This window comes from Phlebotomus papatasi, chromosome 3 (genome assembly GCF_024763615.1).
Source record: "Phlebotomus papatasi isolate M1 chromosome 3, Ppap_2.1, whole genome shotgun sequence".
Classification (NCBI taxonomy): domain Eukaryota; kingdom Metazoa; phylum Arthropoda; class Insecta; order Diptera; family Psychodidae; genus Phlebotomus; species Phlebotomus papatasi.
Window position 1 is genome coordinate 48,653,933 of NC_077224.1, and position 144,179 is coordinate 48,798,111.

A 144,179-nucleotide genomic window follows, 5' to 3' on the forward strand; every position below is an offset into this window, starting at 1 on the left:
GTAGTAGCAGATATTTCGTCACAAAGGTTCTTTTGAACAAACATTGATTGCCAAGCGCGCAGGTGTGTTCGGAAATTAATTTCTTCCTTTAATTCCTCGGGCATAAAAATGGTGTCCAGATCACTGTCCACTACATTTTTTAATTCTGCAATGGTTAGACGGAATCCTAAAAAGATATACAAAAAACAAATAATAAGAGGGAAAAAATAAATGAGCAGTAAAATATTAAAAGTGGTCAGGAATAAATTAAAATTGATTAGCAAATAATTCGAAAAAATCAGTTAAAATATTCAATTTTGTCAGTAAAAAGTAGAATTTTGTCAGTAAAAAGTTAAATTTGTTCAGTAAAAAGTTAAATTTAGTCAGTAAAAACTTCGAATCGATCAGTAGAAAGAAATATTAGAGTTGATCACTAAAAAATTAAAAAATGATCAGCAACAAAATTGAAAATAGGCAGTAAAAATAAGAAGTGGTTAGCAGAAAGTTAAACTTGGGATTTAGAAACTTCGTATTTTACATGTTCGTATTCGTATTGCACATTTCGTATTGCGCAAACTTCGTATTTTACATTTCATCTTTCATACATTTTGTTCAAAAATTGAACATTTCTTCTGTCATGCATTTCACATAAGCATTTCAACCAATAAAAAATATAATTACAGTTTTATGAAGTCAAGGGCACAGAAAATTTATTTTTGCCCCAACAGGCGATACTGATAACTTCCTAAATAACCAATTTTTAATATTTACGGACCAGATTTTATTTTTTACTGCAGATTTTTAATTTTTTACTTTTTATTACTAATTTTTAATTCTTTACTGATCACTTTTTGATTTTTCACTGATTAACTCGAATATTTCTACTGCTCTTTTCTAATTCTTTACTGTTTTTTTTTTAATTTTTTTTACTGCTCATATTTAATTTTCTATTGATCTACTCGAAAATTTCTACCGCTCATTTTTAATTTTTGCTGACCACTTTTTATTTTTCACTGCTCATTTTTAATTTTTTACTGACCACTTTTTATTTTTTAATGACTACTTTTTAGTTTTTACTGATCACCGTTTACTTTTTATTGATCATGTTTTATTTTTTACTGACCATTTTTTATTTTTTACTGATTGTTTCGAATTTTTTGCTGACCAAATTTGACTTTTTACTGCTCGTTTATTCAATGGCATAATAAGAAAGGAAATATTCACTCACAGCGATGCATTTGCAATTCATGCATATCTAATGCATTACTGTATAGAGGACTGTCAGTCCTATTAATAAAACAAAGAAAAGAAATCAACAAAATTGTATCGCATATACATACCCACAAGGATTTTCTCTGTTATATAATCAGGTGTATCCCACAATTGCAGCAGCTCCAGGGTATTTTTGTCCACATCTACTACGGCTACAATTCCAATTTCATGTTCTGCATTAGTTGTAGCTGCAGATGTAGAAGCTTCACCGGTTTCCGACATCAAAAAGTTCTCTCAAATAGGGATTTTTTCCTCAACTGTAAATTAAATTGTACAATAAGATAATTGAATTAAGAATATTGCGTAATGATTGCTAAAGCACACGAACAAAAAATCTGCAAATCGCATAGCATCAACACTTCCTCAGAAAACCGCAAAAAATCCTTTTTCTTGCAAATAATTCACTTTTTTCACAACATTTTAATGAAATTTGTAGACTTACTGTTCTTTTTACGCAGAAATATATCCTCTAGATACCAATCTTATCACTGAAAATCACCAAGAAAAGTTCACACTGGTACACGACACTTTTTCAAATGGACGCTCTTGAAAGACTGGAAGCAAATGTGGAGTACGACAAATTAATGGCGTCTTTCTATTCTATAAACCCGAGGAAGTGTTAAAAATACACTATGTAAGTGTACTTTGCACACTCGTCTTGCATTTGCTTACCTTGGTTCCTAGCGGTGTAAATTTAGCACTCAATGGGGTTTAAATATTCTATAGCAATTCATTTCCTAAAAAAATATATTTTATATGTTTTTTTATATCACAATGAAACGAAAGTGTATTAAATTCATCTAAGTCATATTTTTGACTATCCTGAGTGACACAAAAATACTTTTTAATGTGCTTTTTACAGATTATCTGAACAGTGTAATTGTAACACTCGACAGAGTAAATTTTTATAAAGCAAAGGTGGTGTGAAATTCACTTTTTTCTCTCTTTTTTTGGTGTGAATCCAAACCCCGATTGCTATGGTGCATATTCAACCCCTCTTTCTAACCCCGGCTTCCAGATTCATTTCCCTCAGTGAAGAGGTGAGAAATGTCAAAAATACCCCCCGAGCGTTCGAATTTAGAAGAGTTTAGAATTTAGAAGTTGGACAGGTATTTTTTCTTGATAAATACAGTATACTAAATTTTTTTAAGCATAGGGAACCAAATTATAAAACTAAAGCATTAAAAGTATACAAATAAAAATGAAGTAAGGTAAATGTCCTTTCAAAACCATTTCCAGACGCTTTAACTTTGACAGAAGATTCATTTCAATAAGTTCATATTTTTTCTGAAGAGAATTACATAATTTTGCTTCTTGGCTCTTCTATAATGTTACTGTTTAGTGAAAATTCTTTAGATATAATTTGAAAACTTCTTAAATACAAGAAAAATACGCGAGCGCATAAAATGCTTCTATTGGAAACATATTAATCCAAATGGAGACAAGGGAAAGTTTCTAATTTCAGACAAACAGTGTAAGTGAAACCGCGACGAAAGGCTTGCAAAACCTTGTTGAGTTGCTCTTGAGTGCAGGATTTGTTCTTATTCCCTTGTCTTTTTTCTTTCCCATCTAAAACAATAGATAAATCTCTAAAAAAAATCATATTTCCAGGGTTTCCTATTGAAGCATTTGCAGACACTTCAGAAAAACCCTTATTGTTCACGAAATAGGTAATTATTTCATTTGAAAACTTCAAGTACCGTTAACAATAAAGATTAGCACTTAATTTTACTAAAATTAGCCAGAAATATGACATAAATGTTAAACAAAACGAATAAACAACAGTCACTTTATTGCGTTTTTCATTGGAAAACATGGTTGATCGATGAAAAATTCTATGGTGAAAAGGTGCACTTTTAATTTTTCTGAGAAATTAACAAATCAAAATTTACGAATATGAATGGATTTTTGCTTTATTTGGAGCAAAATTAACTAAATAATGAAACTGTGGTATAGAAAATATATAAATATAATAATTTAGTACTGTATTTATCATGAAAACAATGACGTTTCCATTTAGAGTAGCGAAAAATTTCCATTTGGAGCTGGTTTTGAATTAGCTTAATTTACTCTAGTAAATTTATCAAGAGGAAAAGCCCTGTCCAACTTGTACCACTTTACCCTACATCCAAATCCTTGATATTTTGGTTTAAATAAAAAAAATTGTATAATTTCACGAATTTGATTCAAGATGAATGGCGTCCCTCAAATTCAGCTCTAAATCGAAATTTGCATGCATTCCGAGTTAGCTCATATTAAGAATCTCATCTACAATAAGCTGATCTAGGCTTATCACTAGCTTTTATTCTTTTTTTTTAGAAACTCCGTGAACGATTCTTTCCCTTCTCTCTGGAAATAAAGATCTGAAAGAAAAACCGCAAGATTTGAATTTAAACGGGAATGGAGAAATATCCCTGTCCCAAAATGGGAAATTTTTAAATTTCCCTGTTTGGAGTGTGGATCGATAAATTATAGCCGGCGTACATTAATAAATTGTTGAGAAAGTATTTTTATTGCATTTACATGAAAATTATGCAAAAATAAAAAGTTTAGAAGAATTTTAAAGTCAAAGTAATGTGAATACGGTGAATACCAAAATCATAATAAAACTTTTCCTAATAACTAAACGTTAAATTTAGAAGAAATAAGGTTATAATCAGTAGGCGGCTGAGTTTGTTTCGGCGCACACGTTTTGTCTAGTGAGGTAGAAATTCTCGCGCTGTCAGGGTGTTTTCGCGAGAAAAGATGGAAGAAAGTGTGGAAAAGATGCAAATCAGTGAGGAGGGTGTTAATCATGAGGAAAACAGTGAAAAAGTGGACGCTGAGGAGGTCACAGCCGACGTAGAGTCCAAGGAGGAGAGCAAAAACAAGCGCAAGAAGAAGAAAAAAGCCAACAAAAAAGCTGCAGGTTAGCACATTTTCGCACCTTTCACGTTCTTTTTCGTGTTTTGGGGCTCATTGAAGGATACCTTTCTTTAGTGGGATGCCTCTGTCGGCATATTGAGACTCCCTGGGTAACATTCCTGTAGCCTGGGGATGTTTTCTTCTACGGTTTCTGGGAATTTTCCATTGGTTTTGTGTGGGAGTGAGGTTATGTTGTGTTGTAGGTGTTTGGGTTTGATTCCGGGAATTGCCGAATTTACAGATGAAGCTGACGCTCTGGCTGCCTCTGAGGGTGCCAAAGACAAGGAAGATGGTGTAGAGGAGGGCACTGGAGGTGATGCAGAGAAGAAGAAGAAAAAGAAAAACAAGAAAAAGGGTGCCAATGGTCAGACAGATCCACCATCAATCCCCATTGCCAAGCTCTTCCCGGACGGAAATTTCCCGGAGGGTGAGATTATGCATCATCCGACCGTTGCGGATGATCGCACGGCCAAGGACAGATTCACGAGTGAGGAGAAACGGGCTCTGGATCGCCTGCACCTGGACATCTACAGTGACTTGAGACATGCAGCTGAGGCTCACAGACAGACGCGGCAGCATATGCAGCGTTGGATCAAGCCAGGCATGACGATGATTGAGATCTGTGAGGAACTGGAGAATACAGCCAGGCGTCTGATTGGAGAGAATGGCCTGGAGGCCGGCTTGGCCTTTCCCACTGGCTGCTCTCTCAATCACTGTGCTGCCCATTATACTCCCAATGCGGGCGATACCACGGTGCTGCAGTACGATGATGTGTGCAAGATTGACTTCGGAACGCACATCCGGGGCAGGATTATAGATTGCGCCTTCACGCTCACTTTCAACGACAAATACGACAAGCTGAAGGAAGCCGTCCGGGAGGCCACAAATACTGGCATCCGCGAGGCCGGAATCGACGTGAGGCTGTGCGACATTGGAGCTGTCATTCAGGAAGTCATGGAGTCCTACGAAGTGGAATTGGACGGGAAAACTTACCAGGTAGGACTTAAAATTTTAGATTGATTATCCCCTGAATGAGTCATAAGCCCAAAATTGCTTTTGATAACTAAAAAAAAAAAATGAGAAGAGTGATAATTTCATTTAAAAACAAAGAAAGCCAAAGCGAACAACTGAAGATTTTTGTTATTAATTTTTATTTGCTTTACAATAGGGTAAGTGTGCCAAATTTCGGCATAGTTGCATGCAAACGTCAAAGTCTCAAGTTTGAAATGTAATATTTTAAATACAAATTGATTTTTTTTATTCTTTCTTTTGTAAGAGTGTTGCTTGGAACCTTGTAAAGAGTTTACCGTCTTTATTTACTCTAAAATCATTCTTAATACATTTTAAAATGAATAAAAATATAGACATAGCTTTGGTGCCCTATTTCGGCGGCCACCTTCATTCTCATAGTTCCTTGCCCTTCAGGAATTCTTCCAATATCTTTTTCACGTCATCTCGTTTGTCGAAGCTACATTCTTTGTTATTCTTTTTCATTGTATAATCTCTAGAGTACGTAAAATCTAAAAGTTCATGGAAATTCGAGGAACAAAAAAGGTGGCCGAAATTTGGCACACTTACCCTATAAAGAAAATATTTAGAGAAGCGTGACAATACACCAAGAATTTAACCTCATTTTTACCTTTACCGGTTCAAAAACGATTTGAACTAATTTTTATATCGAAAAGTTACCAAAATGCAATTGAACTTTTACATTAAAATAATTATAGGTTCTAAACCGATTGATTACCGGTTAAATACCGATTCAGGGGTTTACCGGTTTACACCAATTTTAATCGTTTTTGCGATAAGAATTATTTATCAGTTCAAAACCGATTGGAAACAATTCAGAATTGTCAGAAATTCTAAGACCTTTCGAACGAGGTTAAACATGATTCCATTCTGTTGAACAAAATTCTTGACCTTCAAAACCGTTAAGATTGATTCAACGTTTTTTTTTCTGTGGTCGAAAAGTCGATCTGGACATCGTCTAAATCTAGAAATATCCAAAAAGTACTAAGTACGAGTACTTTCAAATAATTTACTGTTTACCGGTTCACAACAAAATACACCTTAGGAGTAATATACAGTGCCCGCTCTCTAATCCGGACGAGTTATCGACGGTTACATTTAAAATCATTTTGAGATCATGTATGCATGTGTCTTCACGGTCTTCACCAATGAAAATTAATTATCCTGTGATGTTTTTATTTAATAAATGAAGTTATGATAACATAGAATTCTCTAATTATATCTTTTTAATCTTATTTAAAACTTTTATTCTAATTCTACAAAAAAAACCTTGTATTATATTTTCGAGACGTTGAACAAATTCAAAACATCCATCCGGATTACGAAGCGGACATCTGTCATATTGTCTCCCAATCATCCGGATTACATAGCGGGCAGTGTAATTGAATTTCGGATAAAAATTGGTTATCGGTTATTTACCGGTTCATAACCGATTGGAACCGATTAAATTTTATCGGTAATTCCAACACCTTTTCAGTGAGCCCAAACGTGACCCGATTTGAATGATAAATGCACTCTCTAGAGCTTTTTTAACATTTGACCTTGAAAAACCCTTCTTAGGAATGATTTAAGGGCATTTTCGTGCATGGACAAAGTATTCATCTAGAATAGCTCCGTTCAGTAATAACCTTTCGAAGAGACAAAACCACTCCAAAGCCAAGTCAAATCTATTTGAAAATTTACCGGAAGCCTAAAGTGCAAGTTCAAGTACTCACCGCTTTAGCGCTGATTGTTCTGTCAATTCGAATTTCGGTATTCTTGACACTTCAATCGTCAACAATATCAACAACAGCGTGCAGACGCTTGCTGAAAAAAAGTGAATTTTTGTGGAATTTTAGGATGGCAGAAAGTTTGAATCTCAATTTTATTAAGATAAATGTCCTTTTCTTGAACTAGCTCACTTTTGTGTAACTCGTCGGTTTAAACTTTCCAACTTCCAACGGGTTTTTAGGTAAGTTCTCTCTGATTTACAGTAGACTCTCTCTCAATCGGGAATATGGGGCGAAATGTCATCAGGTTTAGCGATAGAATTGGGCGTCAAAGCCTTTGTAAATTCCACAAAAAGCGCTCAATTATAAAGAATCACGATAAAATAGGAAGAACTACAGCGAATTTGAGAGAATTAGCTTCATAATTAAACGTGAAAATTGTCAACAAAATTTGACGCCCGATTGAAAAAGAGCCGATTGAGTGAGAGTCTACTGTACTTCCGAATCGGTAAAGGAAAAACCTTAACCTGGGAGAGCTCTCAAATCGGTAAGGTTATTACTGAACGAGAGGAATAAGTATATCTTTCCTTGCTCGTCAAAACCTCTTGAAATCCTTTTAACTCTTTCGTCTCCTTTGGGACACTGGGTACCCATGGAAACAACAATTTTTTTAGATTATCTAGAATCGATAAAAAATCCGATTCTTCTGGATAATTACAAACTATAAGGATGTCCAAATCTATAATATTTTTTGCAGGATCCCAATTAACTCCTGAGCTTAGATATTTTTGTTCAAAATTCGTGAATTTTCGATTTTCTGCTTCCTTGCAGATATTGTGACTTTTTTGATATTTCTAGACCAGAATAAGGAAAAACCTCTCGGGGCCAATAAGTATGATAACTAACAATTACAGATTACATAAATTCGAAAAACAATTTTTTCATAAATTTTCAAAAAACTTGTTCAAACTTGATGGGAATTCTCGTCCGCAAAAATCTAGAGGTCAAATGTAAGGTTATCCCGCTAATGCCCGCCATTTGCTTTTTGACACCAACCTTGTAAGAAAATTCCAAGCGGGAGCGACATTTTTGCCAATATGGCCGATAATTTTGACATTTGGCAGCGAAGGGAGATTGCTTTCAAGGAAGTTTTCCTATTCTTCCTGATTTTGGTGAATTCTGATTGTCCAGGAAGTGTCTTTTATGCTTTTGAGAAAGCTTAATGTGTCTACAATAACATCGTGCTGAAAAAAAATTGTTTTAAAGTGTTATGTGTAAAATATTATGAGGAATCTGTTGACAAGCAGGAGCTGGGTGTCTTTTTTAGCACTTCCTGGACATCCCACAAGATACTGGTCAATTATTCTTCTTGTTTTAGTGATCAACATTGTAAAGGAGTCATTTGACACTCACAAATAGTTTACAAAATCGATAATATTGGCTTTGGGAAAATTGAAGTTTGTATCCTTTGCGTTCCTTTGGGAACGAGAGTACCCTTGAGTTTTCCAATTTCATTCCAGTTGTCATCAAAAGAATATGTACTTTGTTGCGCGGTTTGACGGTATTTCATTGATAGCTATAGATAGGAACAATACGACGTCTCCATTCCATTCTATGCTAAGTCGTTTTAGACTTATATTACTCCGTATTATGCTGTTCTTGTAACCGAATCTACAACTGGTACAAATTTGGTGGTCATCCGACGTACGGGTACTAAAAATATTGAATAAGTTGAATTGAAAAAGTTGTCATTCTAAGATTCTAGCATAAAATGCAAGCTTCGAATAGAACTTTATATTAAGAAGCTCTTGCAGAGTACAGCGTATCACATACCAGAGTTTTTAAGAAAATTAACTTTGTGCTGTAGGTGAAGAGCATCAGAAACCTTAATGGGCACTCGATTGGGCCCTATCGCATCCATTCGGGTAAAACGGTGCCCATTGTGAAAGGTGGCGAGACGACACGCATGGAAGAAAATGAATTCTATGCCATCGAGACATTTGGTTCGACTGGACGTGGTCAGGTGCACGATGACATGGATTGTAGTCACTACATGAAGAACTTTGATGCTCAGTATGTGCCATTGCGCCTTCAGAGCTCCAAAGTGTTGCTCAACATCATCAACAAGAACTTCAGCACTTTAGCCTTCTGTAAGCGCTGGTTGGACCGTGCTGGCGCCACTAAGTACCAGATGGCGCTAAAGGATCTCTGTGACAAGGGAGTTGTTGAGCCCTATCCGCCACTGTGTGATGTCAAGGGCTGCTATACTGCTCAGTATGAGCACACCATAATGTTGCGCCCATCTTGCAAAGAGATCGTCTCTCGCGGCGATGACTACTGATGTCCGCCACCTGCCAGGTAACATTTCGTTTTGCTCCTTTTGTTTACTACCACAAAAGCTACATTTTTAAATGCTGGTGGATCTTTTTGTATGGAGTGTGAGAGAGAAGGAACGAGTGGTGGTGTAAAGTTATTCCACAGATCATCATGAGAAGAAAAAATAAAGAAATAACTAACCTCAGATTGAAGTTTCAAGATTTAAGTGGAATTTCCGAGTTTTTGAAAGTTTTCAAGTTTGGAGATAAAAACTTGAATCGGGTAAGTATATGAAACCGCTTTAGCCGGCGTGGAAGTCTGCCATCAGAGTTTGATCTCTTTTGCGGACCAGCACCTTTTTGAAGAGTGGAAGATTCTGTCAGTGAAGCACTCATATGAGTACAAGATGACGTAGTTTTTTTTAACGAAGTAAGCTATGCTTCTTCGCAACGGTAAGCTTCTCGGGATAAAGAGATACGGAACTATTTCAATACTTAATTCTTTAAAAACCTCTCAATGTGGTTGACGAGGATCTCGTGGTGCAATTTGATAAGAGCATTGGTTTTTAGGCGGATAGATTCCTAGCTTGACTCACAGTTAAGTCCCGCCCAGTAGAAAGGTTCACAAGTTTCTTCTCAGCAACGAAAGTTCACGATTGGTACCACAGTACAAGAATACCTGAACAACTACCAATCACCTTATGAGAATTTAACATAGCGTGACCCTTTGTGACTACTAGTCAATGCACATTCAGTGGCGCTGGAGCGGTGGCCACCGCTCTGAACTAGAAGAAGTTTATCATGGTGGTCACCGCGCTCTAACAAATTAGGAGGCCGCCACCTTCGCAGCCTATTCAACCGCGAATCTTTTCGTTGCTGGGACTTTCGCGACTGCTAGAAAAGCTATTTCGTAACTTTGCGTGATGCAAGAGAGGAAGTGTGTTGAAATTTTCATTAAATTTGAAACTTTTATCCCCTTTATCAATATTTCAACTAAAAGTAACTATGGAAAACACTAGAATTTACTAATAGAAAAAATGTAGTGTTGTTTTTAAGTCGAATATGGAAAGATTTTTTGCTGGCTTCATCGAGTTCTTCACAGAAAAATTGATAAGTGAAAAACATAACCTCAAAGTGATCCCTTGACGTAAAGCTATCGTAGTGACAAGTAAGTATTTTCAAATTATTTTAAGAGTGGATGTATTGCAAACAAATTAAAGCTTCAATATTTGAAGTGGTAATAGTTGAACTTTCAATTTCAAACCTCCGGAGATGTTTAAATACACAACACTCTCCGATATCCGGCACTTCGTTATCCGGCTGACAGCTGCCAAACATCCTTACAGTAAGATGCGGAATTTTTCCAATTCTAGAAGGATATAAAGAAATTTCTTTCCAGTCAGTGACACTTATGGTGATCTAATGGAATGAATTTCAGAGTCCGGAGGGCTTTCCAACAGCACACAGATTGTCTGGAAGTCTACCTAGAACTTCTAGGGCATCTTCCCGAGAAGATGGAATGTCAGGATGACTAAAAAAGCCTTCAAATACTGCAGTTATTTCCTTAAATCTCGCCAGTAATACCTGAAACGGTTAGATCCATCAAAATTAAACTTCTTTTCATCTGAGAAGATTATCTATAATAGTACAAAGTGATAACAATGAAAAAAGACAGTGATAAAACATATGCATTACCTTAGTTCAATCTGTCCTTAAATTCTCTCGAGAGAGAACTAAGCGTCTCTCCATGTGGTGGGGTGGGGTTTTAGTCGCGGTGTTGGAGCCATTTTAGCTCTCACGATGTCTGACGAACGTTTCATGGTCCTTTGCACAGTTCTAACCGATACACTGAGGTCCAATGATTCCTTAATTGACCTGCAGGTGCGAGATGAATTCGAAGACATATGCGACACATTCCTCCCAAAACGCTAGGAAAGCTTCCTATTTCTTCCATGATCACGGTTAGAATCATAGCTCGCAGGATCCTTTAAATAATTCCTGACAACGCGATCACTGCGACTAATTATGCGGCTAATTTCACGAAATGGCTTTTTTGCACTGTTCATTAAGTCTATTTGACCTTTTTTATAATCCGATAAGATTTTTCCGCGCGCCATCTTGACGTTTTTGACACATAAAACGCTAATAAAAATGACAATGACATTTCAGAGAATAGATTTAAGATTTTTAACAAATAGAGGGCGTGCGGTTATGGTTTTGTCACTTTGAAAAAGGCGATTTTCTAACATTTCTTTCAATTTATAATCTCAATCAAACTCAACCGACTAACCATTACAATTTTCTTTTCTCAGATGATGAAATGGAAGTATTAAGGTAAAAACTACAATAAAATTTCTATATAACTTCTTCAAAATTCGAAAAAAAAATTAGGTGAGGTTATAGTTTTGTCGCATACTTTAGTCACAAATGTTTCTAAAACTCACCAATTTTCTAATCCAATTCATAAATCACCGATATTCCATATAGTTTTCATAATATTCCACGAATTATAAAGTGTTGCAAAAGTCGCTGGGCCTATTTAGCCTATTTTTACTATCAAATCACGCCTTTTAACCAATTCTATGTCACTAAACTAATTCTAAAAACTTTTTTCTTATTTTTTCTTTATGTTAATATCAATTTTCATTAAAATTTCATTAATTGAACTTCACAAGTTAAATTTAAAAAGCAATTTTCAAATGCTGGCGACGACCACTACAAAAGCAGAAAAGCGACTTTTTCCGTGTTGGTTCTTGGAAGTTCCTCTGGTGTATATCATAATTTCTTTTATACAGTAGACTCTCTCAAATTCGGGCATATGGGACCGAAATGTCAGCCGAATTAGACAGAAATTCGGGCGACAAACTTTTTGAAATGCAACGATTTTTTATTCATGTGCATATAGATATTGAGTTTACAGACTCATATATAATATAACGTAAATTGCATGAAAATCCCTCAATAATGCAAAATCACATCAAAACTAAGACAAACCATGCTAAATTTGAGCATATTTGATTCATTTGATAATCATAATCAAACTTGAAAAATGACAACAAAATTTTTCAAATGTAACCGCTGCCTGAATTAAAAAGTAGCCCGATCTTAAAAGAGCCGAATTAGCGAGATTCTACTGTAACATTCCTTCCGATGGACATTTCCAGTCTTTTCCACTCTTGCAGACTCCTTTCTTCAAGTGTTCGGAAGTCACTTAAAAACCTTTTAAATGCCATTTTTTAACTATAAGTTTCATCAATTTTTTTTGTTTGTGTTTGACGAAAGTGCGCCCAATAGACTTTTGAATGTGTATTACAGTGTGAAATCCAATTATTCTGTGTAAAAATAAAAATTTGATGTAATTTTTATTCAATTCATTTTTCAAAATGACGGCAAAGTGGATTTGAATGGTTTCAAGCGATCAAGTAAGCGCTATAAATGTTAACGGCGCTCTTCACCTTCCGATGCGCCCTCTTCATTTTTTCATTGCAGGTCCGCTACGTGGGAAGCTTGGAAGCTTTTTCGAGGCTCTCGTGTTTTTCCACATTTTCGTGTTTTCCCAGGAGATTTTCCTAGGTTTTTAAGTGAATTCCATGAGTGGGGATCCTTGGGCATCTCATTAATGTGGGGGTTTAGTGTTTTCAATGGAGGAAGTGGTGATAAGTTTAAGAAATAAAGATCTTCAGTGAAGAGTGTTTCTGTGAATAAATTGCAGTTTTTCCTGGGAAATTCTGTAGTAGATGGGTTTGTGGGAAGCTAAGGGAAAAGTGTAGTGTATCTGTGCTGTGATTACAAGGTAATCCCGAGTGGCGTTAATTGTTTCCAAAAAGGAAAAGCAAGCATCTTTGCGGGCTTTCCCGGAGTGAATAATCAAAGTGAGGTTAGGCAAATTCGGCGCGAAGGAAATAAAAGAGATATCCTTCACACCTCCTTTGCCAATTAGAGGCTCCAGAATAGTATTCCGTGGTCTCCGGAAGTCAAGTGTCTTAAATGCGAAAAGAGGCTCCAGAAACAGGAACACCAGAAACACCAGGCTGTTAGTAGGAATACCCGAGCATCTCCAGATGACCTGATGAGTCCCAAAAGATTCTGTTTAGTCCTGGAAAATAATTGTGGACTTTTGGAGAATTCCTTTGCACATTTTGGATCGATTTTTCGTGAAACTTAATGCTCTTTTCCTCTCTTGCAGACTCCAGTGGCAGTAGCAGGATCAACCAGGCCCGAGGTAAGTGAGAAAAATCTTATTCAACCTTCCCGACAGGGAGAAAGTAGTTTTACCATGAAGAAAATTCTTTTGGCCCATTTTGGCCATTAATTCACTTAAAAAACATATTTTTTCCTTTAAAATTTTATTTAAATAATCCATGCTGTTGTACATTTTAATTTTGAATTTAGGGATTTCTTCATTTTAGAAACAAAAAATTTAACGTTACCTAGCTCAGGACGCAAATAAATACTCATTTTCCAAGGTGTAAGAAGATATCTGAAGATTTCCGGAATTTGATTCTCTTGGTCGTGTAGAATTTTACAATTGAAATTGTTGATGATCACTTTGGTAGTAGAGGACTGTATTGCTGACGGATGGATCGAAAATCTCTGTCTTTCGTTGATTGTTCTGAGTGTTATCTGCAAGAGAATTTGGCATTTTAGGAATTTCGGGAGATTTCCGAATTGAGGCTCGCCGGTTCTTACTGTAGTCGTCGTTGAGGGCTATGATCTCAAAGGTGGTCTGGGGAGGAGGAGTGCTTGGTGTGTTTTTGTCCATCTTGGTGGTTTCTCTGTACTTCTGCAGGTAGAGCTTCAGGGGATCCACGTAGTTGTCGAATCCGAGGCTACTCATTGCAAATAGAATGTCCTCACCATTAATTGTTTTCCTCTTCTCCATGTGACACCTGTCGCTGGCTTCCGATGTGATGAAGGAGATGAACTCTGACACACACTCCTGGACACATTCCCGTGCATCCTTTGCAATCTTCCCATTCTCCGGAATAGCTCTTTTCATGATTTTAGCCACATTGGCAATGGGCAGGAAACGATCTTGCTCTCGTAAGGGCTTACACGATTTATTGCCGTCAGAATCATCTGAATTATCCACAGTGTCTGCAAAGAAATTGGAAAATTTTCAAAATTTCCCTTCCCCAAAACCCTTCAAATGTCCGGACGGCCTTCACTGGGGGTTTTCAAGCAGAAAAATCATCCCTTACCTGAACCAATATCATCTCCCGCCGAAACCATAACACTTTCCATCATGTAAGAGTGCTTGAACTCATTCTCTGAATCCATTTTGTTTGATTTTAAGGTGTAATTTCTCTATAAATTGTAGAAAAGTGTAATAGAAAACAATCCTCTTTGTCGCAAACAAAAAATCACATTCACTGACAGTTGCTGTTGAGAGGTTTTCAATGGTTGTTTTCGTAGAGTGCCATCTAATAAAAGTTAACACATTTATGTAGTGTATCTTGGCTAATGTTATTTTCCCGCTAAATAAAAATGGATCACAGTGCTGCATTGGGAGAATTCATTCAAATATTTACCTTTTTAGAAAATGTTATTGATTTCAAAAAGGAAAAAACACAAGAAATAATATGAAATTACAAAAAAAATAATAAATAAAAATAAAATCATACCAAAATATTAGCGAAGATGGGGCAAAAAGTCACAAAACGAAAATTTTATTTTTTTATGAGCTAACTGAGAGCCCCAGAAATTTGTAAAGCGCAGTTTTATAGGAAATTTACTGTTCTACAATAATGCGAAAGTAATTTTCCTCTATTTTGCAAGAAAATACATCTATCAAACCGTAATTTTGTGACCATGCTCCAAAATACTGGGGCAAATAGTATCAGGCGTGAGGTAAAATTATCACATTTTGATTCACTTTATTATGGTCTCCTGTAAATTTAAAAAATACCTGGATGACATGTTTTCATAGGAAATTTATTGGTCTACTCTACATCTTTGTATAACAGCGATTTCTCGATTTCTCTATCTGAACGAGAAAAGCGCTTTTCAAGTTATTTTCCAAAGGCTATTTTTGGCAAGAAAATTCTATTCAACTACAGTCGAGTTCCTCAAATTTGAACTCCTCAAATTTGAACGACAGTTGAGTTCAAAATGTAAAATTTGAGGTTATGTGAAGAAAGTTTTGCGTGGAGTGCCATTTTTCTCTGGTATTTCCTCAATATTATCGTTTTATATTAACTTCCGCAGCAAATTTAATTTATTTCACAATAAATTACATTGATATATTCTCTAAAGTTGTTCATCTTAATTTAGAGAAAGTGCATTTCACATGAATTCCGTTATGTTTTTGAAAATATCGTTCAAATTTGAGGAGTGAGAAATGTCATCTATATCCCCCAAATGTTCAAATTTGAGGAACTCTACTGTATTCCGAAAGGGCGAAAATGGCGAATTGGGCGAAATGAATTTGACGAAATCTGCGGAAGAGTTATCGAGCAAATGTAACTTAAGTGCAGAATAAAAACAAAACAAAAAATTAATGGAAAGAAGTGTTTTCCGTTCTTTTTAAACTAAATATCTCAGATTCAGTAAAACTCTGACAGAATTTTTATCTTTTTGAATTTGGCTGTGCGTATTATTTATTTTTTTTAGATTTCACCATCACTGTCTACAATAAAACAAGCGGTATAGACAAACGGTTCGCCGTGAGACCTTAAAAATTGCTTCGGTTTTTGTTACTTTTTGCCCCATACTTTTATTTATTTTTACTCCAAGTACTAATTTTTAATAATATGATTTCTGGAGAAAAGAATCTTTGAAAAATGCTAAATAGCGGTTTCGTATTCAAAAAATCTAAATCATTTAAAGAATATTCACAAGTTCATCAATTTTGAAAATAAATAGGTAAAAATTGATAACTGCTCTAAGGAAAATATTTCAAAAACAGGGCTGAAAATAACAATATTTTTTTTATTTTCTAAATTCCTTGTTCGAATTCTAAGAAACTTGTGACAATGAAGAAGGTCAAATCTATGGTAAAAAAAATTGAAGCCGCTATCTGTTTTTCTTTTATCTTGGAAGATATTGAATCTTGAAATTTTCGGTTTGTGACTTTTTGCCCCAGTCTCTTCTATATGTGTTTTTAACATAAACAAGTGGATAAATGATGAAAATAGGAAATTTATGATCTCCAGTTGATCCTAATTCTATTGCAATCGTTTGTACTGAATAATAAAATTAATTCAGACACTGATTTCAAGCACGAAAACAATAAAAGCAGATATTAAGTCTTGAAACTTTTGTTCAAGTTTTTTGTGATGAAATATTTGGCAATCGAACTTTTTACTCAAAAAATTTAATAGTTTAATATTCAGACAACCAAAATCTGATACTCAAATGCTTAGTTATCGAAATTTTGGAATTCAAGTTTTTGTGATCAAAATTCTGGGACTCAAATATTTAGTGTGTAAACTCCTTTTTTTACTCAAAATAACTTTTGAGCTTTTTACTCACGTCCACTATCTGCCGTACTTGTCCTCGCTCTCTTCATTATGGATCACAACTACTCAATTAAGTTTGCCAAAAATGTTAAAATAATTATGACAACATTGCATGTCGCGTACTAAAAAACATAACCTAACTTAAAATCAGTGTTTTTTATAAATTGTGGACTGTAGAGCGATGGCATATACCGGGGTTCTACTGTACCTAATCGAGGCATTTTATTTGTATTACAATGTAATCATTACAATGTTCCTGTGTTGAAAAACGTCTGGCGATCGTAGACCATTCAGGAGCGCTTCTACGTAATGTGGTAACTTCTTTCGGGCTGCTGGTTTTTTAAACAAAAGCGGCGGTGCATTTTATTACGTTTTACGTTTTATCACATGTGATAATATCTCTTTCGACATTAAAATTATTTACATAATTTATCTACCGCCAGAGCTGTCAGTCTTGCCGATTGCGCCATGAGATCCCCTGTAGGAGAATTCTGTAACAGAATGACAATGTCATATGACATTTCATGGTACAGTAGACTCTCTCTCAAATGGGCATTTGGGGCGAAATGTCATCCGGTTTATCGATATAATTGGGCGTCAAAGCCTTTGTAAATTCCACAAAAAGCGCTCAATTATAAATAATCACGATAAAATAGGAAGAACTACAGCGAATTTGAGCAAATTAGCTTCATAGTTAAATGTGAAAATTGTCAACAAAATTTTGTACCCGATTGAAAAAGACCCGATTGAGCGAGAGTCTACTGTACTCAAGAGTGGGACAATATTAAAGCCCAGTGAGCATCTAATAGTCATTGTAAACAGTTCTGTAAAACTGTCAGCAACTGATATGAGTCGGATTTTTAATTAGTTCTTCCGCATTTACCACATTAAAAAATTTAAATTTGTCATGACATTGTCATACTGTTACAGAATTCAATTACTGGTTAGTTATTTACTGAGTATAAAGTCAGTATATATACTGTTTATAAATACTCATTTTTATTATTTTTAAATTTCAAAATGTTTCAGGCTTATTCTTTTTCAATCTTGATAACAGAACAATATTCAGGATTCAATTGAGTTTTGTTAGGAAGTTCCATACAGCAGTCATCTGAGTTTTCTTCTTTAACCTTTGCCTCTATTTCTTGGTCAGATTTTTCTTTCGACTTCGAAATTTTCTCAATCTTTGTTTTATGATGCTTTGCTTGATGCCTCCAGAAATATTCCTTCGTCTTGAAGGATATCTTGCAGTTTGTGCAGGAGTATGGAGTATTTGGTTTATTTGTTTCATGACGAACCATATGTTTCTTGAGATAGATTTTCCGTTTGAATTTTTTGAGGCATATAGAACATTCGAAGGGCTTATTGTCTACTTCCTGAACGTTTTCATGTTCAGTCTGTACAGCATTATTCTTGTTTTTTTCCTCACATTTATGCACCCTCACTTGATGCATCTTCAGATACACTCTCTTCCTGAAAGACTGTCCACAAACTTCACAGGAGAATGCCTTGTCTGTCTCATGAAGACCCATATGCCTTGTAAGATAGAGTTTCACTTTGAATTTCTTCAAACAAATGGCACATTCAAATGGTTTGTCATCATTATGCTCTTCCAGCATATGAGAGGTATATTCTCCATCCTTCCAGAAGCTTTTTCCGCAGAGTCGACATGGTGGGAGGGTCCTTTTAGGACGTGCTACGGGATATTCTGGGTTTTGCTTATGCACATCTCTAATGTGACGCCTTACATTGGCTTTGTGATAAAATTTGAAGCCACAAATGCCGCATTCGTGGATTCTTTCCGCCGAATGGATTTTCATGTGCCTTCTGAGGGTATCTCTATTCTTTAAAGTTTTCTGGCAAATTGTACATGTGACTGGATCTACAGGAAAATGGACTAGCATGTGATTGTTTAGGGATAGTTTTCTAGTATAACTCTTAGGACAGATATTGCAATGAAAATTCTTAGTTCCTGTATGACTTAGTTCATGTCTCCACAGGTAGGATTTCCTTTGAAATAGCTTTCCACATGTCTCACATTTGTATTTCCTATCCTTCTTCTTTTCCTCCTCATTCAATTCTTGTATCTCAAAATTTACTATTTCTCGAGCATAACCAGAAAATGAACTACAGCAAAAAGGGGATAATTTTAATCTTGAATAGATAATACTTTATTAAAGACTTACTCCTGGACTTCTTCCTGAATGGTATATTCTGTTTTGACAATAGTATCCTCAATAAAAACTTCTTCCATTTCTTTAATCTTCACTAACATTTATAAATTTGTATTTATTACTACGAACAGCATTGAATGAATATGCAAGTGAAAGGTTTGTTTTGGTTTTTACTTGACACTTCATTCCTCAGCACAGCGGTGATTATCCCGGCGGTATCAAAATACACAGTTCACATGTCATACAATGCATTTACGACTTATTCCTGGAGGAAAGATGTACAGTTTACACATGTATAATGTATTTGATGAGTAATTGTCATTCAAAAATACAAATTCACTAACATAAAACATACAGAGTATAAACTACACTCAGCTCTTCGTTATCCGGCACTTCGTTATCCGGGTGACAGCTGCCAAACACTGGCGGTTGATGTTTTCAAAACGTTTTTTTACGAAACATGCACTTTGTCCAGAATGATTTAGTGTGTTATTTTCGTTATATCAAATACAGTAGAATCCCGCTATAGGCCATCGCTCTATAGGCCACAATTTATCGACCGTTGATTTCAAAACACGGATTTTAAGTGAGGTTATGTTTTTTACTACGCGATATGCAATGTTGTCATAATTATTTTTATATTTTTGGCAAACTTAATTGAGTAGTTGTGATAATTATGATCGATAATGAAGAGAGTGAGGACAAGTACCACAATCGCAAAGAAAGTGGAAGCCGTCAAGCAATTTCAATACTAAAAGTCGTTGATCATTTTAAAAAGTGACATGGACTATAGTGCGATCCAAGTGTCAAATCTGGAACCAAATATGGACTATAGCGAGACTCTACTGTATCGTCAAATATTGACGAAATTATAGAAGTCACAAGGATTTTAATATATGTTATTTAACCAGAGATAACGATTGAACAAATTAGATAATTAAAAAGTATCGTGTAAAAAAAGTATTTCCCAAAAACACTCACAGAATGGAATAAAAATTCGTGTATTTTAGGTTTGCAACTTCTTTAATATTATCACTTCACTATTTTCTACAGATAACACAGCGTGGCATAATTATTATATTAATTATAATCACTGAAATTACTAATAATGGTAACACATAATTTGTAAACAGAATATTTCAATGGAAAATATTTCCCGTTGTCAAAGAAGCTGACAACATGCCTGCCAACAGCATTTTCTTTCATACAGGATTTTTATTATATATTTACGATGTATGTAGTACTACGTATTTGCTCTGTAAGATATAATACTTCACACGGACACATCCACACAAAAGCTCACACTTCGGGTCTCATTTGGTGCAAATAGTACTGAGTAAAAAGTATGCGCGTACATGATGATACTGAGTATTCGTACAACGTATATACACAATTTATACGTAGTTTGGTCCCGCTGGGTATGTCCGTGGATTCCCGTCAAATAATATCTGCAGATATCTTTAAGATTTCTGTAGAGAAAATCTACACCTCTACAGAATATCTGCAGATAAATTCTGTAGATATTCTTACGAATTTTATTTGGGCTTGGGACAAAATTCGTCAGAATATTTCGGCAGATTTATGACGAATCTCTGATGAATTTCTGTAGATATTCTGTAGATTTTTTCTACATTCCAGACTTTCCAGACAAGATGTGTCAGAAGAGATGGAAAAATTTTTCACTGAAGTTTGCAAAATTCTATAGAGTTATTCTTAGTGATATCACGGTGTTTATATAAAATAAAGAATTCTGCGACGCCGTGTTACAAGTAGAGAAAAGTGAAGTGAAAACTTTAAACAGAGTGTCGACCAAAATTTCGTGTTTTTGTATCATTCGATTGGTGATTTTTAAGAAATTAGTATTTTTGCTCGCAGTTTTTTTACTTATCTAAAATGTGTACTCGGTAATGCTTGTTAAGCAGAGCATACAATTTTCTTTATAACTTCTACAGTTTCTTCATAAATCAACAATATTTTTGTGAAGTAATGGAGGTTATGCAGATTTTCTAGGGAGAAATTCTGCCGAGAATCTGCAGATTTTCTCTGAATGTACTAGAATATACCGTTAAAATTCAAAAAACCTCCGAGTAAAATCGGCAGGTAGAGCAATGATTTGACGGGTTTAGCTCCACATAAAATGAACAGAACACCGAGGCCCTGCTTCCGTGACAGTGATATTGATTTGTAAGGCATTGCTTTCATGTAAGTTGTAAGGATTGTAAGCTATTTCAAAACGTAAATCATGAGGTATAAGCATGCCTTTTGAATGGTTGTAGAAATTTTTTTCATTACAATTAAAAAGTAGCAGGATGTTAAAGTAGCCGAATTAGAGAGAGTCTACTGTATATTACATAAAGTATCTTTTAAATTATTATTATCTCAAAATTTCATTTAAAAATTATTAAAACCATGCTTTTGGGAACTGATTTTCTGAGATATATTTGAAAAAAAAGTTAGGGGAAAGTGTGCTACCTTCGGACTTCGGACGACTCAAGCTTCGGACACTTCATTTTTTCTCTATGTTCCTTATGGATTTTTTCCATAGTTCTTTTCTAATATTATAATGAACCAAATTTATTTATAGCACATTGAAAAAAATTATTTATGCGAATCATAAATCGTCCGAAGGTAGCGCGCTTTCCCCTACTTAAATAAATTATTAAATTTTAGTATTTTACTTACCGTTTCAAGCTCATCCTAAACTTAAAATCAATTCACTTAAATGGTATACTTAAAAATTTGTTGAGAACAAAATACTGAGAAAGTGAATGCAAGAAAAATTGTTTGTGGTTTTATATTGTCTGCATAAATTAATTCTTTACATATATATTTGTCAGTTAATTCATTTAATGTAGTATTTACTTTCCTTAATGTTATAATAACTCTATAAGGTATATTATTTTCATCATTTTTTTTTAATGATAAAATATTTTAAAATGAACTATTTTTGGACACGCCGACGTTTCTTTCTCTACATCATCAAATGAACTAAAGATAAACATCAAAACCTATTAGATTTTAAATTAAAAAAAAAAAATAGAAAATTAGAGAGAAACTTGGAGTTGTATAGCTTTAAAATTGGATCTAAATGCGCAAACTTGTTTTTTTTTTTTTAAATGGGGGATTGAACCGTTAGAACTTGAGGAAATTTTCTTTTAATCTATATAACGTTTTCTCTCAACATTACAATATAGTGATAATATTGTACAAGAAATTATTTACAATTGAGTATTTTCAGGGCGGGGAAAAGTTCTCACTTCGTTCAACAATCATACTGAAAATTATTAACATTGAGACTTTCTTGTCAAAAATTCTTTCGCACCTTTTGCAAATCAAAAGTCGCACCTTTTTTTATTCTCTCGCTAGGTTATTTGATTATATTCCTTTTGCTCACAATAATCATTTCTCTCCGTCCTTATCTTTAAATGCTGAAACACGTTACAATTCAGTTTTTTTTCTTCTTGCCTTTTTATTACTCGGTTGCATATTTTTTTTTATTTTGATATGTGAATTTTTCACACATTGAAAAATTGACGATATGTTTATAAAAGTGAACTAAAAAAGTATTTAATAACTTTTGTCAAGGAATTTCCATAAGTTTTTTAATTTTTTTTTAATAATGAAAGAAGGATTATTTTTTTCTGGAAAGGTTAGTAAAATCATAAGATCACAATTGACAGTTTATTATATGAGTTTTTCCTTTTATTTTTCAACAATTTTCTATATTTATCCAAGGATCATCCTTTTCCAACAAACAAAGACTTTTAACCGTCTCTTCTAAGCGTATTATATTGTTACTTGTCAGTGAAATGCAAATTTTTGCTAGTTGTAGTATCGGCGTATTTATTTTCGAAATAAAACTCTGTTTTGTTTTTAGGTTAATTTCTAAAAACTAACATTAACTAAATTTACTTATTTTTTCATTTTAATTCAATTCAACAAAATTATTTTTGCATTATTATACAATTGCAAACTGCGCAATTAATTTTTTTTCACTAAATATTTTAACTTTTTTCAACTAATTTCTGTTAGCTATTTTCTTTTAAATATATATATATATATATTTTTATATTTCAATATCACAAACTTTCCAATTGAAATTATTTACATGGCAAAATGAATAAATAAAATTTACATGAATATAAATTGAGTTTACAACAATTAATATTATTTCAAATTCATCACAGAGCATCATTTTAACAGGATGAAGAAAATTCTTGTTTTTTTTTTGTGGAAATTCTTTCAAGTGGGGAGAAGGAAAAGAGCAAATAAGAGATATTTATTTAATCAAGTTAATAGGTTTTTCTTCAATTAATTTATAGGAACTATCTATTTTAATTATAACATGCCTCCATTATGTACAAATTTTTCAAAACACCTTTTTTCTTTGAAATTTTGTCTCGTTTTTTTTCATATTTGTTAGGTTTTTGAAGTTACTTTTTTATGGGGCCAGCAGATATGTGAATGAAATGCTACAAAAATAATATTCACAAAAATTTAGCGTAAAATAATGTGGGAGAGGATAGAAGAATAAAATTGATTAACTTTGCATTGATTTTTACAAAGTGGTCCGAATTAGGTGTCCCGGTATTAAGACATGAACTTTTAGGTATACTTTTTTAAAAAAGGAATAATTATATTATCCAGGATATTCTTTTTTATACAGAATGAAATTAAAAGGTTTTAATTTTCTTAATTTAATTTTTCTAATGTAGTATGCACAATAACTTTTATTTTGTGAGTCAGAACAAACAAAGTAACTAGAAGTTATCTGGGACTTCTCTGGCGATTGCCAGTGAAAGGTGTTATCCCAAGAGGAAAAACACTTTTTTAAGTCTTGCCCAGAGCTTTCGGTCCCTATTTGGCCAAAAAAAAGACTTTCTTACTTCTTAATACTCTTGCAAGGTGGCGGAAGTTACATCCTGTTCGAATTTCGAAGTGCTCAAGTGTCAAAATGTGACATTCTTCGCATATGAGGAAAAAAAACAGAACAACGACGTTTACCGTTCTTGCTCCAGTATTTCATCACCCCATAATCACTGAGTAACTCTTTTGCCAGCTTTTTAGTGTGATATTTGATAAATTTTCCCCACCTTGTTCGTAAATTTAGTATGAAAATTCGAAATTGAATTTGAATTCTTCGAACTTCAACGACTTTTTGTACAAATAGAGTTCCATTTACCTTTTTATCCAAGACATTATTGGAGAATGAAAATCTACTTCTGTTTGAGCTCATACTGACCGGAGAAGTTCCTGATAAAATCATTGCCCCAGTATCATCCACAGAGATAACTAGAATTTGTTTTCTGTCATGAAAATCATATACTCGTTGTTTACGAAACAAAGGTTTTTATGTCTTGCTCACTATTACACTGGTAAAAATAAAAAGATCAAATTGATCATTTTGCAAAGGATGAAACAAATTAACATGTTCTATTATGAAAAATGCCTATTCAGAGTTTGAAAATTGATCCATCCTTTGGAAAAGGAATAAATTTGGATCAATTTGATCCTTTTATTTTTACCAGTGTATGCCCAACGCAAAGTATCTTTTGTTTTGTAAACATGTTTTTGACATTGCAATGAAAGTGAATGAGATATAGATCTAGTTACCTCGCTCGCTTCTATAGGCTGTTTCAAAAACTTGTTTAAAAAAGAAAAAATAGGAGAAATAACTGTACCTTCGGACGACTTAGCTTCGAACATTTTTTTCAATTTGTTTTTAATTAGTTTGACCCATTATAATATTGTATTTTAATAACTAGTCCAATGCTTCAAATTTCCTGAAAAGAGTCATAGGCCAAACCCATTAGGAGCGTAGAAAAAATGAGTTGTCCGAAGCTTGAGCCGTCCGAAGGTAGCGCGCTTTCCCCTATTATGCGTTGGGCAGTATAGGCTGAGTACTATAATGTAGGTTTTGTAAATATTGTAATTATTGGGACCAAGATAAAATTCGAATAATATAAACAAGATTAAATGTTTAAACTGTCAAATGCCTTGGATTTTTTTAATTTAAGATACAAATCGTAGATTTTTGTTTTTATAAAGACCTCTCAGAAACGCTTTCTCAGAGGTCTTGAAATCTTGATATTCAACACACAATTCGCGGACGACGAATACTAAAAAAATAACAAAAAGAAACAAATAAAAAGAATAAATTTCAAGATTTGCATTTTTAAAACTATATTACATAATTTAGAAACGCCAAAATACTTAGTTTCTTGAAGTTATTGAATGTTGTTTTTTTGTTTTAAATATTTTTGCTAATTACGTTTTATAATTTTTTTTATAAATTTACGTTTTATAAATTATATAAATAAAAATAAAACAAGTTTTTTTGTATGAAATGACGTTTCGTTAAGTGTGGATGATTTTGGAATTTCAGTTTTTTGCTAATGACCTCTACACATTTGAGAAATTTATGTCTATATTGAAGACCTTTTCCTAGATAATGGTCTCAACATACTAGAGAAATATATGTCCATATTGAAGCCAATTTCTTACGCTGTAGGAAAAGCTCTTCAATATGGACATAAATTCGTCTGGTGTTTAGAGGCCATAAACGTGGGCAATTTGCTCCAATATGGACATAAATTTCTCTAATGTGAAGAGGCCATAAAAGAGAAAATACTTTTTAAAGGATAAATGTAATAACAAATGTATAGTTTGCTTTATTTTTTGGAAACTTTTCTGGAAACAAATCATAAAATACCTTATATAGCCATTAAAAATATTAACAACGAAGCTTTTTGGATTTGAAGAATTATAGAAGAATATATTACTTTGAACAGAACAGCTTTAGTTTCTTTTCGTTTTTCTATCAGTACACTTGTAGACGGAATTATTACCCTGTGATATCAAATAAGCGTTATAAAGAAATTGTTCCTTATATGAATAAGATAACTACGATTTGTAGTTCAACCAAATAAACATAATGAGCACCACAGAACCACATTTGTTTTATCAAATTTAAGTTTGACATAAATGCTTCTACACATTGGGAGTAATTTTCGTCAAAAACTGCATTTGACAGAATATTGACGTATCCACCTAGAGCAATGCTGGCGATTTCCTTAAAAAACAATATGTTTTTAAAAATTGCCCATGAGAGTGAGCGAGATGATTAAATCTAGGTTTCATTCACTCTCATACCAACGCCAAAAATATGTTTACAAAACAAAAGTCTGCGCTGGGCATAATGATCAACGTCTGTAAACATGTGTTTGACATTTCAGTGAGAATGAATAAAATATACAGCTAGTTATCTCGCTCTCTCTCATGGAAAATTTTGAAAACATGTTTACAAATATAAGTTATTGCACGTTGGGCATAAATCAAGTCATTTCTCTCACTCTCATGCTCAACGCACAATAACTTTTGTTTTGTAAACATGTTTTTGACATTTCAATGAGAGTGCATGAAACCAAGATATAGTCATCTTGCTCTCTCTCATATGAAATTTTGAAAATATGTTTACAGAAAAAATTTATTGCGCATTGGGCATCATAATGGCCAACGCACAATAACTTTTGTTTTGTAAACATGTTTTTGACATTTTTGACATTACAATAAGAGTGAGTGAGATCTAGATCTAGTCATCTCGCTCACTCTCATGGACACTTTGTTTATAAACAAAAGTTACCGTGCCATGCACATTAACGTAAGAAAATGGTTATTTTTAGGTGAAAATTTATGATTTTTACGTAGTTTTCATTCAGGATTTTTGCCACCACGCTCGCATCAATATAAATTGCATTAGAAAGAAACAAAAACTTTTTAGATAATTTTGAAACACCTCAATCGGACCACTTTGTATTGTTTTCGTCTTCGTAGAGTCTAAGTTTCCTCCTACGTTGGGTGACAGATTCATTTTAAAATATTTTAAACAATTATCCTTTTTCCCATTGAGACTTTTTTGGAATATTTCGTGGATTTTTTTGCGATATTTTCATTCTGTTTGTTTTTTCAGCAATTTTCCCATCTTTTATCAAATTCGCGCATGATTTAACCATACTATTTAATGGCATATAACTAGTTAACATTACTTTTTTTTCTCAATAATTTTCCCAATGAAGTAATTTATTCATTTTACCTTCTTTTTTTCTTTAATTGTTATATAAGAGTACATTTTCATTTTTTTTGTTTGTTATAAATGTAATTATCGTTGTTTCTACGGCTTCATGTTGTTTTGGTTGGTGTTTTGTCTTTTCTTTAATGGTTTGAATTTTCGCTTCTATTACGTTATAATGCTTTTTTTTAAAGTTTGATATAATGATAAGTAGAAGTTAATTTGTTTCATGAGTTCTTCACGGTATATATAATTTTTTTTGTTTTGGTTAAATATCGTCTAAAAATTAGACTAATTTCTTGCTTATTGTGTCATAATATTCCACTATGTAATGGTACAACTTTGTCTATTTTTTTTCTCATACATTTTCTCATCATCTCAAAATCGTGGTAATAAATACTCATCACTACAATTTATTATGATAAAAAAATCAATTTATACATTTTTATCTTTTTGGTCATAACAATTTTTATATACAATTTTTTCATCTTGTATATAAGGATTTCTTTTTTAAAGTTGTCTCATCTCTATTTCACTATTTTTTTCTTCATTTTCATTTCGTAATAAATAAACACTTCCACTTTCATCATCATCTAATTACTAAACAACATATGGTTTTATTCTTCATTTATTTAAAACGTACTCTTGATTTTCTTTTCCTTCCACTATCTCACGTCATTTCTAGTCAATTAAAACTTTTATTTTAACAATTTTTTTTCTTCTTTGTGTATGGCTTTTTAAGGCAGAGCAACATAAGTAATTCTTTATATGTTTTATTTAATCTCCTTTTTAAATACATGTATATATATTGAATTTTACAATTTTCATTTTTTTTTCAATTTTTCATCTGTATAATGTCACCTAGCTTTTAATTACATTATTTTTTTTTTTACTTTTTCCTATATATTATGGACTTTCATCAATCTTTCTCTTTCTGTTTCTTTGTAATAATTTTATAACAGTGAGTTTTTTTGTGTATTATGTGAGAGAGAATACATAATTATGTGAATTTTATTTCGATAATTTTTTTTTCAAATATTATTTTACTGGCAAAGTTTTAAAAAAATAAAATTGAAGCCCAAAATGATTAATGTTTGGAATAATTGATTAATTTTTAAAATAATTTTATTTTATTCCAATTTGTTATTTTTTGGGTAGGAAGACCTCTAGTTATGCATTTTTTTAATATTTAAAAATCAGAAGGCTTAAATTAAATTTTATAAATTATTGTTTTTCTGTGCTAAATACTTGCCCCAATAGTGATTTTGTTCATCTTCTTTAAGAGCGTTATTTTTCCAAGTTTTTCGTACCGTAGATGCGGGGGACTTTGTCCTCCGTGAGTGACTTTGCTCTCTACTCATCGTAAACTTTTCTTTAATTCTAATGTGTAAGAATGGTCTTCGCATACAAAATTGTATAAACATAGATTGAGGTCCTTATCATTCAGGATTAATAAGAGGTTCTATTATAGTGTAAAGGTTGGGGATCTCGGTGGCGCAATAGGCAAGACCATTGGCTCTTGACCAGATTGATCTCCGACTTGACTCTCAAAGTTGTGAGTTCGAGTCCCGCCCGGTGCAACGATCTGAATGTAAAAGACATTTTCACTGTGATATAACATAATAAAAGTGCATCGCCTCTGCGCAAAAACTTTGGGGACATGGAAGAAGAATCTACACTACGAGGAAGGCGTTCCTGATCGATGTACGATCAGCAGATTCTCCCTACACGAACACGTGTCTCCTTACGATTAATAATAATAGTATCAAGGGTGTCAAGATTTTAGTAAAAGGAATGGCCAAATTGGATGATTATCTCCAAAAAAAAAAAAACTTTTTTCGAACGCATAAAAAGAGAGCTTTCTCGAAAATTTGCAAAAATAAGTAAAATTTGTACGAATTTTAGCTTATTTAAAAATCATTAAAATCCTCATAAGAACTTAGGAAAACGATAATAACTTATAACGTTTGGCTTCGGAGGCTGGTCAAGAACGCTAAGACGGCGGCAGACGCATCGTAAGGGGGGAAATGTAGAGCTTGAATAATTTATTATTATTATTATTATATTATAATTTTAATTTTTTTATAATAAGAAGTGATTTTCTGTTCTATTTCTGCGCCAATTTTTACGGATTTAGACAAAGTGGTACAAAACGTTTTCATGGATCTGAACAGGTTTTTTTTCGGAGAAAATTGCATTTGACGCTTTTGTTAGTGTCCCAAAACCATACTCTTATACAAAAAAAGGCTTTTAGACTCTTGATCGACATAAATTTAATTTCAAATCAATTTTGATGGTTTTGAGTGGTTCAGATAGCTCATAAACAGTCTTCAAATAGTTTTTCAAAAGCAAATAAGTATTGGTCAGTTTTAGCTTTTCTTTTTTGAAACTCCCTTAAATTCACCATAAATCTATTTCAGTATCGATTTTTATGACCTCGTATTTATTTGAAACGACGAAAACACCTCCGCAAAAAATTCTCTAAAACATCTGAAATATTTCCAAAATGGGCTGTGCTCGGATCGATAAGAAAAGAAATGTCTTTTTTTAAAGCTTGCTAAAGCCACCAAGAAGACGTTTACTTAAAGAAAATATCGGGAAATTTATCAAAAATAATATGGGGATTGCTCTTTACGACTCCAAAAAGCGGTATATTTCATCGATTCTTGTCTTTTATCGATTTTTAATCTAAATTTATTGATATTTGGTATTTTTCGAAAACTCATAGATCCAATAAAAGATAAAACAGTAAAATGTAAAATTTCTTTGGGTAAAAATGTCCTTAAGGTGAGATAAAGGTTCTTTGATTCGGAGGCAGCCAAAATCCCAAAAGCCAAAATCCCAAAAGCCAAAATCCCGAAAGCCAAAATCCCGAACGCCAAAGTCTCGAACGCTAAAATCCCGAAAGAGCCAAAATACCGAAAGCAAAAATCCCGATTGTTCAAAATCCTGAAATTTCGGGATTTTGGCTTTCGAAATTTTAGCTTTCGAAATTGTAAGTGGGACCTTAAATTATATTTTATTTTATACTTTTATTTTTTTTTAATATTTTGAATATCTTGTAGGAACGGTAAGGGCCTCGACTGACCTGAGGATTAGCCGAGAGACGGCTTTACGTAATTATATTCGAAATAATGATTAAACTACATTTCCATAATTTTCCACTAAGTAGTCTCCCGGTTTAAGTCGTAAGTCTGTCTAGGGCATAACGGATAAAATTAAGTGTCTTAGGTAAAAAAAAAACATACAAAATATTTGAAAAAAAGGTGTTCAAGGGGCCCCATTGGGATAGGAGCTCCGTCAACATTTCCTCTTTGCTACCCTCTATATCCGCCACTGGTGGTAGATAAGATCAGTAAAGACCATCCTTAAGTGTTAGAATTAAAGAAAAGCTTACGAACAGGAAGGGGACATAGTTACCCGCAGGGAATAGTCAGCCGCACGCTATTTAAGCAGAGGTTCAAATTTTTTTGGCTAAATAATGGGTAAAAGGCCTATTTCATTCTAATGAAATAAATAATGAAATTAGATTCAAAAAAATAATAAAAAAATAAAAATAATTGAATATTTAATTTATGTTTGTATTTTATGTAATTATGAGTGTATATTGAACTTACTTACTAAAAGCGTATAACAACTATCCTTTATATATATATAATTTTATTAATTCTTGTTATATAAAAAGGATGTGTTTCTCTGTTCTCTCTCTGAATTATCTGTAGTTATTAATTTTTAACACTCCCATTGTTAATTTTTATGATTTCTCTTGCTCTAGAAGATTTTTTTTTGCATATACGATTTTCACTCTTCCGGTTTTCTTTTTTTTTAATTCTTCTACTCGTTTCCAGAAGTATTTTTCTTACATACAATGTTGTTTCTGATGCAGTTCTGTTTTGTATTTTCATTTTTTTTTACTTTTTCAAAATCTTCTGATCTTTTCATTTTTTTTAACTAATTAAATGCATACGCTATATAAGATAAAATATAACACGAATGATTTTAATATAACGTATGACATGTTTTTGTTAACTATATTATTTTTCATTTTTTTTGTATATTAGTGGCAAAATTCTGAGTATTTTGAAAAATTAATGAGAGCTGTTGTTTTTGTGATGAAATATGAAAATGATCGCAACGAGTTATAATAATTGTTCACTTCTATAATATAATATATATTTCATAAAACAGTGTATCTTCGGGGTTACAAGATTTCTCATCATCTCTTTTTTTTTGTTGTTTTGTTTATTAAATACCAAAGTTAAACATTTAACTATACAATCTTCAATATTTACAGTACTTCAATGCAATTTTTAACTTCATTCGCTTCAGTTTTACTTAATTTTTTTTTCTTTTTTGCATTACTAATATGAGTTAAATGAATTTGAAAAATTACGAACTTGTTCTCTCTGTAATCAGTAACATCTACAAATATTGCTTATTGCTTTGGAATTTTATTTTTTTCTCATCTCTTAATAGCATTTTGTTTTTTTTTTAAACCTCATTATCCAATATCGTGAAAAATGTCCTTCACAAATAATTTCTTTTTATTAAAAATCACTCAATATTCAAATTTGTTTTTTTTCACTATAATTTCCCATCTTGATTTATTTTTTGTTTAATTGAATGGACTTTAAAAGAGAATTTTACGATTTTTTTTTCAACATACATTCGAGAGTTTCTTTATGATAGAAGTTCAAGATAAGATTTGGGGTGGGAAGAGGAATTGAATTGTAGAGTACATGAGATGAAGAAAGGTATTAATATCGAAGAAAAATTTAGTAGATTTAATAAGAAAACTGAGGGAATTTCTCGATAAATAGTATAGATTTTTTTTCACTATATTTTTATTGCACTTTTTTTTTTTGTTCAATCAGAGAGAATGATCCAAGTTGAAGACTCAATTAACAGTTTCGAAGAAATCGCATTTGTTCCATTTTCAATTAATAAAATTTTCTCTCTATCTGGAGAAAAATAAGCAACATGCAATACAATGCTTCAAATAAATTGCAATTTTTTTCTTCGTCTTCAAGCCAAACAAAGCTCGTCGTATTTTTTTCAAATTTCTTTTCAAATGCTAAATATGACACTTTAAAATAAATTGAAGCAAAAATTTATTTGTACTTTATATTTACTCATCTCTCCATCTTCTATTGCGCTTTTCACCGATGTTTATCTATTACAAATTGAATAACGGCTGATAAGACATTCTATGGAGAGGATATATTCTTATCAAAAAAAATCTTTCTAGCATTTAACTTGGCGCTATACATTTTAAATAACGTAAAGTTCCCCATTTTTCACCAAACGTGTATGGATAAGAAGTGGAGAAGATATTTATCAGTCCACAAGGGGTACAGTGAGTGACAAAAATGATATTGACGGTAAAAAAAATCTATTAGTTCAATTTTTATTGAAGGCTTGAATGATAAACTGCTAACTTTAAGCATGATTCAGATGTAAATAAATATTTGACCTAATAGAATATTCACTCTCATCGTGTACTCTGATTGGCTAAAGATTGAAGGCAGACAAGGTTCTAGCCAATCAGAAAATGTGATAGCACGAAATATTTTTGTAAGTAAATATTTATTTACTCAAGCTAATGACTAAAGTATTTAGGCCTGTCAAATATTTGATGTAAATGCAATATTAAAGAATTTTATATTACGACGTCATTAAGTATTTTGCAGCTTTTATTATCTAAACTCAGTTTCTTTTTAAATATTCAATGGTTCCGATCAGTAATAACCTTTAGAAAAGACAAAGCCACTCTAAAGTCAAGCCAAATCTATTCGAAAATCTTCCGGAAGCCTAGTGCAAATTCACGTTCTCACCATTTTAGCGCTGTTTGTTCTGCCAATTCGAATTTCGGCATTCTTGACCGTGGTGTCATATGTAAGATTAATACTTTCTAAACTGCGAGAATGGCGAAAAAGATAGCAATTGCTTTATCTTGTCTTTCTCGTATTTTCCCGTACAAAGTTGGCAACCATGCAATCGCTCGAAAATTGACCGAATCACAGTTGGGATGCATAGAATAATATGGTTCAGAAAACAATTAATAAAAACAGTAATATTTTGCTCATAGTATTATTCAACTAGAGTTCACTCTTTCTAACACAGATTTTTTTCCAATTGAAATTTTGAATACTATACACCTCACTTTCTGTTTGTCCTTACTCTTAGTATTAATCTTATATGTGACACCACGGTGACACTTTAATCGTCAATAATGTCAGAAATATTTCTCGGCGTAAGCCGGGAGACGGATTAGTTATAAACTCACAGAAATGTAATGTGATCATTATTCTGATTAGAGCATTTCCATCGTTTGGCTCTGGAGATTAGTAATCAATGCTGAGACGGCGGTGGACGCAAACTTTTCTTTCTGACAAATCTTTCTAATCTTTATGTTTTTATAAATACATGTATGTTTTTGCTTTCAAGAGCACCTGCTCAAAAGCATTTTTTTAATAAATAAATAAAGAAAGATTATAATTACGTTAAGCCTTCTCTCGGTTAAGTCCTAAGTGTGTCTAGGCCATGAAGACCTAGGCCTAGGCCACGAATCTTTCCACCTCTCTTTGATTATGTATTCAAAAGTAATTATAAAAAATCTTTCCGGATAAACTCTCATGTCGTTATACTGCAAGAGCCCATACTTAGATCCTATATTTCAGAAAGTGTCAGCGTCAACAGAAAACATCAACTTGGAAATATCTTAGTTAGAGAAAATCTCTAAGGAAGTCTTAAATTTTATAGTAATCCAATCAGCTATCTGAATAGACCTTGTTCGAAATTTGAGCAGATCAATCATCTTCATCAGTAGTCCAATGATCTTTTCGTAGTTTAGAATCTCTGCAAACGCGACAATTATTAGTAATTACTGTTTTTATATAATAGCAAGGAGATTTTGAATATACCGAAAATCTTTTCTCATCAAGAAAATAAGGATCTTACATAATACTTTGTGGATTATCCGCAAATGGTGCTTATCTCACTTGCTATAAAATGTTTTCAGTTTATGGCATAGAAGATCAACATTGTTGAGCTTTTTCTGTTAAAAACTTTCAGTCTCATCCAATTTCAGTACAAAAAACAATATTTGATGAGTCGAAACATTTGATAGACCTAAATATTAGTCATCTACTTGAGACTTAATGCTTTATCTTTGAATTGCTTAACATGGAAACACATTAACATGGGAAGGAAACACTATAAATCATGTCGATCGATATGTCTATCAGAAATCCGCTAGATTTATCATTTTTTATCGGAGAGAAAAATATTTTCACGTCCTTAATGTACTGTCAGTCGCTAACTCTAATGTCGATGGAACTATTAGAGATTTTCATAATCTTTCACTGAGATATTCAGAAAGTTATGTAATGAATAGCCGATTGCTATCGATTTGTGTCAGAAACACAACATTATATTAAATGTAAAACTTTTAATACAGTATGAAAGGCCACTAATGGATGTTGTTATGAAATTTTTTGTTCTTTTATTTCTTATTTCAAACCAAAATACAACTTGGAGTATTAATACAGAATACAGAATTTTTCTTTAATAAATACATTACGACTTGGTAGTCCATTCACAATGATAAGTTAGCTGAGATTTTAATAAACAAAATTTCAATTTGATCAGATTCTGAATTAAACTGTTTTACCTTATGTTGACCGATACATTGTCTAGACTTCAATCTGACTTTTAAATCAAAGGTGATAAAGTTATTTTTTTCCGTCTAGTGACGACGAAAGATATAAATCGAAAAACATTATTATTTTCTTCTGACGATATTCATCCAAGTCGTATACACTGAGAGAAATCCAAAAAAGTTAAAATAACATTCCGGAAATGTTAATTTCACCCTGAAGTATTGATCCAAAATCGGTGTAAATATTATCCTTTTTAGGTGTATTAGGGTTAAAGGTACCCTTTTTCATGTTAATTTTACCCTTAAAAAGATGTAAAATTAACATTAAATAATGTTGATATATTTTTACACCCAAAAAGTGTTAAATTTCAGAGGAAAAAATGTTAATCGCACCATCTTTTTCTCAGTGTAGATACGTAGATCTATGTCCTAAACGGCAAGTGAAAGAAATATCAATTTATAAACTTTAAAATTCTGCTGTTTTAGAGCTTTTTACCAAATAATTTGGATCTGTGGACACAGTGAAGTGTCTTTTGGTTGGTTATTCAATTGAATAATCCCATCAAAATCAGAAAAATGTCAGGTTAACATGACATAACCCCACTTATATGGAAAACTATCACAAAAAGTATATAGATTAAAATGCATTTTAATCACGAAATAATCAAATAAATTCAATAAATAAATTCGAAATAAATCACGAAAGAACTTATACGTTAACTTAAAAATATTATTGTATGGGCTTTCATGATCCATGTTAACACAGATCTTCAGTTGCAGGAATACACGTACAATTTAAACTATGTTACATAAGTAATCCTGAGGATATTGCGGAAAATAACTCCAAAGGAAGAAAGAATTGCTAGATCCGTCAGGGCAACTGTGAGGACGGAGCACTAAAGGGAATCGCGTGGATAAGCACCTTGGCCGCCAGACGTTTCTCCTGAATCCTCAGAGTTCCTCCTAACGATCTATAGCACTCAATGCTAATCCTCTCCACGATGACTCCTCCCGAAGGGGTAACTCACAGGCTAACACTAAAAACACTCTTAGGAGAAATCGGCGTTGCTCAGACAGACATCTATGATGTCAATTGAAATACCAACAAGAGGTTTAACACTTTAAGGACGAGTAGGACACCGGTGTCCCAAAAACAAAAATAAATTTCTCGACTATAGAAAGTTATTTTGTCCTTTATGTAGCCCGAAAAATTAGTTTTCATTTTTGGGATACCGGTGTCCCATTCGTAGTTCTTAAAGGGTTAAACGTTGTTGGTGAGAATCTAGTGCTAACCAAATGTACACTAAAATTTGTTTAATTTTTCATAGCTCTTTAGAAATAATTTAATGGAAAATAATTGGGAATAATTATTGTTATTATTTGAATATTCGTTTGCAGAGCATTTTCTGTGCCAGGTTGAGTCGTCACTGAAAAGTGAGGTTATTTATGTTCTGTCAAATTTTTAGGCGCCTATTTTGACATTAATGACGTTTATGTCAGCTTTTTCATTACATAAGGAAATTCTATGTTAATGTGTTTCCACCATTTATTTGAGAAAAATATAAATAAAAATGTCAAAGATTAATTTTATGTACAACCATATAATATTTCGAACATCAGAAATCAATTAAATGTCTTTAATACGCTGAATACATCATCTGTCAAGCTACTAATGGGATATAAGAAAAGGGTTCAATCTAACATTTTTGCCACCCACTGTTATTTCGATCACAAGCTGCAAGTAGCATTCGAAGGGATAATAACAAATTGAAGTATATGATGGAAATAAAATGAATAATAGAGAATTTTCCTCATTTACTGCTCCTGAAATATTAATCAATGATAAAATATAAAATTGATACATTCTCATTTTTCTATCCATTTTCTCTCTCTCACTCTCTTTTTCTCTCTCTTATAATGTTTTTTTTTACCTTATGAAATATGTTTTGTAATAGAGACAAGTTAGTAAATCACAAGTAAAGTGCCGCTATAGTGTCTCAATTTGTGTTTCAATAAGTTAAGAATATTTTTCTCATCTTTTAAAGTATAGTTTTCTCTTTTTTTCATTGTTTTTTTTTAATATAATATAGAATATTTTTTTATATAGAGAATAAGAGGAAGAATATTTCGAAGAATGGTGGAATTCAATAATTTAACTTTTTTTTGTCTTTTATTTTAATAAGAAAATCTTTTTTTGCTAATTCGACTACGTTTTCTTTTGTCTTGTCTTTCACTTTTTTTTAGGTTGACAATATGACTTTATATAAATAGTTCTTTGTTCACTAAATTATTTTTGTTTTTTTTTTCTTCTTATTGAATGGAAACGTTTTTGTTGTAGCATTATGTATGATATACAATAATTTTTGCCAGTATTTTTTCTTATTTTTCACGTGTTTTTTTCTCATGTGTTTTGGAATAAAATTTGAAGCTGATTTTGTATGCAATTTATATTGTTCTATACGTCATTCAGCGTTCTCAGCTCCGGACAAAAGGAATTTTCTTACATATTTCGAATGAGATTCAATGCGATTGTTTTCTTCTCTATGGCATTATAAAACAATTTTCTAATATATTCTTTTATACGGTTACACGCGGAAATTTTTCTCCCTTGTTGACGGTGTAAAATGTCGTTTGTTAGAACACTATAAGAATGTTGTTTTCTTGGGTAGAAGTAACATTTTTCGCTCAAGAACTATTTAAGAGTTTTTCTTTTGCTAAGTCCTTTCTGGGTCACTCTCTTTGCAATCACTCATGATGCTTTTGCTGGGAGAATGTTCTTTATTGTTACACAATCGATTTTATTGTAGTACTTCTTGCAGACATGAGTTAATTTTTTTCTTTTGGAGTCTGGGAGGCAGAGAGCTTTATCGGTTGAGATTAAACTTAGACAGGACATTCCATAACATCATATTCAAACATAAGTGATACGGCAACGAAGACAAAGTATAGCAAGAACATGGTTAGGCCGAGACCTTTGTTCATTCGCCAGCGGAAACAGGCAATCGACAGGATGACAAATAATAACATCATAAATAAAATCGTAATTGAACAAACCATTCCGACTGAATTCACTGTGACCGGCTGTCCATAAATTATCCCATACAGCAGCCACGGTACTGGCAATCTAATTGTCCATTGAGGTGAATTTCAAGGTGATTTAGTTGGGTTCATTGCAGGAGTTGAGATGATGAAGGACCGAGAAAAAAGAGTACGAGAAATTAGTTGTGTTACTTCATTTTCCATTATAAACTTCTGCAATAGTTGCTATAAATAGTACATTTTGCAATTAGAACTAGAAAATATGTTAGACTGGCTTCCTTTTGCCATGTCAGATTGAAACGCTATATGATTGCAGAGTATGAAGAAATTTACAATAGAATTACAAAAGTCTATAATTCTTGTATTTGATTTAGAAAAGTCAAAGTTCGGCCCTATAAATATCGTCGGTTGCCTCAGCAACTGTGCTAACTGCATCTGCTTTGTGTCTGCATTCATTGCAAACGCCGCGCAAAGATGCGTTGCTTACAACGAATGCTGATACAAAGCAAATGCAGTTAGCACAGTTGCTGAGGCAACCAACGATATGTAGAAGCAGTGCCAAATTTACTAATACTAATGTAAAGTGCCCTCGCTTGACCTGTTCCTCGTCTCGACCGGTAGATTTATTTATTCATTTAATTTATATTTGCACTAATATTTGGTGTATGATCTAACATTAACAATTAGTGACAAATTCATAGAAATTGACGAAATTGACCATCAAACATTCAAAAATTGACCCACCGGTCGAATCGAGGAACCCGGTCGAGTGAGGGTACTTTACCTTATTTACTAATACTTCTCTAGGAAAATTACATTCTGTTTCATATCTGCACATGGGCAGGACGTCTTACAGCCACACACAAAATAGTGTTATGTCTATTGAGTAAATTAAGAGAATATTATGGAAAAGGACTTAAAAAAGAAGGACCTATAACGAGAAGGACACAGGGTTCGCTAAATTCGTAGCTTAGCTCTCTCTCTAAAAGTTTAAGGAACCACTCATAAGCGAAACCGGTCGGTAATGGAGTCTACTCAAGGGAAAAAAGACGTATGAGGTGCTGAAAGAAACGGTCTTAAAGATATCTTCAAACCAGAGGTTTAGCCTTGTTCCAGAAGACTTCAAAATCTTAAATCACAACCAGGTGGGGATTCCGGTAATTGTAAAAAGATTTATAAAAATTCTAGAAAGTGCCCCTATTCCCTCTGCATGCCCTGTATATATCCCGATTCAATTAATGAATGAATCTCAAAATCATTTGAAAGACTTGATCAAAGGATAAAGGCATAAGCGATCTTCAGACTAGAGGCTTAGCCCAGTTCCCGAAGGTCTCAAAATCCTATATAGCAACTAATTTCATTGGTTTTCTGGAATCTAATAGAACATTTTCCCTTAATAATTAAATTCTAAGTAAATTTTTTCTAAGAAATCTTGACTGATAAAAAAATTATAGCAGTTAAGCCATATGGCTAAGCCTTAGGTCTGAAACCCGTATTAGAGACTAAGCTGAAAGTTCTAGAAAAAGTTGACGAGTTTTCCCAACGATTTCCAGAATCCCCCATCTAAAGCGTGTCCCATATTTAAATTCTAAGAAGAGAAATGACTCTCATTAAAAAACTATAGTATACATATAAAAATACTATTTATATTTCTTGAAAGGGTATTTCATTGGGATTCAAATCCACTTTATGGTTTTTTTTATTCAAGCGGTTTCTCCGCGAAATCTCGCACTATCTTCATTACGGCTTAAAATAAATTGAAATATCTTTAAAGTGAAGACTGATCCCATTTTAGAGAAGTTACTGATCCCTGTGGAGGGATAAATATACTAGATTTCTGTCTAAACAGGGGCCCATCAAGCTTAATAAAAAGTGAAGATATTTTTGAGTTTTCCTTGTAAAAAATTTGCAGATATTGCACCGCGACTTAAACAAATTTTCTCGTAGTTCTTGTATTATTTCGGCGAGCATTATGAAATATGTATTTTTAGATAGCTTTTAATGCACGATTTCGAAATATATTAAACTGATAAGTCAATTCTCTTAAGGAAAAAAACTTTCCAATAGTCTTCAGTGCCTCTATGCAAAATCATATGGAAAAATCAAATGTCGAGAGGCCCCTGGTCTAAATAAATTTACCCTATCGGCTCTGTGAGCTGGATAAAGGAGCTGCCTTCAAATATCTCTATATAAAAAAGACAACTTGCCAGAGACCAGAAGGGTTCAGACGTTAATTTTAGAGATATGGCTTAGGTTCTCTAATTTTTTCTGTGAAATAAAAATAACCGAGGTCTTGGAAATTGGGCATCAACAGTCTACTAATGGTGGTAGCCCGACAAGATTTCTCTTCGCAAGGATGTGTTGACGTACTTATACAGCTCAGAGTGTTATACCATCGGAAGGCATGATCGCTCGTTTCTTAACCCTTTAACGACGAGACAGTTTTCACTGACCCAAAATCAGCAATAAAAATGAAATCGATAAAAAAAACTTGTGAAACGCCTAACATCTAACCTTCGATTGCTAACAGAGTCTGATTTGCTGTATTGTTTTGTCATTTGTTTTTTTTTTTTATGTTTTTTTGAATTCATAATAACGTCAGGGTCTTTAGCCGCGGAACCGAGTCGTCTTACATTTTAGGAAATATTTTTGGAAAAATATTAACTTTAGATTGGATAAGGACCTTGATAAGGACAAATGTTCCATTAGATCTTGAAAAACCAATAAAAAAGTTTGTTATTTAGGATTTCAGAACTATCGGAAACTGGGCTAAACCGAAGTTGCGAAGTTCTTAAAAGCTCATTGTGTGGAATACAGTCTTGAAATTGAAAGCTTAGACCAGATTCCGAAGATCTCGAAAATGTCTGGCTTTTCTCAAAACAGGCTCTTGTGATTTATTTCATTTTTGGATATATTTTACTCGATTAGGCGAACATTTTGTTTACACAAACCAATGACCGGTAAATTCGAAATTTCGAGTTTTTTATTGTGAAATTTAATGACTCTTGAGAGCCTATTTCCCAACCAATTTATTCTAATTTGATTATTTTGGAAGGTTTTGAAAATCTTACGGTGCTTATCACACTAGGATTTTCATAATTTAACTTTAAATTCAATTGAGCCAATTGAGCATTATAAGATTTCTAGAATTTTCTTGAAAATTCTCACAACAAGACACATTTTAAATAGTGCCGCGAAATTTTTGATTGTGAATGACTCCGGAAAATGTGTGATAGTCCTTAAAATGTCTTATAAGTCACTTATCTGTTATGCAAAAAAGTCCCCAAAGCCAGAAGAAAGGGTTGTAGGCAAGGAGATCATGAAAGATTCTCATACAGTCTTTTTGAAAATCTGTATGAAGACAGCTCATCTGCGATTTCTTGGCACAACAATTTCCTTCGAATTGCTTGGGAGGAAGTCACCAAATTACTCCCGATACTATGAAGCTTCACTCGCGTACAGGTTTATCACTAATCACTATACTTAGGGTCGAAGGAACACCTTTTCGATAGGGAACCCCTATTGACACTTTTTTCAAAATCTTGAAATTTATTTAAAGTATCTAATAAAATGTAAATAATATGACGTTTTTTCCTTAGTCTACGTTTTCTGATAAGGATAAGTGTTCAAATTTCGTATTCCAAATGGTACAGAGTAGCGTGTCAATAAGTCCTGACACGACTTTTTAAAGTGTCAATAGGTGTTCCTTTCATCCTATTTTATTTTTTTGGCCACAAATAATAATTAATCACGAGTGAATAAATTTAATAAGAACAATTTGGTACAAAAGGCTACTTGTTTAACTGCAATAAAAATTGAAATTAATGAGCAATTTTAACATTTTAATTTGCTGAATTCAAATTTGATTGAGCAACCACATTTATGCTATTTTAGCATGTTTAAACATGTTTCGGCGGGCCAAGTATTAGTTTATATCAATAAATAAGTGATAATCTGTCAATTCAAATTATTTTTAATGCAAAATAACGCATAGGAACAATTCATTTGAAAAATGAATTGAATTTACAAATTGAAAAAAATCCTAGTGTGATAGCACTTTTGTTATCTTTGAAGTAATTATTTTTCGCTTTGATCAAGTCTGATTTGTTCCGTTTGTCCGCAATTTTGCGTATTTCGTAATTCTACATTTTCCCCAAGTCAGTACGATTCCAAAAATTGTGCAAAAAGATAATTCACGGAGAGTTCTATCTCGTAACATCGAGCATTCCGCAAAGCTGGGACATTATGCCATCCATTTTAAATTTATAATCCACAGATTAGTAGTACATACTAACGGCATGAGGTTTAAATAAATAAACAATCCCAGTCGCAAATCTGTATAGGAATTTAGAGAAGTTATCTATAATCAATCTTTACCCATTCTCCAAACTTTTAATAAGCACTCATCTTCACAGAACCATCAAATAATCGGTACTCTTTTAGGAATTTTAATATGATTCTTATCAATATTTATTTAGAAATTTTGGGTAAATAAAACTAATTTTAAACTCAAATCCCAAGTGAAAACTCCCATAAATTAAGAAAGTTGATGCTTAAACATCTAATTCAGCAAACTTGCCAAATAACTTTGAGTATACATAAATATCTTTGTATTGAAGAATCAAATGAATGAGTACTAATATGAAATAATTGGTCTGAATGGGTTGGGTATTATACATAAATTGAAGTGTTATCTTTACAAATATTGCATTTTCATTGGAAACATGACCCAAAATGCGTTTCTAACAATACTATTCTATTGATTTTCCGCAAAAATAGTGCGACATCAGATTTGAGAGTTTTGATGGTTCAATGATATTTGCCAATTTTACTATAGTGCCTAATGTTAAGTGCAATCATTTTTTTATGTTAGTTTATTTTTGTTATAAAAGTAGTGCACATGCATTTGAAAAAGTGGAATTTATGATTTGTGGAAATGTCATGGTAATATTTGGAATTTCTATTGTGCCATGGCATATTTTCAATTCTTATTTTTCGAAATGTTTAAGAGGTGGAACTTACCCAACCGTGACGTCGAATATGTTGCTACCCACGGAACTAGAGACTGCCATGTCTCCGAATCCCTTTCTGGCTACAATCACCGAAGTGATGAGATCCGGAATTGAGGTACCAGCAGCCAAGAAGGTCAGTCCCATCACCTGAAATGACAACAAATAATGATGAATATTCGATTTACTTGGAGGAAGAATGTGTTAAGTCATAGGTGTTATACAAAGGATGCACCAGATGAAGTGTCACTTATCACAGATTCAATATCCTGTGACTCCGACTGGAAAAAAAGAAGAGGTGGAGAAACTTACCTCTGGTGGAATACGGGCAGTGTCACCGGCGACATTGGCCCACCACACCATCAAGTAAGAATAGGCAGCAATCCAAAGAATTGAGCCGATAAAGGTTATGGAAAAGAACTTCTTCCCTCGTGGTGTTCTCGTGTCGGGTAGCGTGAGCCATAGTGGAAAGAGGATGGGGGCCACCAGCAAATATGTTATCCGCTTTTTCCATGTACTAGGCCACGACATACTAAGCGCCTCTGGCTCCTCCTCAATCTCATTTCCCTGTTGTAATAGATAACCCTTAAATAGCCAAAATAGAATGGAAAGAAAAGACAACAAAATTGGTCAGTCAGATGGGGAAATTATTCTCAACAAAAGTGCATCTCAATTCTCCCAGAAGAAACAACATTGCAAGTAGCACAGAGAGAGAAATAGTAAAACTCCTTTTGGCACAAGATAAAGCTAAAGATGAGCTAATTTTAATTTGGGGGCAGCTGTGATTCTTTCATTGAAACATTTTCAAACGGTTTTACGAAGGTCAACATTATTGAAAAATAAATGAAATAACTGGTTTAAAGGTCACTTTACAGCAAACTAAACCAAATTTCAATTTTTGATCAACAAGTAAATCAAATTCTGGAGGAAAAACCACGTTTGATCAGTAAAAATTCAAACTTTTTGGATTAGTAATTCAAAATGAGACATAATGTCTCCGGCACATCTTTTAGATCAGGACAATTTCATGAAATCAAAATTTACATCCCTTTCTTTCTCACACGCTTTGCATATGACTATCTCATTCTTTCATACTCCAAATTTGATTGAGCTGAATTGAATTTCGAGTGATATTTAAAAGAAGAAGAAGAGTGCGAAAAAATGAGATAGTCATATGCAAAATCTTTAAGAAGGAAAAAGATCCTAATTTCGACTTCAGGAAATTTTCCTGATCGAAAATGAAAGCCATAATGAATTAATATGGTAATGGTGCTGGCACACCTTTTCAATTTAGTGAAATTCAATCGATTGAAATTTTACCACTTACTCTTTCAAACTAAAATCATATATAGCTGTCTCTTTCTGCCATATGGAAATTTAAATTTCATTTTCAATTTCAGTTTTAAATTTTATTTGACAGAAAGAGACAGCTATATCTGATTTTAGTTTGAAAGAGTATGAAGTAAAATTTCAATCGATTGAATTTCACTAAATTGAAAAGGTGTGCTAGCACCATAAGAAAAAAATTGTATTTTCTTGGTATTTTGTTTCTCGTATTTTCTTTCTTTAAAACTTCGCATGTCTATTTTACTCTTTCGCACTCTTCTTATTTCGAACATCACACCAAATTAAATTTAGCTCAGTCGAATTTTTAGATTGAAAGAGTGGGATAGATTTATGCAAATCTTTTGAGAGAGAAAGGGATGCGAATTTTGATTTCATGAAGTTATACTGAGCTAAAAGGTGTGCGGAAGGCATAAAAGCTTAAATTGTAATTGTATTACAAACCTTTAAAACCAAATTTTATTTTTTTCAATTTTACTAAGCGAATTTAGTTTAGTTCTACTCTGAAGATTGGTCGCAAAAACCAATGACGACTATGGCTGTTTTTACTGAAAAATGGATTCCTCTAAAATCTTTGTACTATCAAATTTGTTATTTTATCAAATTTCTTTGCATATGTCTATCTCATTCTTTCACACTTTTCCTTCTTCTTTTAAACATCAGTCCAAATTCAATTTAGCTCATTCGAATTTGGAGTTCGAAAGGTGTTCTGGAGTCATAAAAAACTAATTTTTTACTGACTCAATTTGCAGTTTTCTTGATTGTTACAAAATTTTTACCAAACCTACATAATTTTTCCTAATCCAAATTTTTTATTTTCTGACGATTTTTTTTAAATCAAAATATTATAACAAAAAGACTTTAGATTAGTCGAGATATCTCTTTCAAACTTAGTGGTTGTTGTTCAAAATTCAGGTATCTTTAAAATAGCCTAGCGAACACCAAAATTAAAAAAAACTTAATGAAGTTTTATCAGTATTTGAAGGTTAAGTTCCATTACCCAACGAATTCCCGTTTCCTTCTACTAAAAGACCGTTGTAATCTTAATAGAAGAATTGACTTCTACGAAATTAGATTTAATTGGTTCTTTCTGTTAAATAAAATTGAATTTTTCATTGACAAAAAGAGTCTAGGGGAAGGCTTTTCATTTTTTTCTATATTCCTTTAAGGAACTTGTGGGTGAATTCTGTAGTGATATGACAATGTCATATGATAAATTTTCGTAGTAAATTCGGAAGCAGGACAACATTCTTTCCGTACAGAAGTAGATCTTAAAAAATTCGAAAATCTTTTTGCAGATCCAAAAAAGAGACTTTCTTACTTCTTAATACTCTCGCAAGTTGGCGGAAGTTACATTCTGTTCGAATTTCGAAGTGCTCAAGTGTCAAAATGTAACGGTCTCCTGTTGTGAGGAAAAAAAAAGAACAACGACGTTTACTGTTCCTGCCCCAGTATTTAATCACTCCATAATCACTGAGTAACTCTTTTTCCAGCTTTTTAGTGTGATATTTGATAAGTTTTCCCCACCTTGTTCGAAAATTTAGTATGAAAATTCGAAATTAAATTTGAATTCTTCGAACTTCAACGACTTTTTGTGCAAATAGAGTTCCATTTACCTTTCATCCAAGACACTATTGGAGAATCAAAATCTACTTGTGATTGGGCTCATTAAAGCTCAATGAGCATCGAATGGCCGTTGCATTGAGTTCAAAAAAGCTCTCTGCAACTGATTTGAATTAGATTTTTAGTTAGTTCTTCTGAATTTACCACATAAAAAATTCTAAATTTGTCATATGACATTGTCACTGTTACAGAATCCCCTTACTAGCCCAATGTTTGTAAAGCCTAGAAGCCTTCCTCTATAACTGATAGTCTGAAAGAGTAAGAGATTAAATTTCAATCGATTTATAATCTCCTCAATTAACAAGGTGTGCGACTGCTATTAGCCTTTTTTAGTTGAACTGATATAGATTAACATTTGGTGTTTTCTGAATAATCCAGGATTAATGACATGGACAGAGATTGTTCACATTAACAATTGGTTTCATGAAAAAATCACAGCTTAAAGCTAAGTTGAATTAGTTGAAGCCATTGCAAGAAGGTAGAATGATATATAAAATATGTGATCAGTGTGAGTGAGAGTGGAAAAAGTGAACTACTTTGGAGGACACTAATTGGTGGGTACTTCCTGATGGTCCTTCTCTGCCAACTCTTCATATCTTAAGTGGTTTTATGGAGCAGCTCCTCCAACGAAGGCAAATTCTAATAAAAGTATCATTAGCTTAAATGATTTTTTTAATGACTGTATTACTTTTAAGAAAACAATTAAAAACTCAGAGATGTGATTTTTCTCCCTTGACGAAAGTAATTTACTACTCAGCTGATGACCCGCCCTTTTTGATGCGGAAAAGTTATTGAAGTCTCTGCAAAGTTTAGAAAGCTCTTGGCGGCATGCTCTTACTCAAAACCACTCAAACTTTTCCAGCGTTTGGTCAATTTTGCCAATCACAAGCTTTCTTTATGGATTTTAAACTCAATAGGGGGACGAGGGGCTATTTTGAGCATTGGGGCTATATTGTAATACGATTTTTTCGTATATATATCCAAAGAAAGCTAGGCCTTATCATAATTAAACTTGGATCCAGTATCGTTTTGTCTATCTAAATTACATTACGTTAACGCCCAGTTTCCTTCAAAAATATCCAAAAAAGCGTTTATCAATGTATCTCCACAGTTTAAAGTAGCCCCACCTTCCCCTGTATTGTTTTTCTTTTGAAAATATTAATGAAATAAAATTATTATTTGCCTACAATGCACAGAATAATGCTTCTTGACACAGCTTGCACGCAGCTTTGTACTGTGACATATTGCTATGATGTGACAAATATTTGGCAATTTAAACACAAAAATTTAACAAATTAAGTATAAATTTTCCATTACTCCAAAATGTGTTTTTCATTAGTGTTATTCAGTAGTAATAGAATTTAGCTAATTATCAAGAAATCCTAACAAAATATTACATTGTATAATTAGGTTAGGGCTACGATAATATTTACAATGTTATTCCTGACTTTGTGTGAAGTTTGAAATTTCAAGTTCACATCTTTAAAGGTGCAATGCCTTAGATGTTTAGATCCATGGGTAATGTTTACAGAAAATTTTAACGTACCAAATATAAATATATATTCTGAACATATTTATATTATAGTATCTCTAGACATCTCATGAACTACTCTATAATTTATATAACCTTAATCGTTTTGCATTTCTGTGAAAATTTTCGAAATAGTATACTACCTCTTGTACAAATGTACAGCTATACGATAGCAAGGGAACTAAAATGATTTCCAAGAGAGTTTTCATCATTTCCCCCAAAGGAAGAAAATGCAGGGAAAATTGTTGGGAAAGTTAATGGAATATGCTTATATAGCTTATCGTTCAGTGTAGACATGAAATTTTAATTGGCTTTAGGTTTTCTACTGATCATGATTCGCACATGAGCCATAACGATAATATTTATAATTAACTTTTCAAATACTATTTGACAGCAATTTATGCTGTAACATAGATAAACATAACTCTGAAGACCGACAAACTTTATTCATTTGGGAATTTTCATTTGTTCTTTCTATGACAAATTTTAAACAATTGAATTCCTATTCTGTGCAGCTCAGTATCATAAACTTTTGCTAAAATAAGTAATTTTGAGGAATGTTACGAATTCAAAGAACACAATTTTGAGGTTTTCATCATGTGTTGTGGGTGGAAGAAACACCAATTGGACAGAGAATCTTTGTTGGCAGTTTTCTCAGAAGATTAAAAGTTATTTAAAGCGATATAGGGAGAAGTGGGGCACCTTTGATAAAAGGTTTTTGTTCCTATTTTTAAATGAAACTGAGCCTTATTATGAAGTAATTTAGCTTGATAATATATAGGAGCTAAATTATTTCGCCTTAAGACTCAGTTTTATAAAAAAAAATAGGAGAAAAATGCCCAAATTCAAAGGTGCCCCATTTAAAAGCTGCCCCACTTCCCCCAAAATTTGACATCTCCAACGGCACTAAAAATATCGATAGGTGTTCATTTCATCGTCAACCAAGGGATCATACTTTGGCCAATAACTTTCAAATTCTGAAATTTCTAGATGGAAGCCCTGATATCTTTCCGTTTTATTGTCAGTTTTTTATCAGCTTGGAATTGTTTCATATAACCAATTTGATCAAAATTAAACTTAATAGAAAGATCTTGAAATTTCCAATCCAACTGCATTATTCCTAATCGATATTGAATCGGTATTTGACACATTCTTCACAGGTATTGTTTTTTTAGCGAGGTTATTTTTGCTATTTTGCGTGTCAAATCTGATGCTCAGAGGGATGATAAGGTATCTTTAGCGTTCATCAGACTGATTCACACGGTTCAATGATTAAACGGATTGATTCAAACGGTAAAATGTCACTATCAAACTTAATGAATTTCTTAGAATAGGGAAGACTGGGGCAAAAAGTCATAAAACGGATATTTTATTTTTTTTGAAAGCTGCTCGAGCGCTTCAAAAACTTATAATTGGCGCAGTTTTATAGGAAATTTACTTAGAAAAAGACCTTTTGTGAAGAATTCAAATTATTTAGAAAATATTCACTAGTGCATCAATTTTGGAAAATAAGTAGGTAATAATTGTTATCTTCTGCAAGGAAAATATTTCAAAACTAGGGCTAAAAATTTCGATATTTTTTATTTTCTAAATTCCTTGTTCGAATTTTAAGTAACTTACGACATTGAAGAAGGTCTATGGAGGCTATCTATAGAAAAAAATGAGCCGCTATCTTTTTTACCTTAGAAGATATTGAATTTTGAATTTTTCGATTTGTGACTTTTTGCCCCAGTCTCCCCTATGCATGTAATATATTTTTCAGTGTTTAAATTTTATTTTTTGGTTTTTTTCCAAGACAAGTTTGTTGAGTATCCTACCCTACCGAGGTTTGTCATTTGACCGAAAAACGACCAAAAACGGTCGGTAGGTTTAGTGTCAACTTCATAATCTGTTCTTCTTCTTTCCCTATCCTGTGGAAGTCTGTGTTAGTCCTAAGGCTAATAACCCATTTGGTCTCTTTGATTTTAAACCGATCAGCCCTCTTTCCGTCCTATCCAAAGTGTTTGAGGTTTTGCTTCTTGAACAACTCACGACGTACTTGAGCTCTGAAGGACTGCTCGTTGACCTTTAATCAGGATTTCGTAGTGGTCACAGCGTTACTAGCGCTATACTCAGGGTGCAACATGAAATTGCATTGCGCCTTGACAATAGCAAATTTGCCGTGCTTGTACTTCTAGATTTTTCCAAGGCTTTCGACAGCATCCCTCATGAGTTGCTCTATTTCAAACTTTACAGTATTTTCACTTTCTCCTTTACTGCTGCTCAATTAATTAAACCTTATCTCGAAGGCCGCTCCTAAAGCGTCAAGATCTCTATCTCGGCCAGGATGCGGGGCGGGGACTCTTGGTGCCGAGAGATCGCTCTAACCAACTATCACGAATTATCTTTGTCGACGGAGTTGTCTTGCTCAACTCCTTTCTTTTGCATCGATGCTTTTCGGCATCGCTAAGTCAGATTAAATTTGTTTTTTTTTTTTATATGTTCTAATTTTCTGATTTTGCACTTTCTTTTTTTTCTATCTTTCTCTTTCAAACCATATAAGAGGGGCGGACCCTATTTGTATTGACTTAACTAAATAATAATAATAATAAAGGCCAAATAATATGTGGTGTTAGCTCAGGGTTTTCAGTTATTTTTCACAAGTGAATATTCACTTAGAAAAGCACTACAATAAAAAATTTACAGAGTTCACGAACTTTATGACCCATCCTTCATCGTTAAATCGTTAAAGGTTTTTTTCTCAAGGAAATAATCAAAGTGAAAAAATCAATATTATGTTCAAATTCATTAAATTTCAATCTGCCTTGACTTTTTTTAGACGATTTTGATTTATTGCTCAATGCTTCATTCACAAAGTAATGTTGCCATCATGATAAATTTTTAAGCATAAATATCATTGAAATTTTCTCATCAAAACTCATTGTTTTTTTTTATCCTCACAGCGAAAATATTGATCTAAAATACACTTATAGCCCTTATAGCTTTAAATAATTTTTGTGTCAACCTTTAATTTTGCTTCCGTGTATTTTATTTTCAGGGTTTGACTCATTAAATCTAGATAGATTTTGGAAGTAGCTTTAATTGATCGAAAACATTTAAACTTTAGATGCTGAAGATGGTTCATGAAGACTATCTAAATCGTTAGACTTCAAAATCCCTGCCTCTTTTATATCCGAAGAAATCGAATTTTGATTTTTTGTTTGTCATATCTTGCCATACTTCCTCAAAGCCATATTTCATTAATTATTTAAAAACATTAAATATTAAATAATATTATACTGACAATTACGATGATAATAATATTATATTTATTTTCAAAAGTTTAAAAGCAGTTAAAGCATTTCAAGCTTAACTTAATCAGAATAAAATATTTTATTAGCTTGAATATGAAATAATCATGCATAATTAAGTATTTATTCAGATATGATTTATATACTTCAAAGATAATTGAAGCCTTTTTTGTGAATAAAATTAAAATATAATAATATGGTTTATTTTGTCCCAACGTCCGAAATTTCCAAAGATTTCAAGATATATTCATTAAAGTGATTTTGCTAAAACTATTTTTTTGGCATTATGTAAGGTGATTGTCAACAGATTAAAAAAAATGTTTAGTACAAATCTTTTATTTATTGAATCTAATTTCACCTTAGATCACGAAAGTTATAATTGTAAAGTTAAACTCAAAAATTATGTTGCAGCTACTAGAAAGCTTTATAGAGTGGTGGTAATGCAATTAAATTCTCTGTGCAGAAACTTGAGCAGAGAATGCATCCTCTTGTAATAAATTTAAGAACATCCTTCTGGAGAGTTTCAGGGTGTCATACACAGAAATTAGTGGAAAGTGTGGCACTATAACTCGTAGCTTCATTAAGTGAGGCAACACTCTCAACATTATAACCCAAAGCGTTTTCTCTTATTCATAATATATGACTAAATTCCTTAAATAGTCTAAAATTGTTTTTATTTTAAATATAACATGGAACTTTTGTAAATAGTATTATGCATTTTACCAAATTGTAAGATATGTTTGAGATATGGGTACATGACAATATTTTGTCACGGGTTAGCACCATGCATTAACTGTGGCTTAAATCATTGTAAGAAGTAGTTATGGATTAATATAAAATGCGCTAAGCGAAAATTTCGGCAACAAAATTGCTTCTATATCCAATGAATTTGTCAGTTAAATTGGGCATCATTTGGCTTCTATAGGTTCCATGGGTAAAAATGCCAAATAATCGAAGTAAAATAAATAAATAGAGAATAGAAGGAAGTGCTTGATTGTCTTCCATTCGTTATGTAGAGTGGAGAAATTACAAAGTGGGAAAATACGTGACTTGACCCAAAGTATTGGGAACCATTCGGTGTTCTTGGGTGTCATATCGAACTTTATGCTGTTTCTCTTTCACCAAATGTGACATAATACTTATGATATTGTCATAATAAAGGTAATGTAGATATATAGTGAAGGGTGAGGCAGTTTCAGAAAGGCGCAGATTTATCTTTTGTGATTTTTTGTCCTATCTCATACAAAACTTAAGCCTTAATGTAATAAAGCAGTGTTTTTGCTCCATATTCTCTAACAGACTTGAAGGGGAACTCTGTAACAGTATGAGAATCTCTTATGACAAATTTTCGTGGTAAAATTCGAGACCAGAACCACATTAAAGTCCAGTGAGCAACTTAATCCAGCTTAATGAAGCTTTTAGTGACTGATATGAGTCAAATTTACAAATAGTTCTTCCGAATTTACCACATAAAAAATTTAAAATTTGTCATATGACATTGTCATACTGTTAGAGAATACCCATACTGGTAATGTTCTGTAGGGGAATTCTGTAATTTTCGTGACATTGTCACGCGTGAGTTCGAAACGTGACAATGCCAATCGAGCTTTTTTTGTCATATCATATGAGTTCGAAAATGCAATTCACTGATTTTTTAATGAAATGCCTTTATTTAGTGAAATTATGCAAATACGGTCTCTCTTGGATGATTTGTTTAACAACATTAATTGTCATTTTAATTGCCAGAAATCTCAAATATGTGACTTCTGACAATGTCATGTGAGCTGAAATGGCAATGCCACGGCTACAGAATCGCATTCTCGAAAAAGCTCACCTGAGACTCTAACCCAATTTGTCATATGGCATTGCCAGAGCGTTACAGAATTCCCCTCCTGGTCACTCTTACGACTTAAGCCGAGAGATGGCTTAACGTAATTATAACCAAAATAATGAATAGCCTACTAACTAAGCCGTTTCTCGGCTTAAACCGAGAGAACACAGTCAGAAACTGGAAGTAATTTAATCTTATCATTATTATGATTATAATTACGTTAAGCTGTCCCTCGGCTTAAGTCGCAAGTGTGTCCAGTACATAACGCTTTGTAATATGATATCTTTAATAAATTTTATCAATTTGATAAACTGCATAAAAACGATTTTTTTTATAGAATTATTGGTTTTCAATCTTAAACTAATGAAAATATCTAGCAACGTACCAATAAAAAACAAGTTTTAAAGCGATATAGAGGGAAGTGGGGCAGCTTTGAAATTTGGCTTTTTTCTTTTTTCTCCTTTTTTATAAATGAAACTAGGCCTTATCTTTTATTCCAAATTATGAAGCTGAATTACTGCCTCAATTCAATGGTGCCTCGCCTCCCCCTATTGATCATCATATCATCATCTTATTCGTATATAAAGATATCAAAATTGGGTAGGGTAAAGTGGTACAAGTTGGACAATGGTACTATTTGGACAGGGCTTTTTGTCTTGATAAATTTAGTACTTAATTTTTATGTGTATATCTTTAATGCCTTAGTTTTATAATTTGGTTCCTGTGCTTAGAAACAAATTTTGTACTGTATTTATCAAGAAAAAAGCCATGTCCAACTTGTACCGGCGAATTGTCCAACTTGTAACACTAATTCCAAATTATAAACTTTACCCTAAATTAGAAAATTTTTATGTTATCTCATTTATAAAAAGAAAAATTAGTGGCGAATTTCTTTAATAAATTCTTTTGATAAATTCCACAATGCAGTAATGATTTTACATTTGTGTTCTCACACTATTTTGTTTCTATTGTTTATAGGTCTTACGATTAACGTAAATGCTTATGATTTTAATTTCATTTTGCATTACAGTACGTAAGCAAAACCGTTTTGTTGCTGTTTGAATATTTAAAAGACCATGTAAGAGTCCGATTTTACTGTATCAATCGCGCTTCCTGGAGGCAAAGGGAAATCTTCTGTGTCTTAGGAAATTATTCTAAACATTTTCCTCCATATAATTTCATCCCTTTCAGGATTTTGAAAATTCGGGATTTTGGCTTTCGGGATTTTGGTTTTCGGGATTTTGGCTGCCACCAGTACTACCAATTACACTCTATTGATATTCATAAAGAATTATTATGACGTTGGTTACAAATACCGTCAGTACGTACAGACTTTGACAGCATCATCTATCGGTGAACAGCGAGAACTTAATTGTACCCTTAATAAATAACATTATGATACGCCTCAAGTTTAGTTCCATTTAAAAATAGGAGAAAAAAGTCTAATTTCAAAGGTATCATAATTTAAAGGTGCCCCACTTCCTCCTAATGTAGGTTATAGATAGATAAATCAGAGTTTACAATAACCCCATGTTTGCTACTGCTCTAGTTTCTCCTATACTTCATCACAAACAAATGATATTCCAGTACTATTCCTCAATTTTATTAACATTAAATCTATTTGTAACTCATGACATAGATAAAGTTTTGTCTCTGTTTAGTATATCTTTTTGTAAAACATTTTCAAACTTCATGCCTGAAAATGCCCTACTCTCCCATAATTTTTATATGTTCAATGATTTATGTGAGATATTTGTGCATTCAAGTGCTTGTGGGGAGATATAAAAGTATAATAATAAAGAAGTGCAGCAGAATATCTTTGCAAAAATTATGCCTTTGAAGCTTTTAAAACATTGTCCACACAGCATAAGCATTAAAGGAAAGCTCCTCTTTTTTTTATTTTTCTTACATTCAAATCTTCTTTACGATGGGGAGAATTGTCGTAAAAAGTTTGGAGAAAAAACTATGTATATGCGTTGTATTGGAGCACATTCTCATGGTGAGAAAGTGGTTTGAAAGTGATGAAGAAGTGGAGGACAAAAAAAACATAGAGTGCACTTCCAAAAAGAGGGATTATAAACGTGGTAGAAAGAGGAATATTTATGTGTGAGATTTTAGGGTTTTTTTTTTTGGTAACTCACCGAATCGAGTCGCGTATCTATATTTCCATTAGGACGATCGCTAGCTAATGTCGTTTCTTTTAGGTTAATCTTAACGTGATTTGCGGCTGTGGAGGTGGCAGCTCCTCTTTGTGGTTTCGTGGCGTCCAGAAGCACTTTGAGGGAGGCAATGGCATGCAATTGTGTCGCTTTTTCATCCACTTTGCCTGCAAGAGAAGAACAAACACGTTATAAGAAAAAAAATAATACCCTAGCGTCACATTATATACATTTTTTATGGATTCTACTTCTCGCATAAACACATGAAATTTAATGGGTGACTTTATTTACACCCTCACTGTTACAATGATTTTTTTCCCTATTTGTATTCTTCAAGCTAGACAAAATCTCGTATCAGACATCATATTGAAATATCAGGGATTTAGCAATATGGAGACAGAGATTTGCAAAAACAAAAGTAACAGAAAGAAAACTTCAAAGGAGACATAAAAGATCTTAAGTAAACCTGTAAGACCTTTGAAGATTTCAGATAGTCAAGAAAGATCAAACAATTTGAAGTGAACAATTCTCCTCTTGTTTTTATTGAATCCCTAATAATAATAATATAGTTTACCGTTTCCAATTCCCATTTTATTGCTCGAAAACTATAGATAAAATAGCATATTTTGTAATTTCCGTAATGCAGTATATTGTATAAGTATTTTGGCCATATTCTTATCTGCTTCAATTCAGAGATAATACTGTATTTATGCTGTTTTTTTCTCCAAGATGTCACCGGTCTAGAGTTGAAACGGTAAAAGATATCATCTTCTGGTTTTCAATGACCCCCATAAAAGACATTTTTCCGGACTAAAAATAATTCATTCTCAATTCAGACTTCTATAATAATTCATTCTTGAAATGAAATAGGGAACAGTTGGGTACCTTTGAATTAGGACACTTTTGAAATTAAGTTTTTTCCCCAATTTTTAAATGTAACTAGACCTTATCATTTTTATATAATTTAGCTTCACAAACGTATTATGAGATTAAATTACTTATATCATGACAAAATCTAGTTCCATTTAAAAATAGCAGAGAAACTTCCAATTTCAAAGGTATCCCACTTCCCCTGAATTAGTATATTTGAGATTTATTTTTCATGTTTTCAAATGATATTGTTTATTTGAAAAACTGTGAAACTATTTTTATTTAAATGGGAAAGTAATTGAATAAATTCAAAAATTAGATCGTCTAAAGCATTTCGATGACACCAGCCCCTATCATTGGTAATAGCCTACTCATGAAGAACAAATAGTTTAACATCTCTTTTTTGTGTAAAAACTGTCTGATTCGCAAATATTAAAAAAAAATAGAAAGAGAGAGAGAGAGGCAAATGATATAAATGTAGAGGTGTTGTAAAATCTAGGGACTATGCTTTATGCTAGGTGGTTCAATAACCAGTTGCCAGCTTTTTGCTACAGGGAGTTTAAAGTGTTGTAGAGCAATCTAAACAAAATTACACCTGGTAACTTCATATCGTGTTAGAAATGTCATTAAAATTAGGTTTTTTAATGATATTGTTGCGGTCCATCGTAAGAAGTCATCGTGAGGAGATGTCGACATCGAGGCAGACCTAGGATAAGGTGGCTGAATCAAATATAGAACCTTGCCTTGGAGCGCCTTGAGATTAAATCCGAACACCTTCCTGAAGTGGTGGAGGATCGAAAAGCGTGGTCTGCTAAACTGGATGTCATGGGTTCGCGACCCCAATATTGATAAGCGATTGAAAATGATGATGATGTATAAAACCGTGCTTTATTTTACTCTTAGAATTTCACAGAAAGAGCAGTAAATCTATCGATTTTGAGTTACATATATTTCTCGACTTTACCCCCTAACGGTGCTATCACACTAAGATTTTTACAAATTAAAATTAAATTCAATTGAGCTAATTGAGCATTATAAGATTTCTAGAATTTACTTGAAAATTCTCACAGCCAGGATACATTTTGCTCAATTTCAAATATTGCCACGAGATTTTTAATTGTGAATGACTCCGGAAATTATGTGATAGTACTTGAAATGTCTTATAAGTCATTTATTTGTTATTCAGAAGGATTCCCAAAGCCAGAAGAAAGATTTGTGGGGAAAGAGCTGATGAAGCGACTTTCATACATCTTGTTGGAAATCTGTGTGAAATCATATAAACAGGAGATTTCTTGGCGCAATAATGGCTTTGGAGGAACTTAGCAAATTACTCCCGATACTGATGCATCACTCGAGTACAAGTTTATCACTAAATTACTGTACTTATCTTATTTTTTGGCCAAAGATAATAATTAACTACGAGTAAATAAATTAAAAAAGAACAATTTGGTTCAAAAGGATACTTGTTTAATTGCAATAAAATTGAAATTAATGACCAATTTTAGTATTTTAATTTGCTGAATTCAAATTTAATTGAGCAACCACATTTATGCTATTTTAGCATGCTTAAACATGTTTTGGTGGGCCAAGTATTAGTTTATATCAATAAATAAGCTAAAATCTATCAATTCAAATTATTTTTAATGCAAAATAACGCATAGGAACAATTCATCTGAAAAATAAATAGAATTTACAAATTGAAAAAATCCTAGTGTGATAGCACTTTTGTTATCTTTAAAGTAATTATTTTTTCGCTTTGATCAAGTCTGATTTGTTCCGTTTGTCTGCAATTTTGCGTATTTCGTAATTCTACATTTTCCCCAAGTCAGTAAGATTCCAGAAATTGTGCAGATAGATAATTCACGGAGAGAGAAGTAAAAAAAATAAAATAAGAAATCAGAAAGAACTTAAAAAAAATGAATAAGTAAATTTAATTATTTATTTAATTTACAATTTATGTTGTTTTAAAAAATGAGAAGAATTTTAACTTAATTGAAAAAATAAAGAAATAAATAAAAACGCCAATAAAACACAATTTCCACGGCAAGGCTTTTATATACGACTAAACTCAATAACGGTTGAACCAAGCCTAAGACATTCTCGATAAGAATTGAATTTAACCTTGTGAGTGTTGTAACAAACCTCGAGCGTAATTCCAAGCCTCACCCGAGGGTTAGTTGATTTGAGTCTTGGATTTTAATTGTCACAACACTCATTCCGTGTTCTGATAACACTCAATCTCCTCTTAAGTGTATATATGCCACTGAAATTCAATTAAAAACCGGCAATGTATTATTGAACCACGTAATATAAAATTGCTTTCTTTATGGAGCTCTAAAAAAACAGTGTCAGTTTTGCGAAACTCTTGAATTCATAAGCATGATGCGAGAGTTGATCGTTATTATTCTCTCCAGCAAATTGACAATGAATTTGAAACGAACCCATTACTCAGGAAATTATAAAGGATTCAAAAGTTCGAGCATACTGCGAAGAGATTTTAACTTGTTTAAATTTACAAAATGACAAAACCAAGGGATTTTGTCTTTGAAGACAGTGAACAAAAACCCAAAACCATCATTCTAGTGTAATTTAAGACAAAACTAATTTTTGTGGTTGACCATGAAATCCACATAAGACCGAAGCATTAAACAAACAACAATCAAGTGAATCCATTTTTTAGTAAATAATTCTATTGATTTTGGAGATGTTCTCTCATGCTCATTTAATTGCCTTAACACATATTTTGGGAGATTATCAGTGTGAATGAAGGCAAGTCCCATTGGAAATTCAATAAATTAGTTCAACTCATTTAGGATAATGGAGATTACGTGAAAATTACCCGATTAAAATACTCATTAGATTTATTAGAAATCACTACAAAATCAGTATAATGAAATAAACATATTTTTCTCGAGATTATAATTAAATATTGAGGAATGTTAAGAGATTCTTTTTTTGTAATTTTCTAATTTCTTCTATCATCGTAAAATATTTTTTAAATTAATTACAAATGAATAAAAAAGACGAGAAATAATAATATCGGTTGTACGCTCGGAACGCGTGTTACTTTTAATGAAATGGAAAATAAAAGAACTGCTTTGGTTTTCCAAAGCTAATGAAGAAGACGTCGTCTAACAAATTACTGCGGAGAAATTAATAATCCTCTGTAAAAAATCTAAAAATAACTCAGAAAAGTGAAGTAAGAGATTTTCTTTCATTTAACCTGCAGAAATGTTTTTACTTAATATCATTTTTGTATTTTTAGACAATTTATCTTCAAAATTGTACATTTTTATCATAATATTTTTGTTTTTGATAATTTTGTTCTTTGAATGTTTCTTTATCCTTTTCTTTCATTCACTAGAAGACGTGGTTGATGTTTCTCTAGATTTAGTGTTTGTGCTTTTCGTAGTTTTCTGATTATCATCTGAATTATGAGATAAGTTTCTTAAGTTTTAGCTTTGCTATATATCCTATATAGTGGTATCGGTTGGGTCATTGTTTACAAGTGTAATCTTCGAACTTTTCGATAGAGGCGCTAGTATCTCTGCTTCGGCCCGCTGGGCATTTTCTTCTCTCTCCTACCTCAGTTGGCTTTCAGCAGCCCAGCGAGTAAGACGTGGGGAATGTGTTGCTCGGGCGGTCGTTGTGAGAGCACACATTCTTAGTCATGGCCTCCTTCACAGCAGTGAGGAGATGTAAAAATTAATTTTCAGGAGTTATTTTTCACTGCGGCGATGAACGTCGCACACACATATTTGCAAAAATCTCCTCTTACACTTAAGCATCTGTATGAGGAGATGCAAAAATGATAGGGTTTTTTCGTTTTTTCCCTCACACCACCACTGCTGGAAGAGTGTTTTTTTCAGCCTTCAGGAGCTAAAATTCATCGTGTCGCTTCTCTACACGTACGCATGAGTAAAAAGATATTTTCTAGCGTTGAGAAGGCAAGGCACAGACTTTTTCTTAATTAATTGACCCTCTCATTTTTTTTTGTCAATTTCCCCGCTGTGCTTGCTGAAAATGGAAATTGTCTTTTCCAGTTTTTTTAATTGTCTATTTAATTTATTATAAATGGAAAATAAGAGATTGAACAAAAACCAAATATACAACTTGAACTTCAAACCCCAATAGATCTTCCGTGGCTCAATCGGTTAAGACGTCATGTCTATTGCTCTTTTGATTTTCTTTTATGCGCTCATGTTCAAATCCTACTTGTATCCTGTACTTTTTTGTTTTTTTTTTTCAACATGAAAATGAAGAATAATTGTCCCTAAATTTATTAAATAAATTTCTTAATGTTTCCTGAAAAAAAATACATTACACCACGATTATAGTGATTTATTCAAATTTTGAGAGCTCGCCTCTCCAAATTTTTGTTTAAAATCGTTTGGGTATTCTCACATGATTTCGTTTTCGGTTACTTTTCTTCAGAAAAAAAATGGAAACTGCTTTTAAATGCTCGTATGAGCTTTCAAATACTTAAACAATATGTTTTTTTTTCTATAATATACTTTATGTTTTAAGAATTTTGAATGATAAGTTCCTCTCGGATTGATACTGTAATCTTTTCTTTGAATAAACCGGAATTATTTGTTGAACAGTAAAATAACTAGTTTTTCTCAATAAAATAATAAATGTAGAGACCGAGTATACGACAGTAAATAATTATTTTAGTCAGAAGGAAAACAAAATTTACTAGTAAAATGGTTTAAAAAAAATCTTAAAAAAATAAATTGGCCAAAATATTATTTTAAAATTTCTACAGTAGTTCTCATAAAAAATTTCAATAAAAAAGATTTAAAATTTAAAACAATAAATTTTTCAAAACATGAAAATTGTGAAATGATCATTGGAAAGAAGAATCTTAAAAAATATGAATCATATTAACCTTTCTGGTTTAAAATGATTTATTGTCTCGATGTTTTCTAATAAAATACTTAATGGTATATCATAAATATATTTTATAAAAAGAATTGCATGAAAGAATAAAGTCTTTTTAGCATAAAAAAAATACCAGTTAGCCCAAAATTTTAACGAAATCTGAATATAATTTCTACAGGTAACAACTAAAGTGTTATAGCAAAATTAAAATATTCCTTTCTTCCTTTATCAAAACCTGCTGAACAAAGCAAATCTATTATTATACTTTTTATTGAAAAAGGGTGGCAAAATGTTCGAGGCTTCGCGAGCTGATCGAAAGCAGTAAAAAAATGAGCAGTAAAAAAATGAGCAGTGAAAAAATAAAAATTAGCAGTAAAAAATAAAAAGTGGTTAGGTTAGTAAAAAATTAAAACTGATCAGTAGAAATATTCGAATTGATCAGTCAAAAAGTAAAAAGTGATTAGCAAAAAAATAAAAATGAGCATTAAAAAATAAAATTTTGTCAGTAAAAGTTAAACGTGTTGAGCAAACAGTTAAAAATGAGCACTAAAAATAAAAATTCAGCGGCCCGCGAAAATCGGCGAAAAATTCCGCAGTCCGCGAAAATCCGCTGCCAAGTTTTATTTGAGCAAATTTTTATTTTTTCTGTTCATTTTTAATTTTTCACTTACCTTACAACTTTTATTTTTTAATGACCACATTTTTATTTTTTACTGACGACATTTAATTTTTTAGTGTTCATTTTAAAACTTTCCTCACCATTTTTTATTTTTTTACTGACTACTTTCTAATTTTTATTGCTCATTTTTAATTTTATTATTGTCTACTTTTAATTTTTTACTGACCACATTTTATTTTTTTGCTGACCACTTTTTATTTTTTACTGACCATTTTTTACTGCTTATTTTTAATTTTTTTCTGACCAATTTTCTTACTGCTCTCTTTTAATTTTTTGATGACTGATTTTTATTTTTTTACTGACCGCTCTTAATATAATATTTTACTGTTCAATTTTAATTTTTTTCTGATCACTTTTAATTTTATACTGGCATTTTTTTTATTTTTTACTGATTATTTTTAATTCTTTACTGGTCACTTTTTAATTTTTTACTGATCATCTCGAATATTTTTGCGGCTCATTTTTAATTTTTACTGACCACTTTATTTTTTACTGACTACTTTCCATTTTTACTGGTAATCTTTTTCTTTTTACTGATCATGTTTTATTTTTTGCTGATCACTTGTTATTTTTAGCTGATCATGATTCAATTTTTACTGCCCGTTTTTATTTTTTACTGCTCTTTATTTATTTTTTACTGATCATTTCGAATTTTTTGCTAACCAAATTTGACATTTTACTGCTCTTTTATTCAATGCGGTAAATAACACAATTTTGGTTTCTGAAAAAAATTTAATCAAAGTTCAAATTTTTTTCGATGAACTTTGATACACTGATTATGATTTTGCTTTGTTCAGCAGGTTTTGATAAAGGAAGAAAGGAATATTTTAATTTTGCTATAAGACTTTAGTTGTTACCTGTATAAATTATATTCAGATTTCGTTAAAATTTTGGGCTAACTGGTATTTTTTTATGCTAAAAAGACTTTATTCTTTCATGCAATTCTTTTTATAAAATATATTTATGATATACCATTAAGTATTTTATTAGAAAACATCGAGACAATAAATCATTTTAAACCAGAAAGGTTAATATGATTCATATTTTTTAAGATTCTTCTTTCCAATGATCATTTCACAATTTTCATGTTTTGAAAAATTTATTGTTTTAAATTTTAAATCTTTTTTATTGAAATTTTTTATGAGAACTACTGTAGAAATTTTAAAATAATATTTTGGCCAATTTATTTTTTTAAGATTTTTTTTAAACCATTTTACTAGTAAATTTTGTTTTCCTTCTGACTAAAATAATTATTTACTGTCGTATACTCGGTCTCTACATTTATTATTTTATTGAGAAAAACTAGTTATTTTACTGTTCAACAAATAATTCCGGTTTATTCAAAGAAAAGATTACAGTATCAATCCGAGAGGAACTTATCATTCAAAATTCTTAAAACATAAAGTATATTATAGAAAAAAAAACATATTGTTTAAGTATTTGAAAGCTCATACGAGCATTTAAAAGCAGTTTCCATTTTTTTTCTGAAGAAAAGTAACCGAAAACGAAATCATGTGAGAATACCCAAACGATTTTAAACAAAAATTTGGAGAGGCGAGCTCTCAAAATTTGAATAAATCACTATAATCGTGGTGTAATGTATTTTTTTTTCAGGAAACATTAAGAAATTTATTTAATAAATTTAGGGACAATTATTCTTCATTTTCATGTTGAAAAAAAAAAACAAAAAAGTACAGGATACAAGTAGGATTTGAACATGAGCGCATAAAAGAAAATCAAAAGAGCAATAGACATGACGTCTTAACCGATTGAGCCACGGAAGATCTATTGGGGTTTGAAGTTCAAGTTGTATATTTGGTTTTTGTTCAATCTCTTATTTTCCATTTATAATAAATTAAATAGACAATTAAAAAAACTGGAAAAGACAATTTCCATTTTCAGCAAGCACAGCGGGGAAATTGACAAAAAAAAAATGAGAGGGTCAATTAATTAAGAAAAAGTCTGTGCCTTGCCTTCTCAACGCTAGAAAATATCTTTTTACTCATGCGTACGTGTAGAGAAGCGACACGATGAATTTTAGCTCCTGAAGGCTGAAAAAAACACTCTTCCAGCAGTGGTGGTGTGAGGGAAAAAACGAAAAAACCCTATCATTTTTGCATCTCCTCATACAGATGCTTAAGTGTAAGAGGAGATTTTTGCAAATATGTGTGTGCGACGTTCATCGCCGCAGTGAAAAATAACTCCTGAAAATTAATTTTTACATCTCCTCACTGCTGTGAAGGAGGCCATGACTAAGAATGTGTGCTCTCACAACGAGCGCCCGAGCAACACATTCCCCACGTCTTACTCGCTGGGCTGCTGAAAGCCAACTGAGGTAGGAGAGAGAAGAAAATGCCCAGCGGGCGCGAAGTGAGTTGTCAAATCTCAAAGGTAGGAACGCCACTTGACGAAAAGTTCGAGAAATAGACGGTGCGAGTACTATATGTGGATAGCAAAGGTTTTAGATTTTTATCTATGTATAACACTTAAAAGTGAATTTGTTATCCAACATTCAGATCTCTCACTTAAGGCATCAATTTTCTTTAAAACTAAAAGGCAAGATAAAACATACTTCGCAACAACTCAGTTTAAATGATAATGTTAAACTTCTTTAAGTTGTCCTTAAATTTAAACTTATCTCGAGGGCCCATATAAGGCTTAAAATACAGAGTATTATACAAGCTTTCGTCTCTATAAAACATTATGAATCTCAGTATAGAAACTCAATATAGAACCCTGTTGGAATTGGAAATCTATATATTTTTTACTGAATATATCGTTCAACACATCTTATTACTAGCCTATAACCCCTTTATTTAGATGAATTAACTTTCCTAACTTCCTCGTGGTTCATCGAAATATTGAAAATAAAAAATCTCAAAAATTATAGAAAACTTAATGTAAATTATGGCTCCGTTCAATACGATTTTGTAAAGGTAAACATGGTAAATTGTGAATTAACCGAATTTACGTGCATAATACTTTATTATTCTACTTGCTTTAGAGCGCTAAGCAACTTTATTTTTTTTAATAATGAGAAAACTATTTAACAGGAATAAATCAAGAAAAAATTTAAATGGTATACTTTCTACAATCAATGTTTTCAGAATTTATTATATCAAAATCTAAAAAAAAAAAAAATATTTTTACAGTTTCTAAATAAATTTAAAATAAAATAGGTTGTTATAGGTTATAGTTTCGAACCCTTTTAATACGGTGGTAGTTAAAATCTCGAAGAGACAAAGTTCGAAATTGGTGAAATTCCAAATAGTTATAATCCGGGATGGATCAAAATCTCGAATAGTATGAATATCGTATAACTCAAAATTCCTAATGGCCAAAATTTAGATTGGATCAAAATCCTGAATGATAAAAATTTGGAATATACTTAAAAACCCAGATCTGAAAATTAAAATCCCCCGAATGTATTGAAAACTGAAATGTCGAAAAGCCGAAAACGAGAAGGGTCAAAATTCAAAATGAGTTAAAATTCCGCATGCTCAAAATTTCAAATAAACCAAATAGACTAAAAAAACTAAAATGTCGCAATTATTAAAATTCCAAATGGTTAAAATCTCAAGTTAATCAAAATCTCGAAGAGCAAAAGTCCCAAGAAGAAATTATCTCAGGAAGAACTGATCAATCTAGTTTAAGTAGTGTAATTTTGGCTTCTAGAACTTGACATAGTTCACAATTGCCCTATACCATTAAGTTTCAATCGATCAACCAGAAATGGAGTACATTCCTAAATGAACCAGAAGTATTTCGGGGCTTCTGGATCCCGTTTTAACTCTATAAGTATCAAATGTTTCCCCTATTTTAATATTTAGAGCAGAGGTGTGCAAGAAACCGTTGAAACCGAATTAACGTCAAAATAAGTTTGTTATAGTAGCGTTTTGACCATTGACGTACATGTTTCATTTGACGTTAATTCGGTTTCAACGGTTTCTTGCACACCTCTGATTTAGAGCCTTCAGAGGATTACAAATTGCGACAGCAAGTTAATACATTATACAATTTCTAATTTTTTAATCTAAAGCCGCGTTATTGTGTGATATTTCTAATAGCTAACTAGTAGAATATAGGGGTGGCAAAGCATCTTAAGCTTTGCGGAATGCTCGAACTCGTAAATTTGATACTATACCTCTATAGTACTTTCATTTCATTTACCGTTAACTGGTTCTCAAACGATTTGAATCGATTCATAAATCACTCAAAAGATCCCCCAAAATAATTTTAGAATAATAGAATTGATTTTCGTACAAAAATAACTTATCAGTTCATAACCGGTACATTACTGGTTCATAACCGATTTTAAACGATTTATAAATCACTCAAAAAATTGCAAAGAACTCCTTAGGAGGAGTATAATTGAATTTCCGATAAAAATTACATGGAGTTCCGCTTTGAAAGAAATTCTCGGGACCATAAAAAAGCCCGCGAATTCACTCCAGTCACATTATAAAATTGCATATCTGCAGGAGATATCTTATTAATAAAAAATGGAAATGGCGTGATGTAGCAATAATTTTCGATGCCAATATTACGACCTAGAAAGAAATCTATTTCTAATTTACCGCGTTAAAAATAATTGCATACATTTCAATTCATATCAAATGCTTTCTATCCATTTTCACTTAAGGCGTCTACACATTGAGAGCAATTTTCGTCAAAAATTGCGTTTTTGACAGAAATTTGACTTCCCCCTACAACGCTGCAGGGAATTTCCTTCAAAAAAGCAATTTTTGACAAAAATTGCTCCCAATGTGTAGAGGCTATTAAGCCGGAACTCCCTGTAGTTGCAAAAATTAGATTGGAATCGGTTCAGGCTTGTCAGGAAATCCAAGACCTTTCCATCGTGCCCTAACATAATATCATTCAATTGAGGAATACGCACACTAGAGTGTTTATAACTTTTGAAAAACCGTTTTTAAAGATACCTAAAAGATGTCCAAAATGACAAAAAAAATCGCAAGATACGTTTTCGAATAGTAACCCCAAAAAACATGGTTTTGGATGGGTCGGGGGGACAATGAGGGGTATGTTAAGGGCGCCAAGGACGACTTATGGGGAGGGGCGGGATACCGCGAAGATCCCAAATCTCATGATTGAAAATTTTCCGGTGATTACCAGTGGGAATGGAGTCACCTCAAGATTAAAACACTATTTTAAATCTTCCCCAGATCTTTCGGTCCTGATATGGGCCTTCTTCAGTGGTCGACTAGGCTATGTTTCTTGATTTCTTGAAGATCGTTAGTCGTATTTACTATAACATAAATCATCGCTATCAGGAACTATTAATTAGGACGGTTTTTTTAATGCTTTCTCTACACTGTGTTTAATTTTTAATTTTTGATACAGAGACTCTTTTTCTTTGTTCTTCTTTACAGAGAAGATTGAAAAAAAAAAAGTGTTTTAATCTTGAGGTAGCTCTATTCCCACTGGCGATCACCGGAAAATCTTCAATTATACACTAATCACGCCAGTTCAAACGTTCAATAGAATATCCCTAATCTCTATCTTTAACCGTTTGGCCTCCAGGCGTGATAGCGGCCGGACGGACAGACGGACGGATAAACAGCGTGAATTAACTTCTCAGAAATAGTCTGAAACGCGAGGGTATATTGGGAAAAGTGGTCGCCGGGGGGCGGAAGGTGGAAATGAACTGTGGAAAAATCGAGGGATTATTTGTATCTTGTATGTATATGTGCTACTCTCTTTGTGAAGTTTAGTAATAGAACCTTTGATTATGCACGGTCTGGTTGAGTGCAATATCTAGGGAAAACGGATTAGGATCTTTCTTCGCTTCTTTCAATTTTTATTCGCTACAATGTTTCGCGAATACGATGTCTCCTTCGTCAATTCTACGACACGTTTTGAACAATTTGGTTACACAATTTGATTAAAAAGACTTTTAACATGTTCAAAGGAAACTAACATAGAATAATTAAGGAAGAAACACGTAAGTCATATATCTTTCGAACGTTCATGCCTTCGAATAATGTGAATTTTCTTTTACCTTGCCTAAGTGACTTAGGGGAAAGTGGTCAGCCTTTGAATGCGGCAGCCTTTGAAGATTTATTTTTTTCTCTTATTTTCCAAAGCAAAAATTCTATTTTGTTAATCGAAGTTAATAGAAAATAATTAGTTGTATTGACCATAGTTTGGAGACGAGGGTTTTTGCTTTGGAAAATTTAAGAAAAATTGAAATATTCAAAGGCTGCCGAATTCAAAGGCAGGCCACTTTCCCCTAGACATTTATATTAAATATTAGTTAGCTTAATATCAATTATTGAGAATTATGTGTAAGTCTCTTAGGAAAATAAAAGAAAATTCACGTTATTCGAAGGCATGAACATTCGAAGGGAGAGTACTTTCCCCTACATTGCATTGTGAGAAAACCGACATTAGGGAAATTTAGTAGAAAGGAACCGGAGTTCGTCGGAAAGTGGAGTCACTCTACAGGAAATAAAGAAGGCTCTCTTTATGCTCCAGCCCCTCCAGCCACTGATTAAGGCTTGGAGACCGAGCCGAAAGCTTTGGGAAGAGTTGGGCTTTTTCTTAAAGTGACTCCACTTTCCGACGAATTTCGGTTCCTTTTTACTAAATACATTGTTACACTTGACTTGCACTGGGATTCGTGGGCAAGATTGGATCGTGGAACTCATCACCATGGACCATGAAGTTAGTAATGCGAACGTTAGTAATTTTTACAATTCTTTACTTTTTTTGGTGTAATATGGAGCCCGTGTGTTCGAACGAACCTTAATTGCGTGAATCGTTTATAACTTTTCCATATTTTCTTCCACAAAATTGTAAATCGCTCCTTGGAAATTACAAGGGGCCAACTCAATCTGAGCCATTTTTCAAGAGACAGCATAAAATATTCAACTTTGTATAAATAATTATCTCAATTAGGTATGTTAATAAAAACAATTTATTTCCTTTTTATTTGTATGAGCATTATTATAAACATCGAAAAATACATATTTTTACCTTTCAAAATATGTTTTTTTAATGAGTTAGCTCCTTGTCATTCTAAATGATGCGCAAATTTTTATGAAATTAGAATGACACGGGATCAACTTGCTTGAGTTAGTCCCTTGTTTCACAAAAATTTGAACGATAAATCTATTTTGTGCACCTTGACTTCAAACAAAACCGCGCAAGCAATCATAAAGAGTAAAATTTTGAAAAACTTTTCTAATAACGAAATTTATTCACTCATATCATCTGAAATTTTATTAAATTCTCTGTCTGAGTGCATTAAAACCTCAAAATCGCCAAAAAGTGAGTTGGCCCCTTGTAATTTCCAAGGAGCGAAATGATAATCATGAAAGAGAAATGAGATTGATAGAGAGAACTTGGATATTCTAAGACTTACCATCATGAAGTGGATCAATGGTGTGTATCATCAATTGCAACAGTCCGTGGCGGAATTTGGCGCCTGTCACTGTACTCGTGCCAGCACTGGTGCCAGTGGCTCCGCTACTCGATCCAGGTGGCCCAGATCGACTTTCGGACGCAGCCCTAGAAGTAACTGAACCTCCAGGCTGGGTTGCCATTGACGTTTCAGATGAATTGGCCGCATTGCCCTGCAGTTCAAATGTCTGATTATTCTGTTTGACGTTGAGGGTTGGAACATACAAAAGAGAAAATGCATCTAATTTTACTCAATTATGTACACCGAAGCCGAACCACAAAGCAAACTATAGAGAGAGAGAGTCCATGATAAGAAGGGGAGATGGTTAATGAATTAATTATGCTATACACTTAATAATATACATTAAATATCAGTTTATAAGTAATTATACATGTTATGGTATGTTGTGTGTCTTTTGGTGTGTAAATGCAGAATGAGTGAGAGAGAGGTTCTTAATCTACGTCACCACTGATTTCTTTATCCTTGATTTGTAGCCCACTGATTTTCTTTTACTTTAGGCTCCCACCCCCTATGATAAGCATCTCAATTTGGTAGATGGATATTTAATTATTTACCACCAAAATTTCTGTACTGATTTTCCAAGACTCTTTTTTTTTCGATTGCGAGAAAATTGCTCAAAATCTATTAATAGATTTAAGCAATAATTTCTCTTTAGAACAGTATCTTTTTATTGCTGGAATTCTATTGCAAATAATTTTAGAAAAAATGAATATTGAACAATTGATTTGCAACTGCTTTTTCGAGCAGATCTTTTTAAGTGGTTTGGAATATATTTACCAATATAAAATCTAGAATTATTTGTTAGTGCAAATTGAAAATCTACCCTTGGGGCATTTCTGCAAATAACATGATGCCATATGAAATCGAATTGCATAATATATTCAAGGACATAGAAAAATCAGTGTTTTAGTGAACATTCGGCTGGAATTATTTTCAGTTTATGAACATACAAAAAGTTTGATTTTTCTTTTAAATACAAAATCATTTTTGAGGGAAACATTGATGTTCTGAATATTAAAGTATTGTAAACGCTCTTTTTGATATTTTAAAATTATGTTGAAAAAATTAAATATTCAATTTTGGGCAAAATTATAAACCAATTTCAGGAATACTTGAATATTCAGTGTTCCAAAATATTTTTAATTGCCAAACATGATGTTCCAGTTTAAAGTTTCTGCCATAAATAGGTAATAGATATTTTTGGCATGATTAAAATAATCATCAAAGCATATACAAGAAGACTTGCTTGATCCATAAAATGTACAAAATATCTATTGCTTAGCCATGTTTGTACATTGTTACTGAAATATAATCATGTAAATATATACAAAATTTAAATTGAAGTAAATGTATTAGAGCGTTTTGTGATACATGAATATTCAGAAATTAATTAGTGAGTTTCTAAATTACTCTGAATATTCACCTTATCATTGACTGAAATTCTCCAGACAAATATCCCATGATTTTCATTATTTCTGGTGAAATTATTTACCTTATGTTATCACACGAATGAAAAAAATAATAATCATTTACAATTAAAATGTTGTTATGAAAATGTATGTGTGCTTTTTTTTTGTAATATTGTTAATACAAAGAAAAATACGGTTGCAAGACAATTTCTAAAATATTGAGGGATATTATATTACATACATTTTGAATTAATTAAGTTAATTGCTCTAAAATGCATGACAGGAAACATTTAATGACGTTGAGAGATGAAGTTTGAAAAGGGGAAGAGAGAGAGAAACAGAAGTGTTAAGCCACAGTGTTAGGATATACAGAGCTTTTGAAGTTTAGAGAATGGGTTTTTGCAGAGTGGGCGGAAAGCTAAATCCCGAAATGACCCATACCCCATGTAAAGTGGAAAATTTTGTTATGTGGTGTTCTAAGGGGTATACCTAAAGTATTAAGTAAGGAAGAATATAGTCATATATGCGCTGATTCATTCTAACTCTCAAAATCCTTCTAATTTGAACGCTCTGTTGGATTTTAATAATATGTGAACTTTTCATTTTTCTCCTTGTTCAATTAATTGCACTCACCATGAGCTTTTCCTTCCCTTCCCATTTAAGCTCCTATAATCCACAATGTAGTCATCCATTTGATTTTCCATTTTTTTTCCCCCAAGAGACTCGTATATGGCATTAGTTTTCAGTGAAAGTGGTAAGGAAAAGCTTTCGAAATTGCGATGAAAGAAGACATAATACACGGAAGTGAAACGAGAAAAGAGTGAAAGCTCTACGACAATAGGACAGTAATCAATCATCTGTAAGTGAAAATTTTATGATTTTTTTTCCACAATTCATCCAATGAATAGGAGAAGAAGAGAATATTGTGAGATATTTCCTTATTTCTTTATCCTTAAATCTTTAACCCTTTTTTTTCCGAGAATTTGTACATTTTATAAATTGTGAATAATATATGAAAATTAATGCCAAAGCCTCTCAGCTTTGCGCAATGGTCGCATTTATCCAGAATAATAAAGTTGTGGAAAATATTCTGTAATTAAAGTATTTCGTAAAGTTCTGTTTTACACTGCGTCAGAATTGGTCAGAATAGCTTTAAACCGATAAATCTTCAAAAATAGGTTAAAAGTAATACTATTGAATCCACATCCGTAACCGAATAAGACTTGTCAGAGATTCACAAACCTTTTCAAAGTCCCAACTTGTCCCAATCGTTTGAAAAATATACTCTCTGTATAGGCTTTTATTTAACGTTGTACCTTCAAAACCATTAGGAATGATTCAAAAATATTCGAGCAATTAAGATTATACATTAGAATTAGCAGAATAGTATGGGCTTGCCTGAGGATCCGGATGGCATTGAAGAGTCAGGAAAGAGACTGAACTCTTCGTATATGTTTAGTATATGTTTGAAGATTTTCCGGTGATAGCCAGCGAAAATGGAGTCATCTCAAAACTGAAACACTAGGGGAGACCGGGGTAGAATTAGCCGACAAATGAAATTTTTGATTGCGTATAAATTGTACAAAAAATCTTTGTACCAGGCTGAAAAAAATTTCAATGAATAGGAAGGGATGTCTTTTCTTCAAATAAGTAGTAGCTTCTTCACTATTTCTTCTAAGGCAGGCTATAACATCGCACTGTCTAATACCATGCGTGGATAATTCTACCCCGGTCTCCCCTACACTTTTCTAATATTTCCCAAAGCTTTCGATCCGGATTGGGTTTTTTTTCTTATATTTTTAAATGGAATTGAGCTTTAACATGTTGTAAATTATCTCTGCAATTGAATCATTGAGCTACTTTTGAAAATTTTTGAATCTTAATCTTACTAAAAATCGATTGAAGAAAAAGGTAAAGGTACGATTCTACCCTTTTATTTTATATATTTTTTATTATTATTTTTTTTTATGTAACCAGGCTTTTTTTCCATTTTGTACATTATTCAATTAAAAAATTTTAATTCAGATTACAATGTGTATGGGAAATATGGCGGGACTCGCACTCATAACTGTGACAGTCGAGTCGGATATCACACCTTCGAAGTGCGGAATGCTCTTACCAATTATTGCACCACGGACTCCCTTTTGTTTTATAATTGAAGACTATTTAGACAAGGGATTGGGTATAGGACTTATCACAGTAATATTCACTAAGTATTCAACGTATTTACTACGATTCTTGAGTACGTTTTCTAGGTTTTAAACTACCTTAAATTTGGTTTTGAAAAAAGATATCTCTAAACACGTAAACACATTGTGAGTAATTTTCGTCAAAATAAAGCATTTTGAAGTAAATCACTTGGATATGTTCACGTAAACAGCTTCAAAGTCCATAAAAATAGTTCATTTAGAAGTAAATCACGGGCGAATCGTTGGTAAATAGAAGGTAATTTACTTCAAACTTCTAAATTTTGTTTTTTAGAATTTTCACAAAGTGTAGAACCCATTACGGTAAACATAAAAAAATATAGTTAAAAAAATTACTTTGATCTTTAGGTCCGTAAATTTATTCTAAAATAAAATTTGCTGCATGGGGGTGGTTAGATTTGGAGGAATTAAGAAGAATGTGTTATGAATTTAAATGCTCTTTCTTTATATGACAATAAAACTACTTATTGCTTTGAAATTCTAATTTAAAAATGTTTTCATTTCTAAAAAGAGTGGGAAGGCAGTTTTGAAAACTAAATATTTTCAGCTGTCTTTCTGTAATAAATCATTCTTACATTATCCATTCATTTTGCATAGAATGTACATTATTTGTCATTGTCAGTATTTTAGGCATATGATAAACCATCATTCAGCGAGCTAAATCTTTCTAATCTTCGTTTATAATATATTCAATAGTATATATTGTAATAATTTACCACCGGTATTTTATAATATTTTTAATTATTTACCACAGTTATATTTTATTTCAAATCTAATGACAAGATTAGATAATTAAAATAATCAAAATTGTCAAGACACTTCTCTGTAAAAATTCTTAAAACAAAATTAAAGGTTTTCCATGGGCTATAGTTGCCATAATTATTGTGGAAATCATCAATGTCAGCGTATTATCGAATATTGGATATCATTGCGCATTTTAATTTACTCCTCGTAAGTTAACCGTGAGTATAGATTCTGGTTCTTCCGATGATTTCCTGCATGTCTTGTCATATGACAATGTCATTAGCACAATCAGAATCCCTGCCCTGACAAACGATAAAAGTGCTTAATATGTCTCCAATGTCCTTCTACAATTTCCCTGACATGTTTGATTAATTACTGTACTGAATTTTGCGTTATTATTCAGTAACTGTTAGGCGGAAGAGGGGCACCTTTAAATGTGGGGCAGCTTGGAATTTGGGATCTTTCTCCTATGATTAAATAAACAAAAGCCATATCATAATGTAATTTAGCTTCTTAATCTGTTTGTACAGCTAAATTATATCATGATAAGGCTCAATTTAATTTTAAAATATGTGAAAAATCCCCATTTTAATGCTGCCCTACTTCCCCCTATAACTTTAGAAGTTAGAAACTTACTTGGATTTCTTCTATCCACTCATTTGACTATATTAGAGTTAGAGGCCAAACGGTAAGAGATAACGACTTGTTCGATTACATAAACTCCTTTCAAAAATCATTAATATGACTTTCGATTCCTCACTACTCTTCGAGCACTGCCAAAATATATTTTTGAAAATTATAATTAAACACTTTTGAAATCGAAAAAATAGTTTAAATGATTATAAACAGAAATTTTATTCTTGTTTTATTTCTTAAAAGATGAGTTAAGTTTGTTTCTCGGATGGACTGTACATACAATTAATACAAATAGGGGGTTTGGGGGGTAGTTTCACGCATGTAATTTTTTCGAAATTACACATTTTTGCATTATGCTGTTTATGTTAATTTTCTATATTTATAATTATTTTGAATTTTTTATATTTTCTGTCAAAAAATGCATTTTTGACAGAATTTTGATGTTTTCACCTACAACAGTTCACTCAATTTCCTTTTCAAAAACGCAATTTTTTGACGAAAATTGCTCCTAATGTGCAGAGGTCTTTACCCTAGATTCCCTTTTGGTTTATTTCAAACACGGCCCCTACGATTTCTTTTATTTTTTGATATTTTTTGGATGTGGTTCAGGGGAACATTTCGTCTAAACATCTCTATGACGTAAAATCATCGCCATGTTGAATTTTTGAAAGAAAATATATAACTACTTTGGGTTGCCTATTGTTCAACCGATTTAGTTGAATTTGGATTTTTTGAAAAGGTCTTGAAATTTCTGATCGGACTGCATCGGCCATAATCGGTAATGGATCGGTAAAGTACCCATAAATAACCTATCTTTTTAATACTTTTTTTTCCAAGCTTTTTTCTATCCGTAAACTTGTTACCCATCTAGAGGCCAAATGGTAAGAGATACGACCTTTTGGTCTTCGATGACCCCCCATAAGTCAACCAAAGGATCATTATAATGATTTTTATTTACCCCCACTCCCCAGTCTCCTCCAAAACCATCTTTTTTTTCGAAAATGGCTTCTATGATTTCTTTTATTTTTGGATATGTTTCGGACATAGGGTAAGTGTACCAAATTCCGGCCACATTTTTTGTTCCTAAAATTTCCATGAATTTTTAGTCTGCACATTAGATACAATGAAAAAAAAATATCGCTTCGACGAGCAAGATGATCTGAAAAAGACATTGGAAGGATTCCGGAAGGGCAAGGAACTAAGAGAATGAAGGTGGGAAGAATAGGCCACCAATGCTATGTCTACATTTTTAATCATTTTAAAATGTATTAAAAATGATTTTAGAGCAAATAAAGACGATTAACTGTCTACAAGGTTCCTAACAATTCTCCTTATAAAAAAGTATCAAAAAATTCAATTTGTGTTAAAAATATTTCATTTCAAACTCGAGACTTTGGCGCTTGCATGCAACTATGCCGAAATTTGGCACACTTACCCTAGTCCAGGTTTACATTTTGTCCAAACATCACAATGACTCAAAAAAACTCCATCTTGAATTTTTAAAGGTCAAAGTTTAACCACTCTAGGAGGGCCTACTTTTTAACCGATGAAAACAGTAAATGCATCGGTTAAATATCCGCAAATGATTTATCTTTTTCGTATTTACAAATTTTGTTTGTCCGTATGCTTGTAAATCATGCCAGAGCATTCTAGAATGATCATTTCTTTACCAATTTGATCATTTCTTGGCTTCATGAAGTATATTCCTGAATGAACCAGAAGTATTTCGGGCCTTCTGGATCCCCTTTCAACGTTGAAGTATCAGACCATCCATTGATTTTAAATGCTTTTGTGATTTATGAAGCAATTTAAATGCTACCAGTAAGCACCAAAAGAGGACGGGAAAAAATAATTCATGGAGAGTGGAGAGCTCTATCTCGTGAGTTCGAGCATCCCGCAAAGCTGGGACGCTTTGCGGTGTCTTTAGATGGGAAAAATATTTTTGGTCAGTAAATTACCAACTTTGGTAGGTAAAAAAATCAAACCCAAAATAAAGTAACTGATTAAAATATGGTTCATTTAATTTACTAAATGAATTTTGAATAAAAGTTTAGCTGCGTAAAACTGCCCTATTCTCGACCTTCTACTGTGTGGCTATTTAAAAATTACATTATTATTAATATTATATTGAAAGTCAGGCATGCGTAAAATTATACTCCACCCTTTTTATAGTAATTGTCTGAAAATTGTGACAAAAAAATTGAGTCAATTTTGTAAATGTACTGTAAGTTTCTAGGATATTCTCATAAATTTTGTAAATAATTCAGAAAAGACGTACTTGCCACACCAATCCAATTAGTATTTTTCAATTAAAACTGCAAGTAATTGACGGAAGTTGTCACACAATATTTATTTGATCAGGAAAATGTAATTAATGGAACAAATCCCTATACCCAGTAGTTTCTCCAATAACACTGAGAGACTAAGCAAGGTGTCATAAAGTTTACCGTTGATATTGTAATTAAATAATCATTGCAATTCAGTATAAAGTTTCATATAAAAGGTGTATATTTTTCCACTCTTCAGACAACAACTCCCAAGTCGAACAAATCAAGTGAGTTTGCGAAAATATCTGAGGAAATAACTTTAGAATATCTGTGCAAACATAGAAATAATGGGCTAAAATATATAATTCTGAAGATGCACGAAGTATTTTCAATAAAATTCACAGATATATAACATCTAATAGAACATAGCATATAAACCACGAAAAAGAAAACATTACGAAATCACGGAAACACTAACATAAAATTACAAATGAAAATTTTAATCTCTATCATATACATCGAAATGTACATTAGGAACGACACTTAATGTATTTTGATCTTGGGGTCGGAGATGCGGGACTTAGGATGAGGGATGGTAGCATAAGAATAGCAATAGCAGCAAAAGCAGAACATTAACGGTCGTTTTATATATCAAACATACAAGGGAAGGATGTTAGGGAGGGTTTGTGGGGATCTTTTGTGTTACTCTATGAGGAGGGTGGCAAAAGTGATGCTATTCATATAGACTATAGTCAGCAAAGTGGAGAAGGTCTTTGGGTGCCGGAAGAGCAAGCGAGAGCTCTGGAAGTGATGTTAGTGCTTTTGGACAGAGGGTGGAAGTGAATAAGAAATCTTGGAAATGGCTCCAGTTTTAGTTTTCTTGCTCACGCAGAATGTGTTACTTTCGAACCATGAGTGAACGTTTCAGACGAATGCAATTAATTTTATTGATTAATTAGCAATCGACTTATAGGAATCATAATAATATAGTTTGCCTTTCTATACCTTTCTTTAAATAATTACAATGATAACATTTTGTCATACGCATTTTTTGTTCCAATTAATTTCAGTAATTTTGAAAATAAGGCAAAGAATTTGTTATTCATTACGAATTAATGGTACACAATAAGGGGATAAAATCAGATACAAAACGTGCATAAATTGAAAGTGCAATATCTCTACTGAAATCCAGCCACTTAACCTTATACTTCAGCCGAGAAAGAATTCGCTATTCTCAAAATTAATTCCAATTTTAAATTATATTAAAAAATAAGAGGATCATATTTTATTACTTTGAAATGCGTTTAATTTATTTAATGAGATCAACTCGGTTTTAAATAAATATTGAATAGTTGAAAGCATTTTTTTTTAAATATTTTTTACATGTTTAAATTTAGATTTTTTTTGAGTTCAATTTTAATTGTATTTACGTACAGAGAATTGTAAATCACAGCAAGTGACACTCAAATCATTCAGTCTTCTCCACAGGGGAGGTAGGAAAAATCCTGCTTCCACTGAAGATCGAATTGGAGACCTCTAATTCAAATTCGTTCAAAAAATACACTGAATTAATTAAACATTTTAAATTAAAACGCATTTATATGTAACAACGATAATCGTGATCTGAAAGTGAACCAGTAATTGTACATTTTGTCACCATAGAAATGAACAGTAATGGCTCTGGCATACCTTTTAGGTCAAAGAATTCCATGTAATCGAAATTCAAATCCTTTTTTCTCAGTTTTAAATGTGTCTATCCCACTCTATCGGGCTCTTCTTCTTCTTCTTTTGAACGTCATAACAAATACAATTAAGTTCAATCTAATTTTAGATCGAAAAAATGAGATAGACTTAAGTAAATCTTTTGAGAAAGCAAGGGACGCGAATTTTGATTTCATAAAATTATACCATTATTCTAAAATGTGTGCCAGAGGCATCATAAATTAAATTTGGTCAGTAGAAAACCAAATTTAGCTATTACTCAATTTTAAAATTTGAAATTAGTGAGGCTGTTATGCAACTTTTGCCAAGGAGAAAAAACGCAATTTTTAATTCTCATTGCAACCACCTTAAATGTTAGTTTTACGGATAAAACACATTTTTGCAAAGATCTTGTTGCTTATTGAGCAAAATTTAGTAGGGTAAAGTGGTACAAGTTGGACCATGGTACAAGTTTGGTTCCTTGTGCTTAAAAAAATTAGTACTGTATTTATCAAATAAAAATCCTTGTTCAACTTGTACCGGCGAATTGTACAAGTTGTTACACTATGTCCAACTTGTATCATTTAACCCTATATTATAAATTTAATTTCATTCTCAAATGATTTCAATTAGTCTATTTCACTCTAGCGAAACCAAAATTGGATTGCACTAAATTTAAATTGTTTGTTGTTTAACAGAAGATGAAGAACGTAAAAGAGTAGGATAGACATATGCAAAACTTTAAAAAAAACTTCTAAGAAGGAAATGGATGTGAATTTCGACTTTATGAAATTTTCTTGATCTAAGTAAGAGGTGTGCGGGAGCTATTAGTGTTCAACGCTTGGGTACACCTTTCAGATCAGGAAAATTAAACGAAATCAAAATTCACATGCCTTTCTTTTTCACACATTTTGCATACCTATGTCTATCTCATTCTTTCGCACTCCAAATTCTATTGAGATAAATTGAATTTCATGTGATGTGAAATAATGCAAAGCGTGTGAGAATGCAAGGGGTTCGAATTTCGACTTCATAAAATTTTCCTAATTTAAAAGGTGTGTTGGAGCTACAACAGATTTCTCAGAACCAAAATAGTCAGCAAAAAATAATTCAATTTTGATCAGGAAAAAACTAAAAAGTTTTCAGAAATACTTTAAATTAAAACCAAGATTGCCAAGATGTTACATAAGTTCTTCTCTTTCCATTTGCCAAGGACATTTCAATATTTTTACGAATTTTTAATTCATAATTTAAGTTTTGTACTGACCGAATTTAATTTTTATGGCTCCAGCATACTTTCTAGATCAGGAATATTTCATGAAGTCGAAATTAGAATCCCTTTCTTTTTCACATGCTTTGCATATGTCTATCTCATTCTCTCGCACTCTTCTTTTTCTTTTAAACATCACTCCAAATTTAATTTAGCTCTATTGAATTTGGAATGCAGAAGACTGAGATAGATATATGCAGTGTGTGAGAGATTCGAATTTCGACTTCATTAAATTTTCCTGATATAAAAGGTGTCCCGAAACCAATACTGATAAATTTTACCAAACAATCGCTGTTTAGATAATGCCCAGCGCACAATAACTTTTGTTTGTAAACATGTTTTCAGAGCTTCCTGTGAGAGAGAGTGAGATGTAGATCTAGTCATCTCGCTCATTCTCATAGGCAGTTTCGAAAACATGTTTACAAACAGAAGTGGTTGTGCGTTGGGCATAAAACTTTTATGAAAAGCTTACAAAGCCTACACTGGTAAAAATAAAAGGGTTACCGATGATTTTTTCAAAGGGTTACTGTTTTGACACCTATTTAACTCCGGAATAAACGAATAAAACAATGAAAAAGTCATCTTTGGTGTTCGCTCAGATGAGAGAAATACGATAAAAGTAATAAATTTATGATAAAACATAATCTATCGTGATAAATATGCATACAAAATTTCAAAAGATTCAAGTGAACCTTTGAAAGGATCAAATATGATCCATTTTTGTTGAAAAGGGTCAATTTGACCCTTTTATTTTTACCAGTGTAGGCTATTTATGTCTCTAAAAAATGTGTTGATACCCTATTTGACAGCAATGAAAGAAATTAGTCGCTAATACCTGTGGAACATCCGGAAATCCCGGTTATCAAAAGTTCATGAAATCAAAATTCACATCTGCTTCTTTTTAAAACATGTAACATATACAGTGAGTGTCAATAGTTTGTTGCCTAATGGATGTTTGAGAAATCAAGTGAAAAAAATGATAGAAAAAAATACTTTTCCAAATTTTTCTTTTTGCAGATGAGTTCCTTGTAATCCGTAGATATTATTTATAGTTTTCAAAAAAAATAATTAATTTTATTTCATATCAAAAATAATTGTTTTCCAAAAGTTGGTCATTTTTGAAAAATCAAAAGTTTGTTGCCTCATTAAAAAAACTAATTCAAAATTGTGAAAACGTGCAACCAACTTTATGTAAACCGGTTACATTTTGAGCTTATGTCATTTGATAGGCAAATGGTGGATTTGTACATTTTTAAGGCTGTCAATGGTAAATATATAGGTGTAAAAGTGATGATAAATAACAAGAAATAATCAGTTTTTTGATAATTCATAATTTAGGTTATAATGGCAAATTACAAAAAGTTGAAAGGTGGGATATTGTCCAGAGATACTGCTGGAAGGAATCGGCGTCGCTTAATTGCCAAATTTTATGGAAATTCATGAAAAGTTATACATAAAATGGTCAAATATTATAGTTATGAGGCACGAGTACATCTGAAAAACGCTACTGGTAGACCCATGGTTTCGACTCAGAAAGTCGATAACCACATTCTAGGTATCTCTGATAGTAACCCCATGATGTTTGCTTCAAAAATTCAAAGTCGGCTGGTTACAGAAGGCATACAGGCTTCAAATGCTTCGAAAATCAAACTCAAAATGAAAGAAAATATAAGAATAGGTACTTGGCTCGCAAGATTTCATTGGTAAGCAAAACCAAACTGCGTAAGAGGTTGTATTTTTACGTTTTTATCATGTTCCAAGTGAATTTACAACCTTTTAACCAGATTGGTTTTGTTTACCAATGGAATCTTGCGAGCCAAGTAATTATTCTTACCACTTTCATTAAATTGCGGTTGGTTTTGAAGCCTGTATGCCTTCTGTAACCAGCCGACTCTGAATTTTTGAAGCAAACATCATGGGGTTACTATCAGAGATACCTAGAATGCGGTTATCGACTTTCTGAGTCGAAACCCTGGGTCTACCAGTAGCGTTTTTCAGATGTACTCGTGCCTCATAACTATAATATTTGACCATTTTATGTATAACTTTTCATGAATTTCCATAAAATTTGGCAATTAAGCGACGCCGATTCCTTCCAGCAGTATCTCTGGACAATATCCCACCTTTCAACTTTTTGTAATTTGCCATTATAACCTAAATTATGAATTATCAAAAAACTGATTATTTCTTGTTATTTATCATCACTCTTACACCTATATATTTAACATTGACAGCCTTAAAAATGTACAAATCCACCATTTGCCTATCAAATGACATAAGCTCAAAATGTAACCGGTTTACATAAAGTTGGTTGCACGTTTTCACCATTTTGAATTAGTTTTTTTAATGAGGCAACAAACTTTTGATTTTTCAAAAATGACCAACTTTTGGAAAACAATTATTTTTGATATGAAATAAAATTAATTATTTTTTTTGAAAACTATAAATAATATCTACGGATTACAAGGAACTCATCTGCAAAAAGAAAAATTTGGAAAAGTATTTTTTTCTATCATTTTTTTCACTTGATTTCTCAAACATCCATTAGGCAACAAACTATTGACACTCACTGTATGTATCACAATCTTTCGCACTCAAAATTGCATTTTGAACTAAATTAAATTCGTTGTGACAGTTGAAAGAAGAAGAAGAAGAGTTTGAAAGGGTAGGATAAGCATGTGTAAAACTGTTGAAAAAGAAGGCGTTTGCTTGAGCCTTAATACATTTTTACATAAAAATAACAATGGAAGTACGTTACGCTAAATTTCAACTTTTTACATTTTTATACTAAGTTTTGTATATTTTTTCGGATGAAGAAGTTAAATTGTGTAGAGAAATTATGTAAGTGTCTGAAAATTGTTCAAAGTTACTTTAAAAACAATGAATTGCATTTTCACGTCCATTTCACTTTCATTGGTAGGGGGAGGCTTTGATCGTTCGCACATACGCTACCTTCGGACACTTCGTATTTCTCCCATATTCCTTTATGAATCTCACATATGGCTGTATATTGTAATAGCTAACCTTAAATCCCATCTTTCCTGAAAAAATTGAGAGTCTAATCCTTTTTTCCTAGTTTCAGGAAACAAAAAATAAAAACAAGTCCAAAACTGTAATTTTGCTGTGCAATATTTCATACGATTGTGCAGAATTAATAATCACTTTTCTGAAAAACTACTATCACAGAGGGTAGAAGGGTTATTAGGGATCAGATTTATGTAAAAATCTTTTAGACTGAACAGGCACTTTTTGTGGGTGGAACAAAATTCACAAACTTGACTCAGATTCATCGATCGCACATAGAAGACATGGCTTCTCTCACATTTTCCAAGAAACTTCATTTTAGATGCGATCCCTCATATTCACATCTATTGTAATCTACCGATTTGATCCACCACTAAAAAGGAAAACATAAAAATCGTAAAGTTGATAAACAAGAAGTAATTTGACTCAAATAGGCTGCATTTGAGTAATTATTAAGCAATTTTGCATTTCTTTGATATAAAAATATTTTTCAAGCTTGCACAAACTGAATGTGCAATGAAAGAATCACATCTGCAATAAGTTCATACAGTTTACAACTGGTTTTTGACAATCTATGACATAACCTCACTATTGTGTTGTTTTGCATGACAAAGAAAAGAAATTGTCTGTAAGAAGATGTTTTGTGAAAATTTTAGCTTGTTCACCTGCTGAAGCTCAATATCTGTGCTAAATCCCGATTCCTGCAGCTGCAGGAACAGAGAAATCTTCAATGATGCGCATTCAAACGTTTTTGTGCATATCCGGCTCCGTGGAGGAATGGTGGAATCTTGTGTGGTCTTCTCGCTTGCAGAGTTTTAGTCAATTTTTGGCTTTAAAAACTTATTGATTCGTGTAAATTTGGTGATATTTGGACTTTTCAAGAAAGTATTCATCAGATTTAACCGTTTCCGGAGTGAAATTCTCGTAGAATCAAGCAAAAAAATGGTTTTTAATGTCAAGAAAACATCTCTCAGAAAAGTTCCAAAAAAGTGATATTAAAATGTTTTACTCCTTATAAAAATGGTTTAATCAAGTAGATTAGAGTTCCCTTTAAACAATGATGTGCAACTTTTAGTGTCCGGTGCAAAATTTACGGTGAAAATGGTGTGTTCAATGATGGCGTGAATCGTGTGCGATAATAGAAACTTGATTCATCTATCGGACAAATCGCCATTAAATTTTCATTTTCCGCTGGAGGAAAATCTAAGGATTTACTGGGATTTTGTTTGGTGGGATTATGAACCTTATAAGTAACACATTTTTTTGGCATAGTTAGAGAATCCATACGGTTTGCATGGTAGTCAGAAAAAATCACTGAACTTGAACATCATTTTTGTGTGCGAAAGTTCAAAGCCTCCCCCTACACATTTAGCATGTGGAAAAACACAGAAGATTTTATTAATAAAAAATGTCCATGGTACTACACGTTTTTCTAGCACAATTGTTAGCATTATATCTAATGCATGAAAAGGTTTATGAGGAAGGCAAGGACAAAGGAAATATAAGTGTTGTAATGCTCAATATTATCATATTAAGTTTATATATTTAAATATTTAATTAAGGATGCGCTATGGTACAGAAAGGAGCACATCTCTGAGCTTAACTTTCCTCTTTCTCATTCAATGGATGATATTGCTATATCGCCAACACTTTTCTTTGTGTAGCCAATGAAAATTGCCGTTTAGATCGGTGAAAAAATTCTCTATCTCATCACTACAAGATATCAACCGCCTTAAATGTCAATTGAAGGCTTTTCATTCAATTCTATATAGCACTCTTCCTGCCATTTTAGGTATTATGTGGAGCGCGAGATTGGTGTGGGGGTCAGAGGCCCTGTCATGTCTGGGGCATTTTGTTGAGCTCTTGGGCATGTCATATTTGTATCTATATATCCTTCGAATACCCTTTCCCAAAAACCATCCCCGTGCAAGAACCATGTTGTGTTTGGGGGCTGTCTGAGGCATTTGTTCGTCCTGGTAGACACATGGACGTGGGAAAGGAAGCTGACTAAATGGCTTTTGGATCGTGTCCAACTTCTCTCTGATTTCTTTCTTTCCTTCATCTTCTCGCCACTCTTTTGTTGATTTACCACCACCACGTAGACAAGAAGGTCCTGTGTGTCTGTATGTGGTTGACCAGGGAAAAGTCTTCCTTAGAAAAGGTGGTATGTTTTTTGGGGGTGATGTTGCATGAAAGACTCTGACTCATGGGTTTTTTTTTGTCCTTTCTCTTCTCAGCCTGGATACTTTTCATTTTCACCAGACCGCAGAAAAGTTGAAATTAAGGGGTATTAACAACACAGAAGCGACACAGCATTCTCACAAAAATTACTTCATTCGGGCGGGGTTGGACTTCTATCATTGGCATTAATTTTTCTTGCAGCTTTTGTCAACATGGGTAACAGGATAGAAGTGAAAATACATTCGTCCAGACTTAAGGAAAATTGACACTATCCCATTTTGGAATTGCAAGGTAATTTTTACAGAGACTTACTACCGTAGATGCGGATGACTTTGTTCTCCGTGGGTGACTTTGGTCCTCTACTATTTGCAAGCTTTTCTTTAACCCTTTAAGGACGAGAAGATTTAAAATTGGGGGTCAGAAAAAATAATTTTTTTCTCCCCTTTAGAGCGAAACATAACCTTAGATGGCCATAAGAAAAATTTAATTTTTGGATCACCGGTGACCCAATCATCCTTAAAGGGTTAATTCTAATGTTTAAGAACGGTTCTCACCGATCAGATATGGTAAATTGCATCGGAAAGGGCCTTCTTAAGTGTTAGAATTAAAGAAAAGCTTATACGAGAACAGAAGGGAGTCAAAGTCACCCATAGAGGACAAAGTCACCACCATCTATGGTAGTATCCTGCAACAATCGATTTCATACATCATCGGAGGTACGACTTTTGCTCAATAGATTAAGAATAAGATTAAGAATATCAGAAATGATTATCTGCTCTTCTGTCTAGCTGTTTATGGTGCAGCCTATGTCGGGAAAAAAATGAAAGACGCGTCGAATTAGAGATTTCCAATAGGATCTGGGGCTCCTTGTGGATCGTAAAATCCTTTCTTAATTTAAAAATCTAAATGTTTATTGATAATACAAATATCCAAAAAATTACAATCAAGATCTGAGTCAACTTTTGATATAGGCGGGTCCTAGGGTGGTCTAGGCCCTTATAAAAAAAAAACGGTCTCAAAACGTCTTCTAATCTTGTCAAATTTTTTTTTAATGTATTTCAAGGCTAAAACGATATTTCTGAATGATTTTAAAATAAAAGAAAACCCAAAACTTTTCCACATTAGCTTAGTTATTGTGAAATTTGATTGAATTTTGCTATAAAGCTTAATGAAATTCGACTTTTTGTAAACCTGTTTCCTATGAATTACGTTTGCAAAAATCCTGGCTGTTATAAACTATACTATTCAAATCCTTCCTGGGGCCGCTTCTAAGCCGTTGCGGTGTCATTGCCTTCGGGGTCTTTGTTTGTACCTATAAGTTTGGGAGCCGAGAGAGTCAGTCCTGTCTAGAACGTCAGAGAAGAAGAACGTATGGACTTGGGTCTTTCGGGGGAATCTGGCTGGGTTCTAGTTGCTTAACCCTTTAAGGACGAGAGGGTCAAAAATCGAGGGTCAGAAAAAAATCACTCTTTCTGACTTTTTAGAGCAAAACACAACTATAAATTACCGTAGGAAAAATTTCATTTTTGTGTCACTGGTGATCCAATCGTCCTTAAAGGGTTAAAAGAGCCTATTCCATATCACTCCTTCTAACTTAAGAATTCGACCATTTAATAATTACAATTTTGTAATTAAATATCGTTATCGGAGATCACAAACGAGCAATTAAAGGCCGTTTTAGATACTTTTACGCTTAAAGAGTTATTTCAGAATGGAGGAGTGTATTGACAATATTAAAGATTTAGTATGAAGTTGTAAAGATTTTAATGAAGCTTTTTATTGCAAGCTCTCTTGAAATTTTGTGTATTAAAAGCTTTTAAATCTTCTTTTTACGAGCATTAAAATTAAAGAAAACTTTAAAAGTTTACCATTTTTTATTTAAATAATTTATATTACAGTATATGAATTAACTCTAAAAGACTGATTTAAAGTTTTATAACTTATAAAAAATTATCTAAGAATATTGGATTAGTTTCTTATAATTGGAAATATGCATTATAATAAAATTTAGCACAATATGACTGATCCTTAAATAGTAATAGAAGGTTAGGGTAACTGATTTAAAATCATATAGCGGTCTTCATACTAGAGATTTCTAGCTCACTTTTCGGAGGTCTCAAACTTAAAAAAAAAAAAACAAGAAATTGTTGTAAATTTGGCTACCATTTGTAAATATAAAAAAATAGATTTTTTAATATATTTGCAATCAATTACTAAGTTCTGATAATTTTATATGCAAATGACAGATATTTGAATTTGAAAAATTAGTCTTAGAATTTTGTAATGCAAAGAATAAATCTAAATTCAATTTTATAATCTAAATGTATGTATCGACAATGAAGTTTGTCAGAAGCAACGAATAATTTTCAAAATAACATTTTATTTTGGGGTGACGATCCAACCTTCATGTTTGATGCATGCTTCACTAACCGTATTAAGCATTTCTAAAACTTTAAAACAAAAATTATAATTACTGCAGATATTTTAATTAATATTTTTCAAATTTTCTTCTATATTTTTCAATTTTTATTTTTATTTTTTCAGAAGTATGTTTGTGGAGCTCAGAGGCAAAATGACACATATCCTATGGCTAAAGCATAGGATATGTGTCATTTTGCCTCTGAGCTCCACATTTCTGAAACGGTCCCAATCGGCTATGACTATGACCTGATAACTAACTTTAATTCAAAATTCAATTTTGTTACTCCTGAATTATATAACTCCTAGGCTTGAAATGGTAGACTTAAAAAGAAACTCTACCTTCGAAAGCGGGGCTAAACCTCTAGTCTGAAACCTGTCTAAGATTGGATAGATATAGCTTCTAGTGTTGCGATATTAATTAAAATTTATAATTGAAAAGGAGAAACATAACGAATACTTTGAAAACTTTGAAAGCACCCTTGTATAATATTTTAAGTAATAAAACCGCTTGCGGAGTTTTTCTATGCTTTTCTATGTTTTCCGAACTAAAGGCCTTTACACATTGGGGACAATTTCTATGAAAAATTGGATTTTTACAGAATTTAGACATTTCTACCTTCTGCATTGCAGGCAATTTCCTACAAAAAAAAAACAATTTTTTTATGAAAATTGCTTCCAATCTTTAAAGGTCTTAAGAATAAACGAAAAGTAGTTTAAGTCATTTAAGTCATTTCGAACGAGTTCAAACGTAACACGAACCAGATTGGAAAGATTCTCTCTAGACTAGAGTTTTTTTTTAATCTTTGACCTTGAAAACCCGTAATAGGAATGATTCAATTGCATTTTCGAAGAAGGGCGAAATGTCCACTTAAGTGATCTCAAAAATATATCCAAAAATGAAAAAAAAATCCAAAAAACATGGTTTTGGTGGAAAGAGGAGACGAGGAATGAGGGGCATGTTAATGGTCCCAGGGTCGACTTAGGAGGAGTCTCCCGGAAGCCCGAAGTTTCTGTCTTTAACCAATTGGGCTCTAGGCGCGATAACGGTGGAACGGAAAAACAGTGTGACGATAAAAAACTTGAAAAAATCGCCATCTTGAATCAAAATCAAAGTTCGACAACCCTGCAAGGACTAATTTTTCAACTGTTCTGGTCATATTTAGATTGTTTGAAAGGTCTTGTAATTCTGAACCCGACTGCATCGGTCACAATCGGTGATGGATCGGTAAAGTAAAGCGGTCTTCAGAGTAGAGGCTAAGCCCAGTTCCCGAAGGTCTCAAAATCCTAATATAGCAACCAATTTTATTGGTTTCACACGTTTCACAGAATCTGAAGAATAATGTGTCTTTATAATATTTAATTTATAAAAATATTTAAAAAATCTTGACTGGTAAGGAATTCTAAAAGTTAATCATTCTGTTCAATCACTTTCTAAAAGTTAAAACGTTTGGTAAGTCTTAGGTCTGTAGCCCGTCTAATTCAAGAGTTCAAGTTCTTCACAAAGCTGAAACAGAAACAGTTTAGAATTAGAACCCTTTTTTAATCGTTCGACTTTAAGATCCGACTATATAGAAAATAATGAGAATAGATCACTCTTGTATTAACGATATAGCTTAGATGTATAGCCTTAATTTTGGGAATTTAGAGTAGTTCGAATGAATTATTAATATTATTATGCATCCAAATGCATATCTTATTTTCCTTATGGCGTGAAATTAATTTCAAGTGGAATTGAATTGATTTTAATAATGATTTCTCTGTTGAATAATAACTGCAATTTAATGGATTTTCATATTAGGTAAACTGGCACAAAATTGTCTATTTAATTTTAGCATTATCCTTGAAGAGAATTTGATGTGAAATTTCTCTGGTGTCTTATTCCTTAAGTCTGGTAAATGTGAATACAATAAGAGGACAACATTGCAAATTAGTTGAATGAATGCCCATGAATATCCATCTGTTTTTATAGTCTCTCTTTTCATTTCTCATAAACAGAAATGTAATCGTATGGCGTGTAAGAAATTTACTTTTGTGTCTGGATGTCTTGTTGGAGTATGATCAGAGAAATTAGTCGTGTGTTGGCTTTTATGAATCATTTGTGTGTGAAAACTGTGAGAGTGGAGAGAATGTTTTTGAGAAAAAAATAACGAAATAGAGAGTTTTGGGTTTTTGTTTTTTTGATTTTGGAGATTCTATCATGCTGGTTGTCAACTACTTACTGCAGGCATTAGTTGATCAGTGCTTCGTACTCTGGTCACCTTGTTCTTGTAGATAACTTTTTTCACGCACCGCTCCACCTGCTGGTTCCACTTCATGAAGCTGACATAGGCTGCATAGATGAGGAATAGGATGAGCGCCTCCCACCACTCAATGAGGTTATCACGAAAAAAACATATGAGAATGAGAAGACTGGCACTGTAGAAGGTGCAATCGCGGAAGAGGGGCCACCATGTTAGGGTTAGTATCGTCTTTGAGAATAATGCACACATGCCGATTACGAATAATATGTTGAACACCGCACTACCGACAATTGTACCGATACCCACATCATCGAATGACACAAAGACACCAATGACACTGGTGAACAGTTCCGGAGCACTACCACCGGCCGCCATGAATGTAGCCCCGGCTACATCATCGGCAATGCCCAATTTTTCGATGATGACATCCAGAGAAGGCACAAAGAACTCGTCGCAGACTATCGCGAGAGCGACAAACATGTAGATGACACCAATTATGTGAAAGATAACAGCACCATTTCGACGTTGCTCTATTGTGAAGAGGTCTTCAGGAAAGAGGGGATCCTTGTGCGTTTCATTATTGGTACCTGAAATGATAATTAAGACAGAAAGTAATTTTTAGTATTTTTTTTTACATTTTCGGAAACGTTGAGTTAGGGATATGATTTCCGTTTTCACTAGGTACAGGGATTTACCCTAGTGTACGGGCTTTCAGACCTAGGGCTCGTGCCCTAGACATAGTTACGACTTAAGCTGAAAGACGGTTGAACGCGTTGAACTTTATTAATAATCAAAATAATGATTCGACTAAATTCTCATCAGTTTCTCATTAATGAAGCCGATACTCGGCTTAAGCCGAGTGACGAATTACGCAGAAACTGATGGAAATATATTTTTGGTAATTTTCGGCGATTAATTCAATAGGTGTGGAAACCGGTGAGCGTCGGGTAAGAAGAAGCAAAGAAAATTTTCAAATTCTTCCCAAAGCTTTCGGCTCGGACTCCAAGCTTTCCTCAGTGGTCAAATTTTTAGTCTTTTCTTGCTTTGTCAAAGGGTCCTTTAGTTCACAGGGCATGGGATTTGGGGCACTGCACTTCATTTTCTACATATTTTTAGAATTTTTAGCAATTTTTCTCTCTTTGTGTGTCTTTCTTAAGATTTCTTTGTGAGACTACTCATGGAAATATAATCTCTAGGGGAATTCTGCAACCGTATGGTATTGTCATATGACGAATTTCGCATTTTTTATTTAGTTAATTCGGGAATACTATTCGAAAATGCGACTCATATCAATTACTGAGGGCTTCGTAGAGATTCTTGCAATATCGAATTGATGTTCACTGGTCTTTAATAATATTGTACTGTTCCGGAATTGACCACCAACATTTGTTATTTGACATTGTCATATCGCTGCAGAATTCTCTTAGTGATTAATATTCTGATTATAGTTACGTTAAGACATCTCTTGGATTAAGTCGTAAGTGTGTCTGTGGAATTAGCCTTGTTGTATATTCTAATTTCTTATAAATTAAGATTTCTCTGAAAAACTTTAGGATTGGATTATAAAGGGCGAATGATGTATCATATTCGTAAAAACCAATAAAATTAGTTTCTATTTAGGATTTTGAAACTTTTCGAAATTGGCTTTAAACCTCTAGTCCGAAGACTGCTTAAGGTTAGATCAAAAAATCTTTTACTGTTGCGATATTATGAATTATATTTACTTTGAAAGTTTTGAAAGAACTCGTACGATCTTATAAGTGCCTTCTATGTTTTTCGATGTTTCTTTTATCACTTGTAAATTCGGGGAAGTTTTACTAAACGTGTTTTACAAATGTCGGTAAGTTTTTAAAACCTATCGCATTAGTTTTGAAACTGATTTAATGAAACAGCATTAAAACGAAAGTTTTCAATTTTCAACCTAGGTATTTCGAAAATATAAAATATTGAGATAATAAACATTTTACTCAATGTATGGTATATTTTCAAATAACAAATAATCTAAAGAGAAACTACCTGGACTTAGCTTAAATATAAATTTATAAACGTTAAGTTATTAAGACTTTATCTACTTGAAATTGCCCCACTCTTCCTTTGTTTTTATTTTTTGTACAATGTGTGAAAAGTGAAATTAATCTAATAAACAATATGGTTATGAGAGTTTTAAATAGTTTCGGGGTAGAATTAGTTATTTTAAATTATTCTATTTTATTTGTATTTATTATATTTATGTGGCTCTCATCGCAATGACAATTATAGTGACACTGTACAAATGAGCAGAATAAAGATCAAATTTCATTAATTAACATTAAAAAAAATTGTGAAATTTTCATGATAGATTTGGCAAAGGCGAGGTGAAACATCTTTCTTTTATTTTGAAAAGTTTTCTCTTTTTTTGATGCCAAAACTTTTATATTTTACTGTTCAAATTTAATTTCTTACTTTTCATTTATTTTTTACCAATTCAAATTATGTTTCGTTCAATATTAATTAAAGTTTTGAACATGTGCCAGGGCTAATTTCATTTGCAAGTGAAATAAAAAATTCTGTGTTCAAAACTGACCAAACAATGTTTGTGAAAAAAAAACTTAAACATTTACGAACTTTTTAACGGGTTATACGATTTACGAACATTTCCAAAGTTACCAGTAGGAATTCACAAACATTTAGTGAACAATTTTACGAAAGATTTTATCTGTCTATAGAGGAGACTGGGGCAAAAAGTCACAAAACTGATATTTTATTTTTTTACAAGCTAACTGAGAGCCTCAGAAATTTCTAATTATCTCAGTTTTATAGGAAATTTACCGCTCTACAACTTTGTGAAAGTAATTTTCCCCTTTTTTGTTCACCAGTAGTGCATAAATTGTGGAAAATAAGTAGGTACAAATTTATAACTGCTGTAAGGAAATATTTCAAAAACATGGCCAAAAATGTCAATACTTTTTTTTTATAAATTCTTTGTTGGAATTCTAAAGTGGTCTTCAGACTAGAGGTTCAGCCTAGTTCCCTAAGGTCTGAAAATCTTAAATAGCGAGGAATTTTATTGCTTCTTGAAAGCCTAATACAGTAGACTCTCTCAAATTCGGGCATTCGGGACCGAAATGTCACCCGAATTACAGAGAAATTCGGGCGTCTGAATTTCGGGACTGTTTGAAATGCAACGATCTTTTACTCATTTGCATAGTTACATTATGTTAACGTACTCATATTTATTATAAATCTCATGAAAACCTCTTTATAATGCAAAATCATATTACAATAAGACAAATCGTGACAAATTTAAGTATATTTGCTTCATTCGATAATCAGAATCAAACCTGGGAAATGTCAACGAACATTTTTCAAATTTAACTGCTGCCTGAATTAAAAAGTAGCCCGATCTTAACACTTCGTAGAACCCTAACTAAAAGTGTCACGGATGGACCAAGTGACAGCCGCTGCCACTTATCGGATTTTACATAATATTTTAATATTTTTACATATATTTTAACATTCGGAGCCTCAGTCAGTTCTTTTCTGGTGTCTGAATCAGAAATTTTATCTCCTTGGGTACTGTATCTAAAGATTTCTAACCATTCAATGTTTTCATCTTTATCAGAATCATGGAGTAGGGGAATGTGGTCTGCCTTTTAATACGGCAGCCTTTGAAATTTTAATTTTTCTCTTATTTTTCAAAGCAAAAATTCTACTTTATGAACAATAGTTAATACTATTAACTATTTTCTATTAACTTCACTTAACAAAATGGAATTTTAGCTTTGGGAAATAAGAGAAAAATTGAAGCATTCTGATTTTGATGCATTTAAAGGTATGTCACTTTTCCCTATATTTCATCTCAATAATTAGCAAAAACACTTTCAAACTGTTCTTTTAGGGCTTTTAAACATTAATAATCAAGAAAATAACATCTGCAGAACGTCAAACCCTCATATAAAATGCATATGGCAGCAACTGCCAATTGGTCCATCCGAGTGCAGTTTTTTGTTTTTGCAATATATTTACATTAATATTTAATTTTTATTAAAACTTTTATAACGAAAAAATAGCCAGATAAATTCTGCACACATTCAATCAGGCCTCCAGGCGAAATGATATATTCTTCACTATAAAAAATAACATTGAAAACTAAATTGGCAGCGGCTGCCACTAGAGACCATCCAAGTGTTAAAAGAGCTAAATTAGCGAGAGTCTACTGTAGGTTAATTATCTTTAATAATCCAATTCAAAGTTAAATCTTTCCAAAAAAAGCGTGATTGATAAGGAATTAGAGCAGTTAAGCTATATGGCTAAGTCTTAGGTTTGAAGCACGTATATAAGAAACTTGCGACAATGAAGGTCTATGGAGGCTATCGATGGAAAAATTTTAAGCCGCTATGTTTTTTATCTTGGAAAATATTGAATTTTGAAATTTTCGATTTGTGACTTTTTGCCCCAATCTCCCCTACTCAGTATCTAAAAGACCTTGTTTATAAATAAAAGTTATTACCAAGGTTATTACTTTTATTATTATTTGCAATTTATTAAGACAAATAAAAAAAATAAGTAAATAAACTTTTGGGAGATACAACAAATTACAAACTTCATAAAATAACGAAGTAAAATTGAAAAAAATGGTTTAGATTCCTAATGCGCTAGGGTGGAGTAACCACTTATCGTCACTTTTAGGAAAAACTGAAATTAATTTAATTATAATTTTTAAATCTTTATTATAAAGTAACTTAAATTTGACACAAAGCTACTTAGATATGTTTTCTATAGATATATCAAACTAATAGCCCCACAATTTAACGGTAGATTACTTAAAAAAAAACTATTTTTATTAAAAATTCAAAAATAACCACTCCTCGCCACCTACTTGAAAAGGCCCAAGCTCAATTATTTTAGACAATATTATTAAAAATATATTCAGCGTTGATTTTTCTTCCTGATATCCTTTTTATTACTCGTATTATATGATTTTTCTTCGATTTAACAATGGGTGGCGAGAAATGGGCCACTGGCGAGAAGTGGTGACACCATCCTACTAAAACAAAATTAATTAAATACAACAAAAATTTAAAATATTGCGATTTTAAATTCTTCTAGTTGTGGTGTTTATAGATTTAGTTAATTTTCCAACATTTTTAGCAAATAATTTAAAAAAAGGTATGTTTTTGGTTTATATTTTCGGGGTTGTATATAAAGCCATTAAATGTTTCTTATCTGACATAGATAGATATTGATTTGCTAGCAAGACCCATCTGTGGAAACGAAAAGCCTTGTTATGTGTTAAAAAGTTTTTTGTAGTAGAATATTTGTAAAGTTTGTTTTTCTCCAAAAGCGACGAATTGTTGAAGGATGAAAAAAAACTGGCATGACTTTTTGTTGAAAAATATTTTTATCATCCAAAATTTTTACCGTCATACAACAAACTAATCTTTCATATCTACGTGATCTTTTTGTTAAATCCCATGGTTCAATAGTGAGAATGCATTTTTAAAACTGTGATTTATAGGGTTTAAGGGTCATGCGGAATTTGAATGATACGTAGCGTGAAAGAGTGATAATTTTAATAAAACTACAATAATAAAATGTTATTTGGAAATAAAATCAATATTTGCAATTCTAAATTTTATGTTCATGTTACAAAATTGATTGTATTGGACACACTTGATATGTTATGCAAGTGCGTCCTTTGAAAATTAATTTGATGGTGTCAATTGAGTTAGAAAAGAAGAATTTGTGTGCTTTTAGTGGAAGAACCCTCGTGGGCTCAAAAAGGTTTGGGTTTTCGTGAGAAACCATGAATTTTTTCCCGCACAACCTTCATATTAATAATAGCTCAGGTTGAAACTTATTCAAAGTTCATCACAATATTAGGACTTTTTGGGAGGAAGATGGAATGGGTTGAGCTTGAGAATCTTTGAGAAGACTGCGAAAGGGGTTTTTTGGTTAATTATTGCGTGCAGGTCTTACGCGTGATAAACTGGAAAATACTAACTCTCTCCTTCATTGATGAAGACCTATTAGCACTTATTTACACTTATTGACAACACCATTGAAGTTACACAATAAGGGTACTCCGCCGAAGCTTTTTGGAAAAAGGTTAAATCATTTCAAGTGTAATTTGTGCTTATAATGGAATAAGGTCACAATTTTCCCCACTATCTATCCCTCTCACACACGGCTTCACACTCGCACACACTCACATGGGAAAACACGGAAGAAATTGTGGGTGAAAAGCTTCAAGGATGGAATGTCTTAAGACTGCGCGCGTTCAATTCTCACTGAAATTTCTTAACATGAACACCCCCAATTTCTTGGCCCCTTCAATTAATTAATTTCTCTCTTCCATTTTGCCCAGAAGAACAACAACAAAAAATATTTCTTTTACTCCAAAAACCACTTTGAGTGGATTCCAGAGAGCAAAACGATGAAGTATTATATGGGGAACACATGGATTTCACCTTATCTGAAGATATTGGTTAGATGGTTTCTTGCTTTTATGAAAATTCACCCGCAGATGGGAAATATTGCTGCGATATATCTAGAATCTACTTCTTTTTTTCCAGCATATTTCTTCAAAGACGAAATTTTCTCTTTTTTTCTGAGATGGGGCGAAAAAGCTCGCAGTGGGTGGGCAATACAACAACAACAAACCAACACAGAAGAACTTTTCTCACGCTCTCCGTGTTTGTATTTTTCTCTCCTTGCTCGCGCGAGATTATGTAATCTCAACCACAAATTCGGAGGGAGGCCGTGGGTGGCGGAATTTCAATAGAGTACCCAATATAATGGAATTATCTGAGAGAGTATTCTGGCGGTATCAGACGGCCTCATGAACCATCAAGGCTTATAGAAACTATACTACATGGTTTCCACCCCGTAGATTCTACGGTTCGAAGTATTTTTTTCTACTTTACAAATCGATACGCATGTCACTGACTTTACTAAATTTTTTTTTTAAGTTTGCAAAATAATATTACTTGCATTCAGCAAAGTTTAATGAGTTCTTTTTTGATTTTGCAAGATTCCTATTAGATAGTTCAATATAGAGTGGAGTCATAGCTTAAGGTGTCTACACATTATGAGAAATTTCTATCAAAAATGAGCTTCAAAAAATGTCCTTCAAAAAATAACCTACGCATTGGTGAAAGTTTTTGACAAAAAGGTGGATTTTTGAAGAAAAGGACAATGGGCAAAATGGTCCAACGAGACCAATACCATCGAATAGGTATTGGCAAAAGGTAGTAACTTTTGTTACGGGTCCAACCTCAAAAGTATGCAAGAAAACTACGAGACATAAAACAAATTGTTAAGAAGTGTGACAATTTATTTTTTACAAAAATCCTTTCATACAATAACGGTTTACCTTATGTTGGTCATTTCAGAGAAAAATTTGTAAAGAAGGGCTGAGTGAAGACTTTTCTATTATAAACCATATCGTTATCTCTTCATTTTCATTCCAATTTTCCAGATTTATCTAATAAATCCTTGAATATTCTTCAAATTTATAAAAATGATTCTAGGGAAATGTCTCCTATGCACAAATATTCCCATTGATAAAAGACTTAAAGCTTCTGAAAAAATGCAAAGTCCTAAAAGATACCGTTATCCAAAACTTTGAATAATAAATTCAGAACGTTTCTGAAAAATCTGAACTTTTTGTTAAAATCCCGTTGGTAACGGTACTTTTAAATTTTATGATCTTCACCAACTCTAACTCCTGTTTTAAGGAGAATATTTCTGTAAAGGAGACAAAAGAACGCAATACTTTTAATAGAAATAAAAGACATTCCTAGGATTATTGAGGGAAAGCAGGATAATTACAAAGAAAATTGAGAGATAGGAATATGGTTTCTTCTAGGTAAATGGTTCTTAACTTCTCCTTTTGAAATCGTTCTTTGACAATTACGACTTACAGTACACCGTTATCGAGAATAAAAGCAAGCTTCATGAAAAAAAATCTAGCCATTTCCTAGGAACACTTACTTTAAGATATCTTCGACAATTGACGTAATAGACAATAAGTTTCTTCGAGAGATATGTTGAAGACACACTAAAGACTCCGAAAATACTGATGGTTTCCCATTACACGAAAGAAGTTTTCATTTTGACTTTAAAACATGAGAAGTTTGTAAGGGAGCTACCAGATAAAGTAGTTTAAGAGAAAATATAAAAATATGTATTTAAAACTTAAGTCATACATCGCCCTTAAGCCGAATTTCATTAAGATCGGTTAAGCCGTTTTCGATAAATAATATGACAAAGTTGTGAATTTTCATAAGGATATCCTTAATTTCCCAAGGACTGACAGTCCCTTCTGACGCGGGTGTCGGTAATTTTTATGTCATATCAGAACACTTACAAAATGGGCCTAGTCCCATCTCTGATGGCGATGGGTTGAACTAGCTCCCATACATTTCTGCCCATTGTCCTTTGTGTAATGTGTACGCAGAAAACAATATTTTGTAAAAAAATATCTCGTAAAATGATCATCTTGCGAACAATGTTTGCGGAAAACAAACTTGTTTGTGGATGATGCGATTTACGAGCATTTCGTAAGTCCCCAGTAGGAATTCACAAATATTTTGGAACAATTTTATAAAATATTGCTTTCTGTGTAGGCAATATATTTCAAAACCATGTCCAATTCAAGGTAATGTCCATCTAAAATTTTTGAATCTAATTAACCACTACACATTGCAACAAAATTCACACTGGTAAAAACAAAAGTATCAAATTGATCCAAATTTGATTCATCCTTTGCAAAAGGATCAAATTTGGATCAAAATGCTTTTATTTTTACCAGTAGTGCAGCAAATTCATTTTTGTCAAACTTTTTGATAGAAGTCAACACGATACGAGATTGTTTTTCATGAAAATTTGTTGTTTAAATTTTCCACATAAATAGGCTAAATATTATCCCAAGGAACTTTCGCGAATAATTTTTTCGCTTTTTTCAGCAGAGAAACAACGAATTTTCATGAAAAACAATCACAATAGTAAGAGATCTGAGAATGGTAGAAATCTGTCAAAAATTTTTGATGGAAAATAAACCCAATGTGGAGGCATTTTACTCAAAATTTTCTTTAAAAATATGAATTTTTCTTTCAAAAATTTTTGAAATAAATTTAGATAAAATCAGCTTCAATGTGAAGACAACTTAATGGACATTGTACACTTATCTGGCAGCCATAATAATAATGATAATACCGGGAAACATCCCATAGAGAAACTAAGCTTTTCCGCGAGCGAGATTTCTAGATACAGGGACGTTGTGTGTTTGTTAGTTTCAGACCTGTGGCATTAAGTTCACTAATCACTGAATATGATTTAAATGCATATAATGCCAGAAAATATCTCTATACATTTGAAACAATTTGTATCGAAAATTGTCTTTTTGACAAAAATTTCTTCAAATAGTAAGGCCATCAAATAGATTAGAACTCTGGATACTTACTTCAAATATCGAGAGCATAAAAACATTGCCTATTAATATCAAACGAATTGACTCAAAATTTACGAGTGTAATCAGGAATACCGGGATACCGGCTATTCAATTCGACGACTCCTGGCTTTCCGAAAATTTAGCAATGAAACAAAAAAATACATTCCTCTTTAAAAAATATAGAAAAAAAAACACCAACTTCATTGTTCATACAATCAGTAGAGGAATGTGGAGCAAAATGTGACAAAACGAATAATTTATTTCTTTTTTCACAAGCTACCAGAAGACCTGAGAAATTATTAATCAGCACATCCTTTTAGGAAATTTACCGCTCTATAACTTTGCCAAAAACCATTTTCATCTATCTCGAAAGAACATGTGCTTTCTGGTTCATTATCTAAAAGTTAATTTTGTAGAAATTTTCAAAAATGCTGAGACAAATATTGATAAGCATAGGGAAATGTCTTAGATTTTTGCTAAATTAACAAACTGAATTTCCAATTGACATAATTTAAAAATATGTTTTTCTTTTGCAATTGCAATGGAAGGATAGTCCCTTTGCTGGTTTATACAGAAAAAAAATGTAAACTTGTCTTTAAATGTTTCTAAATTTCTACTGGAGGACTTACGAAATATTTTTGTAAATTGTATTGCCCACTAAAATATTCGTAAACATTATGCGTAACACAATAACCTGACGAGGATTTATTGTTCTTTTACAGACAATTGTTCGTACATATTTGTTTGTCTGGCAAAACTTTACGAACAAATGACAAAATTTTAGGGTGGAATCACCAGTTCTCGCCAGTGCCCCACTTGTCGCCACTTACATTGAAATCGCTATTTTTCGCAATTTATGAAATAAATGAGTCGCAATTTTCTTGTATTGTTTCTGCTTCTACGCATAGAATCGAAAAATAATAAATATTCGTCTTGGATTCACGATTTTGATCATTTTTTAGAGCAATATTTTAAGCAAGTGCATCGAATCCAACATCTCTTACCAAATGTACTAAGTGTCGTCAAATTTTCATCACGCCAAAAATACCTATTTGGGTAAATAATTTGTCTATTGAATATTTAATTGCACTTGTGGAATACATAAAATTTGTATTTAGTCAATTAATATTTCATTTTATATTATTTTTGTATAAAAATGAGGCATGGCGAGAAGTGGTAATATTCTGGAATTGATTTTACCACCTGTCGCCATATCTTTTCAATAGGCGACGCTAACTTCACTTCGTACATTCTCAGTTGTCAAATCTGCATTGTTTACTTTCTACAAAAGCCCCATAATTTGGTTTCTTAAATAAAAGTGAAGAAAAATCATTTAAAGAGAGTAATAATAAAGTGATCACAAGGAAAGAGAAATGGTGAATGTATTCTTTTCATAGCATTGCCTAAAATAACCGAGTGTGGTTCTTTTTAAGTGGGTGGCGAGAAGTGGTTACAAATTTTACAAAACTGGCGAAAAGTGGTAAAAAGTGGCGACGAAATGGTTATTTTTGCATTATTAATAAAAATCAGTTTTTTAAGTAGTCCAGCGTTATGTTCTAGGATTATTGTTTTCACGTATCTAGAGTCAATACATCTAAGTAACTTTGTGTCAAATTTGACTTATCTTGTAACAAGGATTCAAAAGTTATGATTAAATGAATTTAATTTTTTCCTAAACATGGCGATAGCCGGTTATTCCACCCTACGAACACTTTTTTATGTGTTTTCAACCATTTAAGAACAAATGTAAGTAAAAGAACAAAAAATGCACGTCGAGTAATCGAGTTACAAGTTACAAGTTATTTGAAAAAATACAAACTTTTACGAACTTTTTAGTGGGTTATACAATTTACGAGCATTTCATAAACCCTCAGTAGGAATTCACAAACATTTAAGGTAAAGTGCCCCCGAGTCGACCGGTGGTCAATATTTGAATGTTTGATGATAAATTTCTATAAAATTGTCACTGATTCGTATTTATTACTGGAATAATTGACCTAATAATGTTAGATCATACGCTACGTATTAGTGAAAATATAAATAAATTGAATATATAACTCTACCGGTCGAATTGAGGAACCCGTTGACTTGAGGGCATTTTACCTTACGAACAATTTTACGAAATATTTTTTCTGTATACCGTTTGACCCCCTACTGCTCGTAAGCTTTTTTTTATTCTAGCACTTAATAATCGTCTTTCTTTACCTATCCGATTTACAATATCTAATCGGTGAGGACCATTCTAAATCATCAGAATTAAAGAAAAACTTAAGAAGCAATGAGGGGTCACAGTCATCCATGGAGTACCCGTATCTACAGTATAGAGGAAAGTGCCCATGCTTGATACCATTGGAAGCTTCATAATGACTAAATTTTCTATGTTTTACAATATATATGTGACTCATCGCAACGTAATTTTAGAAACTATGGGAAAATGGCCAGTTTTCAAAATATATTTCGGAGTCACGTTTATTGAGAAACATAGGAAAAATTTAGTCATTACGAAGTTTCCAATGGTATCAAGCATGGGCACTTTCCCCTAGTAACGGTGCTATCACATTAGGATTTTTCACTATTTAATTTTAAATTGAATTCAGCAAATTGAGCATTAACATTGCGAGAACCACTTGAAATTTTTCATAGCCAGGACACATTTTTGCGAGAAATTTGCTAAATTCAAAAAAGCCGCGCAGATTGTCAGTTGTTTTATTTTGTCATTTGCGATTTTGTTACATTATTAGAAAAATGAGTAAGTCCAGTGATGAGGAAGAAATTTTCCTATTTTATATAGGATACATGTTCAATGAAAATGTGTCTCAAGGTAAAAGGAAGAGATTGTGGGCCAGAAAATGGATCCAAGAGAGATCTGCCCACGGATTCACTGAAAAATGATGATGATGATATCGCAACTGGTGATTTTTTTGGACATAACAATTGTTTTCGTTTGGATACTGAAGAATTTCAGGAACTACTTCACATTAGTTGGACCTCATTTGCAGAAAGAAACAACGGAAATGAGGGTGCCTATATCGCCTAAGTCCAATAAAATTAGAATATTTGAGCAATTTTAACATTTTAATTTGCTGAGTTGAAATTAATTTGAGCAACCACATTAATGTTATTTTAGCATATTTAAACATGTTTTGGTGGACCAAGTATTAGTTTACATCAATAAATAAGCGAAAATCTATTAATTCAAATGTTTTTTAATGCAAAATATCGCATAGGAACTCTGGGAAAAATCCTAAAATGACAATAGCGTATTCAGTGGATGTAAATTACTTTAAAAAGGTTCATAATTCTATTAATTTTGAAATATAAGTTATTCAAAAATTATATTTTCTCTAATGACTCATCAAATATCATTCGTGAGAATCTCTTTTTCATACCAAATGAAACATTTTAACATTTTTTGATGATATTTACGCGCACGTGTGAAAGCGATGTTTTTCAAGGTACTCCAATCAGACGAAAAATTCAATCAAATGAATTTCATTAAATTAATTAGGTATACGAACATCGTGAGTTTTGAAATCATTGTAATGATAATATTCTGATAAGTTTTCGTGATAGTTTCGATAAAAGAGTAACCTTAAAGACCAGTGAGCATCAAATAGCTATTGCAAAGATTTCTATGAAGCATTCAGTGATTAATATGAATTGCATTTTCAGATAGTTTTCTCCGAATTAATTAGGGTAAAGTGATATAATTTGGAATTAGTGTTACAAGTTGGACAATTCGCCGGTACAAGTTGGACAGGAATTTTTTCTTGATAAATACAGTACAAAATTTGTTTTTAAGCACAAGGAACCAAATTATAAAACTAAAGCATTAAAAATATACAAACAAAAATGAAGTACTAAATTTATCAAGACAAAAAGCCCTGTCCAAATTGTACCATTGCATTGTCCAACTTGTACCACTGTCCAACTTGTATCACTTTACCGTACATAAAAAATTTAAATTTTTCATACGACATTCCCATTATGTTGCAGAATTTCCCTAATTAAATAGACATTCATCCTAGACAATTTTTTTTAATATTTTATTTATTTTGATGTACCGGGCTCTTATTGCCATTTTGTACGTAGTTCAGTATACAATTTTCATTTGGTTTTACAATGTGTATGAGAAATATGTCCCTTTAGATGCTTCAATCATTTGGACCAGGCAGGACTCGAACTCATAGACAAATTTTCTTTGTTAAAATTGTGCATTGTTAAGGATTCCGCAAAAAAATGAATGAATATTGTCTTTTGTTGTGACTTTTAATTACATTACATTGAAGTTAACGAGATGAAAAGTCTCTGTCACGGAAATTCGAGTAGTTTCCAAGAATTTTCACGTAAATTTTACTTTTTCATTGCTCTTTCATCACTACACAGGGTGGTGGTACCCCAAAAAGCTCAATCGATTAGTACTTATACCAACTTTGATTTTAAGTATTTAATTTTATGGCAGGTGAAAAAGTGAAAGATGAACAATCACATTCTTAAAACTTTGGTTGTGTGGTAATAAAGCGATTTTTACCAAACGGTTAAAGGTGCCGACAACTTGCGATTCAGTTTAATGTTTAACAAAATGAAGTGTATCCCTCAGAACCCTTTATAAAATAATTTTAAAAGGCCAAATAAAAATCTTTTCAAAAAGGGTCATGGTTCATAATTTAATTTCATCAAGAGTATAGGAGCAAGGAAGCAACCTCCACGCCTATTTGGGACTTTTATTGGATCTAAATCGGTGCTCCTGGACAGTCTCCGGGGACTAACTATTCCTTCCAACACGAGGCTAAAAATATTTTTTTTTACTACATTTTTCGGTGGCCTGTTTTTGGGTAAGACATGCTTAATTTCTAGGCCTCGACACGACTAATAATAATCAAGAGCATGAAAAAAATCCATTTATTAATTAGTTATTGAACCTTGTATTGAACTTAACTGTTTCCATATTCTCTTTTATGTCTCAGCCGATTCGTTTAAGATTTAAGATCAGACTAAAAACAGGTAAATGGCAACTAATTATGGTTGAACTCAAAGTTTGGTATGTTTGTTTGTTACCGGCTCAAATATTAATCAAACTGATCGAGATATCGACTTTAGATTTTTAATGACCTCCAAGAACTAACTATATTGACATGTCAGAATATAAGTTGATTTTTTGCAAAGTTATTTTTTTCGCTTTTCGGTTGACACCATCTACCATCCCTGTGAATATTATACCGGAAAGTTAATTATTCCCAAAGTTATAGGTGTTTCACATCTTAAAAATCCTATACTCAGCATGTAAGATTTTAGTTTGAGTTTGAAATCGTTTTCTTTTAAAGTTGGCTATTCGCGACTTATTCGTTTTGTATTATTAGCTATCGATATGTTAAAGTGGTTGAAATCCCCTAGACGGACTTAGGTCATTTTATCCTATTTGTCTTACTCCTCCAAAATAAATCATATATTTCAAAAAAGCTATTTCTGAGCTTTTCTGGTAAATGTTTTAAAAGTAGATTCTTCATCAGTCTTAGTCAAGATTGATTAAGAAGGTTTCTAAGCAAATGATCTCGGAATCCTTAACACTTCTGAATCGATTTTAACTAATTGATTCTTATATCCAAAAACGCCAAAAACCATTAACTTTTTTCGTTGTTGTGCATGAATTTATGAACTTAAACACTTCTCGAGTTTTTTATCTTTTCTTTTTTGTTTAGTTAACATACATGCGGAAATTTACAGTGTACCATTCCACTTTTCACAAAATCTTCAGTGTGGTCAATTTTGCCGATGTCAGGAGAAAAAGTGCTAAGTTTTTTCATTATTTAAACTATTTTATCAGTGAAATTGTAACATAATTTTGATTAAAAAAAGTAAAGTTTGAACCTTGTATTCAAAGGCCAGTGATCAGATTCAATGATTTTTTTTTGAAAAAAGCAAATTTACAAAAGTAAACAATCCAGTGCATTTTGGAAAGTGAAAAATCTTTGCAGTATTTCCTGTTTTTTCTTGAAATTCCTATACCAAGGGAGTCTTCAAAAGGCAAACCATATACTCAGGATGATGTGGAGAAGGGTCTGAAAGCATTCAGATGTGAGGAATGTCTAAGAGAAGCAGTGATAGATTTCAATGTGTCAAAAAGTACGATTTTCACCGGTAACTGTCCAGTGAAATGCCAGACTGGACTCCTCAAAACTTACTCCTTCCTGAGGGAGAGAAGGACCTGGTATAATGCTTCTTAGATTGTTACAATCGGTGGCATCCAATAACCCAAGATCAAGTGTTGGATACCATTTGTACGAATTCGTCTTGTTCCAAAATACCCCATTTTTACTTGTTTATATTTTTTGCTATTTTATATAAAAAATTATGCCTTTTCCAATAATTTTCGATAAGATTTTTATTCTTAATAAAACAAAGAATACAAATATTAATTTCAATAAAGAAAAAAATAATTTGGGAAGTCACTAACGTGTTTGCAAGTTGAAAATGCTAAAAGTTGGTCCAAAATGTACCACATTACCCTATAGGAGTTGTACTGTACTTTTTCCAGTATTTTTTTTTTCTCAAAACTGCATTGTAATATTTTTTCAACTGCAATAAAAAATTGTAAATTTGAGAAGTCGATGTGTTTATATCTAAACTTTCCCGATTTTCGAATTTTGTTTGTTTCACAAATATAAATTTTTAAGCATGCAAAGGCCTTTAAACGTCCAAAGTTTTAAAAGATTGTAGAAAAAGCTCAAAGCATATCATCTTCTCAAAATTGTCATAATACAGATACGGGAAAGATCGTCAGAATGACCAAATACTGTGATGCCTGTACCGGCGACAGTAGAGATTCCACGGTCCATGTGATACTGACCTAATTGTGTTTAAAATAATGCCATGTATTTTGACGAATAGCATAAACTAACTATTCTTTGATCTTCCCGTGGAAATTTTGTTTTTGAGCAAGCTTTTAGACTAAGGGCTACTAAGTGAGGCGAATGGCAATGACAAATCCGAGGATTAGCCGAGAGACGGTTTAGCTTCTCGTAATTATATTCGAAATAATGGTTAAACTATCTTTTTTATCATTTCCCACTAAGCCATCTCTCGGTTTAAGTCGTAAGGGTGTCAAGAACCTAAGAGATTCCCATTTTTACTGACAAAGATTTCTGGTTTTTCGATTTTTACCAAGTAATTTTTGGGTTTCTTGAATTTTGCGGACTGTTTCACAGGCAATAAAGGAAGTTTTTGCGAAGGATCTCTAGTCAACGATCCTAAAGCCTCAATGTATGACATTTTGGGATAAATTTACTACCAAATTTTATGGCCTAAATATTATCGAGGATAAATCTGAGTCTATTTGAGCGCCTAGAATTTGCCAAGAGATCACTGAGCACAATTTGTTACTGAAATCATGATCTAGGGGGAAGTGGGGCACCTTTGAAATTGTAATTTTTCACCTTTTTTTTAAATAAAATTGAGCCTTATCGTGATAAAATTTAGCTTTTCAATCTCTTTGTTTACCTAAATTATATCACGGTAAGGCTCAATTTTATTGAAAAACAGGTGAAGAATACCAATTTCAAAGGTGCCCCACTTTCAAAGGTGCCCCAATTCCCCCTACCCACAATTTTAACATTGTTGCACTACCATCCTCTGTTCGGTAATCCTAAAATCTATGCAGGGATTAAGTCACATCATCGGATTAATTGCTCCCATTAGGGAAGACCGGGGCAAAATTAGCCACGTATGGTATTAGATAGTGGTATCTTATAGTTTGGCTTCGAAGGAATATTGAGGAAACCACTCCTTATTCTAAATATATACTTCCCGGCCTATTTATTGAAATATGTATCACCCTCATACAAACAGTTTTTGTACAAATTTTATGCAATGAAAGATTTCATTTGGTGGCTAATTCTACCCCGGTCTCCCCTATAACTAGTAATTTGAAGTAATCATAAGTGGGTTTTCAATGGCTATACGAGGTGCCTTGACCCTAGCCCTAGAGTGAGCAGGGCAAAAGTTCTGTTTTTACGTGAAGAACACCGTGCGCAACGCCTTAACACAGGTCACACTTGAATCAATTTTACACCAGATAAATTCTCAATTTGTGGTTCTTCGCTGTTTGGCTTTTTTTCAAATCTACGTGAATTTATCATTTTCAACCATTTTTCAAAAATGTTTTTTATGTTGTTTTTACTTGATTTTTTCATTAAAATTAAGGAACCTATTTTTTTTATTTGTTCAAAACTAGGAACTATTTTTGTAATTTGTGTTAATCCTGTTTTTTATGGACATTTTATGAGATTAAAAAAAAATTATATATATATATATATATATATATATAATATTGGGGCACTGTCGTGACACTATCACCTTCACTTGCACTTGGTATTCTGGGAAACTTTTCATAAGAGTATCAAACGAATAGATACCGAAATTTGCAGTTGGTAGGAGATTTAGATTATCGCAATAGGGATTAAATCCGTACCATTGGGTGAGGATCCGTTTGTGAGAATGATGGTGGCGGTGGCATTTTCTGGGTCGAACTCGATGTGGTGGCTGTGGAGGTGTTGGTGGTCAGCTAGGGTCCGCGATGGTAGGAACAGGATGGCAGCCACGAGTCCCACGATAATTTTGAGAACAAGGAGCACCGATGTCCGTGGCCTGTCACCACCACCGTCACTTGGGGCGTCTCTGGGTGGCCCCATTGTGCCCCCCGTTCACACACAATGTCCGCCGCTTTGCACACGCGTTCTCACACAAATTAATCTATCATGGGCTGCTGGTTTGTGTGAGTATTCTGGGTGACGGCATCTCGTCTGTCGGCTGTCCTGGATGTCCTCCACCTCCGCCTCCGCCTCACCCTCAGTGTTCCCGTTTGCAAATCCAACACGGGAATCCACTGCAGAGGATAATTCCAATTCTTCTCTCTATGTTTTATTTTTTTATTTGGTGGAAAATCCTATGTGCCTCGCCTCAGTTCGACACTCAACTCTTCTTCTTCGGTGTTCTTCGTTCGGCAAAACTGTACTGTTGGTGCTCAAGTCCAAATGGCCCAGAAAAGGCTCTCTCTCTCTCTATCCCTTTTTGGGAAAACAACCTTTTCTTTCGTCAGAAGGAAAAAAAAAGAGGAAAACTGAAGATAACCCAAAAAATCCACTGTGGAAGTTCACCAGATAAATGAAATTTAAAAAAAAAAGAACTATATATAATGGAGGTGTGATGAACTTTGGGGTGGAACTGCACAAATATCCGTTTTCTTTTTTAACTGTCAGGATTTTGCCAAAGCCAATCCCACTGATTTTGTCCTCTGGTTCACCCTCTTTTGCCCTCTCGGAGGTGTGTGAGAAGAGAAAAAAGAATTGATATTTATCGTGAATTGGTGTGGCAAAAATATATGGATTATCGTGTGGAGATGTGTCTACCGCAATGGACGCGCACAAACTACTGTGCAGACAGGACACGGATACTCACGAAACCCCCTGCAGGATCCACATTTCCCCTCCAAAAAATATTTCATATGTATTTGTAAAAGGAATTCATCAATATGACTACCATTCTCACACATATTGAGAAAAATTTTCCCTACGAGCCTCCTAAAGTCGAAAGACTTTCAACCTGTCTCATACCTTCGAGGGCAAGGAAAAAGCTTTTCGCCTCAATAGAGTCCTTCGTGGAAACTTTGAAATGCCTATTTTGAGGAAGCAGCCTCATTTTGACAGTGAGTCGTCAACCAGAAGGATCAATGGGCTGCCCTTCTGATGGCGAGACAGCGAGAGAGTAAATGAGACAACCTTCATGATTGCCAGAAAGTGGAGGAGTTGTAAAGAAAAGTCCTGAAAATAGAGGTGTGCATGAAAGTAAATCTGACGATATACCTTGACTATATCGATGAGATTATTATGAGATTATGATTATGCTTTAACTTTGACTACAATTAAAAAAAACTGTAATTTTCTTTTTAGCTTAATTAAATAAAATTGATCACCGATGGAAAGCTCACATAAGCTTTTGGCAGCTGTGATTTGAGGTATACTCAAACTTGAAAAACACTCTCGGAATGCATGCTGATACTTTTGGTTTATTTTCGAAAACGATTCTTAGGATTGTTTTTTAATATTCGGATATGTTTCGGATATGATTTTAGGGCAATTTAGGTGAGTATTTCGATTTTAGATATCTACAACTCCTATAACCGTAAAAGTTTTCGACATGATTATTGAAGTTCAAATTTAAATTACTCTAGTGGAGTCTAAATGAAACAGGTGGAGAAGTTCCAAGTATCTCGGGGTGTTTTTCACGAGTGATGGTAGGATGGACGCAAAACTCTCGTCACGGATTGGTCAGGGTCAGGTTTCTGAAGTAATGAAGGAGCTTGGCAGAAGCGTGATGAGGAAAGTTGAGCATATTCGTGCGGCTTAATTTTCGGTTTACAAAGCTGTATCCATTCCTATTCTTACCTATGGTCATGGAGATTTGGGTAATGACCGAAAAAGCAAGATCGCGAGTACAAGCTACCGAAATGAGGTACCTCTAGACGGTTAAGGGAATCACTCGTCCAGACAGTGCTCCAGATGAGATTGTGCATTCAAACCATTTATCTGAAGCAGAGACGCTGATTTTGTGCGATGCATATTTTTTATTTAAAGAACGATTGCTGGCAATAACGTGGTTTTTTTCGATATCCACTACTCTAACAATTTCAAAATGTTGCTAAAATCTAGGCCAGTATCCCTATATTGAGTTATGTTAGTCAAACATAAACAATCATTCTTCAAATTAAGAGCACTCTACCACCACAGTTATGAAAATTGTGGCGATGTGAATTTTGCTGTAATTTTTCAGCTACCGTGTATTTAACTTTTAATATCATTAAAAAAAATAAGATATATTTCTAACATATATAATATTTAGTCTTCTTTGCAAACTTGTTAATTTATTTATGTGTTTAACATCTTATTAACAGTTGATCAATTTTTTTACAGTTAATAGCTATAATTCAGGCGAGATAGAATTTTAATGAATAATTTATATACTGGCAGTGCAAATAATGAACAAATGATCAACTTTTGCCCAACTTTTGATCAACTATTGGTCAACTAACATATGATCAAATTTTGATCAATTTCTAATCAACTGTTGATCGACTAACAAATGATCAACAGTTGATCAACTTTTGATCAACTGTTGTTCGACTAACAGATAATCAACTTTTGATCAACTTTTAATCAACTGTCTATTAAAATGTGAGTCTATGTGAAGTTGGTCAAAAGATGATAAAGGTCGATTGATCTGTTACCGAAAAAAATATCAAAAAACCAACAGTTGATAGAACCAAGTAACTTTTGACCAACTTTACTTAAGCTCCGGTATATTAACTTGGTAATCAATTTTATATGAAAAATCAACTTTTTTATCAACTGAATTATCAACTATTTTTGTCTGTGTGGAGGGCTTTTCTCTAAGAGTCAAGCAGTAAGAGAGATCTATTTCTAGTCTTCGGTGATCCTTTTCTCATCCCCATTGGGTCGACATTATCTAGAGAGCCTTTTCGTTTTTAGCTATGTTGTGGGATTCCACTGATTATATCAATTTTCATAAACCCTAAAGGCGATATCTTGCGATGTCCTCAGAAGTAATTGTCCCCTTTAATTAATTTGTTTTCAAGACTTTTCGTTGTTCTATGCTTCTGAACAAAAAGAATAGATTGATCATCTACTTTTTTAACTGATCAGTATAAAATTTTACTGACAAAACTACTCATTGGCCAATGATAAAAAATTATTTCCAGTTGAAATGTAGCCTATGCAGATTTTAATAAAATCGGAAACGAGCATGGCAACTCTGAAGTTACGCTCAGTTGGAACTTGGAAAGTTGATTGTCGCCCAGCAGGCCATACGAGAATACTCGATAAGGCTGTTACTAGACATCCAGAGATCTTCTAATGAGGGATGACTTCCACATTGAGGAAAGGCTGCCCAAGAAAATAATTAAAAGAATACGTCATACGAGGGCTGACTGCGCTGAACGTGCGGAGGAGATAATAGAGTCCGATGCGGTCACCCTATACACTGACGGTTTTCAGGGTGAAGGATCCTCAGGAGCTATCAGGGGCATGAAGTTTCCTATGTTTCCCATATGTTTCTAGCGTGCCGAAAAAACTTTCGAGTTTATTAGCTGTTTTTTGTCATTGTAGAATGAATTACCAAAAAATATAAATACAAAATAAAAGCCAATTTAATAAAGAAAAGGCAACCGAAAACCCCAAATTGGAAACCTACGTAGTTTTGGAGATATCTTGTGAAATGTGTACGAAAACAAGAAAAAATTTACACTAAAAGTGGTCGCATTTTGCAGAGCTAATGTCATCCCCTTGGGCGCTACCATTGCTCGGAGTTTCAAATTGCGTATCAGCGTCCAAGTCAGCGCCCCTTGGCCAGTATACGACTGTGTTTCAAGCTGACGTCGACGCAATCTTGCTTGGTGCTCCGAGTCTAGTAGACTCTGGCATCGAGGGTAGAAAAGTTCAAATTTTCTCAGATAGTAGAGCTGCGATTCTGTCTATAACAGGATATAAGTCGCGTTCTGCTCTCGTGACTGAGTGCAGGAAAATGTTAGAAGCGGCTTCAGAGAAATATGACGTCGGTTCTACATTGAGTACCTGGATACATGGGTATAGCGGGAAATGAAGAAGCGGACTGCCTCGCAGTATCAGGGGCAAGGACCGCCTTCATTGGTTCCGAATATATCTAGATCTATCGAACCTATCAAGATTGAAACCATCCTGTTTAATGGAGTTTATCCGAAAACCGGGCTGGCTTGAACCATCTTGCCATTAACAGGGGTTCATTTAATTGGGCATGCATAAAGGGGCCAAAAGGAGGCCTGGGTGCAGCGGTTCTTGTAAGCAACCGCCCCCACTGTAATTTAATCTAATCTAAATGCAGCCTGCAAAATAAATTTGTACTTGCTTTCGAAAATCAGTTCATAGCATAAAAAAAAGTTTTCTAAACATAAATAATGTGATATATTTTTTATGGCTTTGATATCGCAAAATCTTAAAGTCAAACATCAATAAAACAAATTCGAAAAATAAATCATTCACAGCTCTGTCTCAAGAGGTAATCAAGCTAGTAAAATCTCAATGTCCACTCTTGATCCCAAATAACAATCGTACAAACCCAGTATAGTCATCTGAATAGTAAATTTGATACCCAATCTGAATGCCCAATTTGATAAGTGTTGGGGAAAATCGAACGAGCAGCATATAGCTATGATTCCTATATAGTGATCCCAGATGGAATAAAAAATTGTGGATTTTTGGTGTGAATTGCGCAGTCTCAGCCCCTCTGGGTTCGATACGATGCAGAAAGTTCAAGTCTTGCGTATCCCGATGGGACAGCTTTTGCAAAGCACACGAACGTCAGGAATTGGGTGTGGAGGCATCTCGACACTGTGCCCAAAACTCATGGGAAACCTTTTCGCACTGACCTGAACTCCGTATCTAAAGACATTGAAGGGGTATGTAGCAAAAGAGGAAGTCAGAAGCTTTTTGGATTTTGTATACCAGACCATCCGGCTGACGTTCGCGGCGGCTAAATCTCTACCACATATTCGCCAAAAACTATATCTAGGGTAGACGAGTAAAAGGCATGCGCTTTCCTAGACCAAAAGGCACAAACAGGAGTCGCGGTATTCTGGAAGGGGTGTCGGGTCGGAAGCGATGTTGGACCACCCCAGTTGTAGGAATTCTCATGTTTTGCTACAAATTCAAACGAAATGGACACAGCATAATCAAGCGGTTGGGGGAGTCTGGCTATATCATAAATTACCCATTAGTCAATATTGTAGGCGATTTATGCACATTTTCGTATTATAGCGGCGCATACATAGCTCCGGATCTCTATCTTTGCCTATCTCTATTGCTATTAATGTCACATTTAGTGTTGTGATTTGAAGGTTGCTCTATTGACCGGAAATTATATTAAACTTCAAAATAATATAAGAATTAGTAGGGGAAAGCGCGCTGTCTTCGGACGACTCAAGCTTCGAAAAACTCATTTTTTAATATTTTTTTAATGAATTTGACCCATTCTAATATTATTTTTTAATAGCTAGTCCAATGCCTCAAATTTCCCGAAAAGGATCATATGTGAAATCCATTAAGAACATTTTTGACTTTTTGACTGGCCTATCCCCAATGAAATGTAAAACATATTGTAAAATCCGTAACATACAACCAGAGAAAGGACATTTCCACCGTTTAGTCCTGGAGATTGGAATCAACGCTAAGATGACGGTGGCCGCATGGGGGGTGGGAAAGATCAAGAATGAGATGAAATAAATTCAACTCAAAAATTCAAATTCAATTCATTGAAAAAAATTGAGGTTCCGAAGCTTCAGTCGTCTGAAGGTAACATGCTTTCCCCTATAAACAAATTTAGCACTTATTTTCTCTTTGACTGAAATACTGAGTAATATCAGTACCTTTTCTTATTTTAATTCATTTCATTAATAAAAAAGTGGATTGTGAAAACTGCTCTCTCTGGAGTTCGAGCAGTTAAAATAAAGTACAATATTTTTATTTTAATTCATTTCATTAATAAAAATAAAGTACAATATTTTTACAAATGCGTGACAAAAAAGGCAAAGTCTCATTGAGACCGATGCAATCGACTTGGACATTCTAAACCCTTTCAAAAAATCCAAAATTTGACCAAATGAAAGGCTTATAGAGTAGTTTAATTTCCCAGCGAGCACAGCTATCAGAAAAAATAGCATTTTCAGCATTTTTTTTGCTGAATCGGTCTGCTGGCCAGTCAGCAGCTCTCGAACAAAAAGTGCTAAGCAAATACATGAAAATGGCACTGTTTAGCGCTCGCAGCGGATGATGGCAGAACTAAACACTGTCGGTAGATGGCGCTGGAAATCATTTAGCAGATTTTCTCTACTTTTTTTTCTTTTTCTCTCAAAATGAACATGGAATTTCCCCTGAAATTATTTATCAACTTGCAAATTAACAAATCAATAGCAAGTTAACAAATTATTGTTTTTCTTAATACTGCACGTATTCTTTTTTAAATCAAAAATTTATTCGATTTGATGATTTATTTTTTAAATTAAAATGACACGTGTTAATATTTTTTAAAAGAGAGATTTTAAATACCTTTAAAGTCAGGAAAATATGCCAATTAGTTGGAAATCATTTTGGGTCGACTGTACCATTAAATGAAAATGATATAGGCTCTAAATTTCATACGTTCTTAGTCTTTTACTATTTAAATGAGTTTCCGAAGTTTTTTCAATATTTCTCGATTATAGAATTCATGAAATGTTAAAATATCTTGAAAATTCCCAAGAATTTCTTTGGTTATTAATTTTCTGAAATAAGTGGACAAGAATTCTTGGCAATGCAATTTTAATTTAGTTATATTATAATTTTTTTGCAAATGGATTCATAATATTTATTTTAATGAAATTAAACAATACAAAAATTAGATTGGTCGGAAAAGGTTGGAGAATACATACTATTCAAAATATGTTATAAATATTATTTTTTTTAAATTCTTGCGAATTTTAATCTTTTTGCATTATTTTTTAATGTCAAATGTGGCTATTATAAGAATCATGAAATTGTGATTATGAAAAGGTTTACATTTAGCTTTTACTCAATCCCGGTAATCTCAGCAAAGGCAAAAACCAAATTCATTAAAGTCTCTCATTCCATTGGGGAAAAAACACTAACTTTGACTAATCGCCGCTGCGATCGCCAGTGTCACTTCAAGGTTAGCAGAACTCAGCTGAAAATATATTTTTTTTAGCTGAATTGAAATCGATTAGCATTTGGTGCTTGCTGGGTTGGACCTTAAAAAATTCAAAATGAGGAATTTTGCGGTTATAGGTATTTCTGGCCGGAAAATCCAAAAACATAATTTTCGAAAAGTGAGAAGGGGATAGGGAAAAAATACAGTTTGTTGGTAATGTTGACTAATGGGGGGGGGGGGTCATCGAAGATCATAAGTTAATATTAGGTGAGATTCTTAACAATCTCACCTACTATAATCCTAACAAAATTTCATGTCGTCCGATCGACCTCAAATTTGGCCAAAATGTGTTTCGCCACTTCCTGATTCCGAATATATATGTGGCTAAGTTACGTTCCCGGCCGGCCGGCCGGCCGCTCTTTGGAGCTTAATAGCTCCTAAACTAAAAAAGATATCGACTTGCGGTTTTCGGCAAAGGTTGTATATCGGGTGAAAATTGCAACTTGGTGCATAGACCCCCCACCCCCCACCCCTCCTTCCGCCATTTTGAAGACCCCCCTTTTTTTGTTTTCTCAATAGCTCCGCCCCTATGGCATTCAGCGGACTCAAATTTTAGTATGTTATAGCTGGGCCTTAGAGCTTTCCATCAATACCAAACTTAAGGTCCCCCGACCCCCCTGACCCGAGCTATAAGGGTCCAAAAAAAATTTCTTAAAATGGCCATAACTCCGGTTCTAATTGTCAGAATTTAAAAAATGAGGGCTTTTTGGAAAGCTCTCGTGAAATGCCACTTCCTCTTCTAACATCGCAAGTTCATAAAACCACCGCTAGGTGTGCTATTATTAAAAAGAAAATTTTTAAATCTTAAAAGTTAAATAACTCAAAAATTCCTTATGCAATCGGGCTGAAATTTTAATATGTTGTAGCCGTTGATTATACCTATCAAACAAAAAAAAACTTAAGTCGATCCATAACCCCTGACCCGAGCTATAAGGGGTCAAAGTTCGAACATTGACCGGCCTCTATCTCCGGTTCTAATTAACATATCGACATAAATTTTACCTTTTTGGTTTCGTCTCGATGAGCACTTTCAGATGGAAGTTCAAAAAGTCACCACAGGTGGCGCTGTGATAGCGTCAAAATTCATCGAAATTCAAAGTCACTTTTCTCAAAAACGGCATTGTGCAAGTTAATGAAATTTTAGTATGTTGTAGTCCAGTCTAGGACGTTTCCAAAATGGTGCGTATGCGCGCTGTGGTTAAAACAGAACCGGAGATATGAGGGGTCAAAGTTCACGAAATTTAAAAAATCATATCTCCGGTTCTATGTGACCGATTTTGATGAATGAGGGCTTAAACGAAAGATCTCACCAAATGCTACAACTTTCTAGAATATTTGAACTTCGTGGGACCAACACCAGGGGCGCCACAGTCGAAAAACCAATTTCAATATCACATAACCTCAATTATCTCGACTGTCGCTGAACCGATTTTGATGATTACTTCGACATAATTGTAGAGGACATTTGTCTCTACATTTCGTCCATACATCATTTTCCGCTCAGACTACGCTATCACTCCGATTTTGCCGTTTAAGTGTGAAAAAAATGATTTTTTCCATAATAACGCTTTGAAATCACTCAGATGCCAATTTAACTGCCTCTACTCCACCAAGACACTTAAAATAGGGTTTTAAATGGAAAGTCCCACAAAATACAACAATTCTTTGAAATAGTTGAAGCTCAACAAATGACTACTTGGGGCACTCTGGATGAAAAAACGAGTTAAGAAACAAAAAACCTCGCTTATCTTGGCTTCTGAGTAGTCGATGAGATCATGTTCTATGGGAAAATTATAGAGAACATTCTGGTCTACATTTCACCCATATATCACTTTTCTGTCAGTTCATCCAAATCCTTGATATTTTGGTTTAAATACAAAATTTGCATAATTTCACGAATTTGATTCAAGATAACTGAATGGCGTCTCCCAACTTCAGCTCTAAATCGAATTTGCATGCACTCCGAGTTAGCTCACGTTAGGAATCTCACCTACATAAGCCGGTTAGGATTATCTGTCCCTTTTTTACCATTTTGATTTTAAACTTGTGAAAAATTGATAAAAGCAAACTGTTCACATTACTCCCTATTTCGAAAAATATAATATTATTTTTTTTTTATTTAATAAAAACTTAAACTTCTGTGAATATTTGCTTGGCTTTTTTGGATCCATAAACTGGTATTGGTTCTGGAACAACAAATATTAAACCGTGTCCAGTAGAAACAAAAAACCGTTGTTGTGAACACAATCTGAGGGATTTGAGGTATATCATCACTAAAATCGTGAATTTGAACATTTCGCAAATCTGGGACGCCTTTTCGCTCTATTTTTGTTCATTTATTTTTCATGAAAAAAAATGCCGCATACTCCATTTTGAACAGTAGGTATTTTAAGTTACTGTAATTAATTATCGCTGACATATTTTGCATCCCGCTTGACATGTTCCTATACACTCAATGAGCCCTCTAAAATACTGGAACAAAGTAAATTTGTTTTATAGAAATCATTATAAAACTATGATAAAGTAATAAAAAAAATAAAAAAATATCACTTGTTAATGATTTGTTGATTTTTTAATGAAAAAAAAAATTATTTTATTTAAATGCTTCAAACACTTTCCATATGAATTTGTCCAAGTTCTATCTCTAGTATGTTTACATTATTAATTATTTTTTTCAAAAAAGCTCACTATAAACTAATTATTTTATATCAGCGTCTGTGTAATGCTTTGAATATAATCCAGAATTTTCCAACTGCAATTAGGAAACTCAGGTGTTCAGGAGGATTTCTCGCCTTTCATAGCACTTGACGAGGGAATTGTTGGTTCTTTTGGTTTTATATGTTCTTCTGTGAATAACCCACCCAAAATTTGCTCCTCTTGATGACTCAAAAGCTCCAGAGACATTTGAGAAAACTTTGCACGATATACTATATTATAATATTTAATTTAAACCAATAAAATGAAACGACTTATTAAAATTAAAGGTATGTATTTTATTTGTGATACATTGGTTAGTAAATTTGTGGTATTAATTTAAAAAAATCACAATATTGAGGATCGCTACTTAGCAAATTTATAGATGGTCCTTCATCAGAAGATTTCGCTAATTGTTTATTTTGATGTAAAACGGATTGTGAGATAAAAAGAGGAGTGTTCAGTAAATAGTTAATACGTTATGCAGATAATCTCTCATCAGATTAAACTGTCAACCAAATTCAAATCTGGAACATCTCCTGTAGCCACTGTTTGTGTTGATTTTTAGGTCAAATGAAATTATGTTTCTTATAAAATTTTTATTGAGTTCGTTAAAATATCACCCTTTATTGAGCATCTGAATTTTGAAATTTTCAGTCATATTCCTTTTCGACCTTCCATTGAATGATAAATTTAATATTTCTTTGGCTGACATTTTTGTTGTAGCCTTTTGATTATGTGGAACTGCGAGATGAATATCCCCTTCATGCTCCCATTGGGGTCTGATTGTTGTGCGAGGCTTGAAATTCATGCACGGCATTTGTTTGCAGACAGACACTCGTCGGTGAAAGGTGGGGGAGTCACAGGCAGCAGTGGAAGAGTTTTATGGGGTCATATTTGCATTCATTCCCATAACTCTTTTACACATGACGCCACTGGAAGTACTGCCACCGGGCGTCTCCATCGATATTTTCTGCACTGAAATGTTTATATTGTGATTTTTAATCAAATCTTTTGCATATAAAATTCTGCAATTCTCAGCGGAAGTTTTGTATCTTTCGTTTTATAGTGTTTTAACTTTACCAGTCTATCTTCAAAGTTTCTAGCACTAAAATTACAAAGAAGTTCTTAAGGTCGTAATAATTTCATAATTTACCCCTAAAGGTTGTGTAGATAAGAATGGGGTCAATTTCAGGGATATGAAATTTCTTTTAAGACTCTTATTCAGGGGCCTCTCGACATTTAATTTTTCATATGCACTGGTAAAAATAAAAGGGTCAAATTGACCCTTTTGAAAAGGATGGATCGTATTTGACCCTTTGAAAGGTTCACTTTTGTATCTCTTGAAATTTAGTATGCACATTTATCACGAATAATCATGTTTTATTGTAAACTTATTACTGATATCATATTTCTCTCATCTGAGCGAACACCAAAGATCACTTTTTCATTGTTTTTTTATTCGTTTATTCCGGAATTAAATAGATGTCAAAACCGTGACCCTTTCGAAGGGTACCTGGTGACCCTTTCAAAGAGTCAAATATGATCCATCCTTTGGAAAAGGGTCAATTTGACGCTTTTATTTTTACCAGTGTGTTTTTGCATAGACGCAGTGAAGACTATTGGTAAGTTTTTTCCTAAAGAGAATTGACTTATCAGTCTGATATCTGATATATTTCGAAATCGTCCATTAAAAGCTATCTTAATAAACATATTTCATAATGTTCGCCGAAATAATACAATAATTATGAGCAAATTTATTTAAGTCGCGGTGCAATATCTGCAAAATTTTTACAAAGAAAAGTGAAAAATAGGTTCACTTTTTACTAGGCTTGATGGGCCCCTGCTCTTATTACTAACGTTTCAATGTGTAATTGCATTCAAGCGAACTAAATCTATCTAGCTACTCTTGAGTATTGATTATATTAAAATATACAGCACCCTATATATAATATTAATTTATTACATTAGCGGGGTCCATGGTGCAATTGTTAAGAACTTTGGCTTTTGGACAGTGTAACCCCCGGTTCGACTACAGTGGTGGAAATAAGTAAAATTTCACCCCATTATCCTTATAAAAACTCAACAAAAAATTAAGTCTCGAAAAAAAATCATACGTCATGCCACCATAAAAAATCGTTATTTTGATTTTAAAGGTTAATACCTTTAAATAATTTTATTTATTTATTTTTATTTATTTATTTATTCACTCTCCAAAAATATCTACAATGTAGAGCTATTGTTTTTTATATAAATAAAATAAAAAAGATGTTCATTCATATAGAAATGCTTAAAAAAATTATAAGTTTACATAAACAGTGATTTCTTTACTTTTGCTACTATTGCGTTCACCGCCGTCTTAACGTTGGTGACCTACCTCCAGAGGCAAACGGTGGAAATCCTCTTTCATAGGTTGTATAAGCCACTTCAAAAAAATCTGCTATCTGAACATCTATGGAACTCTCATTATAAAAACCCCATCATTACAAATGATTGAAGGTTTTTTTTTATTAATTTTATTTGAACCTGTACATTGAGAACAGTGGAGGGGAGTTTAGAGACCCAGACGAGGTTCGAAAAGAACACGTTTTGTCTTTTTAACAAAAATCAATAAATTAAATTCCATTTTATAAACTTTTACTTTAATTTTTGTTCAAATATCGTGGGGAAAAATGCTTTTCGAACAATAAAGGAAAAATTAAAGTTTTGATAGCGATGAATCTTAGAAAATAAGAAAATATGACTAGGCCCTATCAGATAACTGTCAAATTTGTCGATATATTCGCCATACATGCCTCTTAAGATTATTATTTTTATTATTTATTTACTATTATTTATTTATTTTTTTTATTTATTAGGTCTTTGGCCCGCGATTCTGGATGTCTTTGGCCCGCGATTCCTATTGTAACAAACGGTTAAAAATGAATGAATTAATCAAAAAAGGCTTTTCGTTCGAAAATCAGAAAAGATTTATCAAAGAATCTTCAGAAAAATTTTGGCTACACAGAAAGAAATATTTTGTAAAACTACAGTGAATTCATGAAGTGCTCGTAAATCGAATAACCCACAAAAACGTTCTTAAAAGTTTGTATTTTTTTTACAAAAATTGTTTGTAACATGATCATTTGTCAAGCATTTTTCGTTCATTTATAAACATTTGTTCGTACATCTTTGTTTTTTCTGACAAAGCTGTACGCACAAATAACAAAATTTCAGAAATGGCTATCAAGTGATTATGTTACGAGCAATGTTTGTGGAAAAGGAAAAACTTTTGCGAACTTTTTAGTGGGCTGCACTACATATATTTACGAGCATTTCGTAAGTTTCCAGTAGGAAGTCGCAAACATTTACGAACAATTTTACGAAATATTGTTTTCTGTGTATCAATTCTTTATGACCAGCGCACAATAACTTTTGTTTGTAAGCATGTTTTCAAAATTTCCCATGAGAATGAGCAAGATGACTAGATCTATATCTCACTCACTCTCATTGAAATGTCAAAAACATGTTTACTAAACAAAAGTTATTGTGCATTGGGCATTATATTCTTGTAATTTTTGTCAATTAATTTCTGTCTTGCTGATATTTATCAGAAATTTATTTGAATTTGAAGTGAAATTGTATGAAAACAAGAGTTTTAAAACAAATCTAAAATACATTGTTTACTTTAATTTTTGTACTAAAAATATTGTAATAAATTTAAATGATAAAAAATGGCAATTTTTAAAATATTGAAATATTATTTTTGTAATTTTCATATTTTTATCCTTGTTTTTTAATCTATTGCTTATTTCTATTTATTTATTTTTATTTATTTACAATACATTTGACTTTTGAGACACAAATCTCTTGAAAGCATAGTGTGGTAGCATAGGAAAGTAAAGAAAAGTATCAAGCGTCCACTGCTGTCTTAGCGTTGGTGACCAACTTAAACTGATCTTAAGAGATGTTACACAAATTTTGTACAAATTGAGACACCTTTTCTCCACAAGATTTTGGTACAAACTTTATATCAAAAATTTCGAGAAGCTTAATCGTTTCATTATTTTCTAAAAAATCGCGATAAATGGATATTTTTTGGTCTCCTTAATTAACAGAATCTTTTTAAGCATATTTTATCACTTCAAGTCAAGCGCATTTCATTGATAAGAAAATGAATCTTAAGTGCGATATTTAAAATAGCCAATACTTGAAGAATATATTAACAAAACTGATAGCTAGTGCAAAAAAAAAAGAAAGCAGGTTAATGTGCAACAATAAAGTGAACCCTTTCTAAGAATAAAAAATGTGTACTCTGAAAAAAATATCTTGTTAAATAAACAAATGGATTTTGTTGAAATTTTGTCAAAAGGATGTTATTTACCAAATTGACAAAACTTTTTCTTGTATTTCATATAGAAAAACACCCTTTTGACAAACTTTTAACAAGATCCAGTTGGCCGTCGATTTAACAAAACTTTTCCATATTCTGTATGGAAGAACATTTTTTTTACAAACTTGTCTTGCTAATTTGACAAATCATTTTTTTCAGAGTACAGTGCTGTCTCTCTATATGCACAGCTTTTGTGTCGGTTGCATTCAAAATCAATTTGTTTACATTTTGACATAGTAATAAAGAAAATTATTTTCTTCGTAACTAATTTTTCTTGTTTTTAATTTTCTTAATTTTATTTTTTCTGTCTCATATTATATTTAAAATAACACGGGAAATTCTAGAACAATAAAAAAATAATAATTTATTAAAAGAAGGATAAAAACCGTTGGGAATTTCAAAAAAAGTTGTGCATATTCAGAGAGAGAACTGTCAAAAAAAGTACCCAAACTGTGCATATAGCGAGACAGCACTGTAGTTAGCACAGTTGCTAATACAAGCGACAGCCTTAAAGTGTCAAACAATGACCTCAATTCTGAGACCAAGATCAAGATCAAGATCAAGAAAATTTGAAGATTTTGGTATTCTGAAATCAAAAAATCAAGATCAAAATGTCAAATCTGTCAAATGTCTTGAAGTCTTGAAATCCAAGACACAAACCCTGTGGATATCAAGATTTGCAATTCTAGAACCAATATTTCAAGATTTCAAGACGTCAAATTTCTTGTTTTCTTGAAATAATTTCAACAACCTCTCGGAGGTGCTTGGAATTTTCAAGATACTAACAATTTGAAGCGTTTCATGCGGAAATTATTTTTAATGAGGAATATTTCTATAAGAGATGATACCTAAAAGAGAATTACTATGAAAAATGCTATGTTTGATCTTATAATTTAATCGTAATGATACATATTTCTAGATGTACGTTTCGAAGCACAACACTCTGAGAATACCTGCAAAAGAATCACATCTTGCTTAAGCATTTCAGGGGTTTTGTTTGAACTTCTTTTATTCCCGATTACGGCCTGTCATATATTATTTAATACAACCTATAATTAATTTTTCTAATTTATATGGTGAAATTTCAACAAATTCGGCAAAGAAATGATAATATTTGTCAGAAGTGACATTTCGTTAAGTGTGGAAAATCTTGAAATCTTGATTCTTAACTAAGACATTTTAAATTCCATAAATGCTTTGCGTCAGAATATGAAATCTTGATCTTGGAAATATTTGACAGCTTGAAATTTTGATCAAAATACCAGGTGTTTCTCTATGGGATATTGTACCAAACTACTATTATTAGTATTAATACAACAACCATTGTTTATTTACAAATTTAAAAGAAAAAATATAAATGTTATTCAATAATCTCTGAACCACCCTATTAATTGAAATTTTCTGTACATTTAATAAAATGACTTGGGAAATTGCTTTTATGATTTTCTTTTAGATATCTCCAAGCAAGTTTTACTCCCTGTATAACTATATCTAATTCAAGGCTAATCATTAAGAATAACATTTTGGCAATTGCATGTCTGTGCTTGACAAGAACTTAAAGATGGGTCAGCTGTAAATTTATCCCCTTGAGCTTTCTATTAGCCATGCTTTATTATAGTAAAAGGGGAAGAATAACAATACAGAGAGGAGTTGAAAATTGCGGTGGATGAAAATCTGTTTGCGTTGAGCTTTCCATGATGCCTCTTGTGCATTGCTCCCACAACTCACCACTTTTCCGAAGAGAAATTTTAGCACTATGTACATTTATGCACGAGAGAGTGTAAGAGAGTTTCGGGTGAAAAGCTCTCTACTATACTATTGATTTTTTCATACGGCTTTTTCCCTTTATCTGTACATCTGTTTTACAATGTTTCCCATGAATATTGAATTTCCTCGTGCTCTCCAACCAAAGGAATACCATTTGACTATGGCAATGTTAGTGGCCTAAGAGAGGACGATAGAGAGCAAAAGAGAGGACGTGTGGACAATATTGTGTATACATATTTTGTAAATTCTAATTCCTGATTTGCATTTATGGAATTTTTTATTCACATTTTTTTTCTCTTTTCCCTTTTTATTACACTGAACATTTCAATGTACCATTCCAATGCAAGAATGGAAGGTATACTAAATTGGTTAGAACTTTTGCGGTGTTGGTGAATGAGCCAAAAGACATCCCTATTATTGATTTTAATATTAAGGAGCTTGATGTACAACTTTCATGGTGAATGTTCTCTTTTTTTTGCTCTTTTTGCCGCCTTTTTTCTGCCTTCTGCACTTCTTGATTACACCATTTCGTCCTCCCAAGAAAAAGTGCATGATATCTTTGAAGGAATCGTAGTGAAAAAGGACACTGAGCTTGAGTGGCATGATACCATCGAGACTTGCAATCGCACTGATTGTCCCTCGTTTCTAGGATAATAGAGTTTTATAGGAAAATTCACAGATATTGCTAATGACAAATTCCCGAAATTCTAATAGGACGCTTATTTATCTTGGGATGGCCTTTAAAACGGCGATTCCATTAGAATAGTTTGGAAAAATGACCCCAATTTGAGATAGGAAAACTCATATTGAGGATCTGTTATGCAGTTACAGAAAAGTTTTAAACCGAAATTAATATAGGTGGTTTTGTAAATATTAATCAATATATCAAATAAATCCAATTAAAAACAAATAAATAAAAATTTAATGACAAATATTTATATAATTTATTTAATACAAATACTAAATACCTGTAAAACTGATTGTCCACTGAAACATTCTGCGGAGTCTAATATTTTTCCTACGTTGAAGAGTTATCAGCAATTAACTGAGATTTTTTACAATCTTAACTTTTGTGGTACGTTGTAAAAACTGACATCGTCTAATTGGGACACTAATGAATCACGCATAGGGGGAAGTCGGGCACCTTTGAAAGTGGGGTACTTTTGAAATTGGGATTTTTCACCTATTTTTAAGTAAAATTGAGCCTTACCGTGATATAATATAGCTGCACGCACAGACTGAAAAGCTAAATTACATTATGATATGGCTCAATTCAGCTTAAACATAGGAGAAAAATCCCAATTTCAAAGGTGCCCCATTTCCCCCTATGATGCTCACTTAAAATCAATTTTCACGTCCGTCCGTACGTCATATAACAGCTTCTGGATAGAGAAAAGTAAGAGGTATCAACTTTCGGTTTTCGGTTATATATCGATATCTTCACTCCTTATCACCATTTTGGAATAATTCATAATTCCTCTAAAATCCAGTTGTATGAATGGTTAGGGATTGAAAACCCGGAGGTAGCCGAGGTAGCCGAAATCCCGAAAGTCAAAATCCCGAAAGCCAAAATCCCGAATGTTCAAAACATGAAAGGGGTGAAATTATATGGAAGATAATGTGCAGAATAATTTCCCAAGACACAGAAAATTTTGGGATTTGAACCGGGATCCTTGAAAACTATCCTTCAAGTTTTTTTTTGATAAAACTGAATCTTGACACATTTTGATTCTATTGACCCGAGTTATTGTGCGCTCAAGAATTAAGGTAAAGTGCCCTCAAGTCGGCAGGTTCCTCAACTGAGTCATTTGAATTATTTAATTTATTTTTTTAACGTTTTATAGACAATTTCTAGTCAATAATATATAGACCTTATAATGTTAAACCAGTTAGGCCATAGAAAACCTAAGTAAATTGAATAAATAACCCCACTGCACTGGCCGAGTTGAGGAACCAGCCATTATAAAGGGCTCTTTACCTTTATTTTAAATTACAGTAACATTCTTTCAAATTGTTCAAATTTGATCATTAGTCGTGCAAAAGTAATTTCAAACACTATGATTCTTCAGGACACAACAATTTCGTGCCATTTCAACTAATGATGCTATAATCGAAAAATAGTTTTCCGAATTTTTGAAAATTTTGAAATTATCATTTTTATTTTAAATTCATTTTAATTTAAAGAAGAATGGACAAATCCGGTCCCGGAATCGCCACGAACGGGACCTATGTCAATGGTTAAACATTGGTATATGTAACAACTTTTTTCTGGGATTAATTGCCAGTAAATGTCTATCCCAAACTGTTATACACCGAGGGCTTTAGATTATCGATTAGATATCTTTTGAATACATTTCCATTACCTAATATTTTACTGCCAAATTTTACGGGTCAAATATTCTATAAGTTAATTCTTTAAAGTTTAAAAAATACTCAGGCTGATTCTCAAAAATATTCAATCCGTGAAGTTTCAGCCTGAACTATGAGTATTCAGGATTTTTGTCGTGATATAGATTAGAGGTTTTTTACATTAATTTCCATTTTTTTTCTAATCCTATGTCTCTAGACTTTATAGATTGATCTCGAAAATCAGCCTGAGTCTATTTAGATTCTTTCATTAACTCTAATTAACATTTACCCGTAAGAAGTTCTCAGTGTTTTATTAACCGACTTTAATGATTTTTTTCTCCAGTTGGTCCAACTATTCTTTTGTATTCCGAACTATTTTAATTACACTTTACACACACCAGTCATCAGTTCAGTGTTTGCAGATCAAAATACGTGATAATTCGATTATGAGTTGAATTTTGGGGATAAGAAATCGCATCGAATCAATTTTATTCATTTTGACCATCGAGATCACTTCATTTCACACAATTCTTTGTTCTCAGAATTCCATTCATAAATCAAATTTAAACGCATTCTAAGGTTATCTAAAAATAAACTCTATAAAAAATCACTAGCTTATCTCGACTAATCAGCAATTATGCTTTTACAACTGTGTGAAAAATTAGAATGTCCAAGAGGTCACTACGAGATTTCACAATTGATCAGCAGCTCACATAAATGTTGCTTAAGAATTCTTTTAGAGTACTTCAGAATATTTTTTTCTTTTAACAGTTTTATTTATCGAGCAAGAGATAAGAATGTTCACTTGCCACTAAATTTATTAATACTGAAATGATTTTACGGAAAAACTGAAAATGGGATGCGCAAAACAAACATTGTGTTATTTTAGGAGACTCACCAAAACAACATTAGTTAGTACTGCACCTAAATGAAACGAACAGTGTGTGGTCCACGGTCTACTCAACAATTTTAGCACTGATATCTATCGGAATAAAAATTTTCATATCAAATACTCCAACGATTTTTCATTTTGATATCAGAATAGAACCAAAACAGTAAGAGATATCGATTACCGATTTTCAGTGGCCCCCAACCCCAAAAAGTAAACATTAATTCCAACACGATGTTTTTTGGATTATTTTGAAAACTGGCGAAATGATTTCTTTCATTTGAGAATTAACTTTGTAAGGCAGATCGTAAATATTGCATCCATAGATACAATTATACCGTTTAAATATGTGTTATTTAAAAAAAAATAAACCAGTCAATTTGACCGAGTTTTGGTAGGTTTAGTGTTAAGGAATTTGACACATTATAATATTATATTTTAATAGCTAGTCCAGTGTGCTTCAAATATCCTGAAAAGAGCCGTGTGCCAATTTTGTTAGGACATAGAAAAAGTATTTAGTTTTTCGAAGCTTGAGTCGTCCGATGGTAGCGCACTTTCCCCTATATATATTAAGAGGATACAGATACAGTTAGTGTTTTAGGGATAGTTCATTCTTTTGAAGTGAATTGTGGAATAGATACAAGGAGTGCTAGTCAATTAAAAGAATAACAGGCCTGACCCATTAGGGGAAAGCACGCTACCTTCGGACGACTCAAGCTTCGGACAATTCAATATTTTCTATATGTTTCTTGTGGATTTCACCCATAGATCTTTCCTGAAAATTTGAGGCATGAACTATCTGTTATAATATAATATTATAATGGGCCAAATTCATTTATAACACATTAAAAAAATGATTTGTGCGAAGCATAAATCGTCCGAAGGTCCGCTTTCCCCTATATGACTTATTCTTAAAAAAATATTTTATAAAATTTTCTAAAGTGTAACACGTAGAACGACAAAATTAGTTTTTAAAAGTGGGAGAATTAGAAAACAATTGAAACGATACGCTCAAAAGTCACGCCCCTTACCTTTATTATCCCAAAAGTAATTCAGAAATTACTGCTCTCTCTTTAAGTTCCAACAGAAAAATTAAAGAAAAATATCGTACTCCTCATACTAATTTTAATACTTCGGATACTACCAAGATTTAACCAATATGATGATTTATGGTGCTATTCCAATGAAAAAGTGACCATGTTTTTTTAGCACATCACTGTTCTCAAGTACTAAAAAAGACCATGTCTGTTCCCATACGTCATTTCAAGGAAAATAATGAGTAGAGAATATTAATGCTGCTCGCCGACTTTTCACCACTGAGCATTCACGGGAAAACTCATGGAAAACCTGGGAAAATCGGTTGAGGCTAGAGTTGTCAACTCCCGGCCATTCAACTGCATCACGCCACCAAGCTGATATGACAGATAACTCAACACTGACTGAATGTCAGATGGCATTATGATCGGGTGAAAGCTTGCTCTGAGGGAATATTCAAATTTGGATTTCAGTTGAACTTTTCTTTTGTATCGGTTCATGTCATGACTATTTAGTGATTTTGAAACACGACGAGGACTGGGGAAAATATGAAGTTTTTGTTTAGAAAGAAGAACCTTACATCTTGTCTATCATAATAAAGAAAATGTACAAAAATACGAAAGTGAAAACATTAAATTATTTTTGTCGATTTCCCAACCGAAATCCGAATTCGAATATTCCTGCCGAGCAAGCTTTCACCCGATCACAATGCCATCTGACATTAATTAGAATAACATGTGGGAATAGTCATGGTCTTTTTAGTACCTGAGCTGAGAACAGTAATGTGCTAAAAAACATGCTTATTTTTTCATTGGAATAGCACCATTACTCTTGAACTTCTGAACGTTTTGAACCTACTTAAGTGGCCATTACATCCTTTTTAGGAACAAGTATAGGAACAAGTTGAGTATAACTGCTGAAGAAGGCGTGTTCTAGAATTGATATCGGATAAGGCAGACTCAGAAACTAAAATTTATACTTCTTTGTATAATAGGGGAAAGTAATCTCCCTTCGAACGTTCATGCCTTCGAATAATGTGAATTTTCTTTTAGTTTTCCTTAAAGGCTTACACATTTCCATTAAATATTATTTGGCTTATCATTAATATTGTTGAAAATTCCGTTATAATTTTGTGTAAATCTCTTACGAAAAGCAAAAGAAATTTACCTTATTCGAAGGCATGAACGTTCGAAGGGAGAGCACTTTCCCCTATGGATTTTCAAAAACATTTTATAATGCATTGTATTTATGTGTAAATTATTTACTATATTTTAAAATGTTTTCGTAAGAGAAGTTCTTATCGCAAATACAGAAGAAATTAAATAATTCAATTATGAACATAAATTTTAATGGTTCATAAAAAAGTTCTATATGATTTCTTTTAACGACTTACCCACAGTTTTCCTGTGGTTCTGTGAGCGTGGTTTAAAATCGGGCATGTCATTGAAAATTTTAAATTTTAAGAAAAAGTTTTTGAAAATACTTTTTGAAGACTTTTTTGTTTTGGAAAATTCCATTGAGACATTCCGATTGCATCTCCTTTGCCAAATACCAAACCACACTTCCTGTAACGAGGCTATATTGCTGCGGAAGGTCAAAAGTCAATTTCCTCAATAGGATGTTTTAAAATTGATGTACATAAAATCTATATAGCGGGAGTTCGAAATGGCCAACATGAAAATCTGTAGTGCCATTAGCTGTAAATGCTTATCATTTGCCTCCTCTCGTTTTTCATCATTCTCTCGATGTGTTTCAAGATCACCAGTCGAGACTCCTTATCTCTGTCGTCTCCCCTTGCGCGACTCCCCAGAAAATTCCATCACTCAACCAGGCGTCTCCACTTGCACTTGATGGTCCGCTTTGGTGTGGGATTTATTGCTGGCTCAAGGAGAGAAAGAACAAGAAAGGACAGCAAGGAAAAAAATGATAGGGTGCTTTTTGTGATGTAGAATGAATTCTATGAGGCCTGGCTCAAACTACAAACAACATGACAACAATCAAGAATATAATGGTCCATGGCGAAGACTGTGAATGACTGATATGTTTAGAGGACCATAAACATTTTTATTTGGCCAATGAAATTCATACTCATACATGATTTAATTTGAGGAATTTGTCAAGCAAGATTCTAACCAGCTTTGCTTCACTTTTTCGAGATTATCGTAACATACTCTATGGAGTTCACCAAGAATTGGAATGTTGGTAATTGCATTTTTTTTATTGCCCTTGGGGCAAAACAATCTCAAATAGTCATGCGCTTGTTGTGCAATTTATGTGGCACCACTTCCAATTTTACTCCTGAGCAGCAATTTGGCGCTCAATTTAATGGAAAACATCCACCGTAATCTACATAGTCGTTTTAGGGCATCTTTATGTCAATTTTCTGCATTAAAGCGATGTTAGGCAGAAATCTTTATGTATGCAATGGATACTCAAATACATTGCACAAAGATGAATCGGATGCTAAAAACTTGAGCCACGTCCAATATTCATAATTTATGCGAAAGGTTGACTGTGATAAGGAGTTATTTAGTGAGAGCTTCCATGTTGTGTGATGCAAGTAGGAAATTATCGAGCTTTCGACTATGCAGCATATGCTGCAAGAAACTAAAGGTTAGTTCACAATCTCTCCAGAGCATTTCAAACCGGAATTGTAACGAATAAATTAAAGCATAAAATTTAATTTATATAAAAATATTTTTAGATATTCTTTATCTTTCCAAACTTTCTAAAATTAAAAAAAAATGCTTCTCAAGGAGGATAATATCATAATTACTATAAATCAGTGAAAAAAAACTCAACCTTTCCATCAGCTTTCTCGAAATAAAATAGTTGCAAGGCGTACTAGCTTTGTGGTATGTTCGATTTTGCGTGCACGAGCACACTGCTAATTTTTCATTGCTATAATTTATTTTTTTATCAATAGGAAAGAGCCGGAATGTTTGAGAAACATTCTTATGTTTTGACTTTAAGGCATTATTTAAAAAATTCCAAATTTCCAAAATTTTGTCACATTTATTAAAATAAAATCAAAGAATAATCCACCGTGTCTCATAGATGCAGGCTTCTTCTAAAAAAATTAATTGATAGTTATTCAATTAAATTTTTGCATAAGTTTAATCTATAAAGGAAAGTTAGAGAGTGCGGCAATGAGTGGGACGATTTTGTGAAGATGTTCAAAAGATTGATTAAGGGGTTATGTGGGTCACGCGTTCTAAGAAAAAATTGGCATATTTTCTTGACATATTTTTTCAACATAATAAACAAAAATTTAAATCGAGTTCTTTAAGCATATCATTTAAAACTATATTTTCTAACATTTTTATTTCGAAATTTTAAAAATTCATCCGTTGGGACCTGCTTTTTTTTAGACATAGTTTTTGAAAAATTTCTCAGAGTGTATTCATCTGATATCAAAAAAGTAAATATTTCCTGTTAGCTGATGAGTTAAACTCATACTTGAACGATATTTTTTTTTTAACTTGATAACAACTCATTCTACGGATAAAACATTTTTGGTAAGTTATTTTGGTAAAAACGGTAAGTAAAAAATTTACTTGGTAAGTAAAACATGAAAATTGATAAGTAAAAAATCAATTTTGGTAAGTAAAAAATTGGGTTCGGTATGTAAAATTTTGGAATGGTAAGTAAAACCAAAATATGTAAGTAAAAAAATCAAATTGGCAAGTCAAAAAATCATAAATGGTAAGCAAAAAATCAAAAATAATAAGTAAAAAAAGGTAAGTATAGAAATCAAAAAATGGTAAGTAAAAATCCAAAAATATTAAGTAAAAAAAAACCAAAAATGATACAAATGGTACAAGTATTTTTATAACTTTCCAAAAATTTCCCTTTGCCCAGGAAATTTGCTTTTGCACCACAGGGTGAAACTAATAATTTCTGAAAACACAGAAAATTTCTCGAATAATTTCCAAGAACATAGAATATTTCCCTTTGCCTCAATAAGCGACACTGATAACTTCCCAAAACATACAAAATTTTCATTTATCCCAAAGAGCGAAATTCATAAACTCCAAAAACACAGAAAATTTCCCTTTGCCCCAAAGGGCAGAACTAATAATTTCCCAAAATACGGAAATTTCCCTTTGCCTCAAAGGGCAGAACTTAACTTGAGACAACAAATTTCCCTTTGCCCCAAAGAGCAGGACCTAACTCAGAAAATTTCCCTTTGCCCCAAAGGGTAGAACTAATAATTTTCCAAAACACAGAAAATTTCCCTTTTCCCCAATAGGCGTCACTGATAAATTCCTAAACAGAAAATTTTTCATTGTCCTAACAGTGAAACATTGTAACATTTTTGAATTTTTTACCTACCCATTTTGTTTTTTTACTTACCATTTTAGATTTTCCTACTTACCATTTTAGGTATTTTTAACCATTTTAGTTTCTCTACTGACCGGTTTTGATTTTTTTCGCACCATTTTCGATTTTTTTACTTACCAAATTTGATTTATTTACTTACCATTTTTGATTATTTTACTTGTCAATTTTTTATTTTTTTTTACCAATTTTTATGTATTACTTACCAATCTTGATTTTTACTTACCAATTTTGATTTTTTACTTACCAAATGTGCATTTTTTACTTACCATTTTTGATTTTTTCACTTACCATTTTACCAAAATACTTACCATTCTGCTGCAGCCTAGTTAAAATCACTTGGTCAGGAAATAAAAAAAAAAGTAAATAGAAACTCAATTAAAAACCATTAAAATAGGGCTTGCGATGAAGCATATTCCGGTGTAGGACCTGTAGCATTCGTGCTACAGGTGCTACATGAGTATGTTAATTTTATTAAAGAAAATTACATTTTTTTGTAAAGTGGTTTTGATGTCAAGTACCGGATGTATACCGAATTTCCATGTGCGGCAGGTTTGTTTTCTTTTTGTGTGAGCCGCGGGATACCCTGCTAGTTTCGACTAGGTCGTAGGCTTGTAGGCCTATGGGGAGGGTTTTTCTCTCAGATTATCCTAGTTCTTCACCTCCAAAGTGTGAAGCACGAGCTTTCAATGACTAGGCAGGGTATCTGATGGCCGGACTGTTCATGAAGTATATGGTCCAGTGGGGTCGGTCAATGTAGGGCCACATAAACTATCTAGGCTAAGATAAAATAAGTTTTTTTTGTTTAGATTGAGTACGTCAAAAGTGTTCAAGCTATGCACTCTGTTAGTCTTATCTTTATGTATGCATATTAGAGCCTATAACATGGCAGTGTCACGGTCGAAAAAATTAGTATGTTTATTTAATAATTACCCAAAAATGCTTGAATTAAGTAAAGTTTAGTAAATATTGGTATTTTATTTTATTTTTTTAATTTTTTATATATATTTTTTTTATTTGTATTTTGTTTTTTTTTTAATTTGGTATTTTATTGGCCAAAATTTGATTTCAGCGAACCCGAACATGATGTTTTACTGATCAAAATTAATATTTAATGACCAAATTTGGTTCTTTTACTGATCAAAGTCTGATTTCTTTAAGAGGTTACGTGTTTCAAAATAGACAAAAAACAGCATTATTTTTTCAGCATAATAAAATATTTGTTTAATAGGCTTTTAACAGTGCAACATTTAAACTACATATGTTGTGAAATTTTCATTCAAAAATTTTAAAAATTTAGCCTTTGAAACTTGGACTGTTTTCAAAATAAACCACAAATTATGGTTTTTGTTGAGAAAATAACGGGGTTATTACTGATCAGAAGTCGATATCTCTTACGGTTTCGGCTCCAGACCACTGCGGAATAGAAAAATTATTGAAGTGTATATATTCATCTTTCTTTGAGTTCGAGCAATAAAATGAAATTACTCAATTCCCATGATCTATACATAATTTATCACTTCCGTGGACTCTCTATATTGGCTTTTTCACAATGTTTTCTCACTTCTTCCACGTGCAGTGACGTATACCCTAGATTTCTGCCGGTTTATCCTTAAAAATTTATCTCTTCAATTTAGATTAATGTACTGGGGCCGCCCGGTGAGTGATATGTCCCAAAAATGCTTAGCTATATAAATTGACAGGAGCAGTTTAACGTGTTCAGTTGCATCGTCCAATTTCTCCAGAATGTCCATCATTTGGATCTGTACATTTTTTGCCGTGATTTTTGGGCCAAAAGGCTGTTTTGGTGTAAATTGTGAGAGCTTATTCAACTCCGAAGGGGCAACACCGATGAATTTGGCAGAATTGCAGAATCTAGGCATTAAAGAACTTAATGAGTGTCTGTCGTCAATTGGATCAAAGCCTCTGGATCAGGAAGTGGCACAAAAAATCTGGAATTCGATGAAAAGTGTAAGTCTGGCTTATTAATGTGATTTCTTTTGTGATTGAATTGCTTTCCTGAAGATCTACAAAGTGGCAAATGCTGTTCCTCGGGAATGCTTCAAAAATATGGGATATGCTCTTGCTGGAATCCCTCCTGAAGACTTTGGAAATATTACAATTGGAGACATTGAGATGGTGGAGATATTTGGGCAACATCGTGGTTTTAATCCTGAACAAATGTATGCCATTCTGGAAAAAGTTCAGGAAGACTGGGCAGAAAAAGTCCCTGAAACTTACTCCCAATATGACTTGGAAGCTCTTCGACAAATTCTCTGTGTGATGAATCAGACGGATATTGAGAGAATTCATCCTGATGCTTACAAAGGAGCTGCTCAGGTTATTGGAAGTCTTCAAGATTGTGCCCCTGAAGTGATTCAGGGTTTTGCAAAATTAGCCATCCATCAGAGGGCTTTTGGACCACCAAACGGCTGGAGTAAGCTCGATGTAGCAATTATTGGAGCAGTTTCATCTGGACTCCCACCAAATCTCTATAAAAGTATCCCCTCAAATAATCTAGCCAAGAAAAAGAAGGAGGAAAAGGATCTACAGGATTCCGATACCGAAATTGAAACTAAAATGGACAGTATGTCTAATACAATGTAGAATACAACAGTAAATATATATTTTAAACTTTAAAAATACATCATGGAAGAGGGAAAAAGATAAAGCTCAATTTTTTTTTTAAGGTTTAGAAGCTGAATTTTCCTCGAACTTTGAAGAATCCTAGATTGTTTTTGTTGTGGAACACCGCTCCTAGTCCTAAGTAATTTTCTAGGAGTATTGGAGCTTCCTCGAGCTTACAGTTGTAATTAACATTGGCCGATTCGATGTTGGGCTGCGGATTGTTAATCAGTTGCAGAAGATTTTGATGAAGATGCTCAACTGAATAAGTTAATCGAGTCGCTTCAATTTCATCCCGAATACTAGGTAGAGAATTGTATTGATCTGATGAATATAAGACAGAAATAATAGGTCTATTAGGTACACCGATTAAAGAGCAACAGTTTGATTGAAGCAATTTTTGAGAAAGCTATTTTTTTCTTGAGTGAAAGATTATTTGTGTTTCTTTAATGTTGCCCTATTGTTAGTAATAGTTAAATTATGAGAGGCAACAACCTTACTGTGAACTTTTTCGCATGACTTATTGCATTTTAATGAGACTATGGGGCTCTCATTAGACCAGTTGCATTTTTCTCACGAAACCATTTCATAGTGTATAAAATATAAATAGTCATGAAAATATTACAATTACGGTTTTTTGAGAAAAAAGTTTCAATTCACTACTTCAAAATTTTTAGTACAATTTTGTAAGACCTAATAAAGAAAAACTAAAAAAAGAAATATTGCGTAAAGATAGACCTCGTCTTGCTGATGAAGTTTGTGCTAAATATGATGCTTTAATATTTTTTACTTAACACATATTCCTAAGAAAAAATCTTTCTATGTTTATAACTGACCTTAGATAAAAGGTTATACTATTACAAATTTGTTGTATATCATACACGAGTTTCAATAATCCTCAATGGCATATTGACTATGAATCAGATTAACACGCTCGCTTTTTTAAACAGTTTTAAGGTCATGCAAAAGGTCTTTTAATATCTGTAGATAAATAACATCACTCAGTTTACTTTCATCTTATATACTCGAGAGATAATATATATAGACTTTCTATAACTTACAATAATAGACAATTCACATTTCACTTTATGATATTTTGGGTTTTTAAAAATAATTGACTAACGGAATAACAAAATGTTCGAACTAATGAGTTTTTTGTGCTTTTAAATTTGATTTTATATTGCTGTCATGGTGTAGGTCAGTAAACAATCAAGGGTCATATCACAGAAAGAACTAAAGAGCTTGATTGACTTGATTGCCTTGCTTAGAGTGTTTACCGTTTCACTACCTTTTGATGTTTTCCGATTCATTATTACTGAATTGACTTGATACGTAAATTATTATGAAACACCAATCAAATAATCTCTGGTTTATAACAGCTTCTAACTAATCAAAAAACGATAATTTAAAATTTACAAAGAATATTTCATATGTTTTTAAGAAATATCTCATTTAGAGTAAGATGGGGTAATTTGGAATCATGTCTATTTTGAAACCTTTGGATTTTCTAACAGTTTTAGATGGCAAAAAGAAAAAACCACGAAGAAGTACTCTCGAATGTAAAGTCCTGTACTTCTTCGTGATTCAATTTTTCCCTTTGACCATTTGAAACAAAGAAAAAATCTCAAAATTCCAAAATAGACATGATTTCAAATTAGCCCATTTTACCCTATAACTTATTCTCTAACTCTTTAGCATTTTTTGGAATGCTGAGTATCAAAAGGAAAATATGAATATTCTTGAAAAATTAATATTATTTTTGAATTCCCCATTTTTTTTTGTTTTCTAATATCTCCGCCTCTATGGCATAGATCCACTTCAAATTTTAGAATATTATGACTAGGCCTTAGAGCTTTCGACCAGTACCAAATCTAAGGTTTCATGACCTAACTGATCTGAGTTATAAGGGTCAAAAAAATCTTAAAATGGTCTTGACTCTGGTTCTAATTGACAGAATTTAAAAGTGAAGGTATTTTGGAAAACTCTCATGAAATGCCACTTCCTTTTTAATATTGAGAGATTGTAAAACCACCGCTAGGTGCGCTATTAATATAAAGAAAATTTTTCGGTTTTTAAGTTAACCTTTTAAGGACGAGACGTTTTTTTCTGACCGAAAACCAACAATAAAAATGAAGATGATAAAAATAATCAATGAAAAGCCTTACATCTAACCTTAAAAAATTCAACAGACTGATTCGGTGTATTTTGTACCTCTATATACGATGGGACAAAAATAACCCAAAAATTTAAGTAATTTTTCTTACAATACCAATGAATGATAATTTGAATAAATTTGAAAAAAATGATAAATATTAAGTTTGAGTATTGCAGTTTTTATTCTCAAAAGGGGTTTGCTTAGAAAATATTGGAAGTATAAGAAATACGTAATTAAAATCAATCATGAATGTGAGAATTTAAAAATTCAACACTTTTGAGCTCAAGTTAGAGACTTGCAAAAAATATTCTAGATTCCTTTAAGCTTTTATTTTGCAATTACGTACAATCATAATGCCCAGCGCACAATAACTTTTGTTTGTAAACATGTTTTCTAAATTTCCCATGAGAGTGAGCGAGATGACTAGATCTAGATCTCACTCACTCTTATTGAAATGTCAAAAACATGTTTATAAAACAAAAGTTATTGTGCGTTGGACATAAGAAAAAATAACTTTAGGTAGTCAGGAAAAATTATTTTCTTGTCCTTAAAGGCTTAAATAACTCAAAACTTCATTGTGCATCTGACTCAAATTTTAGTATGTTGTAGCCGCGTATTATAACCTATCAAACAAAAAAATATTTAAGTTTATCCATAACCTCAGACCCGAGATATAAGGGGTCAAATTTCGAAAACTGACCGGACTCCATCTCCGGTTCTAATTAACATTTTGATCTAAATTGTAGGTGTCTGGTTTCGTCTCGATGAGCACTTTCAGATGGAAGTTCAAAAAGTCACCAGAGATGGCGCTACGATAGCGTCAAAATTAAAACTTATTTTTGTCAAAAACGTCATTATGGAAATTGATCAAACTTTAGTGTGCTGTAGTCTAGGCTATGAAGTTCAAAAAAAGTACCATATATTCGCTGTGGTTGCAATATAATCGGATATATGAGGGGTCAAAATTCACGAAATTCAGAATTTTCAGAAATATGATTCCAAATTGCTATATCATATCTCTCATTTTACTGCTTGAACTCAAAGAGAGAGCTCTCCTCACTCAATTCTTCCGTTGTTCGTCAGAAAATATTCCTCTTTCAAATCAAAAGAATCAGGTTTTTCTCCAAAGATTTCAACCCTTGGTGTGGGTCTTTTTCAGTGGATCAATTTAGAAACTTTTAAAAATTTGAAAAACGTCTAACGCCTGATTAACAACTACGCATCGCCACATTCGCTCTAAATTTCCCGGGGATATTCACTGTTTTCTTAATTTTTAACTACTTTTTTGATATTTCTTGTTGCTCTACGAGTTGGCTCTCTCACTATCGCTTTGGAGAAAAACCGGATTCTTTTAATTTCAAAGAGGAATACATTCTGACGAATACCGGAAGAATATAGGGGAGCATAACGTTTTCCGTCAGAATGTAGAAAAAACATCAAAGAGAGAATAGTTATATATTCGACTTTTTTCAACTTGTAACCGTCCTAGAGCTTAAGCGGTAAGAGATATCAACTTCCGGTCTTCGGCGAACCCCAATAAAAAAAAACGATTATAGGCGTATTTTTCGAAACTGGCTCTAACGATTTCTTTTCTTTTGGAAAAGTTTCGGAGGTGGTCCAGGCGAACATTTCTGCTAAACAAACCTATGACCTAAAAAAAGTCGCAATCTTTAATTCTTGAACGAAATAATGTTTACTACTTTGAGGGTCGATTTTTTAACCAATTTGGTTAAATTTGAATTTTTTGGAAAGGTCTTGAAATTTCCAATCTGATTAATCGGGTTAATCCAAGCGGTTAAGTATCCGTAAATGACCAATCTTTTTTAAATATTCTTTTTTTTTCTGTCCGTAAACTTGTTACCCATCTAGAGGCGAAACGGTAGGAGATACGAACTTCGGATCTTCGGAGGACCCTTCATAAGTCGACGCAAGGGACATATTATTATTCTTATTTTCTGCCACTGTCCTCTATCCCCTACTACGACCGATTTTTTTAATTTTTGGATATGTTTTGGAGGTGGTCTAGGCGAACATTTCGTCCGAACATACCTCTATGACCTAAAAAATCTCCATCTTGAATTTTTGAAAGTCATATTGTAACTGGTCTTGAAATCAGTATAATGAATTGGTAAATACCCGTGAGTGACTAATCTTTCTCGTATTTAATTTTTTTGTTTTTCTGTAGCTTGTAACTTATGCCAGAAAATTCTATAATGATCATTTCTTTACCAATTTTTGATTTTGAACTGTTTCTTTGATTTATAAATCAATTTGATCTCTAGTAGATCAGAAAGCATCAAACGATCATGTGAAAAACTAATTCACGGAGAGCTCTATCTCGTGAGTTCGAGCATTCCGCAAAACTGGGACGCTTTTCCATCTCTTTTATTTCCAAATCGAATTTGCATGGAATCCGAATTTTGCTCACGCTAAGAATCTCACTTACAGTAAACTTATCTAAGTATATCTGTCCAGTTTTTCTGATTTGATGTTGTTTGGAGTATTTCTCAACAGTTGCACAGTCAGTAAACATTTCTAATCCCTGATAAAACATATTGCTCTAGACTTTTTAAGGCATCTTTAGATACTAACCATGATATCCGTGAATTGGATGATTTGTAAAGGTCTTCCAGGGAATGTCTTGGGCGAAGGGATTCCAAGATGTTGCTGCTGGTAAGGGCTGACCCTTGTTCCACATCACACGTATTCCCATTTCATTTCTTTCACTGAAATTCAATAGAAAACACAATATTTAATTTAGTATTTGTTTTTAGCATTTGAAAGTCTGCAATACATGGCTTGAAAATGTGACAAATCGATTTTTTTCCTGAAATCAATTCCACTACAGGGAACATTTGATTCTCTAGAAGATTTTGCTAGTAAATCACCGCGCAAAAAGGCCGAAAATCCATTGGAGATTCCCTCCAATCGTCTTTAGCAGCATGTTAAAATATTAAGTTTGATAGAGGCTTTAAGTATCCCATTCGTTTTATGTTGAGGAAATGAGATTTTTTAGAAATAACTTACGGTACAAATGATGCTGTTGGATAGGTAAGTTTCCCATGGATAATGGTGTCAATTTTGTTGAGTAGGATTTTTTCCTTTTTCAAGATCCTCAGAGCGATAAAGTCGTACTTGATAACATAGAGAGCTTTCGTTGTTAATATCACAATTCTCTCTCGTTCATGATCCCAATGACTAATTCTGATATTTAGGTGAAAGAATGAATCCAATTAGATGATTTACAATGTGATAAATTTAATCTATGTGATGGTATAATTTACTCTGTTAGGAGGCAACTGCCTAAAATGTCACTGTCGTAAGTTGGTTTGAGCAGAATCTCTGTGATATCCTTAATAGCCTGCTCAAAGAGACCCTTCCTGAAGCAGAAGAAGTGCCTGGGAGATCCTATTTTGGGCCGAACTGATTCGGCTGTGACCACGGCTCGTGGGGCTTCACGGGCTGTTGATCCTACAAGCAGTGCAAATATTTACTGATATATCTTATCAATGCTGAGTGAGCTTCGGTTAATGATGAATCCATGAGAGATTACTGATAACTTTAACAAGGTATTCTGATTGAAGGCACTTTATCATGCCATTACCCGTCATAAGAACTTTAACCAAATAAAATGAATTCTTAGCAAGTATTTTATGATTCTAAGGACACAGAATAACCTTGCTGGAATCCCTTTTTCTAATTCAGCCCATAATAACTAAAGACTTCCTAAATGTTACCAATCCTAGTATAGAATTACCATGAAGATGTTGAGGTGGATTTGTGGGTGAAGTCGTATCGGTTCCAGTCAAAACTGCAGGTTGGGAAGCTGCTGGATTTGCTGTGGCTCCCCGTGAGTCATCGTTATTGCTGATAGTCAGCGTGGCACCTCGGAATTCATAAGTATCCTCAACAGAGTCCACAGCACTAGGTTCAACAGAATGCACTTCCTGACTTCGATACATTTTCTACCACTTTTCTGTTTATTCCACCATTAACCACAAAATACTATTGAGAATTTTTCTTCTGGTGCCTTCTTTCTCTCTGTGTTTTCCTTATCAGAAAATGTTATGAAGCGATGCGCCGGCGCACTCACGATATAACGTTGTGTTTTGACGAGAATGACATCACTAACGTGACTCTGGTATTATAATGTTTCCCCATTTCTGATAGAGACTTGGAGAAATTTTGGAATAACTCCAAACGGATGAATAACTCCACTGACGACAGTTCTTGCAAAGTCTCGTGATTCTTCTGGGAACTACCCAAAGAGATTTTTCTTTATTCTCTGTATCAATTTTTTTGTATGTTTCAATTAAGAGTTGAGAAAAAAGTGTTTGTGATTGAAATTTTGATTAATAAATTTATTTAGAAAATGTAAACTAAAATAAGAAAAAATATTAAGACCAAGTTTTAAAATAGTTTTAAATTTTTTTTAAAAGTTTTGGCAAATGGAGCAAAAATAGATATTCAAACAAACCAATTTAGGGTATGTGTACCAAATTCCGGCCAGCTTGCAATTCCGGCCACATTTTTTGTTCCTCAAATTTCCATGAATTTTTAGTTTTTGCATACTCTAGAGATTATACAATGCATAAAAATAACAAAAATATTGCTTCGACGAGCAAGGTGATCTGAAAAAAGCATTGTAAGTATTTCGGAAGGACAAGGAACTATGAGAATGAAGGTGGCCGGAATAGGCCACCAATGCTATGTCTACATTTTTATTCATTTTAAAATGTATTAAGAATGATTTTAATGAATATAAAGACGATAAACTGTCTACAAGGTTCCAAGCAACACTCCTTATAAAAACGCAACAAAAAATGTCAATTTGAATTAAATGCTTATATAGCACAAACTTAAAACATTGGCGTTTGCATGCAACTATGCCGAAATTTGGCACACTTACCCTATCAATTTATAAAGTCCAAGTAGTTTAGAAATAAAAATTAGTGTTTGGTGGTACCCCGTGTTTGGTGGTGCCCCAGTTTCCCCTACCTACGTATTTGCGGACGTGTCCCTCGGACACAAGTTTGCATTTTATGGCCGTTTTGAAGAAAGAACAACCTTATTAACTTATTAGCGCAAGCCATCAGTTTTATGAACGCTTCTGAGATGCCTTTATTTTAACAAGTAGGAGGAAATTGGGGCACCATCGAACACGAGGTAACATTTTTTAATCAGACATTATACTTCAAGGACGAGACCTGTACGAATTCATAGATATTATAAGGATATTTGTCCACTGAAAGAACGGTTGTCATAGTCCGAATCGTTTAGAAATAAAAATCAGTGTTCGGTACTACCCCATGATCGGTGGTGCCCAGTTTCCCTTATTTCGCACCTCCATCAATAACTCATTTCTTGCATGATTCCTTTGTTTCTGAGTGATTTTTAACTCTAATGTTTGCTGTAGAATTTCTTAGACTTGGCCAAAACTTTATGGCATTACTCGATCACGAAGCGAGCACGTTTCACAAACAAACGTGATTATTGCCCCTTCAAGAAGGGCCAAGGTACACAACAAGGACTTAAAGCAAGATTCTTCATGATCTTTCTTAAAGTTCCATGAAAAAACTTGTGTAGTCATTAGTTTGTCTTGCTAGTAGTTCTCGGGCATTGCATTTTTGTAGTTTTTTTTATGTAAAAAAAAAAAACATTTACTTTTCCAAAACAGCCTTTGTTTCGGAAGTGGTTCTTATACCTCTCTTAATTCTATCTGGCCTATTCGCAAAGCCCAAATATAAGAATGATATTGTTACAAATAACATACAGCTTGCGAAGGGACATTTCCATCGTTTAGTTCTGTAGGAGAATTCTTTAGAAACTTGACAATGCCAGTCAGTTGAGCTTTATCTCATATCACTTGAGTTCGAAAATGAAATTAATTGATTCCTTATTGAAATCTCTTGACTTAATAATATTAATCAAATACAATTCATCTTAGTTGATTTGTTTAATAAAATTCATCGTCATTTGAATTGCCAGAAATCTCATACTTGTGACTTCTGACAATGCCACGTGAGCTGAAATGGCAATGTCACGGCTACAGAATCGCATTTTCGAAAAAGCTTACCTAGAGGGGAAGTCTGTAACGCTCTGGCAATGCCATATGACAAATTGGGTTTGAGTCTCAGGAGAGCTTTTTCGAAAATGCGATTCTGTAGCCGTGACATTGCCATTTCAGCTCACGTGGCATTGTCAGAAGTCACATATTTGAGATTTCTGGCAATTAAAATGACAATGAATGTTGTTAAACAAATCATCCAAGACAGACTGTATTTGGATAATATCACTAAGTAAAGGCATTTCATTAAAAATCAGTGAATTACATTTTCAAACTCATATGATATGACAAAAAAAGCTTGATTGGCATTGTGAGGTTTCGAATGACAATGTCACGGCTACAGAATCGCATTTTCGAAAAATCTCTCCTGGCATTCGAATGCATTTTGTCACATGGCATTGCCAGACTGTTAAAGAATTCCCCTACTGGAGACTGGAATGAACGCTAAGACGGCAACGGACGCATGTGAAGGGAGGTAAATAGGGTAAGAATACGAAATGGAATGAAAATAAATTGAATTGAATTGAATTTAAGCAAAACTTGGTTGTGATACATAAATTGCGTCACAACAGATGTTCCAATCGTCATTAAAGGACTTAAGACAGTGCAGAGAGACACAATGAAACACACGATTTAACGTTGACTTCATTTAAATTCTTTACATTAAACCGTATATCGAAATTCATTTATTCATATAATGTGACTATCTAAGAAAAAAATTGATAACTATAATTTAGTTCAAGAAAGAGAATAAAGAAAAATATTATCAAAATCGAAACGACGTTAAACTTTACGAACATAACTTAAAATGACAAACATTATCATTAGAGTTTAGCTAGAGCTCAAAACTAAATAGCCCTGGTCTTTTCAATGACGTGCGAATAACATTGTAATGACCTTATTCGTACACTATTGCAAGGTTTTGCTACACACATAGTCTAACATAAGGTGAAGAGTGATATGATAAACTTTGCTATTATGCTTGAAAATCTAGAAACAATTTATGAATATCCTATTTTATTTGTATCCCCTTCAAAATTTTATTGAATAAAACACTAATTTAAATTAATTTTACAAAATTCCTGATCCGACTGATCCTCTTCGAATATTTGCTTTATAAATAGAACACCTGCCTAACATCTGTCACGAATACGTATAAATAAATTGTCAGGGTTTCTACAAAACTTCTTTATGTATTTGAGCCTTCCGACTGACTGTGCACATGAAGGTTTTTGCTCCCAACAAAAACATAATCAAGCATTGAACGCAGTATAAAAGAACGTGACTTTTCAACTGTTAGATGAAGTAGAAGATCGCTGAAAAAGAAAATCAGAAAATGAATCGAAAGCAACGTTGCTACAGAGCGTACAAAGTAATATATAAAAAGTAAATATAACTTAGGACATATGTATATATGTACTTTTAAAATCGATGATTTGCGAGTTTCCGTTTTGCTCCGTACTTTATTTCCAGAAACTTTCAATGGAAAATAACATGGTTTTTCGAGCACAGACATTTGGGAAAAGTTTTCACTGGTAAATAGAACTTTATCGTAGATCATTCTATATATTATAAATGTAATATTATACTTTACTCTCTAACTAACTGCAGGATTACTTTTCTCCATTTCAAGCTCGGTATGGCCATATCAAACCCAACGTTTAAAATGCATCATAAATAATCATTTTTATTGTTTGAACTCCACATAAAGAGCAATAATTTCTCGATTTTTCCGTACTCACAAATTTTAGTGTACACAATATAAATTTCCATGGGAGCCAAATTTATAGCCCATTCGCTTGTAATTTTGTATTACTTTGTGTATATTATATACGAATTCTCAACTTCGTGTACAAAAGACTTTCGAATATTTTTGGGATTTTGTTTTATTCAAATTAACCAATTTTTTTTTCAACCGAAAACTTCGGAACTCAAAATTCGTAAATGTAGGGGGAAGTGGACACCTTTGAAATTGGGATTTCTCAGATATTTTGAAATAAAATTGAGCCTTAGCGTGTTACAATTTAGTTACACAAACAGATTGAGAAGCTAAATTACTTTATGATATGGGTCAGTTCCACCTAAACATAGGTGAAAAATCCCAACTTCAAAGGAGCCTTACTTTCAAAGGTGCCTTACTTTCAAAGTTGCCCTACTTCCCCCTAAAACAATTTAGGACAAGTATGATCTCGAACGGTCTTATAATCGGAGACACTTTATGGATAATGAGTCGTTAATAATGAACCTAGCAAAAAGACTGATAATATTTGATTGC

The 144,179-nt window shown here is 32.8% G+C and overlaps 6 protein-coding genes across 15 annotated transcripts; 2 read left to right on the plus strand and 4 right to left on the minus strand.

Moving 5' to 3' along the window:
- The first annotated feature begins 3,702 nt into the window (after window positions 1–3,702).
- On the plus strand, window positions 3,703–9,414 carry LOC129808051 (methionine aminopeptidase 2). The gene is made up of 3 exons (XM_055857718.1): window positions 3,703–4,159; window positions 4,397–5,151; window positions 8,761–9,414. Exons 1-3 carry the CDS (start codon window positions 3,997–3,999, stop codon window positions 9,232–9,234), a joined length of 1,392 nt encoding a protein of 463 aa, XP_055713693.1. The 5' UTR covers window positions 3,703–3,996; the 3' UTR covers window positions 9,235–9,414.
- A 4,197-nt stretch (window positions 9,415–13,611) lies between these two features.
- On the minus strand, window positions 13,612–14,593 carry LOC129808052 (uncharacterized). Of its 2 annotated transcripts, XM_055857720.1 has the most exons (3): window positions 14,410–14,593; window positions 13,898–14,305; window positions 13,612–13,831 (listed from the first exon to the last, which is right to left on the minus strand). In XM_055857720.1, exons 1-3 carry the CDS (start codon window positions 14,486–14,488, stop codon window positions 13,731–13,733), a joined length of 588 nt encoding a protein of 195 aa, XP_055713695.1. In that variant the 5' UTR covers window positions 14,489–14,593; the 3' UTR covers window positions 13,612–13,730. The 2 variants fall into 2 exon arrangements, with proteins under 2 accessions (XP_055713695.1, XP_055713694.1); XM_055857719.1 differs by having other exon boundaries at window positions 13,612–14,305.
- Window positions 14,594–17,645: 3,052 nt separating this feature from the next.
- On the minus strand, window positions 17,646–19,031 carry LOC129808053 (zinc finger protein 665-like). Its single transcript, XM_055857721.1, has 2 exons — window positions 18,855–19,031; window positions 17,646–18,795 (listed from the first exon to the last, which is right to left on the minus strand). The coding sequence occupies exons 1-2, from the start codon at window positions 18,941–18,943 to the stop codon at window positions 17,700–17,702; spliced, it is 1,185 nt and encodes a 394-aa protein (XP_055713696.1). The 5' UTR covers window positions 18,944–19,031; the 3' UTR covers window positions 17,646–17,699.
- An 11,916-nt stretch (window positions 19,032–30,947) lies between these two features.
- LOC129808054 (sodium/potassium/calcium exchanger Nckx30C) lies at window positions 30,948–107,237 on the minus strand. Of its 8 annotated transcripts, none has more exons than XM_055857729.1 (7): window positions 106,274–107,237; window positions 88,383–88,960; window positions 68,214–68,424; window positions 54,379–54,563; window positions 42,931–43,185; window positions 42,632–42,768; window positions 30,948–37,694 (listed from the first exon to the last, which is right to left on the minus strand). In XM_055857729.1, the coding sequence occupies exons 1-7, from the start codon at window positions 106,491–106,493 to the stop codon at window positions 37,454–37,456; spliced, it is 1,827 nt and encodes a 608-aa protein (XP_055713704.1). In that variant the 5' UTR covers window positions 106,494–107,237; the 3' UTR covers window positions 30,948–37,453. The 8 variants fall into 8 exon arrangements, with proteins under 8 accessions (XP_055713704.1, XP_055713701.1, XP_055713699.1 ...); XM_055857726.1 differs by having other exon boundaries at window positions 88,353–88,960; XM_055857724.1 differs by having other exon boundaries at window positions 42,931–43,203; window positions 88,353–88,960.
- Window positions 107,238–132,683: 25,446 nt separating this feature from the next.
- LOC129808056 (uncharacterized) lies at window positions 132,684–133,698 on the plus strand. The gene is made up of 2 exons (XM_055857733.1): window positions 132,684–133,028; window positions 133,083–133,698. Exons 1-2 carry the CDS (start codon window positions 132,804–132,806, stop codon window positions 133,662–133,664), a joined length of 807 nt encoding a protein of 268 aa, XP_055713708.1. The 5' UTR covers window positions 132,684–132,803; the 3' UTR covers window positions 133,665–133,698.
- On the minus strand, window positions 133,644–140,090 carry LOC129808055 (tumor protein p63-regulated gene 1-like protein). 2 transcript variants are annotated; one of them, XM_055857731.1, is made up of 6 exons: window positions 139,595–140,063; window positions 139,122–139,308; window positions 138,865–139,041; window positions 138,632–138,769; window positions 138,430–138,563; window positions 133,644–134,006 (listed from the first exon to the last, which is right to left on the minus strand). In XM_055857731.1, the coding sequence occupies exons 1-6, from the start codon at window positions 139,797–139,799 to the stop codon at window positions 133,750–133,752; spliced, it is 1,098 nt and encodes a 365-aa protein (XP_055713706.1). In that variant the 5' UTR covers window positions 139,800–140,063; the 3' UTR covers window positions 133,644–133,749. The 2 variants fall into 2 exon arrangements, with proteins under 2 accessions (XP_055713706.1, XP_055713707.1); XM_055857732.1 differs by lacking the exon at window positions 138,632–138,769 and having other exon boundaries at window positions 139,595–140,090.
- Window positions 140,091–144,179: the final 4,089 nt, after the last annotated feature.

Excerpts from the sequence above, each read along its gene's own strand:
- LOC129808056 (XM_055857733.1), top strand. The coding sequence starts at position 132,804 with ATGTCCATCATTTGGATCTGTACATTTTTTGCCGTGATTTTTGGGCCA. Across the intron at positions 133,029-133,082 it reads TCTGGAATTCGATGAAAAGT|ATCTACAAAGTGGCAAATGC; the intron begins GTAAGTCTGGCT and ends GCTTTCCTGAAG.
- LOC129808052 (XM_055857719.1), bottom strand. The coding sequence starts at position 14,488 with ATGGATTCAGAGAATGAGTTCAAGCACTCTTACATGATGGAAAGTGTT. Across the intron at positions 14,306-14,409 it reads GGGAGATGATATTGGTTCAG|ACACTGTGGATAATTCAGAT; the intron begins GTAAGGGATGAT and ends ATTTCTTTGCAG.
- LOC129808054 (XM_055857722.1), bottom strand. The coding sequence starts at position 106,493 with ATGGGGCCACCCAGAGACGCCCCAAGTGACGGTGGTGGTGACAGGCCA. Across the intron at positions 88,961-106,273 it reads AAACGGATCCTCACCCAATG|GTACCAATAATGAAACGCAC; the intron begins GTACGGATTTAA and ends TTATCATTTCAG. Across the intron at positions 68,449-88,352 it reads CTGATCAACTAATGCCTGCA|AATAATCAGACATTTGAACT; the intron begins GTAAGTAGTTGA and ends AACGTCAAACAG.
- LOC129808055 (XM_055857731.1), bottom strand. The coding sequence starts at position 139,799 with ATGTATCGAAGTCAGGAAGTGCATTCTGTTGAACCTAGTGCTGTGGAC. Across the intron at positions 139,309-139,594 it reads TCCACCTCAACATCTTCATG|GATCAACAGCCCGTGAAGCC; the intron begins GTAATTCTATAC and ends CACTGCTTGTAG. Across the intron at positions 138,770-138,864 it reads CCAACAGCATCATTTGTACC|ACGATTGGAGGGAATCTCCA; the intron begins GTAAGTTATTTC and ends ATGCTGCTAAAG.
- LOC129808051 (XM_055857718.1), top strand. The coding sequence starts at position 3,997 with ATGGAAGAAAGTGTGGAAAAGATGCAAATCAGTGAGGAGGGTGTTAAT. Across the intron at positions 4,160-4,396 it reads AGCCAACAAAAAAGCTGCAG|ATGAAGCTGACGCTCTGGCT; the intron begins GTTAGCACATTT and ends CCGAATTTACAG. Across the intron at positions 5,152-8,760 it reads TGGACGGGAAAACTTACCAG|GTGAAGAGCATCAGAAACCT; the intron begins GTAGGACTTAAA and ends TTTGTGCTGTAG.
- LOC129808053 (XM_055857721.1), bottom strand. The coding sequence starts at position 18,943 with ATGTTAGTGAAGATTAAAGAAATGGAAGAAGTTTTTATTGAGGATACT. Across the intron at positions 18,796-18,854 it reads ATTCAGGAAGAAGTCCAGGA|TTCATTTTCTGGTTATGCTC; the intron begins GTAAGTCTTTAA and ends TTTTTGCTGTAG.